Here is a 144,179-nt window from a genome sequence, read left to right on the forward strand (position 1 = left end):
CAAATATCAGAAAACATATCTGGTATGATTAAACCCATGAGCACGTGGAGTGTATCTCAATTGCCAATAACCTAATATAACGTTAATGTGTAACGAGTAGAGAGCAAAAAAATCGATGTGAAACGTGTTTTGTGTGTGTGTGTGTGTATATACACAGCCATGTTGTCAGTAATGCTTTTAACCGTGTGTACTCAGAGCTGTGTCACGCGCTAAGCTTATTCAACGCACACATTGGTTCGCGCGGGGGTCTGGCCAGAACGCGAAACGCTAGTGGCTGATGACGGGGTGGTGTTGCCCGTGAGTGGGCGGGGTCTGGCATGAGTGGGCGGAGACTTTAGATACTGACAGCGTCCAGCGCAGCCACACATACATACACATTTACAGTGAATAAGACACGGTTCGTCTCCGCTATAGAAAGGTAAGCGATGAATTTTAGTTCGCACTCCTACATTTTTTTTTTTAGAAACGAGCGTTCACACAAGTTTGATCTGTGAGTGTGCACTGAGGGGTAAACGGGTGTAGGTTGCCCCAAAGAAGAACTTGTGAGTAAATAAGACCAGTGGGCGAGAGAGGGGTGAGAGGTGTGGCTTCTGTTCTAGAATCCTAGAGAGTAAAGAAAACTTAAGTGTTGCAGCAGCAGAATCAAATTTTGTATAGCAATAATACACAGCTTAATTTACGCTGTAAATATGATTTGTCTGACCACCTAAAATGGACTCCACGTGGTAGCATCTAAATTAAATGGTCTTATTCAGTTAAACCTTGGAATTGACTGATAGCTCCTACAAAACCCCCTTTTAATGGTCAGATCTGGTCAAAAGAAATGGCCCGTTAAACTGCCTGTTATCACGGTGTAGAAATGAAAAATAACAACCTAATGCCGAAAAATAAGCAGAACACCATCGTAACTAGATAGGTAGGCCTATTACATGTAATGCGAACGTGATGATTCCATTTTTTTTTTAAAAACGTTCGCAATCTTAACGGGAGAGATGTAATATTTCATATGGATGTAATGTATATTTTGTCAGATTATGTGAGTATTTTTATGGTAAAATATGACTAAAAATATGTTTTAAAATGTATAAAATTCGTTCCAGCTTCCTGTATGAAAAACACCACATATGTTTTTACATTTTACAATGACAAAGATATCTCTAACAGCTCAAATATGTTGGAACTGTAAAATATGCAATCACCAAAATACCATTCTGTAATACTTCATCATTGTTATGCTTATTATTAGGCCTATTATTATTATCATTGTTGTTGTTGGTGTTGTTGTTAGAGGCCAAGCACCGATGGTGCGTAGGTACCTATTGTATCCATTAGTGTTCTTCTTCTTCCGCTCTTTGAAGTCTATGGGCAGCCCATAGAACCCCCACCGTATGGTAAAAAGTTGTGAAATTTGGCACACAGATAGATGGCAGACAGCATTAAACATAAAGCACCCTTTGCACCCTATAACATCATAAAGACATTTATGTCATTTTGAATGTTCAGAAAAACCTACTTTTTCAAACACGTTCTAGATGGTTAATCCAATGTTCACCAAAATTGGCTTAGATCTTCAGACCACGGCGACAAAAATTATGGAAATCAAGTTGATTCGTCAAGCCATTCTTGAATAACTCACTAGACAAAACGGAGAGCACGCCAAAATAAATGTTTGGCTATATTTTTGTTGTCAAACAATACCTGTTTTAGATGGTGGCAATTTTGAATTTTGTCGTAAAATACTATATTTTACAAAGGCATTGGCTTATCGTTATGATACTCGGTAAGTGTCATCGCCACCATGCCCTGATGGTACTCAAAAAAGTTTCAGGGATGTGCCATCTTGTGGTCAAGTATTATAATGAAATGTCCAAAGATGCTAATAGCTATTGATAAATTGTGCCTATTGTAATGAAACTGGTCATAATAGATTACTTGGGTCATGCTGAGAACATAGATACCAATTTTGCCATAGTCTGCCGAACTTCCTGTCCGACATTTTTATTTTCTTTAAAAACCTACTATTTTCATGAAAATTTTATCAGATCATCCTCACACCTTGGTGACGGAACACGGAATTCAAGTCAATTCATCAAACCATTCTCGTTTAACGTGAGAAATTCTACAAACACACCAATATGGGCGTGAGGCTATATCTCCGCTATGCTTTAGCGTATCTGACCAAACTTGATGTGTGTTATGACTATCATGACCTAAGTGTACTTGTACAATTTTGGCACAGTGCCAACTAGGGGTCACAAAGTTTTTATTATTTATTTATTTATTGCAGAATAAATAAATAGAATTTGGTGTTAGTGCCACCTATTAGTCAAAAGTAATAATCAATTATGTCGCATAAATGTAACAAAAGATTCAGTAGTTGTATCTGTACTGTATGATGACATGTTTTACATGCTTTCTTTTCTTCAAGGCTAAACTGGATATAAAGAGATGGTTCACCCAAAAATGAAAAAAATACTTTCTTTCTTCTGTGGATCATAAAATAGACAGCCTGTTTTTTCGGTGAACTATGAACACTTAAACAGCTCTGATAATGTGACTATTCACATCAGCTAAAATGTTACTTCAACAATTTAAACCTGGATAACAAATGTTATCGGTGAGATTAAATGGGTTAAAAACACGAGGTTTTGTAGTGACTTTTGTAGTAATACCACAAAGTCCTGTTCTAGGTTCTATTTCATTCTCAGGAGGTTCCTCCACTGACGGGCTAAGACTAAAGACACGGTTCAGTTTGAGGATGAAGCTTTTAAGGGTGGGGCTATTGGAAGAGGAGGACTTGTTTGCTGTGTATTGGAGAAAGTCAGCTGAGAGATAGATACATTGTGGATGCGTGCATTGGGATAATAGAGATCCAGAAGCAGGGGCAGTTATGGAAAAGCAGTCTTGTAATACTACGTGTGCATTTAGCTCTCTGTGACCGGGCTGACGCAGGGCTTTACACACGCCAGACACCGGTGAGTTCTGGTTCATAAATGCTTTTAAACGGGTCCACAATGATTTAAACCCCTGTTTAAAGAGCATGACAAAGTTAAAAAGCTTTGAGTGGTGATTTATTCACTGTTGAAGGAGTGTCGAAGGGGGGTTGTGTGTGTAGATCAGAGTGGGGAAGGTTTGTGTTAAAGTTTTTTGCTCATTATTAGGCTAATCCATTAATACAGGAGGGAAATGCAATGTAGAAACATTATGTTCTGAGTTCTTTCCATCCTCATGTACAGTCACATCATGTATTTATCTTGGCTAGGACTCTCCTGTAAAAGAGACTAATCTCATCGAGGTGCTCTCCTGGTTAAATAAAGGCTAAATAAAAAATCAAATAAAACTTTCTGACAACCTTGATGAGGCAATTTGTTCACTAAGATTGAGCTGCTTCATTAAATGTAAAACAAAAATACCTCTAAAATATATTTTTTCAGTGAATGTTTTAAATTTTGATCATTGCTATCACACATACCTGCTTGCTGTAGTTAATTGTCATACTGCAGTTTCTTGTAAGTCCTTATGGTAAGATATTGAACATATAAATAACAGATGTGTTCTTATAATCAGCTAATTATTGATATAATATATACTGTATCATTTTCTGTGTTTTGGTTAATGCAATGTGATGTGATGGTTGTCTAGATCAATGCCTTTAACTGGACTGTTTTTGCTTTTGGGATGGGTTTACATCAGTCCTAGTAACAATTATGAAATTGTACATGCTTAAAATAATTATTACACATTAAAAGGATAGTTCACCAATTCTGTCACCAGTTACTCATGCTCATTCATCTTTGAAACACAAATGAAGATATTTTGAATGAAACCTGATAGATGTCTCTGAGTCTCTCCCTGTTTAGGCTGTAATTTACATATAAACATTGATCAACGCACATACATTGAGCACATTAAAGGGATAGTTCACCCAAAAATTAAAATTAGCCCATGATTTACTCAATTTCAAGACATTTTAGGTATATAAGACATTCTTCTTTCAGACGAATACAATCGGAGTTATATTAAAAAAATGTCCTGGCTAGGATATGCACCTATGAATGACTTGAGGATGAGTATATCATGGGCCAATTTTCATTTTTGGGTGAACTATCCCTTTAAATATGGTAAATTCAAACCTAAATTCAACCTTGAAATTCGAAAAAAATCCTAATTTGCTCATTTGAGCTTCTTATTTCTTTATTGTATTTGATGTGCTCTAGCCTATGTGTTGATCAATGTTATATGAGACTAAATTAAAACTGTAATTAATCATAAGTGATCGTGTCTCTTTCAAAGTTGATTAAATTTATAGACAGTGGTGTTGTAACGTTTAGGTACTCAGATGAAGACGAAGGTCCAGTAGATGTAATCCAAAAGGGGATTTATTCCAAAACAAGATAAATTGCCTACATGCAAAACAGTATAAGGCACAAATAGGTGCACTAACTACAAACAATAACCGACCTTGGACACAGACATAAGAGTAACTTAAATACACAGAGGAATAAAGAGGACAACAGCTGAAGAAGATGAGTGGAGTCTTTGCTGATATCCATTTCACAATTAATCTTTTGATCAGTTCGGTTCCTTTGAATTTGTCTAACTTGTCCGCGTAGAGGTGTGAATTATTCGCAAATAACAAATCTAAATCTTGAGAAGCACAAGCAGACAGAGCAATGCATAAACTCTCCTCTGGTAATGTAATCTGAATTGAAGACGCTATTCAAGTACATTTTAATCTGTGTTTATCAAAGTAAAAACGTTTTAGGGTGAAGTAAACATTTCAAAATTGTGTACGTGTGAAATGATTGTTTGATAAGCGATAATTCATGATAAATTATGTGCAATAAAATAATCTGACTGAACTCTCCCGCCAGTGGTTGTGATGAACAAGAACATTCGTAGACGGTCGTTTTTTTTACAAGACCAAACGTGTTGTCTGAATAAATTCATTAATCTTACTGCAGTTTTTTTTTTTTTTATCTCTAGATAGTTTGCTTTATTTTGTTGTATTGTGGTTCACCCTGTATTTTTAGTAGGACCCTCTCATTTAAATAGTTCAGTTCTTGAGTTAAAGGGGCATTTTGCAACTCTAGCCATTTCTTTGCTGATTTTCACTTTTGTTGTCGCATATTGTCTCAACGAGCTTCCCCTACAGCTATGGGGCGAATATTTCACAACACCATCGTAAAAAAACTCACTTGCGGCACCCTCCTCCCCCTTTCTACCGCTGCTCATGTGCATTTGTTATTATCGGAGCCGGCCAACTTTATCATGTGGATGTATGTCTAACGAGGTGGGTAATACATCATACACAGTATCATATGGCATGTGTGTTAATGTCGAATTGCCGTAAAGCAGTTTGTGTTTCTCGCTCGTTCTCGTTTCTCGCAAGACTTCCTATTTCCAACTTACCGGGATGTTAGTCCCCATGTTGCAGGGTTGGTTTTCCGCCTAGGAACGCTGGGGGGAGCGGGGAAAGTCACCATTCTCACCAGAACAGGTTATTTAACCATTCAAATGATTTCTAAACGGTTTTATTAAGTTGAAATAGTTGCCAAGTTCCCCTTTAAAGGGACAGTTCATCCAAAAAATCTGTTTGTTACTAGGGTGTGACGATAGACGATATCATCGTCCATCGTGATGGCTGACAGACATCACGATGTTAAGCCAGCATCGCGATACCACCCCCCCCCCATGTTTCCATGCTTACGCGTCATGCTTGGCACGTGATTCACCACAGCCAAAATAGCGGTGTATGAATGATGTAACGTTAGCGCTTTTATTTCTAAATAGGCCTATTAACAAACCTGGTTACCATGTCATCGACTATCTTCTATTCCGATTCTCAAATACTTGCAAGTGAGTTTGTTTTTAGACAGGTCAGCTGCTGCAGCGTGCCGAAATCAAAATTGCTGATGAGATGTAGAGGAAATTATCTCCGCATTGTGCCTACGCCCCTTAGCTTTTCTAAATCCACTGTAACGCCCGTTTCACACATACTCCGTTTGCAGTGCGTATGCGGTGCGTATTATGTTACGTACCCATGTTAACAGGTTAGAGCTTTCACACTGCACGCGGGTGCGGTCCGGCGATCCGTGTGATATGTGTAAAACGGGCGTAAAACACGGCTTTGTGGGGCTTATTGCTAAAGTGAAAAATTAGAATGTTTGCCCCGCCCCTCCTCCCGATATCATCGTCCATCGCAATGTTTCACTGTACACATCGTCTGATGCTAAATTGGTAGACATCGCACAACCCTATTTGTTACTTACCCTCATGTTGTTCCCAATTCTTTAATGGAAAATTAAAGTATATATTTGGAAAATATTTCTGATGGATATTTTTTTGTCAATACAATGAAAGTCAATGGGCTTCAGTGTTGTTTTGGACCCCGTTCGCTTTCATTGTATGGAAATAATGTTTTTTCCTCCCAAAAGTATCTTCTTTAGTGTTCTGCAGAAAAAGAAATTCATACAGGTTTAGAACAACATGAGGGTTAGTAAATAATGAGAGAATTATTTGTGTGTGTGTGTGTGTATTTGGACGATCCCTTTAATAACTCTTATACATACCATAGCACTGAATCTTGGTTAGGTAGCCATCGTTACAATCACCTGTGCCATTATTTTGTACAATTTACCTGTAGATGTTTAAAGATGAACACAAGTCTTGGGTTTGTAACGTCATTATGGTGAGTAAATGATGTCAGAATTTTAATTTACTATATGGGTGAACTAACAAAATACACTATTACAAACACTGTAGAGTACACCCTGCAGGCCATCCCAAATATGTGATAATAGAAAATATTCCATTATAGCTGCTTTGGCATCTTGTTTTCACGATTTAGGTCTACATATGAAAGCCAGTAAGTGCCAGAATGGTCAAATAGTATTTGAACGTGAGTTCTGACTTTCTGACTTCCCTATAATGCCACATTCAAGTTTTGCAAGAAAAAGCTTGCTGCTATGATTGGGAAACAGCTTTGCATATTAAAATACACGTGGAAGTGTTCTGAAAATTTCCGGTGTTGAATAATGGCAACCGGTGAAATTCAGCCATACATGTTTGAGCCAGAGTCTGAACCCGAATTAGAAGAGGTAACTTGCGCCTTAAATACCAGTTTGTGACAGCGTTGTAGCCTAATTAATAATCTTTATTTATATTTATTCCTTATGTATTTGTGAGGTAGCTATTACATTATTAGCGTTTAACCGAAGACGTTACAAAAAGGTGTTTATCTCGTTATATAGTTAAAGCATTTGCCAACTTTAAAACATTTAAATGTGTATTACATATGCTTTATAAGTCTCGGTTGTGGAAAACAAAGTTTAAGTAGCTTACTTGTAAATGACCACAGTTATAGTTGATAAAGGATAATTTACGGTGTTTACTGTAAATTAATTATGAATAAAATACCATAATTTGTCGCTCTCATCGATTACCGTTTGCATTAAAAATTGAAAAACATACCTTTGTCAATTACGCTGTCATGTTTTAAATAAAATGAAAAAGATTATCTAAAGAGCTTGCCAATAATACTCTGTAGGTGCATCTTTGTTCCTATCTAAAACTTTAAAAATAAAGTTCTTCCATGCTTTCCTAAAGTTATGATCACGAGCAAGGCAATGCAAAGACTCTTTTTCCACAATTTGGCACTGCACAATCTCTTGTTTTGTTGCTTGAGTAATCCTGTGATTGCATCACTCTCGTATTTACTCACCTCCTACTACATGCGCATATCGTTGGGCTGAGCTAATGAGGTAATGATGTAGAAGTAGGCATTGATTTTCTTCTGCAGTGGCGATCTTTCGTTGCACTATGACATCATACTGAGACAAAATATGAAACAACCCGTTTTGGCAGCTTGTTTTCAATAAAAGCAGTTTTTGGACTTACGGGAAAGTTTTGAATTCTGAAACTTACGGGATGTTTTTTATTTATAGTGCAATGAACTCTTATATGCCAAAAGATCAAGGAAAATTACATTTCTCAATCCATAACCCCTTTTACAAATTCCAACATATGGACAAAAAGGTCTTGACTTTACTCCAACCACAAGATACTTGCTGCAGAGAGAATTGATCATGAACCTCATGGCCGCCACTTTCAATGGCCGGCCGACTTCATGGACGCATTCCATTCTATCTTGCGTCATTTTGCTATCATTCATAGTTTCCTATACAGTGTTAATACCCCCGGACAGAAGCGAGGCCGTGACACTATAGACCCAAGCCTTGACACATCAGTTCAGCCAGTTCAGCCCTGCTGTTCATTCATTCAACTATTATGTACATTGAGTTAGTGACTGATAAGGGATGATTATGGGTGCTGTGGTCAGAGCGATCTGTCCTTGTGCTTAATGATACCACTTTTCACTGGATCAGGCTGTCCGGTGCATAATGAATTAAAGTTTTATGCAACTCATCATTGGTGTGCTTACGCATTTCTTCCTGGCTTGTGTTGCATTTTTTTTTCTTACTTCAGTACTGGATGAACTGTTTCTTGCATGTCCTGAAAGTTTAAGAGGGATTGCATTTTTCCAACCCTACTCAAATGTTTTTGTTCTTAACTGAAATGTTCCTATCTTTAGTGTCAACATTTAATCATCATACAGTTGTCATGGTGAGTTTGACCCATAATTAGTATTGCTCTGATTATTATTCTGCTGCATGGAGCTTCACATGTTGTGCTGGAATTACTGTAATTACAAGATAGCAACTCAGCGATTCTACTTGTTGGAAATGTCCTTGGATTTGTTACTGTGGCAACAATCATAACAGCCAAACGGATCTATGTGTCACTTGGTTGTTAATGACAACAAATTATTTAACCACTATGTTAATTCACTTCTATATGTGTGCACAAATTGTTTAAGAACAAAGCAAGCACACAATTATCATTAACTATAATCAAATGACGAATCAAACAAAAGGAGCCAACTGTGGATGACATTGCCCTTTTGCTTCTGTTTACATCACGTTACGACACTGTCAAGGAGAAATAGACTAGCTTTCCAAATCGTAATTATGAATCCATTGAAGACCTGAATGGTTCTTTGTCGGAAACCCAAAGTAATTTAGATGATGTGAACACTCAGTTAATGTCTACAGTAGTTAAAATTTATCATGAAAAACACTCCACGCAAAACTGCTTACCCAATACTGTTAGTATTTATGTAATTAAAATGGATGTGAAGTTTTATTTTTTAGATATTTATTCTTTGCATCTTTTGTATTTTAGAGACTTGTTAGCTCGTCAACAAAAACTGTAACATTTCGATTCAACCCACATTTATTTTTATAGCGCTTTTCCCAATACATATCATTTCAAAGTAGCTTTACAGAAAATGCATGCGTCTACGTTACAATGTAGAGTAATCTTTTATCAGAGGTGACTGTGTCCAAGTAATGCATTTCATACAAATCATGCAATTAGCTAACATCCATGTATTCATTTTAGGCACAAACATAGAGCTCATTAAAATAATTATTACAAGTTATGAACATAATGATTACAATAGACTATATAGATAATGTAGCATTGGTGCATGTTGATTAAGACTTTGCGTCATCTGAAGTCCTTGCAGGGCTTGGAGTCATCTCTTCACAGGCGTTGGGTTATTTTAAGTTAAGAGACTGGATCTAAACTGGAGCTGACATAATCTCTAGTTACCTCGGGATGGGCATCCCGAGATAAAACAGTAATAATTAGTGTAGCTGCTGTTCATAACATTTCAAGCAAAGATAATCATGTGTATTTGATCTAATATAACTAGAGTACAAGGTTATGTATTATGTTGATGCTTGACTAAAGAGATGTGTCTTTACTAGTCTAGTTTTAAACTGGGATAGTGTCTCTGAGCCCCAAACATCGAAGGCTATTCCAGAGTTTAGTAGCCAAATGTGAAAACGCTCTCTCTCCTTTAGTGGACTTAAATATCCTAGGTACTAGCAAAAGTCCAGAGTCTTATGACCTTAAAGAGCTCCATGGACGGTAGGGCGATAGCAAATCGGTTAAATACTTATAGGTCAGTAGCAATACTTTGTAATCGATAAGGAACTTAATAGGTAACCAGTTCAGAGATTATAAAATTGGTGTCATGATCAAATTTTCTTGAGCTGGTAAGAACTCTAGCAGCTGCATTTTGGACTAACTGTAGGATGCAGGACAACCACCTAGTAGTGCATTACAGTAATCCAGTCTAAAGGTCAATGTAGCAATTCTTAAGATTCTGGGAAGAAGGAGGCGGGAACTGGAGAACATTTAACATTTTGATAATAAAATAAACAAATACAAAGACAAAAAGTATAAGCCAAGGACGACTGCTGGCTACACAAAACAGAAACAAAACACAACATAAAATCAGGCCTGTTCCTCCCTCGATCTTCAGTGTCGTCGCTCCTCCTTTTATGCTTCCGCTCCTCCGTGAGAGATGCGAGACCGGTGTGTCTCACAGGTGACGTTCGTTATCAGTCATGCCACCGGCCTCGCGCCGTTCTCTTACGTCCCTTGCCACATACCCCCATCGCCCATCGACGGATTCTGCCCGCCATGCTCGATGGGCAATCTCCTTTGTTCATGCATACAGTCATGAATGCATGAACAAACTTTTCTGCATCAGAAACAGAGAGACCTAGAATGTTCCGTAGCTTAGCGATATTTCTGAGGTGGAAGAAGGCTGGTTTTGTTACGCAATATGATTTTCGATAGAAAAGTTGCTATCAAATATAACACCCAGGTCTTTAACTGTAGAGGATGAAATAACAGTACACCTTCTAATTGCTAAATGTATTCCAAGAGATACTGTGTAAAGGTTTTTGGTCCAATAAGTAATTCCTCAGTCTTATCTGAATACCCTAAATACCCTCTCAAAACAAAAAATCCTTTTATGCAGTACTGCATTTTACTGCACATGACGCGCTTTTCCTCCTTTAACTCGATGTGAAACATGGTTTGGACGTGTTTCATTGCCGAAATTAAAGAACGAACAAACTTAGCCCACCCATACAGCAAACATGTGCACAACTATAAGAGCTTCTGTCCCATTCTTCATTCAGATTGCATAAGAGCCTGTTCCTCGTTGTCCATTGAATCTCTCATCCAATTAGTGATTGTCCATGTTTCCAAAAGCTTTTTCTCCCTGGTTGCCCATTCAGCCATCTGATGACATGACGCTTTCTTATAGCATCCTCTGCGCAGTCACTCCAAAATAATGGAGTTGCCCATTAATAAAGAAATCAGGATGAGCAACTGAGGTGTGACCGTTGTGCTGTCGACCAGTGCCTCATTTAGAAGATTCACATGAAAATCATGGGCATACTGAATTACTTACCATCTTCGTAACATTTTATTATTCAGCACTGGTTCTTGCTAATCTTTTGCTAATGTTATTGCTTGTCAAGATTTATGAATAGAGTAAATTAACACATTCCCTAGATTCATTCCCAAGGAGTTGCAGGAACTTCCATTGCTATGAAGGTAACTCCACTCCCACTTGACCTTTATCAGGTAACTAAACCCTGGGTCAAAGATTATTGACCCCTGCAACTTGGCTTGTGTTAATTGTATAAAAAGGATACAATATTGTTTTTTTTTTACAATGAAAAGAATGTCCCTTACTATCTTGTCCTCTCAAAGGCTATATTAGCAAAGCAGCAGAATATGGTTGTCACATTCATTGTAAATGTGGTTGTCAATCCCAAACACTGATTGGCAGAGTAAAATGAAGCATGACATCACTACTCTGTTGCAATATCAAAGCATGTTTGTTTTAAGAGATAAAGTTGGCAAACAGCCCAATTTTTGTTCTCTTAGTATTCTGTCTTTAATAACCTGCATGTATGTACAAGCATCATGACACAGAGCTCATTCTTGTGTAATAAAACACTTTGATTGGGACTGAGTAGTGATCTGATATCTAGGGCTGTCAAAAAAGTTATTTTAGAAAGTTTCAGCATCTCCTTCAAGGGACATAGTGGTGTTTGGGTGAGTACATCTGCGGTCTTAAATAATGTCTTCTATATGTGTCTTTAAAAAAAAAGAATGGTTCCGCCATGTCATAGAATCATAGATATGGAATGTGTGAAAGACAGTTACTAGATCAGAGCAATAAAGCAACTGTCCCCGATTTGGAATCAAAAGTTAATAACTTTTAATAAAAGTTAAAGAAAAGGAAATAAGGACTCACTACAATCAAATGTAATCCTGATGGAACAGGGCAGCTCTCCACAATTCCCTAATTTTCACACCAGATAATATATGAGTCATGCCAGTGTCTAGTATCCCTAATCCACATTCACATATTAGTTTAGTATATAACTTAGGCTTTAGTGTTAGTGATCAGTACTGCTCCTGGACATCCACATTTTTAGGTAGAGTTCCAGCTATGTACAAACTCTTGAGCGAGCTGGTCAAGAGGTGTCACAGTGCGCATATATATGAACTTAATCTTTGCTGGTGATTGTATTTTAAGTAAGTAGTCAGTTTGTGAGATTTAGCACATGTATTATTCTTGAAAATGTCACTTTTTACATTTTATTTAATTGTATATTTTGAATTAATATACATCTATAATATCAGTTTATTTTTTTTGTTAGTTTTAATTGTTTATACATATTTTTTATTCAGTTAACATCACATTGCTATCTGCTAATGAAGATTCTAGTTTATATATTTATTTATATTATTTTATTTCAAACTAACATTTATTTATTTCAAAAATCTGTAACTAGTTACTACCGTAACTATCTGAAGACAAACTGTTTTCTTTGGCCAGGCGATCTTGTGGAACAATGTTTTTTTCTACAGTAAGAATCTTCTTTACATCTTGCATCTTTTCCTCGATCTTTATGGGTTTTCCCTGATGCAAGGAATCATCCCTAAAACAGCAGGCTACACTGTGGGGAAGTTTGATGTGCTGAGTTAGGTTCGGCTAGGTTAAACCAAGCACTTATTAGAAGTTTTCATCTTCATGTATAAGAAAGATTTATGGAATGTGTGTGTCATTCTTGATTGATGCTCCTATTTCTCCTGTAATGGAGAACTGTAAGCCCTATTGAACTTCTAGATGCCTCTTTGTGGCCTTTCTTTCAATGACTAGGCTATTCTTTCTTGGACACACAGCTTTGGACTATGGCCAGTTCTAGATAGATTCAGAGTCATTGCACATTAGTCACAATGAACTTTACTTGCTTTGTATATAATTTTACTGGTTTTGCTGAAGGGTATTGTTTTATGACTGCTTGAAAAATGTTACTGGGTCTTGTTGGTTGACATGTGGACTACTTAAGGCATTCTTACAGTCGAGAACAGACTGTTCTTTTGAGTTCAAGTCCAGGCTGATACCTGCATGGGTTGAGTCCATGACAATATAGACCAACGCTACTTTTGCGTCATCGAAGGGTAACGCCCCTTTTTGGGGGAAAACAAACGGATTCCTCTGAGAACAGAACTCGCTCTAGATCTGCAAAGTTTCTTGATAGCAAAAATGGCACAAACATACACATTCTCTTTGCCGGTCGAAAAAGAAGCTACTGGATACGGGGTTACAGAGGTGTCCCTTTGAAATGGTCGAAAACTGGATTAATGACCCCACGCAGTGGCCAAATATGGACTATTCAGACATCTACCACTATCTCGTGGAACCACCAAGTAGCCTATTGTTGTGTCATTACACACTCACAGTATGACAAACTAGACGATGAGGCCATGTCACTTGGATCATATTTAACTTGATTTAAACTATTGACATAGTTCACGTGACTACGTGATTAGCTCTCACTAGGCACGCTACCTTGGCTGTTTTACTGTTGAAATAGTGGCAAGCTAGGGCTAAAGGGACTTGGCTGTTTTCTGCTTGTGTCTAGAAAGTGCTAGGACTTTGAAAGTTGTAAAAAGGTTTACTATGTACGGCAAAATATATAGCGTTGTTCTATATCCTAACAAATTATATCTCTATTCTGCGTTCACTTTCATTCTGCGTTTTGAATTGCCCGAGAAAGTTTTATTCGGTCATAAAATTTCGACGAAAAATTTCCCCCGAGAATCTTTGGAGGATGAAATAAAGAGCTGGGAGGAAATATATAGCCTATATAGCCAACACAAAAGTTATGCAAGTAGCAGCTAAACGCAAAAACTATTATAGCCTAATCTTTCCTGGCATCTCATCTTTTCCAATCACTTTAGGTTTGGTTAACATCTTTAATATATCATTTCACAAGCTATCTTGAACGAACAGAGGCATGGTCTGAGATAATAGAGTATTTACCGTTGTTGAATTCTCGGAAGATGAAGAAAATATCCGTCAGATAAAAAAAAAGTAATTTCTTCACCAAAATACAAACCGACACAATGGAACATCCCTCATGGCCTCATCGTCTAGTTTGTCATACTGTGAGTGTGTTGATGACAAAAAAATAAGCTACTTGGTGATTCCACGAGATAGTGATAGATGTATGAATAGTCCGGCAAAGAGTATGTTTGTGCCATTGTTGCTATCAAGAAACTTTGCAGATCTAGAGCGAGCGAGCTCTGTTCTCAGAGGAATCCGTTTGTTTTCCCCCAAAAAGGGGCGTTACCCTTCGATGACGCAAAAGTAGCATTGGTCTACGAAAATATGCCATTGGTCTCAGGCTCAAGACTGAATATGTTTTTGGACTCCAACTACAACACTGGTTTTAGGTGTCTTAAAGGGTAAAGACTTATATGTGGTCATACATTTTTTATTTATAATTTATAAAATGTATTTATTTTACATTATGTAATCATACGGCACTTTTTAGTTAATGTGTTTCAAATATGCTTTAATAAGTCTAATACATCACAATCATACTGTACATCATATAACATATTTCAAGTCCAAGGTTCACACGCATTATAAGGGTCCTAAATGAACACCTGATAAGCACCAAATGTAAAGGTAAGAACAAATTGGCTTTGACAAGTAAATAAAATGAATTACTGGTCAGTTGGGTAACTGATAACTGATCAAAATAATATATGGTTTAAATCAGATTTGTAAGATTGATTGACTGACCCTCCCTGATGTAATCAAGCTTCAATTCCATGTTGCGGAATATTCCATGCATTAAAGCCAGAATGAAAAAAACAAATAAATACAAGCACTGCTTTTTTTTTTTTTTTTTTTGACAGGCAAAGCTCTCTTTCGTATAGGAACTTTGACAATGCATCATGGCATTGACGCTATGGGAAAGTTTCAACTTGACCCGTTGTCTGAAGTACGTGTATACACATGCCAATTCAACTGGCTGAGCATATGGCGTTATGACGTGGCACAATGTGCTAAGTAAGCACCCTCAAACACAAGCAAGAGCCCCCTTAGTCACCCTCATATTGGCGAAAAAGATTTGGCAAACACTCCAGTGCATATTTGTGTTTGCGCTCTGTAGAACGTCAAATGTAGCCTGTCTATTTACTGTTACGGGACGTTGTAGAGGAATCATGAGGAAGACGACGAGGAACAGGAATTTATTTAAAGAAAACTCAGGAGTAACTATACACGTCATACATCAAACGAGAATGGACAAGGAATAGGGAGAAACAGAGGGCTTAAATAACACAGGGAGGCAAAGGAACATAATTGGGGCACAGGTGACACAGATGAAGATGATTAACTTAACACAGGTGAATTGACTGAGGGATGATGAGGAGCGGGAAAACTGAACAGGACTAAACCAAAATACATGACCAAGGGGGGAAACACAGTCACACTATTACATTTACAACGTGTTTTTGAAGCAGTGAGCAATGTAGCCAATCACAGACATAGTTGTTGATCTCTTGAACGCAATAGCCAATCAGTGGTGTTTAAGTTTAAGTCAGAATCCACTCACCGCTCAAAATGCAAGAGTTTTTATTCAGTGTTAAGTTATGCAGGCTCACAAAACCTCTCATTAACAAACAAAATGTAGACACGATGTAAGTAAGAGATTTATTGTGAATTGTTGGCAGCTTCTTTGATTACAGTATAATGGAACTTTGTGAGATTGCGATGAACTGACAAAGTGACAGCGTTTGAGTGAAGGGAACGGTCTTAGCTTGCTTTTAAGGTTACAGCCTATATAATAAATATATTTATTACAAACGACTACTGTCGCTTTAAGGCCGGCACGCGACGCTTCTGATATATACACAAATATAACACACACACAAGATTTTCTTTCAATTGATAAAATGCACTGTAACGCGATATTTCTTCAAAAGCAGATTGTGGAGACATTCTAATCGTCCACGATCAAAAATCGTGATATCGCACACCCTTATTATATATATATATATATATATATATATATATATATATATATATATATATATATATATATAATCACTGAGGGTGCTCTAGTAAAGTGCAGATCTATGCTAAGTAACAGCTCTACCATAGCAGTGTACAGTGAGACATTTATGATTATTTACAAGCAGTGTTTGAAATTAACTTTTTCACCCACCAACCAATTTGGCTACTATATTTTGAAGTTACCGGCCATTCAGAAATTCTACTAGCCAAAAAAGATAAAGAAATTAACCAGATTAACTAACTAATATATATATTTATATGCAGTGTTTGAAATTAACTTTTTCACCCACCATCCAATTTGGCTACTATATATATATATATATATATATATATATATATATATATATATATATATATATATATAGTAGCCAAATTGGTTGGTGGGTGAAAAAGTTAATTTCAAACATGTGATTGTAAATAATCATAAATGTCTCACTGTACACTGCTATGGTAGATCTGCACTTTACTAGAGCACCCTCAGTGATTTCAGAAGCACCCTCAGTGATTTGTTTCTGGATCCGGGCCTGCTGTGTGCGCAAACACAGCATTCCAGGGGGTGGTTCGATCTGAGGACTGTGATCTCTTCCTGGGAGAGACCTGAAGAAGACCTGACTCCTTTGGAACTCCTTAGGAGTTAATGACCTACCTAATAGCCTGCACCATAGAGTCATGACAGAACTTGGTATTTCTGTCATGACAACTCTAGGTAAGATTAGCGTGGCAATAGAGATTGGCATGGTAATGGATATGGCAATGTTAATGTTTTTGGTTCTGGCGAAATAGATCCGTTACACTGCTACAGCTGCAGAGCAAATACCGAAACTTGCTACTGTTAATATATTCACAGACATTGCTCTGAGAATGTAAGACATCATGGTTGCCAACTCTCACGCATCTGGCGTGACACTCACGCATTCAGCCTCAATCTCACGGTCTCACGCTCAACAATGAAATCTCACGCTAAATTAGACATTCTTCTGTGCTGTATTTTTTTTTCACTCATGTGCACTAATTTCCGAATTACTATAAGCAAGTTCAGGCTCTTAACTACTGTTTGGACCACTGCATTTTCTCATGCAGAGAAAAATCGCAGACAAAGAGGACACTGACACCGACAGACTAGACAGAGAAGGTTACTTTTGATATTGAACAAATTCTCAGCTGTCAGATTCTGTCAATATTTCCAACGTTTGGCGCTTTTAAATGTGACAGATCGCTGTAGCGCGTCAGTTCAAACGGCACGTGATACAGTAGCCTAGAACCCCCCCCCCCCCCCTTTAAAAAAATATGCAGCTGCACATGTAACGTACATGAAATAACCCTCAAAACAAAGCAGGAGACATGAGAAAATTGCAGAGTAGCGTAGCTTTTACCAGCCGCTCTAGATTTGGAGAATGGACTACTGCAAAACTTCTTTTAGCGTTAGGTAAGTGCATATTACCAACATACTATAATCTGAATTTAATTAATACATTGTTCGACTGGACCTAACTTATATATTTATATATATATATATATATATATATATATATATATATATATATAATATATATATATATAATATATATATATATGTATGTATATATGTGTGTGTGTGTGTGTGTGTGTGTGTGTGTGTGTGTGTGTGTGTGTGTGTGTGTGTGTGTGTGTGTGTGTGTGTTTGGACACATGATATCCAGAAGCAGGTTAAATCAAGTTACCCTTCCCACTTCTGCCAGATTCCTTATCCCGTGGGAATTGGCCATTATTATTACAGACGTCCTGTGGTAAAATTGTATTACTCCATCTACCCTTGTAAAACTAATCCTGTCCGAACAGGGCTTAAGTGGTGTACCTGGCCTACCATGCCGAATGGCTGAGCTCTACAAATGCACAATATGTGTTATATCTTGCAAGCTGATAGAGATAAGAAACCCAGCAACCACCTGAGCAAGTATCATAATTTAATTATTTGATGTGTCATTGACATAATCCTTATACTCTTTTGATAAGTGAAGAAGCTGTTACAAACAATAAAGACTGACACTGCGTGCATCTGAAAACACATTAGCATAGCTAATGATAACACTGCCCTTGAAATAAATAAACGCGTCATTAGAGTTTTGCTGCTAAACATGTTAACCACGTTTAAAGCGCACATACTTATTTCACTTTAACCTTTTCTCAAATCTGTAGCTTAGACAGTGTATCCTCAGTGTATAGCAATTACAAATAATAGACCGCAGTTTATATGCTCAATCTCTACTAGACTGTTAAACATAACACTTGATTAAACTGTTATGATTGCTCATTAAATAAGCAAACCACGCAATGTGCACAGAAATATAGAATAAAAGAGTGTTCACTTATCTTAGATGTTTGTTTCAGATCCTTTCTGCAGACTGCTACAACAAAAACTGTCAGAATTTGAAAGTTGCATCAGCAAACCAATCAGCTGCGCTATGTAGGTAACAAGATGTGATGGCTACCAAATGAGTTAAGGACCTATCAGCTTGCGCCATCTAGAGTCTCATGCCAGAACTTGGTATTAATATTAGGAAATATTATTGGAATTTTAATTAACTTTTTTGTCTATTTTAATATATTAAAATGTATTTTATGTATAAAATATAATTTATTCCGGTGATGGAAAGGCTGAATTTTCAGCAGCCAATTACAGTTTTCAGTGTCACTTAATCTTTCAGTAAATAATTCCAAAAATGCTATTTGGTGCTCAGATGTTTCATATTATTATCACAGTTAAAAATGGTTGTGCTACTTAATATTTCCGTGGACACAAGATATGGCATCTTGCACCCGGCACAAATGACTTTGTACACTGACGCATGTATCATTCCTATTTTGCACCCGCGCAAAGCGGACTTTTCCCTCCACAGACACACATCGGTTAACTAAGAAATACACTTGCGCTCCCCGGGGCGGTTCAGCGCAAAGAGGAGGCGTGTTCCGGCGCAAACTTTCCCTCATGCTATTTTGCTGTTCTATAAAACAATTGCGCCACTGACCAGAAAAAACCTAGTCTAAAGTCAATGGCGGGTTGCGCGTACATTCAGATGCTATCTTAAGCGCGCATGCTTGGCCATAATACAGAGTGTGAACATAATACAGAGTGTGAACATACACTGTAGATGATTCTCTCATCTACACAGATGCATTTAACTTTTTTGCAAATGATACATTATTATTAGGAAAAATATTAAAACACGAGGGAAATCATTGTTGTGTCCATGACGATGGGGAAAATAGGCATAAAGCTTACACATTTACCCAAATTATTATATGCATGTTTAACCGATGCTAATTTGGGTGGGTTTGTCCCAACCCCAATGTCACTTCTCTTTCTTTTACGGCCCTGGCGAGAACATCGATCTCCTCGAAAGAGAACCGATTCTGAAGCGCGCCTGGTAAGTGCGCCGTTATAATAGTATTGCGCCATGGAACAAGCGGACCTCGTTCATCATGCTCTTAAAGGGAACGTGATATAAAGCTCTTGTTGGTTTGTTTCCCGTTACGCCCAAACCACACCTATGAATAATGAAGCTACTTCAGACCAACCCCTTTTAGATTTGCGCCGGGCGCAAGAGGCATTTATCCCGCCGGGAAAATAGCAACAGCGCCGGGATCCGCCCACAAAGTTACTTGCGCTTTGCGACTTGCGTTTCAGATCGTTAAAATAGGGCCCTATAGCTCCTTTCACACAGAGATCTGGAAAATACACGGATTATGTGTCCCGGGATTTTTCCTGGGATTGTTTGATTTTGGTTCATTCACACTGCCAGTGATTTTCTGGAATCTGTGAGTGCGTTCACACACATCCATACTCCCCAGTATCGCCACCTGGTTTGCAGAGTGGCTCGTTCCCCATATGCTGTAGCATAGGTAGCAGAAAGGCCCATGCGATGGCACGTGCAGCATCACTACGACACACAGCATTGGTCCTGGCTTTTTTTTCACACAGGGCGCGTTCCGGGACTAATCCCGGGAATGTTACTAGGTCCCCATCCCGGCATCAATGCTGGAACGTGTTTGCGTTCACACAGAAGGCACTCTAGCAATTTTACGGCAATTTCCCAGGATCAACGCGCTGTGTGAAAGGGGCTAATGCTACATTTAGCAGCTTTTGACTAGCTGATGGAGGCAGGCTCATGTCATATATATGATGGTGTGAGTGACAAAATTACACAGTGCAGTTGGAAATATTTATGGCTGGTGATTTTCTAATTTATCCACGGTTTTTAGACATGTAGGATAGGCCCGGCTTCACAGGTAGGACTTAGACTAAGCTAGGATTAGGCCTTAGTTTAATTAGAACATTTAAGTAGCTTTCATAAATGTGCCTTAGAAAAAAAACATTACTGGTCTGTATCTTGAGACAAAACAAGGGCACTGACATAGGCTATTTTAAGATATGTCAGTGCAAGTTGCTTTCAGTTAAAACAGCTTGAACGTGTATTTTAGTCTAGGACTAGGCTTAAAGGTGGATTTATACTTCTGCGTCGGACCTACAGCGGAGCCTCTACGCTATAGACTACGCGTTGGTTTTCATTTATACTTCTGCGTCGTTGTCCGCGTTGATGCGCAATTACACATGCAGAGTGAGCATGTGCAACGCGAGGGAGGGGTTCGAGCAGACCAATCACAGCGCTTGCGTCCGCGTAGAATTGACGTGTTGTTACATTTTTGGAGAGGTGCACGTCAGGGTACGCCGAAGGGAATGCGCGCTACACACAGCCTACGACGTAGCTACGGCGTGAGTTCGACGCAGAAGTATAAATTGGGCTTATGCCTTGTCTCTGAAACCGGAACCTACTGAAATCCTTCTCAGCTTCTGTTTAGTTCTTTGATTTCAATTAAACATTTTAATTCTTGTCCAATCAGAAGTTAAAGGTTCAAAACCCTGAGATTAGTGTTGGTAAGGGTTCCGTTGCTCCTGACCCCTGCTCATTTAATCTGCAATGGGAGGAGTCAGAGAGGAAGGGGTGTGGGGAACAGCTTATAAATATTCATGACTTGCTGCATTTGGAAGGCCCCTTTCCTTGTGGACACACAGCTGGACAGAGCAGCTTACATTCCAGCGTCCCTCCCAACCAAGCATTCTCTCTCTTTCTCATCCTTGCTATCTCTCTCTCACTTTTTATTGCTGACCTATTTTCAGCTTGTCTCTCTCATCTCTGCACTTTGCCCTACAAATCAATGAATACTATTTTGCGGCTCTCCACCCAGTACCTTATGTGGAAAGAATGTGCTCCCAGCATTCCTGAGGAGATGGTGCATTTTGGCTAATGGTCTCCAGAGTATTCCTAGGATGTTGCATGGGAATGTAGGAACTGGGCCAGAACTGAGATTCTTTCTCAATGATGTTTATATATTTAAAATGATAACAGCATTTAGAGTTGATCAAGTTTTCAATTTACATGTCTACAATCATAGTTAAAAAAAGGGAAATTATTTTCGTTACAATCAAAAACTGTACTGTACCACCAGTAACCAGCATTTTTATGTATTTATTTATTAATAAAAATTTGAATATTATAATAAGGTTGATCTTACATTACCGTTCAAAAGTTTGGGGTCAGAACGATTTTTTTATGTTTTTGAAAGAAGTCTCTAATGCTCTTATACTTTTTAACAGAACTGTATGTCCATCTACTGTATGTCTACTGTATCTGTTTTTGCGAAATAAGTAAATTTATGATTGTCTGTAGGTTTGGGATCATTTTTAGATTGAACAGCTAAGAAAAAAACACACTATGTTTGGTAACTTCAGTGAGTTGCATGTGTACCCCATGGCTAGCTGTTTTTATACTGGATGGACTATAAATATCCCAAATATTTTCATGAGTGTCCTATTTAGAAAGAAGGAGATTTTATTTTTCAAGGAATTTATGAGGGGTGCAAAAGCACTAAATACGTTTGAAAGTCAACATACTGTGTACGGTGTATCCCAATAGAAGTGGTTATTGCAGTGAGCCTAATTTCCACCTTTCTCTTTATCAGTATTCCCTATGATGGTTATGTATTCCATGCAATTTGGCCTAATTTCTGAAATTTGTGAAAAGGTTCACTTTACACAGGTCATCTCATGTTAAGTGGCTATGTGTATTTAAAAACTGCCTTTGTGGCATTCATGTGCCACATTCCTTTTCACTGTGTGTTTTCTCCCTAGTGCGATGAATCTCTGTGCATATTTTAGGGAATAGTTGTGATGTTTCGCAAATTAAAGGATTTAGTGTTCTGTTTCTGCTCCTCCATGTCGTGGATGAATACAAGCGATGAAATGTATTTTATAGTGTGAGAACTGAGTATTACTGTGAGACATACTGTGAATGTGCAGATGTGTTCGGGAAGAGTTGAGTTGAGCCTCAGCCAGGATCTCTCACTCTCTCTGTAGATTTAGATTGCGTAATATGGCACATCGCCTCCCTCCCTCCCCTCCTTCCTGCTGACAGCCTTGCATTACACAGTGGTTTTATGGACTCTGACAACCACACAAAGAAGTAAAAACTTTTTCTGTAGCTGAAGATAGCCCTTGTGGAACTGTGGTCCCAATCTGAAGGTGTACTTACTAGTGTAGATGATATTTCTGCCATGATATTTCACCAAATAATATAGATATCAGTCATGAATGCAGATTTAACTGTCTGCCATTTCATTTCTTAAAGCCAATGGTTATACATGAACATTTCTCAGATGAAGTATTACAGAAATACTTGATTTTAAATCTTTGTATAAAATAAGACAGAATAAAATGCAAAACATGTCCACAACTAGTTTAAAATAGTTTTCTTGAAGTTTGACGGACAAATAGATAGATAGATAGATAGATAGATAGATAGATAGATAGATAGATAGATAGATAGATAGAAGATAGATGGATTTCAAGGCTTAATGTCCCATTGTAATTGCATGAAGAAGAGTGACAAGTGTTTGTGTTCCTTGGAAGAATTAAAAGTCATAGAGGTTTGGAACAATATGAGGGTGAGTAAAGGCTGTCAAACTATTATTTTGGTAAAGAAGAGATCTTTTCAGAGAACTTTTTCATTAAGGATTTACTTTAAATAGCTGGTGGCTAGTGGAGATCCCAAAGTCTTGGCCTTTGCCTTTGCTTCAGGGCTAATCACTGCTAGACATTAAAGCTCTCCTTTTACTGTGTAAGCACACATGGACTTCTTACCACAATACTTAACCAACCTATCATGCCGTCATAGCTCACAGTACAATTCAGCTTTTGTGCTAGGACAATCTGTAGAACAAACAAACATGCCACACACAGAGTGCCGTAGGGGTCAAGGCAGGTTTTATATCCCTCTTTACATTCTTTACTGACTCTATTTCTTCCACGCTCTATAATGCCTACAATCATAGATAATAGGATGAATAGCAGAAGCAGTGCAGTTTCCAACTGAAATGAACACTAGTGGCAGTAAAACATCAGCAACTAACAAAATATTTGCTGCATTTAACTGTTATTCGTGTAATGTGTAGCAAATTAGCCCTAAAGAAATATTAATAATCAATCATAACTTGTTATAATTGATTATGAATATTTGGATCAGTTAATAGAATTAACATCATGTTGTAAAATTACTGTACAGAACTATTCAGAGCCTGTAGCCAAAAATCTGCATGATTAGCGACTCCAGTATATGAGCTTGAGACACGGACAACTTTACGTGTGACATGAACAAGACTTAGTAACTAGACTAAACACTTAAACTACTCTAACATACACACACATACATACATACAGTTTACGAAGGGAAAGAGAGCTGAAGCAGAATACAGGAAAGCAAGAAGTTATAGCATTGTTTGAAATTCAGCAGATCAACAGCCTTGAGCAAACCATCAGTTTAGTTCTAACTAAACTTCTTTAAAAGGGGCAAGGATACTTAATGTATCAAATAATGAGACTAAGTGTGATACTTGCATGTCTTGGCCATTTGAATTAAACTGTCCTGATGCAATTTGTTGAGGCTGCATTTTATCTTTGCTGACGTGGTCTTGATGAGAGAGAACCAGTGGGAGTCAGAGGATCTTTGGTGAATGGAAAGACAAGGCTGCAGCCTGGCACAAGCTTGGGGGTCCTTAGAAAACTTCTAGTTCAGCATCATATTCACATCAGGATTTCAGAAAGAAACTAAGAGACGTTATCCTGTGATCAGTGATTTTTAAAGCTTGAAGATGTCATACCCTCTGGAGGTGCGTGAGCCAATAAGAAGTTGTTTCCTTTGGAGGGAATTTCTTTACATCTCTTTGTTCAAACAGGACTTTGGACATGTAATTTGATTGGGTGTTTAACGAAAGAATCTTCATGATTCTTATAATACTAATGCGTCACAAAGTTAGCTAAATTCAGTGTTAACTCATATAGTCAGCCTAACGGTGCACAGCTTATTAAGCAATCGTTATTTATTTATTTAACATGTATACGTGTGCATTAATAGTACAATTTCAGCAACGAGAACTATGTTGAGACAAATGAAGATAAAGATGTGTTCTGGCAACTGGCGTGTTTATTGAACCAATCAGATAAGAGTAAATCGAGAGTCAGCGAGAAGCTCATTTAATTGCCTACATGAAGAAGGTGGACCCGCCCTCCTCTTTGCGGTTGCAAAACTCAATGAGAGAGAATCGTGCCGAAACTGTAAGCGCAGCTAAAATAAAGTTCCCGAAATAACCCGGTTTGTACAGTTGCGTAACTGTGCAAATCGGGTTATTTCAGGGAAATTTTTTGCCACATGTACACAACAAGTCATTTAGACATTTGCAACAGTTTTTTTTTTACACAAAGGTTGATTTTACGCGATCAATCTGTTTTGCAGTTCCTGACTCTGTTTTTTCGGTTGCAAATTGCTGTTAACAGGCTTGCAGTGCTTTTGGCCGTATTTGTGCGATACAAAACGTGCCAAAAGTGTAAGCGTGGAAAAATGTCAGAATAATACAGATCCTATTTATTTTGCGTTAGCATGAAGCTGCGGTTTCAAAATACATGCATTACACTTACCAATAACAGTAAAATGCTGCAAATATTTTTTTCTTACACTTTACAAATCTTCGCTTGCACATGTAAATTTCATTTACGCTTGCAATCTTATGTACACTTTCACAAATCTTACCCTGTACATGCAATTCTTTTTGTCATCATATTACCCTCATAGATAAGCCTTTATCAAGGTACCTTGACAATGTGTGCAGTTGTTTACCTTTTTCGTAAAGTTTTCTTCCCTAACTTGCGCCTGCAAAAGGTGTGCGTTTACTTTAATACATTGTTAAAAAAATACAAAAGATAACTTTGTGTCTTAATTTTTTCCCACCCTTCATAAATGAGTTCCCTTTCGAGAGGTCTCTCGTATTACCTAAGTAGCTTACGCTATGGGAAAAACTCCTCTTTTTGAGAATATTGAAGCCAAATTTTTAAAACGCACAGCAGACACTAAGCTGAGCGTCTAGAGCGGTCATTGGCTGTGCTGCGGCAACTGCATGAACCTATGGCGAGGCGGCTCATGCGCGTGATCCAATCAGGCCGCTTTGCGCCCTGGCGTGTCATAGCCTCTCAGAATGGGCGTGGCTTATAGCTATATAAGGCCCCATTCTCGCCATAAAACCAGATTTAATCTCCTTCAGCAAGTCTCCACTTCGCTGACCTCCAGATTAGAAGCCTTCTTCGCCGCCGTCGAAAAGCCTTTGAGCGGAACAAGCACCTGCAAAGCAGTCTGCGGCTCCTGTTTCAACTCGACACTGCCTTCAGCCCGCTATTCTGCTGTGCCATCCGGCGCTATATCCTTTTACAAGCAACAAGAGTGTTCGCCGCTGCATCTCTCTTTTCTAAAAGAGCAGATTGCAGGCGTTGTTCTAAATGGCTCGGGTCAACTGGGCCTCGTGCAGAGGCCCGCTCTTCACCGGAGATCGCCACATCCTCTGTGCTTCCTGCCTAGGCCGGTGTGCCCGCCCACCGTCACAGGATAGAAAGCTAAAGCGACTCACCCGTCCAAGCCTTGCTGCGTCACTTCAGCTCTCGCCGGCCGTGCTACCAAGGCAATCGCCCATGCGATTGGCAGGAGCATGACGAACTTGACAGTGCTTGAACGTCATCTCTGGTTAAATTTAAAGGAGATGAAGGATGCGGATAGGGCAGCTTCTCTCGACTCCCCTATTTCCACTATCGGTCTGTTCGGGCCTGCAGTCAAGGGTTTCGCGGAACGTTACACCGAGGCTCAGAAAGCATCACAGGCTATGCGTCAGTTCCTCCCTAAACGCTCCAGCTCTGCTACGGGCTGCCACAAAATGGTGCTGCCCCGTCAGCCTTTAAAGACAACGCTGCCGGTCTCCCAGCCTCGCCCAGCGACTGAAGTACATCAACGCTCTCGTTCAGGGAAACGTCAGCAGTTCCCGGAGCGACGAGGACCCCAACCCAGGATTGTGTTGAACCCAGAGCCTCAAAAACCTTCCTAACTACAACGGCAGGGAGGAAAAGAGAGTGTTTAAGTCCCGCTGCGGCCGAGACCAACCTCCAAGATAGCTCTTACACATCTCCCAGTCCCCTCTTTTCAGGTGGTTGGAAATATATTTACTTCAGTAAACGAGTCTGTTATAAAACATGCACATCTGCAAACAAACACAAATAAAGGACAAAAATAGCACTTGTCTGTCTGTTCTCCCTCCGGCTCATGCTGGAGGTGTAATAAATGTAGGTCATGGGCCCACTATAAAGTACGCACCCCTGCATATAAGCACTGTTCCCAAAGTTTCACAAGCACAAAGCAGATGGGCTACCAGGTCCCTATCACAAAGCGGCCCGTCCCCAGACATCATTCAACCCCTAGCTACTCTATCAAAATGGGTTTTGAATATAATAAAACGAGGCTACCCGCTACAGTTTGCTCACAGACCCCCGCCCTTTCGAGCTGTGGTCGAGACAACAGTGAGAAGCGATGTGGCTCACATCCTTCGCACCGAAGTGTCGAAACTGTTAGCAAAAGGGGCCGTAGAGTCAGTCCCGTCGCAACAGAGCGAGTCAGGCTTTTACAGCCGCTACTTTCTCGTTCCAAAAAAGGATGGCGGCCTCAGGCCCATCCAAGATCTCAGACACCTGAACAAAGCGCTGATGATGCGCCCGTTCAGGATGCTGACGACCAAACAAATCCTCACGCAAATTCGCCCGGGGGATTGGTTTTTCTCAGTAGATCTGAAAGATGCTTATTTTCACATTTCACCATCACTGGCCATTCTTCAGATTCGCGTTCAAGGGGCAGACTTATCAGTACATCTTTAGCACCCTGTACATTTACCCAGTGCATGGATACAGCTCTCACCCCCCTAAGACAACGGGGGATGCGAGTGTTGAACTACCTCGATGATTGGCTGGTTATAGCACAATCGCGAACGCAGTTAATAACTCACAGATCCTGGCTCCTCAGCCATCTAAAATGCCTAGGGCTCAGGATCAATACTTCCAAAAGCGCACTGTCTCCCAGCAAGAGCATTTCCTTCCTGGGAACAGTCATAAACTCTATACAAATGAGAGCGCGACTCTCAGCAGATTGCACACTCACCATTCAGCGCCTAGCGGCATCATTCAGTGCGGGTGCGTGTGCACCACTGTAGGAGTATGGGAGTGATTTCAAAAGGGAAAAGTTATCTCAACAGATGCCTCCAACCTAGGTTGGAGGGGGCCCTTTACGAGGGCAGGCCCATCTCTGGCCTATGGTCAAGCTCAGAGAGGAGCCTACATATAAATTGTCTGGAGATGAGAGAGGTCGCTCTGTCGCTGCAGGCTATTCTCTCATATCTAAAGGGACACCACGTCTTGGTCCGGACGGACAACATGTCGATGGACTCCTATATAAATCGCCAGGGTGGACTCGGGTCCAAAAACCTGCACACCACGGCTAAAAGCCTTTTAATATGGGCTCAGCACAACCTGCGCTATCCAGAGACAGAATTCCCCCAGGGGAATGGCCGCTTCACCCGAGAACGGTTCAGCTGATATGGAGCATCTTCGGCGAGGCAGAGGTCTACATATTCGCCTCAGAAGACAACGCTCATTGCCAAACATTTTTCTCCAAGGACAGGGATGCGCTTGCCCACGATTGGCCGAGCTGCCCGCTGTATTTATTCCCTCCGATCTCGATGCTTCCTCAGGTCAAAGAACGGATCAGGGAGAGCAAGTGTACAGTGCTCTTGATAGCCCCTCTTTGAAAGAACCAGCTATGGTTCCCTGAGTTGACTCAGCTGCTAGAAACAGCCCCATGGCCGATTCCACTGACGAGAGACCTCCTCATTTCGCCGTCCACATTTATGCGATATTATAACCTGGAAGTTCCCGCTTTGCAAGCAAAGGTTCTTTCAATGTAATACGTGTTAAGCACATAACTATAACGCCAATGCATATATCTGTTCCTAGTTAATAAAAAGAAGGACTGGCCCTCCCTAGCAATATTATGGACTGCAGCTACAGTCCCCAACACAGAGTCCCGCATTCTCAGACCCCTCGTTTTTCGATACAGCACCTCCTGCTGTTCAGAAGATCGTATAACACCCGCACACAGAGTCCCGTGTTCTCAGAACCGTCGTTTTTCGAGACAGCGCCTCCTGCTGTTCGGAAGATCGTATAACACCCTTATCCAAATGCCATTAAAAACAACAGGATGCAATATTACGGTCTCATTTCATTTAAAGTTATCCAAATAAATATGTGCGTTCCCTGCTTAATGCATGTGCCAAAAAACTCATTGTGTTCTCTGACTAACAAATTACCCAGTAGTTATTTTTTCTGAGCGTGGGTGTAATTGAAAGAAAATTACTGATGGAAGGGATACAATTACAGATTGAACTATCTTCTGAAAAAAATATTATGTGATATTATATTGCTACAATGTTTTTTTTTATTCAAATTCCAATTTTTCTTTCAGTTCAACCTATAATGGTCTAATTAACATTATACCATGCTAACATTACAGAACCTGTTTTTTTGATATTTTGAATGCGAAGCAAAACTCAAATAATAATAGACAAAACACCAATAATAAACAATTTTGTACTATTTTAACAATCACCTAAACATCATCTTGCTGTAAACAGGACAAAGCAAACAAAAAAGGAAGAAATAATTGTGTTAGTGACTTTACTTTTCGTCTGCAATTGCATTAAAAAAAAAATCCAGATTTTATAAGTCGCTTTGGATAAAAGCTAGCCTGGCAAGCCAGACCTATCAAGATGTCAGGTCTGGGAACTCACAATTGGCATACCTCAATCCGAGGGGCGGGATAAACAGTTGTCTTTCAAATTCCCTCTGCACGCAATAGGACAGCGCTACAACCAACCAGAGCAACGAACGGCTGTGGCTGAGTGAGTCCCATGCGTTTTTCCACCAGAGGAGCTAGTTGATAGGCGGCCTATATTAAACTTTTCCCGTATCCGGTCGTCAAAACTCCGAACACATATTCCTTTTTTTAAGAATGACTTAACTCGTTTCTGGTAGGCGAATGTTCCTTCTTTTTCATTCTTTTTGCAATCTCGCTGTCAAATTCCTCGAATTCCTCGACACATTCTTGCTCACATGTTAATACCATAGACTGGTTAATACATAGTGAATGCATAGTAAATTTGATTATTAGGCAATTGTATGAGTTGTAAATGGCTGGCAACAACTTCATATCACATATTAAATTAATATTGATTCCTTTTAATTCTTATGTTTTATAAGAACTAATTTAAGTAGTCTACATAAATTATATAAAGTAAAATAATTACTCCGGCATTAATTAATTCAATTTATAGTTTTAGGAGAAAAGGTCCGGTAATTAAAAAAAGATCAAACGGTAAATCTGATTAAATAATTAATGATGACATTCTTTGATATTAACACACTTAAAGGTGGGGTAGGTAATTTTTTTCTAAAACACTTTTTGCCAAATGTGTTTAAACTGTCTTTATATACCAATACATATCTAAAATGTAAGTACTCTGAAAAGGAGTTTATAAAAATAGAGTGTCTGTAGTCCTCTCAGGGCTGCAATAAACACAGCTCATTATTCCATTCGGACCGAGTGATCTGATTGACTGGGCAACTGTCACTCTCCCTCGTTGCTATTACTACCAGCACTGCTGCAACAGGAGCTGCCCACATGCGCGCAATCGGTTGACTCGCTCATTGCGGAAGAGGAGAGGAGCGTACCGACCGCAAGCCACGAAGTATCACAATTATGGCAGAGAAAGAGCAGTCAAAAAGATATTTTATTACCTGTGATTCTGACATGATGTCACTCAATCGCACTGCGCTCCTCTTCGCTCGGCGCTGGTAAACTTCCAGCTGAGCGGTTGGCTTTGCGCGTTCAAGTGTTTTGGGGGCGTGGCCTTGGAATGAGCTTAGAAGGAAGGGGGCCAGCAGTTTCTGCTAGTTTCTCAGACTTACCTACCCCGCCTTTAATGTATTAAATTGGTCTACTTTAATGTCAACTAATTTTAATAAAATTTTTACAATTGCTTGTCTACAAAAAGTCCAAGGTTAAAGGCTAACGTTAGCTATCAAAATATTTTCGGGGAAAAAAGGCAAAAAAACATACATTAACGGCTCAAATTTTGTTACAAACTATCTTTACAAATATTAAATGGACTATTCATATGTTGGTGTATCGATGAGCTATAAAGTAGTTTGATTAAAATAGAAATCGAATGAGTATGATTCGCTAAATAAAATTGACGATACTCACGTTTTGGCTTAAGTTCTTCACATGTTTATCCGATCCAATTTGATAGGAGGCGCTGTCTCGAAAAACGAGGGGTCTGAGAATGCGGGACTCTGGGTGGGGGACTGTAGCTGCAGGCTCCGAGTCTGCGTTCGGCGTTTTGAAAGGGGTTCCCATAGTGTAAGCTACTTAAGCAATACGAGAGACCTCTTGAAAGGGAACGTCTCGGTTACTAACGTGAACTCTGTTCCCTGAGAGAAGGTAACGAGTATTGCGTAACCCTGCTGTGCTACTGTGCTTAGATCGGGGGATCAGTTCAGTCGATTTAACCTTGTTTTATGGCGAGAATGGGGGCTTATATAGCTATAAGCCACGCCATTCTGGTGGGCTATGACGTCCCAGGGTGCGAAGCGGCCTGATTGGTTTGCACACATGAGCCGCTTCGCCATAGGTTTGTGCAGTTGCCGCAGCACAGCCAGTGACCGCTCTAGATGCTCAGCTTAGTGTCTGCTATGCAGCTGCACTGCGTTTTAAAAATTTGGCATTAATATTCTCGAGAAAAGGTAGTTTTTCCCATAGCGTAAGCTACTTACGCAATACTCGTTCCCTTCACTCAGGGAACTGAGGTTACGTTAGTAACCGAGGCATTTTGAGGTTTCTGGCACACCTGAATTTGTGACCATGTGATTTTCAGCTTCTCTTTCAGTGCCACCTTTACAATTTTGAGTTCCTTTTTCAATTATGAGAATATTGTTCTCATACAATGTGCTGTATGATTGATTGTTGGTTTGTTGATTGAACTGAGATGGGAAAGAGCACTTTGTTCTTTTTCTTATGGAGGTACAATGAATGAAACAAAAATAAAATAAAGGGTTGGTTCACCATTCATTAATTATAATTATTTACTCACACTCATGTTGTTCCAAAACGTCTATTCATTGTTGGAACACAAATGAAGATATTCTTAATATTCTCCACCACATTTTGGTCCATCCATTGAAAGTCCATGCAACCAAAATGTACATGCTTCAAAAAGTTCATAAAGACATCGCAAAAATAAAACCATTTGAATCAAGAAGTTTAACCCAAGTCTTCTGAAGAGACGTGATCAGTTTATATGATAAACTGATTTCATGAACAACACACCAAGCAAACACATTTGACCATCCATTTACCATATTTCATGTGCTCTATGTGTATTAAATGTGTGTTGATGTTTTTATGTGAATAGAAGCCTAAATTTAAATCAGTTCATCATATTTAAAGTTACCATGTCTCTTTAGAAGACTTAGATTAAACCGCTTGTTTCACATAGATTACTTTTAAAATGTCTTTATGGACATTTTGAAGCATTCAAGTTTTTCCTGAGTTGAGTTTCAATTAAAAAAAGTATATAAGAATAGCTTAATTGTGTGTCAAAGATTAATAAAACAGTCTAATGGGTTTGGAATGACATGGGGTGAGGGTGAGTAATTGATGGGTGAACTATCCCTTTAAGGTGTCTAAATGACTTTTGGTGAGCGGTGACAGCACCAATATACTTAATTTTATATGACAATTCAGTGTCAGGTTCAATATTCCCTCATTCATAATTTCAGAATTTTTTATTTGTAGTTTCTACCTTATATTAAAAAAGTCTTTTCTCCCTTTCTTGGAAATCAAAAGTCTGTTGCAGACAGACCTGTGTTCCTTAACGTTGTCTCTCTTTCGCATAAAAATAACTAAAACTAAAGGGGCCCTCACTATTCTCTCAGAGACAGATCCCTGCTGAGGTGTTGCTGGCTCCCCACTTCTCCTTTTTAGCTCCATGGCTGACTGAACCAGAGGCATTGAGAGATTGAGGAGTGCAATGCAGTGCTCAGCAAGCTTCTGAATACTGATTCTGAGCCAGACACATTGAATGAATTTAGAGACCAAAAGAGTAGCTGCCGGACCCGCGTTGCCCAGAGGTCAATCACACGATTGATGACATCATCCCCTGGGGCTGCCCACTCTTTTGTTGCAGGACTGGACACCGTGAAACGTGCATACCTGACTCCATTATGTAACCCCAGGGGCTGAGAGTTGGGCCTCTAAAATTAGCCTAAACTGATGGGAAACTTAAAGCTCCCCTTTTAATGCTTTTTTCTTTTTTATATTAACAAACTTTAAATATTCGGCAAGTACATCATAAATCCATCTTCTAAACCTTGTTTTTGCCTTTCCCTGAATCACTATGGTAAGTCTATTATAATGATTTATATTTATATCTTAAGAAGTTGGAATTCATCCAGCATTTCCCATCCTCAAGGCTATAGAGCAGAGAATTTTCAGATGCATTACTTCTGCTTTAAATAGAAAACACAACTGCATATCATTTGCATAACAGGGATATGAAATGCCAGTTTTAATATATACAAAGCAAAACAGCAACATGTAAAGGGAGAAAAGTGGCCCTAGAATAGAGCTCTGAGTTACCCCATAAGTTATATGAGCAGAAGAAGAATTATGATTCCCAATCTTTACTGTGAATGTTCTGCCCTTCAGGTAAGAGCAGAACCAACATATGGCCACTTCATTTAGTTCGACATGCCACTCAAGGCGCTCTAGCAGAATGACATGATCCAGCGTGTCAAAAGCTGCACTTAAGTCTGACAAGACAAGGCCGACACAGTTCCCATGGGCAGCTTTTAATAAAATGTCATATACAGTAGCATCCTGATGAGGGCAGTGCTATGGCCAATTCTGAAACATTATTAAAACTTATCCAGGATATTTATTCTCATAGAATTAGAACAATTATTTAAACTTTATATTTAGTAGTAATAGTTATCGTCCTTGGGGTGAACAGTCCTTGAAAGTGTAAAGTGATTTGCAAACTCCTGACTTTTAAAATTTCAAAATGGTGAAACAGCTAAATAAATACATGCATTTAAGCTTGCCAGACTACATAATCTTACCTTCTGAAAATAAGGTACAATTATATGAGTGAAAATATATAATTTTGGTCTTAGTGGAAATGTTCACTATTTGGAGCTCTGTATGATCTGTTTGTTTAACATGTTCATTCTCTCCTCACAATGCAAGCCAAGTTGCTTTCCCAGTGCCTTGGATTTAAAGAGGACAATCTAGAAATTGTTTTTACATACTGTAACTGCATGTCTGTTGGTCAGCTCGGATTCTGAATTTCCCTACTCTTATTCTTCTGTTGTTTACTGACCCCGTGGAACTATTTTGGTTAAGAAGTGCTCTGTGCTATATTGGTAGTTGCCACTTAGACTAAACAGAGAAAGAGAAAGCTTTTTTACCTTGAAGAAACATTTGATGTAACATTTTTGTTTTGGTTTGATTTCAGACTTTTTTCTCATCTATCTGAGGTGGATGTAATATCCAAGAGAGACATTACAGAACTGTATCATGGCTGTGGCCGGATGTCCGGATTATTTTCTACACCATCCAAATTACCAGGTAAATGATTGTTTGTGATTTTCTAATTACATTATTTACCCAGCCTCTACATTATTCTTGTTATTTTAACATGTTCTTTTTTTTTTTTCAAACACACTAGATAATCTGCCCTAGCCTTTAAACATAAACTGGAAAATGCAGCCAGATTACAGCTATACTAAAATGTTCATGCAGTATCAGGCAATTTTCCTTTAGTACCCGCTTTGGTATTTACTTATTTAAAGTAATACGTGAATACACTAAAACTACTAGTCAAACTTATATGCTAACACTGGCCAAATATCCTTGATGTAATGTTGTAAGTAGTATTATTTACTAAAGAAGAATAAATTATTTAATTCTAGTGTCAGTCGACTGTTTGGGGCATTTTGTTCAAAGCTGCCCTTTCCTGACTTGGGATATATCCAAGCATGAATTTAAATACATGCATAACCTACACGTCAAGACAGAATGTACTATATTGTGAATATATTCATAGCATTTTATAAAAAAAATATTTATTTATTAATTTCCATCCTTCTTCTATAAGCTATAGTCCCTTATCATATGTGTGCTGCACAGTGATATACACATTAATTTGATGAACAGGTGTTTCACAACACAGCTGTTGATATATCATTTAATGTATCATGCCTTGAATACTGTATTGGTCAGCAGAAAACCAAAAATAATCTGTAAAAACCAATAGTTGACTTGCTCAAGGAAGTTTTGTATAGTTTCTGAGAGCATGTGAGAGGAGGATAAAGTGGAGGGGTTCTGTGTATTTTGAATGTACCTGTCATGAGCAGTAGATTCAGAGTCTGAGCATGAATAAAAATGGGGTTGCCGTGAATGGCCATTGCATCAGTATGCATTCCTTTAGGCTGAGCGCATTTGATTCACATGGTGTAACCCGATGTAAAAGCTAGTGGTCGACCGATATGGGTTTTTTGATGGGCGATGTCGATATCTTAGAGAGCAGGGTGGCCGATGGCCGATATTTATGTGTATATATATATATATATATATATATATATATATATATACACACACACACACAAATACATATTATATATATATATATATATATATATACATATATATACATACACTCACACACACTTTATATTTATATAAATCAATATTTAATAAATTTGATAAATTTAATACATATTTCAAAATCTTTAAAATAAACATGCTTAGGCCCTATACTAGATGGCAACTTCTTGAATCTGCAATCCTATTACAGAATTTTTCACAAATAAAGTAATTGTTTAAAAATATATGAATATGTGAATAAAAAAGAAATAAACACTGTAAAAGGGCACTCGTTAATCTGGTAATTAATCAGTAATCACTGATAATCATATTTTTTCAAATAAAGACTTTTTTTTACTTTGACTTTTGACAAGGTAACGCTAATTTTACATACAGCACACAGTGAAAACGACATGAATATGACACAGTGGACCACTGGATATAGCACAGCATATTTTAAAAAGAAGGATTTAAAGTGTTTCGATCGCGTCTCCTGTAAAGCTGATCTTCTGTTCGCATTCACTCACTGCGCACGGACCGTCACTCGCAGGAACACGTTTATGCAGGCTACAAACGCACACTTCACAAGATATCACAGCTGGATTCGATTAAATCTGCAAGGTTTGTGAAATTAAATGTTTATTAACTTTAGATATTCAGAGATTTGTTTAAATTATGTAGATGCGCATTTGCTGAATGTTGACGGAAGATGAGAAAGTATTTTAGGCTGATTGTTTGCCTTTTCGGTCACAAATAATATAAAAGCAAACGTATTACTTTTTCGCATACCATTTACTTTCTTTGACCAGTTCTGTAGCCACCGGTTCTGTCTAACAAAATATTAGATCTGACTGACAGAGATCGTAAACTAATGAAGACGGAGAATGTGAGTGAGCGCTGTGTTCTCTTCTCAGGTGCTGGTGTTCTCAGCGGCGCCCGTCAAAATAAAAGTCCGTAGCGCAGTTAAAATAAAAGTCCCGCTTCCAAAACATCGGCCAATCAGAAAAACTTATCGGCCTTGGCGATATATCGGTCGACCACTAGTAAAAGCATCTAAATTCTAGCTTCAATCAGTGAAGTAGCTGGTCAGTTTTGAAGGGCTTTCATCAGTGAAAGTCACTGTTTATCAGTTCATCAGTTAGCATTGTTTAAATGGCATCCACATGCAGCAGTTCAAAACCAACTGGGAAATATTAATCAGGCAAATCACCCCGTGGAGATCTGGCATTAGTGCAGCTTGATTATGAGATATTCTGGGGGACACCCACTGTCTTGCAAAATACCCAGACGCTCTGATATGAAATTAGCTTGTCCTTTTAATTAAGTCAAAGAATGTATATTTCCCTCAGTCACATTCGACGGCCTAGGTGGCTAGCTGGCTCATTCGGACTATCAGGCTCGGCTTTGCAATTCAGTTTTACAGCCCTTACTTCATTGGACCTAAGAAAGGCGGTGGGTTACAACCAATCTTGGACCTGCGTGTCCAGAAGCAGACCCTTCACAAGCTCCCATTCAAGATGTTAATGCAGAGACTCATTTTTGTATGCATTTGACCCCAAGATTGGTTTGCGGCGATCGACCTTAAGGAGGAGTACTTTCATGTCTTGATTATCCCTCTACACAGACTGTTTCTACGTTTTGCGTTCAAGGGGTGAGCATGTCAGTACAAGGTCCTCCCCTTCGAGCTGTCCCTGTTGCCTCACGTCTTCACGAAAGTTGCGGAGGCGACCCTTGTCTTTCTGAGGGAGCACAGCGTTCGCATCCTCAACTACCTCGGCGACTGGCTCATCCTGGCCTACTCGCGAGAGCAGTTGTGCGAACACAGGGACTTGGTGCTCAGGCACCTCAGCCATCCGGGGCTTCGGGTCAACTGGGAAAAGAGCAAACTCTCCCCCGTGCAGAGAATCTCTTTCCTCAGTATGGAGTTGGACTCAGTCAACATTACCGCACGTCTCCTGATCGAATGTGCTCATTCGGTGCTGAACTACCTGAATTCATTCAGAGGCTCCTGGGGCATATAGCAGCCGCAGCTGCAGCTCCTGGACAGGACCTCGACTGCAGTGGCACATCAATTGCCTTGAGTTTCTAGCAGTATGTGTTGCTCTGTGCCTTTTTTTTAGATCGCATACAGGCCAAGCATGTGCTGGTCCAGACAGACAACACTGTGACCTTTGTGCACATCAACCATCAGGGTTGTCTACGCTCCTGTCGCATGTAGCAACTCGCCTAGGAGTCAGGAGTCAGGAGTCAGAAGCATCGGAGGTTGCTTTTCGCCATTCACATTCCAAACATGCTTTGGGACCGAACAGGTTGACCTGTTTCCCTCTCCGGACACGTCCCACTGCCTATTGTTTTACTACCTTACTGAGGGGACCCTCAGTACAGATGTGCTGGCATACAGCTGGCCTTTTTGGCCTACACAAGTATGCCTTTTCCCCAGTGAGCCTACTCGCACAGACACTGGGCAAGGTCAGGGAGGACGAGGAGCAGGTTTTGTTAGCTCCGCCATACTGGCCTAACCGGACTTGGTTCCCAGAACTGATGCTCCTTTGCGACAGCCCCTCCCTGGCAGATTTCTCTGAGGAAGGACCAGCTTTCTCAGTGACGGTGCACCCTGTGGCACCTGTGTCCAAACCTATGGAATCTCCATGTATGGACTTGAGGACTTGAGTTATCTACCCCCAGCGGTGGTAGACACTATCACTTCAGGGAGAGCAGCCTCTATAAGGCACACTTATGCTCTAAAGTGGAACCTGTTCGTTGAGTGGTGTTCTTCTCTCTCAGTGCTCTCCTTCCTGCAAGAAGGGTTGGAGCAAAGGCTGTCTCCCTCCAATTCTGTGGGAAAGACCCGACCTGATCACCAGGTTCTTGCCTGCGGCCACCATTCAACCCGAAAAAAGTCATATATACTTTAAGCCATACCCAATAGTGAAAAGAAAATAGGAGATAAACATTTGATGAAGCGACCATGCCATTTTGGCTTGCTTCTACTTTGAGCTCTTTTATCTTTCACGCTGGGGTTTAATAAAGACGGAAAAGTGCTGGATCAATTTGCAAGCTGTGCGTTTTTAATTAAAATAAATTCAGCAACACACTTAAGCTAAACAGGAAACCGAACAACCACAATAGAGACAAGATCTGACAAAGAACAAGATCTGACAAAGAACAACTGAATGAACGCTATTGAGAAAAACACTAGGGACTAAACAAGATAATTAACCCTTTCACACGTAAGTTTAAAATATTCTAACTGACCCCCCAGCGTGAGTTTTTCAAGGCGACCGTTATTTAGAACTTTTCACTTTAATGTTTCCATGGTGGCGCGTCATTGCTTGTCACGTGACACAGCGCAACCACAACACAGCGCTGAATGAATGATGATCTGCTTTTATGTAATTTTCCCTTTTTTATTAAAAATATTCACAAATGTATTAGCTATAGCATGAAACACTGATATTCCGATTGTCAAATATGTGCAAGTGGATGTGTTTTGATGTTTAAACACCTTTATAACGATCGCGTTAGTTGAGCTGTATTGCGCGATGGGCGGCGCCATGTTAGTTTGTTTCACAGTTCAGAGAATCGGATCTGTTGGATTTACATGTCAATTCCTCCACTTCTCACGAAATGCATGAAAGTAAGTGGCTTGTGAACTGGGAGAAGAATAGACTTACACAATCTGTATCTGACATGAATAAAACGTGTCGTCTTATTATAATGTAAAGGATTATTATTGCCGCTTCCATAGACATCAGTGTGTATTTTACAAACTCAAATCATTGTTTTGCTAGTACTTGTGTGTATTTAAATGTCTGAAACCTAAAATAAACATTATGTGGTTGAAAACACTCAATAGTTGTGATATATGACAGCACTGAGTGGGTCCTTCTCTGGCTCAGCGCCAGCAAACGCGCAAAAGCACGTTTGAATTTAGCAGTTGATCACGTGATGCACTGACCGTTCTAATCACACCGGTGTGATCATACGGTCCAGGGACCAGCCAAGACTGATCACACCGGTGTGATCGTACGTGTGAAAGGGTTAACAAGACACAGGTGTAACATGAAGGCAAATCAAATATTATGGCAACAGAGGAACAAATACATGAAGCTGATCAGAACACAGTGCAAAACCAACTCAAAGTCCAACTAAAACCTGCAAAACATGACATTACGTCTTGCCTTAAACATCAACAAAAGTCCAACAGAGGGTGAGTGGGGGCTTAGGAAGAGGACATATAGCTGGAGACGGGTCAACCCAGGACAAGGGAGGAACAGGGAGGAGCCAGGGAAGAGACAACAGCAGGAGGAGCCAGGGAGTGACCCCAAACAGAGCTAGCAGGCTGAAGGCCCATGGGAGAAGCCTTGATGTAGAGGCCAGGTGAAACCAGGGGGACAAATGACAGAGGTAGAGCTGGAGACCCAGGTGGAGCCGAGGAGACAGGGCAACACTGGAGGTCCTGGAGACCAAGATGGAGCCACGGGGACGAGCGGCTGCCAGGGTGCCGGAGGACTAAGGCGCAGCTTGTGCGACTGGGGTGGAGGCCCAAGGCACAGGCGAAGGGCTGGAAATATGTGGCAAAGGCAGAGCGACGATTGACCAAGGTGAAGCTGGACGGTTGAGGAAGCCTGGAGGAGCCGGAAGGACAATGGTCCCAGGTGGAGCCGAGGAAGCGAGGATCCAAGGTGGAGCCAACTGGTTGATGGGCCAGAGTGGAGTGATAGGCTTGGAGGTTCGAAGTGGAGCCAGAGGGTCAACACACCAGGGCGGCGCCAAAGGCAGACCAGATCTGCAGAGAGGAGTCAGCAAAAGAGTCGAAGGGTTTCCTGCTGGTGAAGGTCTTTAGTAATTTAAAGAAAGATATTTTCGTCAACACTTGACCCATTAATACTAACACTTTTCATCTCTATTCAATCTATGTTATATAGATGTATATATTTTAATCAATAATCTGCACCTGTAATCAAAATTTGTGTGAAAAATAATAAAAGTTGTTTGTGTTTTACTGTCACTAGTGTTCATTTCAGCTGGAAGCTGCATTGAATTGTATGTACTTGTACGTTTTTGGAGTTTTGCAAAAATGTGGGTACACATTTTGGAAACACAAACTACAACCGCCCCAGTTGTAAAGTAATTGCACCAAAACTAACAATTTTGCTCCTAAAAAGTGTAATTGTTTAACTACAATCAGTGTCAGTAAAGATCATGCTTGTGATAAAATATGAGAAGTTATGTGTGAAGAAAACAAAGGAAAATGTATGTGAATATCACTTCTGATTTGAATGGCGTAAAAAAGTTGAAATTTGGTCAAATTATTTTATTTTATTTTTCATTTATAATTTATTGTAATATAAATTATATTTAAAAACAAATGTAGAATACATAAAGATGTAATTCCCACCACCATTATTTCCATCACAAATTAATTATGATTTGAGAAGTATGTTCATGGTGGTTCAGGGAGAAAAAATAAAAACAAAAATGAGAGAATTCATGTGCCCACTCTTAGACATGTCCTCACTCTCTAGAGAATTACTATTCCAGCCAGGGATGGGGAGAGGGGGAGTACTCTGGGTTCATGTCAAATTCAGAGCTTGGAGCCCTCTCCTTGGACAGCACACCAAATGTGCACATTTTGTACTATATCTGATTGTATGTAAGTGTGAACCCGTGAAAGAGAGGTCTTGCAAACTAAACCACTAAGAATTTTTGTATGTATTTGGGAGGTGGAGGAATGGTAGATGCTTATAGATACTGGTAAATAAAATGCCCTCAGCATCTGTCGGTGCCTGTGTAAGTCTGATAAATCTGGGCCGGGTTCCAGGCTTGGCTAATACAGGGGAACTGGAGACCTGCCACAGCACTTCGAGGAAAGCTCCCTAACTACTGTTTTAAAGGAACTGCTGAACTGGCTTTTATTGAGCTGTGCCTTTCGCCTTTGTGCTCTCAATTAAGGTGATGAGCTAATGTTTGAATTGCTCTGAAAGTGTAAAGCCTTGTTTATACTCGACGCGTCCGCACGAGCGCGAGTCTCCGCTGACTGCGCGCGCACCTCTCCAAACGGACGAGGCGTTTATACTTGATGGGCTTACTTCTGCTATTGTAGGCTTATTTTGTAAATGTAAGCAGTTACTTTAGACAAGTGCAAACTGGGTGCTTAATGCAAATGTGTTCCTATTCACAAAATGAGAGGCTTTTATGGTCACCCATCAATGCAAATGTCTCTGTGTATAGAAGGATCAGAAACATGCTTGTACAGACGTACCAGTTCGGCCAGATTCGACTGGAAGTCGTTCATCTTCGGATGCGGCGCCGCGAGTGATGTTACAAAAAGTGCCGTGCACACCGCCAGGCGAAATGGGGTCTTGCGCACCCAACGCGCACAACACCCCACACCGCAATGACGTAATTTTTTGCCGCGCGCACCTTCGCGCTCTTGCGGACGCGTCGAGTATAAACAAGTCTTAAGCCCCTACTTTCAGGATCTTCATTAAGCCTGTGTGGGCGTGAATTGAATAAAAATGTACAGCTAAAGGGAGCGTTATGCTAGTGTACTCAGTTTTTCTGAGCCTCCATAATTAAAGAGGTCTTGATATAATAACCTAATAAATCAAATATGGCTTGTAAATTAAATTGAAATGCAGAATATCAAGCAAAATGTGGTGGCAGCTTTTGAATGTCATTTGCGATCATTTTCATTTTCTGTGAAAGTTAGAAGTATGCAAGTTTTGTGTGAGTTTTGTAACTGTGTTTTCTTAGCTTAGTGTAAGACGATGTTATTGGTCAGAGCAACTTGACTTTTGCCAATTGAAGATGAACTAATCCAGAAATGTGGGTTTGTCATTAGCCTGCATTTTTTCAAAACTCAGGGTGAAAAAATGCACAGCTCTGGAAATACTAATACGCTCCAACAACAGGAGCGTATTAGTATATCAAGAGGTGTGCATTTTTTCACCCTGAGTTTTATAGCTGTTTTTAGAGTGAATTAAGAAAACATATGGTTCCTTGTTCCTTGAAGTCAACATTCCTCTTCTTGGTATTTCTAAGAGCTTGAGGATTCAGTATCAAGGTCTTTTATGTTGTTGTCTTCCAGACACTTTCTGGCAGGTGTCGGGGTGATGAAAGTAGCAAGGACTCAGGTGCTGTTGGTTGAGACTCAGTTGATTGGCTTTTATTTAATAATAAAAATAAAACAAAATACAAACAAAAACTACAAAAACTGAGGGGGGGGAAACAAGACTGACTCGACTCGACTCGACTCGACTCGACTCGACTCGACTCAACTCAACCACACAGCAGGGAATCACACAGTGTACATACTATGACAAACCAGCACAGGACTGTGAACACAGGGAGATCAAACAAAGCAGTTAAGAAGGAGGACAGGGGGGGGAAAATTAATCAATAATCAGGTAACAAGATGGGAGGGGCTAGACAATCGATAGGAGAGCACATGGCACAAGGAAACATAGGCTACATGACAACCCATGTGCTCACACTAAACATGACAAAAAACACAAGCACATAGCCAGTAAAACAAATCACCAGCCATGTGCTCACACAAAAGGAGACATGAACATGCAGCTAATGAAAACACTCATAAGCCACGTGTTTACACAAAACATGACAACATGTAAGCACACAGCTAGTGGAGAACACAAGCTGTGTGTTACACATCACAAGACAAAACATGACATGAAAGTGGACAGAAGAGCGTATGGCCCGAGCGAACTTGAAACCACATGCTCACACGACAAGACAGAATGCACGAGAACGAGCGAGAGCTCATCCTGTGCGCTCACAACAGAGGACAAAACCACGGAGCATGAATGTCCGAATCCCGACACAGAACCGAAACCAAACTAGACAGATGTGCCGGGATCCAAATACCACGCCCGGCACATGTAACAAGACATACAGACAAGAGAGCGCACGGCTCGAGAACGCTCGAAGCCGCGCGCACACACAAAAACATGACAAAACAGGAGTGTCAGAGCTCTGTCACAAAACCAAGAAATAAACTAGACAGAAGTGACAGAACCCTGACACTTCCAGATGTTTTCTCTGAATTGAAGTAAAGTATTTGAGAACCTGGTGGGCCTGGTATATGAAAAGACATTATTGTAATATTGCTTTGATTCTCAAGAAGAACTCTTTATTTCTCAAATTTTCTCTATTTTTTTCTTATGCCTTAATGCTGATATAAATATTAAACATTAGATGTACTGTATGTTACCATTGAAAAAAAGAAAAGGAAAAAAAAAGATTTTTTTAAAAGAAATTAATATATTTATTAAGCAATTGGTTGCGTTGAATTAATCAACTATTAATTAGTGACAGTAAAGATCTTTACATTGTTACAAAAAACTTTTGAACTTTCTTATAAACTTCCTAATGATCAAAGAATAAAAAAAAAACATTCCAGAAAAATAATAAGCATATTAGAACAATTTCTGAGACGTAAGACTTAAGTAATAGCTGCTGAAAAGTTAGCTTTGCCATCATAAGAATAAATTACCAATTAAAATCTATATAAAATGGAAAACAAGTATTTTAAAATGTAGTAAGATTTCACAATATTACCGTTTTTAATGTGTTTTTAACCAAAGAAATGCAGCCTTGGTGAGCATTCAAATATTAAGACATTTTAATGACCTTAGACTCTTGAACAGTAGTGTACATCTGTATGACTGACTCTAATGTGCCTGTTCTTCTTGTATTTAGTAAAGTACATTATGAATGTGGGTCTGTTTTCACAGTGAAATCCATCCTGCCAGAGGAATTCACAGTATAGCTTGACCGTCTTAGGCTAAGCAGGGCTATGCATTATGCATTATGCATTATACCGTATGCATTATATTAATACCAGAGGGTTAAAGGATTACATTAAATGCTGCTTGACAGCCCTATTTATCGACTATGTTATGAACCTTATGCGTTAGATTATACAGCAGATAAAACCAAGTCAGGTCACATTGTAGGAGATCTATGAACCTTAATAAACACCTCATGGATATATAGCATCCACGTGTTAGCAGAAACTTGATCTATTTACACCAGCACATGGAGGGTTCTTATGTTATGTCACGTGTGTTTGGGGATAAATGAACCATAGCATCCTTGAATAGTTCCCTTGAAAGGTGCTGGCCTATGTTTTTTTTTCTTTACACATCACATTTCGCTTGATATAAAGAATGCTCTTCACTGAAACCGAACTCATCTTGATAATTAAGTACACAAACTTCAGAAAGAAAAAATAACGCCTCAACTGTTACAGTCATAATTTGAGTAAAACAATTAACATTTTCTTTAAATATCCAAATTATTTATATATCATACTACATTGCAATACTAATAATTAACGTTTATTATAGATGTTCTTATTTAAAATAAAATAAAATGTAACAGTCGAAAAAAAAGCATGGTATTTGGTATTCGAATTAATTTAATTTACTATTGAAACGGTATCTGAAAAGTAGCAGAGCCAAATTTTGAATGGTAAATGGTAAAGTTTTATTTCACCTCATATATTTTATAAAATTGTGGAAAAGTTTCTATGACATCTAACATTATGTCATAGCTTTTCATTTCTTATTTGAACTGATCAACTTTTTCAAGATGTCTGAGAAAGTTCTGTAAAGTCACCAGAGGCAATGGAGACCTATAGATTATGGACCCAGACAAACTTGAAGTGTGATATTAGAGGTCTTATCTCTGTCTGGGCCTTATGCTGAGTCTGACAGAACCACAGCGGCTTCCCTCAATATGGGTGGAGCATAGAACGGATCGGTCTCACTCGACTAGCTAGAACCCACACTCATGCTCACTAAACAAAAATACAGTCTTTTTGCCCTTAAGAACATTTCCGTCTTTTAATGCTTATGTCCAGGTGCATTGCTTTAGGATTAACCGTCAGACTGCAGGAGACCGAAGAAGAGACTAGAATTCCTTGTATGTTCAAAGACTCATAAGAAACATCTTGAAAATTCTCACAGAACACAAGATGGATTGCTCACTCCAAGCTGATCTGATGCATCAGTGCGGAAATAAAAAATAAACCGTTTTATACACATTATATCAAAACATTAGGAATTGAAAAGTGTATAAATACTTTTGGAGAATAAATCTGAATAACAAATATTTTAGACAGCTGTGATGTGTATGAGCGAATATTCAGAAATTAATGAAAATGGTGATTGTTCTCGAATCTTTTGGATTCCATGTTAAACCAGTAATGTGAATGTTGGTGCTGGTAATGTATTCTTCAGATAGGATTTCCATGATTAGTGATAAAATAAAGGAATCGGTTCACTCATTCAGTAAGCATTAGCTAAAGGTATTTGACGTTGTTTTATAATGCTCAAGTACAATGCCTATTATCACTGTAAAACTCCTTTGAACCAATCTATATTGTTAAAAAGCGCTATATAAATAAAGGTGACTTTTTTATTGTATATATTGTTTTCAACAACATTTGTTGAAAGACCACCATCAGCATTCAAAATTCCTAATGATATGACAGTATTTAGGATAAACTAGTATGATATCCAGATTCAGTATATGTCGCTTGGCTGCAGTACACATGAAGTGGCCAATCGCACAAGATGTGTTCTGGGATTATACAGTAATTAGTGGTGGATGGCAAGTATCAACATTTTTCACATAAACTTCAGCGCATAACTCATCCCGCACTGTGCTATGGACATAAATGATACCTCAAATCGTTTGGTCATTTGAGGAGAGATATGATGTTACTGTAATCAAATGATTTTCATGGAGAAGAATGGGAGAAAAAATCCCATAGACTTTTTAAAAAATTATTATTATTATTTTGTCATGAAAACTGCTCACAATAAATTATATTTAGATGTTCATCAGCATCAAGATTTTGATCAAATGTATATGAAAAAAAATGTCAACAACAGTTCCGTTTGCATTCAACAAAGTGATGATGTGTGCGGCATCCATTAACACATAAACACATAAGAAAACAAAACAATCTTGCTCTGGTTCTGGAACATTGTACACAGCATTCAGAAGCCATAAAACTACTGACGCTCTACAGCCACATCACAGCCAGATTCTGGGTGTTGTGGTCTCGCTGAGAACCATCTCTAAATACGAGAGTGCCACAGGACATTCTGTTCCCAGCTCGTGCTGTGAAATCTCCAATCAGCGCTGAAAGAGATATCCCACAATCCTTGATCCTACTGCGCTCAGACCGAGCTTTTTGTTTTTGTACGCCATCCAAGAGTTCAAAGTGTTCCCCTCTGGTGAGACAGCAGAGAGGCTCTGTTATGGAAAGGAATGAGTTTTTGAATCCACTGCCACCTGTAGTTTACACACGAAGAGCGTGGCTCCCAGCTGCCAGTTGCTTTAGATCTTGTTCCGTGAATACAATGGCACAGTTTCAGCTGATCACATGACAGGGCCGCGTCTGAACGATGCTGTTTTTCTCATAGCCTGTAAACATGCTTGTGACCCTCCCCAATTACAGCAGGGGGGCATCTGAGGACAAGGGGAGGGCCTCCTCTCGTCTCTTTCATCACATATTGGGCAATTGCATCATGGACTTTCCCTTTGCTGAAAGAATACTGTATTTAATCAGTATTTTTTGTCTTGTTTTCTAGTAGTCTTATTTAAAATTGTGTTAGATAATATTTTTTTAAAACATAAACCTAAAAAAAGCATTATGCTAAACATTGATATTTAGCATATTGATTATGATATTTTACTGGAAGAAAAGGACCAAAATACTGATTAACAAAAAGTATTTCACTACAATGAGATTCTTAGACAACTTTCTGGAGGGATTGAGTTTTCTCCAGGAATGTTCTGTCAAATTTACAAAACTAAACTGATATATTCCTTTATGGACAATAAAAAAATAGTTCCAAAGTGTGTGCATTTGTGTGTCTGTATGTGCGGGAGTGGTTTGATGTCAAAAAAATGCTTTTAGTATGACCACTTTATTGGCTTCTGTCTCTGCAGGATAATGTAGAACGAGCTGCCAAACACAGACAGGCAGATCTGATTGGACCAAGTTTTCAGCAGTCAACCAATCAGAATTCACCCAGCCATCAAGGTCAGTAAATTAACAATTTGCATGTGCAAATTGTGGTTATGGTGTTTTTTTTCTTCTTTGTTCTTTATATCCAAAACAGAAGTAAAGAGTTTTTAATAGATTTGCGGAATTGCTCATGGTTTAATAACAAGTTTGTATGTGTGTGCATACTTGATTATGGGCGGGGGCCGTCTGTCTCACACACTCGGACTTGAGTTGGGGCTGTCTGTTGTAGATGCCTTTTATGGTTGGAGACTTGCTCATTAAGTTCAAACTGGGATCTATATTCAGGCCTCTTCCGCTGTAAACACTCCTGCAGTTCAAAGGCTTGATTTGTAAAGACACAGGGTGCCACTCATTATGCCGCCAACCTAATTGTGCCATACAAAAATACAGAGGCATGATATTTGGAGCATGAGATTTAAGCACAATATCGCCTCAGCATGGGAGGTAGAGCCTAAAGGTTTTTTTTCCTGAAAGTCTGATTCTGTCATTGAAGTAATTGAAGCAGAAATTCACATTTAGCACTTCTCAGAGTACGCCGTGAATCATCGAAGCCGTGACTACAATAAACTCTTGGTTGTAATAATTTAATACCCCTTAAGATTTAATTTGTCCAGTGATCTTTGTCGAACATAGTTTATGTATTTTCTGTTGGTTTATGGATTTTTTAAACATGGCTCTGTAAACATTTATTCAGACTATTAACTGACCACCTTTATCACGTCTAAATGGATGAATAAATGAAAAAACTGGAAGAAAATAGCGAAGCATGTTCCCATGCCTGTTCTTTGACCCTGCCATTTTCATACTCCATTGAAAACAACAAACTGTGACAACAAAGGTCTTATTTTGGGATGCTGGAATGCAGCTAAGAATAGATGAGAAGCATTTGTTTGTCAAATCTCAGATTGAGACCAGAAATTGGTGTTGCTGGATTGAAATCCTGCATGACGTTTACAGATAACTCTCACATACTTATAGTCTTTTAATAGAGTTAAATACCACACTCTATTATTTGTTAGTTAACTGGCTTATGAAACTTATTGAAACTGAGGCAGTTGGTAGAATTTGACATTGTAGGTTTTCAGCACAAATGGTTTACATTTGATGAGTCTACGTAAATGTATTGCTTTCTGGAATCGTGTGGAGTCTGCCTTTGTTCCTCTCTCAGGAAAGGAGCATTCAAGACTGAATTGTGCTGAAGTTACATTATAAATGAAATACATCATCATATTTTGTAGAACTGAAAGATTTATACAACTTGCATTTTTAGTAAGAATGCATGATTTGTATGTATGGATTTTATTGTAATGTTTTTTTTTTTTTGGGTGGGGGGGGGGGGTTGTGGAATATTTTGATTATGGTAATAATTTTCAGGTCGGTATAATCTCTTGTCGGATTATGTTTATCAGTAATAATTCACTGGGGCAAAGATGTATTTCACTGCAAAAAGGAGTTAGCATTGCCTTGTGTCCTACCATTTGAATATTTATATGTACTTTCTTATTTATATGTATGAATAAGTGAATGAATGGGTGAATGTGAGGCAATATGTACAGCGCTTTGGTGGCCATGGGTCTGTTAAAGCGCTATATAAATGCAGTCCATTTACCATTTACCATTTACTTTCTGCTGTCATATGGAATGAAATAATATATCCATATGAATATGATTGGTACTTACCTTTAGTCAGACAGAAATTCTGACCATAGAGATTACTGTGATTGATCATTATATATATTGAACAGACAACCCTATCATGGCATGGGCAGCTCTTGCCCAAATAAGCTGCGATATACAGAAGAGTTCATGCTTCATGCCAGTGATCAAAAATCTGACTAATTGTGACTACACCAGAAGTGACTGTCCTGTCTTGCTTTAAAAGCTAAATGAAATATTTGTAAAAACCACTAAACAATATTGACTTAAATCTATATTAATATAGGTTTTATATATAAAATCTACTTTAATTATATAAAACCTGCTTAAACCTTAAACCCAATATTGATAAAACGCCACATTGACTTTCAAATCAACTTTGCTTCAAGTTGTTTATATATAATTAGATACAAGACCAATATCTATGTGTGTATATTTGTATATTTATCAGGTTTTCTGGAAGAAAAGACTCAAAAGCAGATAGATACTAAACTTAGATTTTATAAGAACTTCCAACAAAAGACTGGGGCAGGCCACCTGACTCTGAGCCAACTTAAAGAGGGGCAAATTAGAGAAGGTCAGACTGACATGGATCAGGCCAGAGAAACAGTCCTTACAGCGATCAGATCCATACAGGAGATGAGAGAAGAGTCAGACAGGCAAGAAGGGCATTACTAGGTGGACAACAGCATAGACTGGGTACTAAGGTTAGTGGCGAGCAAAAAGTCCAACAATGTAATCAGCATCAAGGGATAATCCACGGACCACAACCAATGATGAGTACAAGAGTCTGCACCAGGATGGGCAGTCTGTTGTGTTCTGGCGGGACTGAGAACCAAAGCACTTACTGGGCAGAGGACAGAGATGTAAGCAAAACAAAAACTAAACCACCAGACAAGACCAATAAACTTGACAAGACTAAGAGAGATGCATGTGTCAACGTGAAAGGCACAAAACACACTGACAAAAATCAAGTAGAGAGTAGAAAAAGCTGAGACAATAAAAAAGGGGCATCGGGAGAACGTAAGACATGTTTGACATGGGAGACATGAAAGACAGGGTGGACACAACAGAGGGAGTGGAATATACGAAAGCTGCACTACTGCCGGACTGATGACTTTAGCATTGGTGTATATGGCCACAGATGTACCTCGGAGCCACCCACCGAGGGTAGTCGGCATTTCTTTCAGTGCATCCCCTGGACTGAACCAGCACTTCCATGACTTGAGAGTTCATTGTTTTTACTGCATGGGCTATGGCTTGTCATGTGGTTCTGGTGTTCAAGGAACGGAGCAGGTGCAGAGGGTTCGGCCCACAACCTGCTGGAGAAACCTTGGACTCTGCTCTTAGCTCCATGAATGAATGAATGGATGGATGGATGAATGAGGCATTTATATAGCACTTTACTATGTACTACTGCACACCCAGTGTACATTATAGTCATATCAGGGGTCTCTCCTCAACCACCAACGGTGTGCAGCATCCACCTGGATGATGTGACGACAGCCATAGTACAATGGGGCCAGTGCACTTATTACACACCAGCTATAGGTGGAGAGGAGAGAGTGTGATAAAGCCAAATCAAAGGATGGGGATTATTAGGAGACCAATATTGATAACATCCAATGGAGAGAATGTGGCCAGTACACCATTATACACCCCTACTCTTAACAAGAAGTGTCAAGGGATTTTTAATGACCACAGAGAGTCAGGACCTTGGTTTAACATCTCATCCGAATACTTTTGTTGCATATACAGCCACGTCCGTAACAAAATATGAAAGGTTTTTAAATGTTAAGTTTTTTTCCTGTGCTATCTATGCATGATTATATGGTTATTTGCATTTTATTATTTGTTTAAAATTAAAATTCTCTCAACATTTACTCCCTTTCATGTAATTCTAAAACTGTATGATTTTATTTCTTCTGCAGAAAATAAAATAATATATTTTGATAAATGTCTCCACCAGAAATCTTTGGTTACCAGTATTCTTCAATGTATCTTCTTTTGCCTTCTGCAGAAGAAAGAAAGTCATACAGTTTTGAGTAAGTGATGATATAATTTTGATGAACTATCATGTTAATTAATTGCTAGTTGAGATATTTACTAGTTCTGCGTTCGAAAATGGAAGGCTGGATCGGACCACTGCAGAGTTATTCAAGGTTTCCCTTTGTTGAGGTCAGTTCCTCTCCTACACTGCATAGTTCTGATGGACCCTTAAGCAGCAATATCCAGTGCATTGCATTCTTTAGAAGAAAGAATGGTTTTAGTGTGGTGGGCGGATGGGGCTTATAAGATTATGGAATGTGAAGTATATGAAACTCACTGATTAGATTGATGTTTCCCAAGAACAGGCCTTGATCTCCATTATTGTTTTTTCCAGATTTTCCCTCTCTTGTTATACTCTACTGCTTGACTGCCAGGGGCATTTTTAGCTATCATAATCTCTCTGACTACTTTTTCATGCACACAAAAAAACTCCTTATTGCAAGAAAGCCGTTTAAGGTGTCGTCTCAAACCTGTATAACTTTCTTCTGTGGAATGAAATATAAGATATTTTGAAGAATGTTGGTAACCTAACAGTTTTGGTTACAATTATATATCTTATCTAATATTATATAATCATATATCACATTTCCATTTATATGGTGAAATTCCGCAGGTGAAATGCAGTCATCTCAATAGGAATCCACTTGATTGAGAATTTTGTGTGAGGGACAAAAAAATATCTGTGTGGATTTTACATTAGCTTCAAGTTTATTGAACTGTTAACTCTTGGATTTGATGTGTTTACCAATATAAAGCTGCTGGATTTGGAAGTGACCTCTGAGTAAGCAGTGCTTCATGCCTCGCTACACTATTGACAATCAACACTCCTTGCCTACACAATTTTGTGCCTTGCCTACATAATGTGACCACTTTTATCCCATGACCTCATGTCATCACAGGGCAGAGAATAATATATTGTGTGAAAATGAACTTCAATTCCACCATTATCCTCATACAAGCTAATGTAAAACTATAGCAACTATAAACTACCTTTTGTTTTGGTGTGTTTTTGTAATCTTTGAATCTTGACAGACCCATCACCATTCACTGTTTTGTATATTATATTGAAGAGTCAGGATCAACTCTGCATCTAGCCTACATTAACTAACTTGTATCGCTAACTAAAATAAAACTCAGGGTCCTATTTTCTATTCTTCTCCCACTCCTTCTCTATATGAATCCCCCATCCTTTATATCTCCTTCCTTCCCTTCTTTCCACCCCTCCTGTGTGGTGCTTATATGAAGGCACTGTATTGTTTAGAAAACTTGGGAAAGCTTTATTAGAGTGCTGTCTATATCTGTGAAAAGACTTGCTCCACTGCCTCCTTTCACATGTATACATCTGTGTGTGTGTTTTTGAGGCACATATCTCTCCCACAGGTCTTTTACAGGACGTCCCTGCCAAAGCGACTCCTCCTTTCCCCTTTTAGTACTCCCGTCTCTTTGTTCACTCACAATTTGCATGCTAATTGTCACCAGCTGGATGGCCTAATGAACTCATAAACATAGTGCTATAAAACTTGGTGCTTTTAAAACTTTGTCTTTAACAGTCTTTGGCATAAGTGAAACAATTTAACCACTTGTCTTGGGCAAGGAATCAGCAGCCTCAAATGTGGATTAGCTGAGATGTATTTTGCTACTGTCCCACTAATAGAACCAGACACACAGTGGTAAATTAGCTCATGCACACCACTGCTAAAGTGGACCCATATGAAAATCAGTGCCGTATCAGAGTGTGTTTGGGTATCACGCTTTACTAATCGTTGAAAACTTCCATCTTCCATTTTCCAGTTTCAAACTTGGCTCTAGTTTTTTCATCGGATACCATCCATATTGAAATGAAAGGAAAGGATGCTTAAAATTGGTGTGCAAACGGTAGCTCAGGTAGGTCAAAAACACAAAGAAAAGCATTATAATAATACAATATCAGCAATCACAGACATTCACATACAGACGTTAGCATTACCTGAGGTAATTTTTCCAGACCTTTTTACAGAAGATAAAAGTCACCGTAACCATCACTGACAACGTCCTTAAAGGAGAACTCCGGGCAATTTTTAAGTTAATCTTGATCGTTATACCTTTGTGAGTAATGTCTATAGCAAAAAAAATGAACCGGATTGGTCCTTGCAACACAGAGCTGTTCCCCCAAATGCCCATAGCTCCCACTCAGCTAAAACGGCAGTTATGGGGGCATATACATAAAGAGTGTCTTTGTGCCTCTTAACAGACACAAAATGCAATTAAAATGTCTGTCCAACATAAACAGGGCCCTTACATGTGTACAAGATGCGTTTAGCAACTTAGCCATTGTTTAAATTCACCTAAATGGTGTTTTAGACGGCTAGCTGCAGTCTCGCGCTGATGTCCCGTGGGAACTCATTTGTAGCCGGAAAATGGCAAATAGCAGTGTGCAAGGTAAAAAGCAGTGTGCAGGTGGGAGTATATTATATCTACAAATATAATTGAAGACATAGAAGCTAGTGAAATAATTAAAGTTTTGCAAATAAGACTACAAAAACATATTACTGCACATCTCTCCTCAAGTCGTGTGTGACCAAATGGAAGGATAATTTTTTCTTCAACCGGCCCCGCTGTGTTGTGTCTGTGCAGTCATCCTTGTCAAAGTGTTCGCTGCACATGTGGTAATCTTTAGCGCGTACTTGTATGGGAGTTTGCACATCAAGTTGAAGTACAACTAGCCGTTCTGTAGAATCTCGAGGTCATGGAAAGGAAGACAATGAAAATTTTAAGTTCTTGTATTTTCGCACTCTGTTGCCACAATTCGGAACGGCACAAACACGAACCATTTCTATTTCCCTTGTGAGCAACTCCGATCATCACTCTTCAGACATTACGCTCCTCCCACGTGCACACTGTTCACTTTTTTCCGTCTACACCGAGTTCCCACGGGACTTCACCGTGAGACTACAGCTAGCCGTCTAAAACACCATTTAGGTGAATTTAAACAATGGCTAAGTTGCTAAACGCATCTTGTTCACATGTAAGGACCCTGTTCATGCTGGACAGACATTTTAATTGCATTTTGTGTCTGTTATGAGGCACAAAGACACTCTTTATGTATATGCCCCCATAACTGCCGTTTTAGCTGAGTGGGAGCTATGGGCATTTGCGGGAACAGCTCCGTGTTGCAAGGACCAATCCGGTTTGTTTTTTGTTTTTTTCTATAGACATTACTCACAAAGGTATAATGATCAAGATTAACTTACAAATTTCCCGGAGTTCTCCTTTAATGATCACTGAGATGGCACATTTGGACGAGACAAAAATCAATGAGAAGCTCTGGTAATAATTACTTTACCCTACCTCTCCATGTAAAACTAATCCCGTACGAATAGGGCTTAAGACAGTGGTTCTCAACTGGTTTTGCCATAGGACCATTTTCTCATAGTTATTAAGCTGCAACCCAATTTTTTTAGGAATCTGACCTTATTCCTATATATACTGTATATGAACTGAACTGTAAATTAAGCATAACGCAACTGCTCCTGATGAATAGAATGAACATTATACCTGCCTGTAAATCCTTCCCAGCCAACACACAACTTAGCTGTTACGTAGTTTATTGGTACTTTTTCGTAATTTCATGACTTACTAATTGACAATGTAACTACGACTTTGCATGCTCGTAACTTCGTTTGCTCTTTATATATTGTGAAGTTATATATAGCGCACGCCTTCGCATATGTGCATGTAATTGAAGATTGTGTGCTACAAACACGGTATAACGTTTTTCTGAGGTGAGAGTTTATTTATCAATGCCTCAGAAAAGGGATCTCACTCAGAACAGCCAAATTCGACACACCTGATCAAATAAAGTAGCACATAAAGATAATACATACCAGAAAAATGTCTCAGGTTGCGTATGCAACCAAGTTCCCTGAAAAGGGGAAAGAGACGCTGTGTCTTTAGTTGTTGATGATATGGGAGATGCCATCAGCATGACCAGTGTCTGAGGCAAGAGTCAACAAATGGCAATAATCATTGTCAGACGGCAGTCCATGAGGTCACACATGGAGCGCCCATGAGTATATAAGAGTGCCTGAGTTGCACGTCATTAACTGTTTTGTCTGACGGATCGTACGTCCCTACCATTATTCAGGAAGTGAGGCAAACAAGAGAAAGACATATTGGAGTTTGCCCAAAAACTCTCTTAAACCAGGCTCTATAATCACAAGAAAGCCACTTTTATTATTTTATTCCCTACTTAAAGATCCCAATGTAACTGGGGGAGAGCAGCGCATACCCTGACTTGCCTATAGAAGCACACATTCAAGGGGAGCGTATATCCCCACTTCAAAACTCAACAATAGTTGGGGAGGGTGGCAAAGAAATAGAGGGAAGTTTGCAGACTGCCCACCATACAGTAATTCCGTTTACACTGCAGCAACCCTAAGGATGTAAGGCTTAAGCATGGTCCCTCTAAAGAAGGAAGCAAACATAATCTGTCTCCAATCTACTTTCCAAGCCTTTGAGGTTGGAGAGGGCAATAGAGCTGAATTTTACAACTCCATCCACCCCTTTAACTTCTCTATACGAGAACGCATGCAGGTCTATGTAGGCAGACCCCAACGTCAGCATAAGCTTAGAGTGAGAGAGAAAAATGTTTTCTATCTCTGCTAAATACCACCCCTTCAACCCTCATGGAACCCCCAGAGAGGGATACATCTCATGAAAGCTGCTGACTGAGACCCCAGCTCTGTAAACATCTGTACGAATGCCTCACCGGCTGACTGAAGTAGTCAGAGTGTGAGATCAAAGCATTGAAGAGAAAGATTTTCTCTTTCTCCTTGTCACAGATGTCTCTATTGCAACTATAGAATGGCAGATGCACTCGCTGTGTGCTTTGTGGCACGAATGGCTAGATCTGTGGCTTGTACAACTTTTTTTTGTTTTTTTTGGACAGCTTCAGACCATTCAATAGGTGGGCATGGAGTCCCCACAACACCTGTGTCCCAACACCAACACTCTTCACAGTGAGGGGATACCACCCTATGGCAGCACTGCTGATCGGAGATTGAGCAGATTTCATAGTATGCAAGGCCCCACAGGCCTGCCTCCGCAAATGCCTTGTCATGAGCCACAAGGTGGTAAGCAGAAGAGATAGACTTATTTCATAACATCTGCCTCTACACTGCCCACCTGCGTCCCCATGATCGAAGTTGTCATGCTGAACCAGACTCTAGACTCTCATCACTCCAGAGAGAACCAAGCAATAACAGAGCCTCCTTCTCTGAATACATTGCCATGAGTGCCTCCAACTCCCTCGAGAGCTGAATGCGCTCTGAGCAAACGCTAGATTCTTATCCCTTGGGAGAAAATCAAGCAAGAACAGAGCTTCTTACCACAAATGTAAAGTAATGAGCGCATCCAGCTTCCTTGAGAGTTGAACGCGCTCCAACAGACTCTTGTCTTACACGCACATACAAACAAGCGGCTCCTGAAGACAAAAAAGCTGAGATGTGTAACTCAGACACCTCATATGGCACTCCACACGTGACGTCATTGGCTGTCGTCTGCCAATGATTATTGGCAATTGTTTACAAGTACTTCACCTGTGGGAAGATGAATGTGTATTTAATAGTGGTCCTTTATATAGTAGAAATGTGAAATTATTTTTGAAATTGAAGCATTCTAGACTGAGAAAAGGCAGAAATTGTTTTTTTTACTCATGTGGCTGAAAGACAACAACTCCCAGAATGCACTTGCTTTGCTGCCCTTACGAGGCCAGGCCTCTCCCAAACCACGCCTACCGGTTACAGGCGGCAGTATCCGAAAAATTGCTGCACACATTCTCTCTAGGCTAATACATACTCTAGTAACAGTAAAGATTTATAGAAAGAACCACAACCAATGTGAGTTATAACTTTTAATTAAAAAAATTATTAATATTAACACTTTTACACTCAAAGCTCTTCCAGAGCTTCAGCTGTTTCCTTATATCCACAGTATTGCCTGTCAGCTGGATATCTCCGTCTGATATCCTGGACAACACATGTGGGCAAAACGAGACGATAGCCTTTACAAAGTCTCTCGCCTTGCAGGACCCATTCCATAAAGTGACGGTAGGCTGTTAGGCGATATTGTCTACAAAACAGTAAGAACAACGTTAGCAATGCGAACTATTTGCACATACAGCATGGTAGCATAGATGTAAATATATAACAACAATAGCTGAGCGGACTAACGTTACGCGGGAATAACATTGTGATAATGCCGGGTGTCCAAACTCTGTTCATTACGTCTTAGTAAAAAAAAGAAAAACAAACCAAATACTCACTTTACACTAAGCCCTCCGTTTGTCCCTGCGGGCTTTGGCTGGCGTTTCCAATTTATCTCGTCCAGAAGAAAATGGCATCGCTGAAATTCGCGCCAGCAATAGGACTCTCTATCTGTTTCCATAGCCGCACAGCGAGAGCACTGACACCACCAGTCCGCCCCAGCTCGAGTCTGGGGCTGGGCTCGAGTCAGGTCTTGCTCCCCTGCTGCAGCAGCTGCTTCGGCCGCCTCTTGTTCCTCCATCTCCCGCAACTGTTCATCGCTGTATTGCGGCTTGTACAGGTAGATTCTCGCAACATCAGATTCTCGCAACAGATCTTCAAAATCCCCTTCTGCCATTTCAGCTTCAAAACTACCTTACGCCATCGTGATTAGCCTAACGTTACTATACAAACTTTCTACACAGCTAGAGCCTGTTAGCTTAGCTTCTACGGAAAGATGGCTGACATTATCTTTACATTCTGTGAGTGAGATCAGAGATCACAGTCTTCAGTGTCACCTGATCATTCAGAAATCATTCTAATATATGTTGATTTGGTTCTCAAGAAACATTTCTTAATATTATCAAAGTTGAAAACATTTGTGCTGCTTGGCTTTATTTTGTGTGTGGAAACCATGGTTGTGGAAACCATGATGCCACATACCAGGATTTTATCAGGATTTGAAAGAACAGAATTAGTTTGAAATAGAAATCTTGTATTAGTCTGCATTATGATTGTACTGTCACTGTTCATGAATTTAATGTGTCCTTGCTGAAAAAAAAAACAGTACTAACCATTGACTTGGACTGAAACAAATCCACATTTGACTCTCAATTGTTTGGAATTGATTGGTTCTTGACTCTAATCCCAACCGGCCAAGCACCAGCTCAGGCGCTACCACCATTCTGATGTGAAATGGCAAAAGCTTTGGCAAAACTCAATTCACCTCAGCCTGAAATTTAAACAGCTCCAATGGCTATAATCAGATTCTGGCACTGCAGCCTGTACTTTCACAAATAAGTTTAGCAATAGTTTAATCAGATTTGATTTCCCACACTCTAATGAGACAGTACATTTGATGCAGTGTTCCCATGGCTGCTGAGTCAGTTTGCATTACGTTCTGCACTTGCTGAATGCTGAGTACTGACTGCAGCCGGCGGGGCTGGAGGAGCTGTTCTCCTGAATCATTCATGTATTAGAGACGTCTGAGATGAGTCTCAGGCCCTCCTCACAGGCCTCTACCTGAAACATACCAGATTTAAATTTTAATATTTTCTGTAAAAACAAAAAGCTTTTAGAATTCAGTGCCTCATATCCCGTGGAAAGGTTGAATGATGGGTTCATGTATTTGCTGTCTCCAGGATAAGTCTGCTAGCCTGAACACATCTACATGCCAAAATTTTGTTAGTCATAGCGCCACCAGCTGGCAACAGGAAGTGTGGCAAATACAAATGACTTTGACTTAGTCCTCCTATATATACCTAATTAAATGCATTTTGCCCACCGTGCTCTGTTTTCCTCAAGCCACCGGGTCGTGGTGCGAGGGCCTTTTCATCGCTGCTTGCAGCTTTAATTAATAGTAGAACTTTCTTATGTCTACTTTTGTATCATCCCTAAAAGACCTGAATCTTATACATCTCATTATGGACCAAACAGTTACTTTTCAAAGAATATCCTGCTCATTCTTTTCAATTTAATGAATATGTTGCGACTGTCAGTACTTAAAAGTATCACAAACGTGGTCCATATAACTAATTCTGTAGCCCATTCTTGAGAGTATATGAGAGATGTAGAAATCGCTAATTCATGGACAAATCATTTCTTTGAGCATGTGACTGACCTTCAACATTGAAATGTGGTTGAAATGTCAGTTGTTGTTTCAGCATTGAAACATCTTTCTTCAGAATTCAGCATTTTTGTATAGTTCCCTCTCAGTCACATTCCTCATTGAAAGGCACATTAGGTGAGAGTCTTTATCTCCTCAGGTGTGAAACACACATCATTCGCACCTCCTCGCATATTTCCTTTCTAAGCTAAAAGTGTCTTAAAAAATTTTAATCATATTTTTTTATGTGAATTATGATGATTTTCACAACGTTTTGTAATTACAAATTATTTTGTAAATTACAAAAATTCTATAATATCCAGTACTCAAAAGTATTGTGAACAAAATGTTTAGTATGTGTTTTATTGCCTTATTTCAGTGACTTAAATTGTTAGGTTTTTCAACAATCACACATACATGTTATTTTCTCAAAATTACAAACATGTACATACATGTTGCACACATAGTATTGTAGCAGAGTTTGTGCTGAATACAGTGTAATCTGACTTTATCCATTAATAGGTTTATAAACAACTCAGAAAAAATAAAAATAAAAATAAACAAATGTTAGGGCATGTCAAAACCTCACCATGGCCCCAAAAACCCTAAGACCCCCCAGAGGGTTAAGGTTAAATGTTTGTGAAAACATTAACAAAATACATATAGGGCCAGATTTACTAAACTGTGCAAATTTGCGTGTGAGCGCAATTCCAAAAAAGCGAAAATGGGAGTGGAATGTTCTGCACATGATCTACTGGCAATTCAAAGAACACAGATGCAGCCGGATCATTTCCATATTGACCAACGCAATCTAGCGTCTGGTTTAAGACATGCTTTTTTTGGAGTGGTAAATAATGGCTCAGATACCAGTAAATTGACGAGTGCAAACCTTAGTAGCTAAATCAGCTTGCATGATTCATTTAAATACTCCCCTCCCATAAAAGTTGCGTCTGAAAAGGAAACTCCTACAAATGCATATAAGGTCAGCCACAAAAATAACCCTGTCCACTCCTTTTCAGCGCTAACTTTTTCACTGCGTGTCTTTAGCAAATCCTGACAGTATCGTTTTTTAAAGCCAAAAGGGAGTTTGTGTAGGCGCAAGCTGTTAGTAAATCTCTTTTTAACAAGATCTGTATGAAGATGTTATTAAAATTTATTCTATTTGTAAAATCGAAACAAAATTCAACAGTGATTCAACCTTTATCCAGGACTTTGATTCACCCATTAATTAACGTTGAAATGCCTGCTGGGTTTCAACTAATTGCTTGATCCAGTTCACAAAAGTGGTCTGAATGATTTATTGTTCATCAATTAGACTTACTATGAATTCAAAATTGGCAATTATTTATCATCATCATCATCATTATTATTTTATTGTAATATTGTAGTGTTTTTTTAAATGATTTATCAGTGCACATTATTATTATTCATGTCTGTTTAACCCTATGTTTACTTCTGGAGTGCTTGCATAACCCTATCTCAAACAGTTATTTTCTGAAACGTACACCTACAGTCACATTGGTGCCTAAATTTGTAGCTATGCCTCTGTGAGGCTGGTTGAGAACGGACAGTGTATTTGCAAAGTCCAAAAAAAAATAATTTTTTATTTTGGTCATAAAAGGATGCCAACTACAGATTAGAATTTGTCCAGTGTGTAATTTGTTTAGATTTTTATCCACTTGTTTGTTTTAGCACCCTCTGCTGGATAAAAATATCCTTCTGTTTCCATTACAGAGGGCCAAGTTCATGGATATTGCACTGTACTGTTGAAGAAACAGTTCACACGAAAATTAACATTATTTACATATATTCATGTAATTCCAAATCTGTATGAATTAATTTTTTTCAGTGCAATGCAAAAGGAGAATTTAAAAAAATCCTATTGAAGTTTAAATGTCTTTTATATCAAGTCATTTCAATGTATACAATAGCTTTTTGAGAAACAGACTATTTTAATGATGTCTGATTTGTCAACAAATAAATTGGTGCACTTCACAAAACCTGTTTGAATGAATCAATCACTGGTATAAGTTTTGGGACTCAATAATCTGGTTACAACTCTTAAGCTGTATTATGAATGAATTAATTTCAGACTGTTCATTACTCATAGCTATCGTATGGCTTCAGAAGACTCTGAATATAGCCCACATTTATAACTACTTCCATGATTTTTTTATGATACCTTTATACTGCTTCCATTTTTGAGGCTTTAAACCTTTAGTTACCATTCATTCTAATTTCATGGAAGTGAGTGACAAGAATATACTGGAACTTGTGCTTGATGAATTGCATCATGATTGATGTTTGCCAAATATGTGGTTCAGAGTGCTGTTTTGTCATGCTGATAAGCCATGTTCAATTAAAATATTCACAGCTCTTTCACAGCATAGACCTGTTTGTCTGGTTTCAACACAGTTTGGGTTCAGAGTGAGCACATCCAAAACACTTACCCCTAAAGTAAAAAATAAATAAATAAAAAAATATATACATTGCTTAAATGCCTTTTTGTTTTGTTTTTTGTTATCAGTTAATGTCACCAAGCCCTTCTATTTTATTTTATTATTATTTTTTACACAGGCTTATAAGAACTTTGTCTCTTACCCCATGGCGTGACTTCACTTTGAAACCTCTCCCTGGGCTAAAGCCTCGGTGTGTGAATGTATCTTATAGATATCCAGGATCTCTAAGTAGTGAAGGGGCTTACCTGCATGTCTCTATTAATACATAGGGATCAGCTGATTATCTGATGGGTTTTCAGAAAAAGGTCTTGCAGAGGGCACAGGTAACCCAGCCTTTTGCCAATTGTAATCAATTCCTTCTAGATAAGGTTTTAATATTAAGGTTAATAAGGTTAAATGCATTCCTATAAAAGGAAATTTTGACCAAAACAATTTGTCCACAACATTTGTACCCAGGTCCCCATGGGGAAAAAAAACTTAAAGTACTGCTGAAATAACTACTAAATATTTTTAAAAGTTTGCTGTTGTTCGTCATGCCTCACCTTATAGGTAAAGCATAGAAATATATAAATATATTTTTAAAAAGGTACAGAATGGTCCCTGCATTACTACAAAGATTCAGTTCATTATACATAGATGTTCTATTGTGAACATAATCTAACTTTGTGTTAAGAGATATATTGAACATGTGGCTAGGTGCACACTAAATACAATATATATGTGTTTTTCTTTGTATTTTGTATATCTGTTCCACACTTCAGAACCTTAAACCGTAATGTATTAAAATGGTTCTATAGGCTAATATATATATATATATATATATATATATATATATATATATATATATATATATATATATATGTATGTATAATAAAATTAAAGGGATAGTTCACCCGGAAATGAAAATTCTGTCATCATTTACTAACCCTCAAGTTGTTCCAAACTTGTACGCATTTCTTTCTTCTGTTGAACACAAAAGAAGGTATTTTGAAGAATTTCGGTAGCCAAACAGTTGAGAGTCACCATTGACTTCCATGTTTTTATTTTTCCATACTATGGAAGTCAGTGGGGTCCATCAACTGTTTGGTTATGGACATTCTTCAAAATATCTTCTTTTTTGTTCAGTATCAGAAATCAATTTTTACAGGTTTGAAACAACTTGAGGGTGAGTAAATCAACTATCCCTTTAATGCTTAAGAGCAGGATTGTTACATATAGGTCTGCACATCCCTGAACTACATTGTGAGAGTTTATTAAATTGTAGATCGCCCTCTAGTGGTGTGATTATGAAACACATTTCTGAAAGTTCATAACTTGTGTACTGTATGATAGTTCCAGTCCAAGACGCTTTTTGCTTAATACAATGTTCCAGCCATGATAACAAACCCAATTTAGTGATGGATGTGACTTGAAATACCTGTTCTCCTGCTCAGCAACTCCAGTTGACAGATATATACAGTGCATTAGATCACATATAGGGCTATATCTTCATTTTACTTGATATAACAACCGTTTAATAAACATTTTATACTTGTCTGATAAAAGGTAACTAATTAACTAATAGATGTGTTTTTTTGATGTCTGATTTTCTTCCCCTTTCTCTCCCTACCAGAGGATGACGTGGATCTAGAAGCTCTGATGAATGACATGAACTCTTCCTTTGAGAGTCTGTACACTTCTTGCAGTGTTCAGACTGAATCCATTCCACTGCTGCACAATGGTCAGCCGCAACGACCCGCTGCATATCACACACACGCTCAGTCCACCTCCCCACACCACAGACTGCGGCGGTCCCAGCCTATGCACATCCTCGCTGTCAGGTAAAAACCCTGAAAATATATGAAACACACATACAGTTTCCACAAAATGTATTTAGACTCTGAAGCCACACTTTAAAATGTATGAATGTCATTTTGGGTATTTTTTTTTAAAGAAAGACATTTAGCAAGTTTATAGGTCTGACATTTTTAAACAATCAATATAGAGTTTGAGGGACTGTTTGCACGACACCGATTTCAACTTAAAACGTAAAACCTGTTATTTGTTTTGGCCATTCGTTTACACGACAATGGTGTTTTGGGTGCCTGAAAACTGGAAAGTTTTGAAAACGGGTTTCAAAGTGCAAGTTTTTGAAAACGTGATTCTCTAAAAACGATGACGTTATGCACATGCGTATTACGTGTTCAATCTAAAGTGTTTCATCGCCAATCTAATGGCCTGGCAGCAGAATACAGGGTTTTTAGTTGTTTTCACGGATCTGTGTGAATGGGGATGGTTGTTGCAATGGTGGCGTCTATCAGAAAACTCAAAGGAAAAATGTTTCCGTTTTAAGCATATCATTGTCGTGTAAACGTACCTTAAAATGTACTTGAACCTTTATTATTGTCAAACATTGGGGGAAAATGTTTCTAGTTAATATGATAAAGTGCACCTGTAGTTGAGGGGAAGTTACTTCATACATCCACTAAAAACTACCTTGGGACCAGTTGCACAACTGATCAGAAAAGTAAAGTTATTTAGTGAAGAATTTAGTTTGCAGACAAAACCTGCTTTGATATTGTTATTTAAAACAGCAACATTCAAACATTTCTTAATATAGTCTACAGTAAGTGTACACTTAAGCCACAGAGCACATTTTGCCATAAGAAATATCGAAAAGCAGAGCAAATTACACCAAAACTTCACAGATTTTCCAAAACAATAGGTTAAATGAAGCACACACACTATGACCTTTTTCAGCTTGACTTTCTTTGCCTCCATCAAGAGAGGCACTATTGTCATTCCATTGCTCTGTTATACTGAAACCTCTGAGAATAAATGATTTCCATTTGGTGAGCGTGTTTTTGCCTCTCAGCTGCGGATCAGAGCAGGAAGCTGAGCATAACGAGCTTGTGAACGAGGGTTCACTCAAGCAAAGGTTCACTCAGAGGTTACCTTTCAGGCTTCAGCTCTGAATTCCATATCACACACTCCCTCATGCTCTCAAACCTACGGCACAAATGTGTGTGTGTGTGTGTTACAGCTTTTCTCTGAAGTCCCCACTTCAAAAGGACTCCCTGTCTAATGGCAGCTTAAAAAAATGGCCCAAAATGCTAATGCTGCCCAAAGCCGCCAACAATTTGAGGCTGACAGTAATACTTTTGGCTTAGAGACAAGGTTTCTTGTTGGTAATATAAACCTAAATCTGAGATTTTGCTTTATTCCTCCAGGAGACTTCAGGAAGAGGAGCAACAGTACCGAACGTCCTCTCTACCTGCCATCCCCAATCCCTTTCCTGAGCTCTGCAGCCCTGCGAGTTCCCCTACGCTCAGCTCTGGCTCCTTACCTCAGTGTCAGCCCTCAGGCAAATATGTAAGAGACCCTTTGTTCTCACTGCAAGGACTAGTTTATTCAAAAATAGAATGCCATTATTTACTCATCTCCATGTTGTTCCAAACCTGCAATATTTTCTCTCTTCCATGGAACACAAAAGGAGAAATTCTGAATAATATTTGCACAACACATTTTTATAAAACATCAGGCCATATGTGCTCTAAAAAACAGACACGCGCAAACACACACACACACACACACACACACACACACACACACACACACACACACACACACACACACACACACACACACACACACACACACACACACACACACACACACACACACACACACACACACACATCACACCTGGCGCATATTTGAATCTGATGTGTAATAATGTGCATAAGGTTCTTAAAAAAATGTCTTTCCTTCCGTCTTCCATGAGGTGACGTTGCTACAGTGTAACTACACAAATAAGTACTTAGAAATATTAATTAATTACTTACTTAGGGTTAGGGTTTGGTTTAGGGTCAGTAAATATGCATACTTTACTGTTATTACTATAGAAATTAAGTACATGTAACATGTCATTGGGTCACCTTAAAATAAATTAGCAAAATCAATAGCACACTTTGTTGTATTGACATGAGCAAAAATTAAAGAAATGTATGTTGTTGTTTTTTGTTTTGGTTACACTTTATTTTAAGGTGTCCTTGTTACAGTGTAATTATACATCTAAGTACAGAGTAATATTAAGTAACTACATCTACAGTTTAGGATTAGAGTTTACAGTTTACTTGCAGTGTAGTTACCTAAGAAAGTACTGGGTAATATAAGGTAACTACATGGGTTAGGTTTAGGGATAGGTTCAGGGTTAGTACTTAGTAATAACCCAGTTATTGTAATTGCTATAATAAGTACATATTTTGAAACATGCTGAAATGGAGTTCAGTGTGGTGTATTGCTTTAACATGTGTCCAGACACTGGTTTCCTATGAAACAGGTCACATCCTGTATGGTGTGACTCATATGCTCTTACAGTAAGAGCTCACTTACAGCAGTAATAAAAAGTAATGTCCACACAAATGTCCCCTAAAACGTAATAATATCTTCATCCAAAACAAAATAAAATTATTTTCAGATTTTTTTATGGGCTTTTGCTCGTTAACGGGATAGGACAGATGGGAAGCTATTGAGAAAAGAGAGGAGGTGTGATCGGGAAATGATGGAAGACAGATTTGAACTCAAGTTGCAAATAAGGACCAACGTGCAACGTGTCTAAGATTGTGCCACATGCACTGCATTTTGCCGCATTTAGGATAGTCTTATGTGTGCATGTGTGTCTGTGATGATTTGCAGGCACCTGTATTTATTTGTATACATCGCACATGCATTGTTTGGATCTCTGTGTGTGCATGTGTGATAGCATCTGTTGCGTGCGTGTGTGTGTATATATAGCTATCTCTAGATCTCTGGCTGACATGTGTGATCTGACTGAGGCCCCAATATATTCCTGGAAAGCCCTGTCATTGCTCCAGGCTATCCTCCTCCATATGGGGCCCCGGACTGTTACCGTAACATGGTCCCAATGTTACTTGAAAAATTGCTACAGACATTAATCAATTACCCTAATCCCTCTCTCTTTACTTTTATTGTCCTGTGGATGAAACCCAGTAGGGCTCTAAGTGCTAGAGAAGGCTTTTGGTCTGTACAAAAGAGAAAACAACCCTGGAAGAACGCCTGGAAGTCATTTAAAACAGCTGACAAATCTTCAGTGACTGATGATGTCCATAAATATAATCAAGACATCAAGCACATTGCCTGTTGTTTGAATGTGAAGTGGATGTGAATAGCAGACATTATTTTGGAATATGGGAAATGAGAACATATTTGATGCAGGGCCCTCAAACATGTGATGACACTGTGTTAACAAAGGATGCAAGCGGTGCATCTCAATGTGTCAAAACTAAATCACCACCATTTCAACCGTGCAAAGCCTGATATATTAAATAATTATCAGAAAGATCTATTTTTTTATTGAGTTTATTGAGCCTATTTATTGAAATAAATAAATAATTGTTTGCATATGTATGTGTTTCAGAGTAGAAAATGTTAGGCGGAGCTGGATTGAGGAAGATTGTTGCAGATTTTGAAGACAATTAATGAACTTTGTCTTGCTCTGAGTTAGTAAAGGCAATTCTTACTACATGTGTAGGATTTGGCACAGTTTGTTTCTTTCTCACTAATCACATCTATTTATGACTTTATTATGTCTGTACAGTAGCCCAAGCACATTTGGGCCTTTGAATGTTTATTTTTTCATTCATTCACAATAAATCACCTATTTAAAATACATGTGGACATTCTCCACAACATTTTACAACCTGACAGTGCCAAATATATTTTTTTAAGAATATAAAAGAATCAGCTTTAAAAGAATATACTTAAGTGGAGTGTTTTTAATTGTGTGTTATGTGATACAAAACACCACTAATGTGCATGTTAAATGCAATTAACGAGGTGGGACGGGGTTACGCTTTACAAAATCCGCAGACCCATGGCATTTCTTTGCCATTGCCTCATTTTGTAATATTTGAAGTTGATAGGCTTTCTAAGCGAAACCCCATTCGTCGACACGATGTAACTCGTAGTGACTACGAAAGGGAACCCGAATTCAGCGCATTCATTGCCATCAGTGAACTATGCTGATGTTGAGGGGATGTGCGAACACGGGTATGTGTCGATGCCCCATTTGACATTTTGATGCCCCATTTTGAGTCAAGTCAAGTCAAGTCACCTTCATCTATATGGTGCTTTTAACAATATGGACTGTTTCAAAGCAGCTTTACAGTAATAATAGGAAATTTAAGTAACAGAGATTGTTTTGGCTTTACAGCAGCTCTAGAATAAAGTTATTGTCCAGCTAAAGTTAGTTTTGATTGATACACTTCCGTTGCAAAGATCATTAGTTATTAAGGGGCTGCTTACACGACACCGCTCTAACAGAAAACCCTTAATGCGCTCCGGCCCGCTCATTCCCACAACAACAGTGCCTGGTGGCTTGAGAAATAGATTCCAAGGTGCAAACCTTGAAAAATTATTATTATTTTATTTTTTTTATCTCTGAGCAATCTTTAAAAACGCAAACCTGTGAAAACGCTAATGGATTGCACATGTATATTACATGTTTAGTCTATAGGTATGCGTGTTTGAATATATATGTGCTCAGGCGTGTAGTCTTTCTTTGCAAATTGACCTCAACAAATTACTTGTTTGGCCTTAAAAATGTATATTACAGAATTATTAGCAACTATTTTGTCAACGTTTTATCTGTACAGAGGTAAAGGGAAGGAGAAGGGGGCCTTCACAGGGGAGAAACTAGTTGACACTTCAGAACTCCTAATAGGGAAATAGGGAAAGGATCTACCGCCAGCAGTCAATTTTGATATTCTAGGTATTATCAACTGCCAGGATTTTTGAGATTGCAATAGACGTGAAGGACTGTAATGTGTTAAGAGCTCGCTCAAGTACTTGGTTACTCAAGAACAGGTTGGCTGTATGGAAAATTCTCTAGTGAGGCCACCGTTCATCTGAGCATCTATACACATTTTTGTGTGAGATGGCTTTCTCCCTATCGGAAGTTATTCTACTAAGGCCAATGCTCTGTCAAGCTCCAGATAGAACTGCAAAGTGAAGCATTGGCCCTCTTCGGGCCGCCTTGATAGCCACCTTATACTAGAGCAGATGTTCTCCACTCAACTTTAGGGAGTCGTTAGAGATTATACAGTAGCTCTGAACTTCAGTCATTTAATATTAGTGTGTTGGCCCTCACGGGGCTGCCTCGATATCTGGCTTAGGCTTAGTAAATAGAAAATTGCTGGTGTTTTCTAAGCATTCTCGCCTCAAGCCTCTCAGTATATAATTAAATATAAATAATTAAAGTCAAAAGGTTGAATGTCGTGGGCCACTTACTGACGGCTCCATTCCCTTGGGTTTATTAGAGAATATAGAATCTGTCTTGTAAAAAAAAAAAAAAGACAAGATAATAGGCCTCGACCCTGAAACATTCTTAATGGCCATGCTGATAGTACTCCTATTGCTAGGGTCATTATTTAGAGTACTTTGCTACCCTTAGCTCATATGTTATCGCCCTTCACCACCCAGGCTCAGGTAGAGACAGATTAGTTACTCCCCCAAATTTGGGATGGTTGAGTATGCTCCCTTTGAGTCAAAGCACTGCCCAGGCGGACGCCTGTGACATTCGAAGCTGTAGGCCTACATTAGACCTCCACGATAGTCTGGTAGCGTAAAACCGTACTCCCCTTGCTTTAAAGGGTCGATGGCACTTCTGCTAAGTACACTGCCTGTTGGCAATGTGAACCTTAGAGCTGGAGGCACTCCCCTTATTAGGGTCCCTTCAGAGTGCCCAGCCTCCACAGGGCCTCGGAGCACTGTGTAGATCCAGGATCGAGTAGAGTTACTCCCCTCGTTTGCAAGGGTTAGAAAGCGCTATTCTGAGTTCTACTCTCCAGTTGTTTGATTGTCCGTTCTTGTTGTCATTTAATGGTTTGGTTACCTGCAGTTGTAATCAAAATTATTCAACCCCCATTGCAAATCAGGTTTATTGGCAACTAATGTTTCAAGTGGTTTCCCCAAATTCAACTAAAAATGTAATTTTTAAAGACTCCTGCAGTCTCCAAATTATTCAACCCCTTCTGCAACCAACCCTTGGTGGAATTTGAGTTATGTTTGGGATCATTGTCCTGTTGGAAGGTCCAATGACCCCCAAGCTTCAGCTTGCTCACTGACAGCACAATGTTTTCTCCTCGGATTTCCTGATACTTCAATGAATCCATCTTGCCTTCCACACGCTGCAGGTTTCCAGTGCCAGAGGATGCAAAGCAGCCCCAGAGCATCACCGAGCCACCACATTGTTCTTTTCATCATGATTCATTCTTCTTCCTCCAGCCATACCACTGATCCATATGTTAGGATTCTGCAAGATATAGGACCCAGACGCAAATGAGCAGACAAGCTTTTTACTAACAGGACTGAAGACTTGAGACAGCAGGGAGTGAAGCGTGAATCACAGTAAAAACAGTAGGGCAAGACAGACGACAACGGCAGGGCAGGTGGATGACCACTGAGACCGTCAGTAAGATGGCGATGACATGAGTGCAATAGAGGCAGCTCTGAAGGAAAGACCAGGCAGGAACACAAGGAACATGCAGCTCGATGTAGATCTCAGATGTAGCTCCAGTCTTGCCACCAGGTAGAGGCTAACAGAAACAGAGGCTCGACACAGGGGATAGCTGCACCAGTCAGGCTGCCAGGCAGTTGAGATTCAGTGGCCAGGGAACTCAGGATACATGACAGAAATACACAGAACAATATACAAGACAAGACTCAAGACAAGAAAGACAAGATAAGGCAACAATTAAGATAAGCAAAACTAAACAGATAAGATCAATGACAAGAGAAACAAAAAGTAGAGAAATAAATAAAAAGCAAACTAATAAATTTCTAAAACAAAAGAGAACTCTAACTAGATTATCAAGCACACGTGCTGAAGCTTAAGCAAAACAAGATAGTAAAAATGTAACAAACCAGCGCAAGCACTAGGCAAATTTCAAGATCATAAACCAGAAAACACTTCAATGTGCATACACACAACACACAACGAACCAGCAAAGATATGAGGGAAAGAGGCACAATATGAAGGGACCAGAGCACATGAGGATCAGGTGAACACAATTAATGGAAGAGGACAAGACGTGGACTAAACAAGGGGGCGTGGTAACAGGAAACAAGGAGACGGGACATGAGGAGCACATGGCAAACACAGACCAAGACAGAGCCATGTGCTCAAACACAAGACAAACACAGAAACATGAAACCACAACAAAACAGACAAGGCTGCCAGGGCAGAACCCTGACACCATAGGGCTGAAAAGTTCCAGTTTTGTTTCATTGCTCCATAGAACAGAATCCCAAAACATCTGTGGCTTATTTATAAGATTTCAAGCCATCTTGTGCTTTTGGGTCAGTACTGGTGTACGTCTTGGAGTTTTGGCATGCGTTTAGTACATACCTTACTTTGCAAGCTGAAACCTCAGTGCCTGTTGCCACCACGTCTTGCTGCAGGACTTTTGCAGTCACTCAAGGGTTTTTCTGAACCTGCCTTCTCAGAAATCTGGTTGCAGCTGTTGATAGCTTCCTTTTTCTGCCCCGTCCAGGTAGTGTAACCAATGTAACATGCAAACTATACTTCCAACGGTGTCTCTATGAACATTTAGTGCATTCGCTATCTTTTTGTATCATGTCCCTTGTTTGTGAAGGGCGATGATATCTTCTCTTAACTTTTTGGACCATTCTTTTGCCTTAGCCATATTTCTAACTTGGAGTCAAACTTGACAATCAACAAACCTAGCCAGTTCAGATATTTCATGTGTTCTAGCTCAAGCACACCTGGTCCAGTTAATGAAGGCCAAAACTGGCGTTGTCACAAGCACATCAGGTGTGCTTGTGACAATGCCAGTTTTGCATATTTGTGCTGTTGTGAGGGATTCTATTCAGAGGGGTTGACTAATTTTGAGACTGCGGAAGTCATTAAAAGTTGAATTTTAAGTTTAATTTCGGGAAACCACTTGAAACATTTGTTGTGTTGAGCTATTTCAATTACTTTTGTTTGATTTGTTCATTACAAACAGCTGAAAGTCTGTCAATTTTACCAATAAACCTGATTTGCAATGGAAGTTGAATCATTTTGATTACAACTGTACTCCTGGGTTCGCCGCCGCCGCCGCTCAGCATTCCATATTCACATTGTGAGGAATTGATTATCAGCTGGTTCTGATCAGTGGCCAATCTTTTGGAGTTAGACAAATATAATATATGCTGTTGCATTATCAAAATTCACTGATTTAGCCTCAGACACAGGATATGTTCATTCACTTTTAGGAGCAGATATTGTTTATTACCAAGACAACTATTTGCGTGGTCACATTGAACGTGCTTCTTGTGTGTAAAAAGTACAAGAAAATCTTGATCTTTATGTAACTATGCATTTTCTATTGGTTAAGATATTGATATAGGAACTGTTGTTATGTAAGCTTCATTAATAATGTGTCCTCCGTTTAAACCTGTGCGCTTTCTTAAATGTCCATGTGCTGCACTGCTCTCGCAGTTGTCTGCCACCTTCTTTATTAATTACATGCGGATTTTACTGCCGAATGTACTGACAAGCATTTATGATCTACTTTAATATAATTTCTATTGAAACTTGTGTGCATTTAAAAATATTTGTAACTGTACATTTGTAATGATGTTGCAATTTAATACATTTAAAATAGGCTACATTAAAGTCACCATAAATTCTAAATGAACCATTCTTAACTTTTATGTAATATTGCGGTAATTATTATAAATGGTTTATCCGTGCATTTCATCATTTTTTATTTTAATTCATATTCTCTCACCTCCTCTCTTTTCTCTTCTCTGATGACATACTGAAACGAGGGCGAGACAAACCTGTCATATGAGATCACAGAAATAGCAAACCACAATGATCCAATCAATTCCCGATGGACAAAATCAAGTCCCGCCCTAAAAATTTTTTTTGTTCAAGAAGCCATTTCACTGGATAGACTATCACAACCTCCGTTTAATGCCAATTTTAAATGTAATATCAAACACACTAAATTTAAAACGATAGTCAGGTAATTACATGTGTTTGTCAGCACATCATCACTTCTTTAAAGCACAACAAAAGATTATGAAAACATAAAATTAAAACTTTTCATTTGGCATTATTACAAAGTGTACTTTTTAAGTGTGTACTTAAGTGTGTTAAGAAACATTCATGAAAATTTGCTCTCATTAAGTATGCTTAATTAGCCTATTATTTTTTTTTATAAATGCCATTTGAAACTATTAATTGCTCTTTATGCTGTTAGATTCCTACCATCATACTTAAATTTGGCATGCGTATCCAAATACACCTTTGCACCACGGTATGTGTCTGCAGAGCATTGTTCAGAGACAACATAGAGCATTCTGAAAATCATGTGTGATATGAAGCTGGTTTCTGGACTCTTTTACATGTTACCTTCCCACAGCTGCCTCTGGTTTGCAGCCCCCGGATAGTTTTTCTGAAATGCTTGCTCAAAGAAGTGCAGATGTCTGTCGGCCTTCTTGCCTAGTAAGTAACAAGACGTTTTGTGTTTACAGAATTTTCCGAGCTGCGGGCGCTTTCTGACAGGCCCTCATTGCTCTCCCAGGTCCCACGCGGAAGGCACGCGAACCAGAGCGCTTCTATAAGCCAGCAGGCCATTTGATGGCTCAGCATGGCTCTGCATATTCAGAAATCATATGAATTTCATGTCCTACCTGAGTCAAGTTTAAAGTTTATGTGTAACAGATTTAACAGGGTCCATTCCATTCCACAATATTCCACTCTTATCAGAAACAGCACAGCAAAAGAGAAGGAGAGGGAGAGTGAGAGAGAGAGAGAGAGAGAGAGAGAGAGAGAGAGAGAGAGAGAGAGAGAGAGAGAGAGAGAGAGAGAGAGAGAGAGAGAGTTACCCAAAGGCTTTAATCAATTTAAAGCACTCACTGACATCAGGTTCTGGCACCCACTGAGAAGGCCTGGAACTGAAATAAGGGGATGAGCAATATGCTTAATAGTATCTTACCTCACTTTAATGTGTTGATGCATTTTTACATAGGGTGAGGTAAGCGGCTGGAAATAACCCAGAACTGGGAAGGGCTTGCAGGCTCATCAAGCCCACACGATATGGCACAACGTGAGATAGAATGAGGAGTGCTTATTGTGTTGGGTTTGCTGTAGACGCTGAGGTGTGGTATGGGCAGAGGTTGTCAATTGGTCTTAGGTCATTGTGTCTTTTTTGGTCATACCAGGAGGTGATATTTAAACAAAAACAGACAAGCAAGAGGGTGTTGTTCTAAATATCAGATCAGGTAATCACAGCCGTGCTGATATTCAGACCAACAGCATGATTGGGAGTGTGATATTACATTTATACTAGGAGGATATCAATCCTCTCCTCACCATTTCCTCTTATCTCCGTGTCCTAAATGTTACAAATTTGTAGGTAAGTTGTCTATTTTTGCTCCGCCAATGGGCAAAGTTCCCAACAAAGCAATAGCTTTTGCAGTTGCACATCTGTATAAAAGTGTTTTGTTTCGGAATGAATCAACATTTTTGAATGGATCAGTTCAGTGAATGATTCATTGACTTGTTCCAAACCTATATGACTTTCTTTTTTCTGCGGAGCACAAAAAAAGAGATATTTTGAACGTTGCAAACTGTTTTTGTCTATACACTGAAAGTCAATGGGGTCCAAAACAACATTGGACCCCACTCACTTTCATTGTATGGACAAAAAACACTGAGACAGTTTTCAAAATGAAAAATAAAGCCATAGAGGTTAAGAAGGACATGAGGGTGAGTGAACTATCCCTTTAATAGTGGATGACAAGACCACCATCCATAAAACTCACGTGTTGGCCCAAACTCATGTCAGAAATGCTGCTTTGCTACTTTATGTATTTATATTGAGAAAGTTTAATATTCTTGTTTTGGTGCAGTGATTATCCAGTACATTAGTAGGCAATCATTTGATGCTTTCACGCATCAACATTTACACTACGGATGCAATGCAGCAGTATGCGCCATGACTGAATGTGATTGCAGTGATCTTATCATAATGAATTTATCATAATGAGGGGTTGTGTGTCTTGCTCAAGGACACAATAGTGGTATCTCAAATCTTGCAGGGTTTGAACATTTAAACATTTGCTTCCTCATTAAATTTGTAGTTATACCACCATCATGCATGCCATGTTATTTACCCATACCATTTCACGCTATGATGCTAACACAGCTTGGATCTTGATTACAGGGAATTGCTGTAATCCATTTATTGATCCTCCAGCGTTGTCCACTAAACTCACAACTGGTTCAGCTAAAGATGAAGGAGGGTTCATCTATTGGGTCTTAAAGTGTTAAATAAAACCTCTGGTATTCTGAGGAGCTCCAGGCTTCTGTTTGTTCAGAATAGAGTTGCCTGTGTGTTTAATATTAAACACAGATAAAAGTACTAGTGTAAGAAATATGTACACTGTTTCTGAGACATTTTACCATAGTAGATTTCCAAAAAAAAACATGGTATAACCGATACCACAGTTCTTATATACTGTAAACTGTGGTACATGCTACTAAACACAATATATACCATGGTACATTGTGTTCCAGTGTACTTCAGAAAATACCGTTATACATCTCAAATGGTATTACCATACTTCCATTTCCATAAAACCAACTTAATACTACTCCTTACAAAAAAAAGTATTGTGGCAGTACCATGCTACGATGATGTTATCATATGGTAATACTATTGTACATTGAAACATAATATGGTACTGAAATTTGAGTTGCATGATACTGCATTTATGGTACACCATAGTACTTCTAAGAACACCAAAGCACTACCATGATACATGTCCAAATTACGATGTCCAGAAAAGCAATTCCATGGAAATTTTGTTAATTTGAATAATGTGAATGAATAATGTGGATATACCATGGTACTTTTGGTACCATTGCAGGGTTGTTATGTGGCACGTTACTTAGAAGATCAAGCTAAAAATATAGCTACACGCAGCGATGATGGGCCCAAGCCCCGGTGCTACCGCCACCTCGGTAACTTCAGGTCAACTCTGCACGATGGGCAATATGCATTAAAAGCCAGTAAATGTAAAAAGACATGTCAAAGTCATTTGAATACGCTACATTTCCTGCAGTCTGCTGGTGCTACTATGACCCTGAACCACACAGCCACATCCATGAGATAAGTTAAATTTCAGTTTCAGTTTTATTTGTTATTTTAGGTCATTTTATATACATAATTTTGCATTTGTTTTATTATATATATATATATATATATATATATATATATATATATATATATATATATATATATATATATATATATATATATATATATATATATATATATATATATATATATATATATATATATATCAGTTTACCAGTCAGTAAAGCCAGAAGATACATCTTTAAAAAATATATAAATTGTGACAGAACGTTTGTAAAGTTTGTAATATTTGCATTATTTTATATAAAAATAAATGGTATATAATTCAGAGGAGAATATTGTTTAGTGTCATGAATTAATCTCAAAGTATTTTTTTTAAAAGAAAACAAATATATTGATCTGAGTACATCCATTTTAAATTCACTCAGGTTCAATTACCAAACATACAATCTTAATTTAATTTAAATCAAACAATGATTTTACAAAATATGAGACACTTCCTTTTTTCTTTTTTGTCCTTATTTTAATCCCTCGCCATGGCAAAACTGTTTGAGATATCCAATAGTCATTCGCAATTTAGTATCTTCAATATAGCATCATGTTGAGAAAGTTTGTTGTGAATCGTATGTCGGCCTTTGAAGCAGTAGTTAAAAATTCAGAGCTTGATTCAAATAATCCACATTCAAACAAAAATAGCTGACTTCCTGTTGGTCAGAGCTAATGACTGTAAATTAGAAAGTTGTCCAGCTTGATGAGAACAATATATGTACCGAGTTTGGTGACTGTAGGCAAAACTAACCTCCGACTTTAGTCAAAAGGTGGTGCTATAGAGTCCCTCCTCCACACCCATTTCTATGTCTTTGCCCATATCTTCTGGCTGATAACTATGATGTGTTTATCGAGTTTCATGCAATTTGAAGCATACTAAGAGTCTCAAAAACACCCAAAAAGAATATTAAAGTTTGACGCATTTGCAAATACAACAGTATTCAAGATATCAAGAAACCTTTCACAGGTGTGCATCTGCGGCATCTTGTCATTATTCTGATGAAATTGAAGCAAATCGGGTAAAATGTTTTTGCCCTGGGCAAATCGGGCGATTTTAAAGCATTTTGAAAGTGACACACTTCCTGCTGCCAGTTGGTGGCGCTATAACTTTGACTCACAATAGTCACACCCATGTGATCAGCCTCATACAATGAACACACAGCTGAAGTTTCATCAAAATCAGTCAATGTATGCAGAAGTTATAACACACTTCCTGTTTCCCTTATTTCGCCAAACCATTTGAGAGATAAAAAATTCGCTGTTAAATTAGCATCATCAACGTCTTATCTGCATGCTGACTGAGTTAGTTTGCGATCAGATGAATCCCCTAGGAGGAGTATCAAATTCCAGGGGATGCGTTTTTCAAGCAACCCATAATAGCCAACTTCCTGTTGTGCTGGCGATAACTGTAAGAAGCTCCGTTACTGTAGGTGAATAGGGGGGGCTCAAATACAACCATATAAAAGGGTGTGCCACAGAGGAAAATAATAGGGCCCTTTGCCTCTTGGGGTTTGGGTCCTAATAATTATGAGCTCAGACCTGAGCTGTGTGTAGGATCCAGAAAGGTTATTTTGAGAAATGTGTGTCAGGTTTTCGTGTTATATTCCACGTAGCTAAATTACATAGCAATATAGTATTGTAACACCTTAGTGTATTACAGATAGCTCTTCATCCTCCAGGCACCTGTGTCATGATGCAGTACGTGCCGGTTTAAGCCGCCAAGATGTGACTACGTGTCACATCACACATACAGGTGAGCTCCTGGCATAAAGTCTGCAGAGTGCATTTAGTTCTCTTTGCTGGGCTGATATCAGTCACAACAAAGCTGTTGACAGATGCTGGCTTGGACACTGGCCATGCTGTGGTGTAGTCTAAGGCTTCTCCAGAGTCAAAGAGCCAATTTTATTCTTTAGCCCACTGAGCAAGTTTCAGCCTGCCTGGATTACTGGCTGCTAAGTACAGTCGTGACCGAGAACAATGATTTAAACGGTTCTTTCAGAAGGGACACCAATTAAAACAAGCTGTGGAGGACACACTGCCAAGATACTAATGCTGTCTTTCTGAGGTGCGCTGCCATAAACCCCTGTCCGTAAGGTCTCTGTGCGACCTGATTCCCTAACCCGGAGACCACAGCGCCTGGGGCTTCCAGGGCATGGCCTGTTTTCATGTTATCACCTCTAAATATCATACATAATATGTATATTTTATTAAAATTTAATATATTAAAGTAAATTTAAAACGAGAAATCATGTTTAAGTTGTTACATTCTGATTGATTATGTAGACATTTTTTCTTGAATTGTTCACAATAAGACCAGGAATGTGCATAAAAGTTATAGGGTAGGTCTTTTTTTTTTTTTTTTTACTTTTTGTTATACTGGTTTAAACTCTCTTCACATCTTGATAGCATTCAATAATATAAGTAGCCTAAATATAGATATATTAAAAAAAAATACATATATCTTCTGTGGATGTCTTAGGACCAAACATTTTTCTTGCGTCCTCATGTCTTTTGGAGGAGGCGTGGGTTTCGAGACGCTCTGGAGGAAGGATGGGATCTCTAAGCTAGCTTGCTATTGCTAGCCTCTCTGAAATTGCCTATCCTACCTTTAAGAAGGCAAAATAGGTCCATTTTGATTTCATGTTGACATTAAACATTAAATGTGTGTTTAAAGGATCAAATTTAATAAATCTAGACTGAAAGAGACTGTAGAGATACATAATGTAGTTTTATGAAAAATATTTGCATGTGACTCTTAGGTCCTCGCTATCTTCCTTGGTTAAACCTTCCCTGTTCATCAAGACTGTGCCATGAACTGCTTTGTTAACATTTTGAAGACTTATAGATGAGGGGCTCAGAGTTGTCAGCATAGACCAGCTGCATTCATGTAGGTCATGCATACAGTACGTAGCTGTCAGGCTTTAGGGCACTCATCTGGAGTGCAGGAATTTATGTCTTTCAGAGGAAAAAAACTTGGACAGAGAGAATAAAAAAAGAGTGGGGTGGGGGAGGGGCTGCTCTTTGTACTTCTTTGTCAGGATGCAAACATTTCTAACAAAAACCTTCAACTATCTTTATTTTGTGCAGTAAAAATAGCAAAAGGAAGTGTTTACTGAAGAAAGGTTCTAGATTACATGAAATTTTCAAAACTGTTTTTAAGTTTACTGAAAGTTTTTAGGAAAGATGTCTCATCAAATTAACAATAAGCATGTTATTACACAACATTGATTGCACCGTACTTCTGTACTTTTAGCCTAGTTTACATTCCTGTCAGTGGTGCTATCCTGACTAAGGTCTAATAAGAAGACTCAGCTAGTCAGAGTGGATGGTACTGTACAGACATTCATGCTTTAAATGTAACAAAAAACACAACAACAAAAAATCTTTCACCTTTGGCCTCATTCTACTGCTGGCTCAGTTTGAGAACCTCATTCCAGTTGGCTCCATTCAAACTTCAAGTACTCTTGTTACTGATGGTTTGGAGCTAGACACTTCAAAGAGGTTTAGCTGTATCAAAGGCCAGGGGCTAACTGTTTAACCCTTGGGTGAAATCATACCCACCTTCAGTAAGTGGCTAGCAAATAAGCCAAAAAAATGTGAGAGGCCACAAACATGACGATAAAAAATGATGGATTTAACAGTTTTGTACCTATAGTGTGTGTAGTGCGGTGATATGACCAAGACGGCACACCACAAGCAAACAGATTGCATTCACAAACAACCAGAGTCCCGACTGTGAACACAGGAAATCTCGCAAAATCTCTCGTGGTCAAACGTGACTTTAGAGTAAACAAACATGGCGGACGACGGGCAAGAAGAAATGGCGATAATAGTGCTTTTTAGAGTAAAAAAACAATGCAAGAATAAAGAAAAGAAAAAGGTTTGGATGAAATTGTGTTATGCTACCATCTTTTGTCAGCTCGCTTTCTGATTTGGTTTCGTTTTGTTCCATGTGACAATCTGTCTTTGGGGTTACCCCTACAAATAGGATTTCCGATTTGAGATCGATGCGGCCCCGAAGTTCTTCAGAGCAGATTCAATCCCTCTTACACCTCACACCACAGGAAAATAAGATAAAAAGATAATTTAGATAATCCAGATTTCACCTAGGATTGTCGGAACGGGAGAACTGGACCCAAAATCGGCCAGATTATCTTGTAGTGTGTGCGCCTGCGTTTTACTTATCACTCTGGAGTTTCTGGTAACAATGCTCAGTGCACCTGCATACAGACAGTTAGTCATGAGTACACAGATTATTATTATGTTTGAAGGCTGTCTGAAATGTTCATATAAATATATTTTCTTTCCAACTGTGCATTCTGAATAATACCCACAAACCTGCAGCAGTCTAGTGTTAATTTTATCATTTAACTATGTTTTTCTCTCACTGATCATATTTCATACCTGTTGAGTTATTCCAGTCTTTTAAAATAGTTGAATGAATAAATTACGAGTACGGTACGTGCCTTAAATAAATGTAATGATATTTATATATTTAATTCATATTATTTTGAATATTAATTAAGAATTCTGGCATAAACATGTAAATTACATACAGTGAAATGATTGACAATTGAAATGACACAGAATTGTAATCATTCCACTGGATGCGAGCTTGACGAACCCAAGTGCAGTTTATTCAACATAAACGAAAACCAAACAATGGCATGGCATGGCGTGGCATGGAACTAACCCGACAGTGGTTACACAAACAATACTTGACAAGGAACTAGGCAAACATGATGGCTTAAATACACAAGGCTAAATGACAAGACACAACTGTGCACAATGAAACAATGAACTAATGACAACATGACAGAACAGTAGTGGTGGGCAGATCGTGGCATCATGGAACACTGAAACAGTTCAAGCAAATGTGCCGAATTGTTTTGAGGCTTCGAAACAAATTCGACACTCGTCTCCACGGTGACCCATAGTGGTCAGAACAGTGTAAATGCAACAAAAACCTAGGCCAAACATGCATAAAAACACGTTTACCATCTATTGCAAATTTTATTTTTTGAAAGTAAAGTCTTTAATATGCAATTATCTAATTATCTAATAAGATTATCAGTGTCTATGCTATATGTTCTTTTATCAATTGTCAGGGTTTGTTTAGTTTGTTCTATGAATGGCTCAGGTTACAGGCCAGAAAGAGACTATTAACTACCAATATTCATTTGAATTATACTTATGTCTAATTAAAACGTTTACAGATGTATTAAACTGATCAGAGATCAGGTATAACACAGAGACACTTGTTCAGTTTTTCTTAGTGACTCCTCATAATTCATTGGTTGACAGAGATCATTGCCCCCAGCGGTGAAGTGTTTCGAAACATTTTGAAACAGTTATGACATAATGAAGCCTCATTTACTGAAATCACGTGACTCTGACAGTTTGATACACGTTCAGAACAAAAGATTCGTAAAGATTTCGAAGCTTCATGAAGCAGTGTTTGAAATTGCCATCACTACAGCACAGAACATGGCAGGATCACATGAGGGCTAGGGAATCACACGACAAGACATGAAACATGACTGACATGAAACGTGAATCAAAAACCAAAACAACCTGTGACAAGAATAGTGATTAAAAGGTTCGTGCTCATCTTATTCATCAGGTCTAACACATTTCAGCATCGTGGTCATTAGTTTAGATGAGCACAGACACCCTGTGGTGAAATAATCACTTTCTCAGATCGGCTTGGGTTTATTTAAAACTTCATGTTCCATTGAGTTTGGAAAATTCATTACACCGTAATCATCAGAATATCTCTTCTCCCTTTCTGAAAATGTCCAGATTTTTATGTTTTGTCAACTAGGTGCCTAGAGTACATTGAAAATATACATAACTGGAAATAAATGACTTGTGCAATTTCAAAATGGAAGTGCGTCACTAAGCTTAGTGCAAGTAGTCCTCTGCTTTTCCATTATATTTTCTCATCAGCAAACATAATATTTGACAAGTTGGAAAATGAAATGTATGACCCTTTAAAGCGATGTGATTGATGTGGTGACTGAGCAAAACAAGCCAGTTTTCTGAAATGTTTTATAGCTTCACCATCTGTTGATGAAAGAACAAACAAAGAATCCCACCGCCTGTGCTTTTGACCTTTTCTTATTGCTAATTTATAAGATTTGTGTAAGTAGTTTCTTCAAAATTCTAATGTCGTGTCAAACTCATCATAGCTTTCTTTCATCGGTGGAATACAATATATATATTTATATATTATAAAAAAAAATCAGTTCAGTTTTGGTCATTACTATGAAAGTCAATGATCTCTTTCTCTAACAGATTGATATTTAAATATCCACAAATTGAAAGTTATTAGATGGGAGAAAAAATTATATTTAAGGAGCCCCATGGCGGTGTTGAGGGAGGGAGGAAAAAAAATTATGAGCTCAGATCTGAGCTGTGTGTAGGATCCTGAAAGGTTATTTTGTGTAATGTGTCAGGTGTTCCTATTATATTCCAGCTAAATGACTTAGCAAGAATGTACTTTGAGTGTAAAGATAGCTTGCACATGTATCATGATGCAGTACATGCTTATGAAAGATCATGATGATGGAAAAAAATATGAGATGGGAGGAAAAATTTAATTTAAATGGTTTATACAAAAAATAAAACATGAAATACATAGATGGTATTTAAATGCTCTTGCTTTGGCTTGAAAACTTTTGCATTCCCCTGAGAAACTTTGCGTTCTTTTGAGTGGATGTAAAACTATTGATGGAAATAATATTATGTTTGAGTAAAAACTTTATTCCAGTGTTTTGTGAGTGAATGCACAATACTTTTGTGCGAGAATACAAAAGTTTTGTGAGCACACACAACATTCCTTGAGGGAAAAAAAACTTTCATCTTGCATTTTTTTTCTATAAAAATTGAAATAATTAAAAATAACAAAAATTGCGACACAAACCATTCAAGTGGAACTGGTTCTCCCACATCACGTTCTGCTGAAGAATGAAACCTATATGAATTCCCTTTCGAGGGAACTTGCGCAATGTCGATGCACCCACGCGTAGCGGCACCTGGCCCCTGAAGAAGGCTGGTTGTGCCGCTACGCGTGGGTTGTATTTTCCCCCACATGTTTTAATAATTTTTTCAATCATGATAGAGCCAGTTTAATAAAGGCTTTTTAATTTTCTAAAGAAGAGTGCCTTGGATTACCTTTTCTACAAGCTGTTTGTCTGCTTTGGATCACCTAAGAAAGGTCTTCCAGCCTCTAGCAGACAATCAGCAAGTGGATAGTTGAGCCTATTTCTCTTGCTTATGAGTCCTCTGGCCAACTGTCACCCCTGGTGGTCAGGGCTCATTCTACTAGGAGTATGGTGGCCTCCAAAGCCTTACTCTCAGGGGTTTCCCTACAGGAGGTGTGTGATGCGGCGGGATGGTCTTCCCTGCTCACATTTGTGAGGTTTTTTAGCCTGGACCTGGATGCTGCCCCAGGGTCTCAGGTGCTTATGACTTAGTGCCACAGTTTCCCATACAGGCATTTGTAAGTCTGGCGTTTGGGTATTGTCGTTCCAAAAGCGTCGTCAACGCAGCGCGAGTTCCCTCAAAAAGGGAACGTCTCAGGTTACGACTGTAACCCTAGTTTCCTGAGAAGGGAACGAGACGCTGCGCCGCCCTGCCATACTTCCTGCATTCCTGTGATCGACTTGCTTTGGCTATATCAAAGCTAACGCCGGTCAGACCGGATGTGCTTTTATCCTTTCCTGGTTGTGACGTCATCCGCTCATGACATTCACTCTCGCTATTGGACTAGTTGACATACGTGCTTCAGACGCAATCATGCAGGGGCATTCCAAAACCGCCGTCAACACAGCGTCTTGTTCCCTTCTCAGGGAACTAGGGTAACAGTCATAACCTGAGACGTTTTTGGTTAACTATTGCTTTAAATAAATACATAAAGCAGCAATGAAACTGTAGTTTTAGAATTCAGGAAGTGTTGAATTGACCCTTTGCTAAGCCACGCCCAAAAACTGCCACTGGCCAATCGTGTCTTAGCAACCGTAACTAGGTGCGGGAGGTCTGGCAAGCTTTCGAGCAAGGGAAACATGGCGAAGCATTGTGCGTATGGATTGAGCAAATCCTATACCCGGTATCCTAAAAGTGTGGAAGGGGGGGTGGAATTTTTTTCCTTCCCGAAAATCTAAAAGCCAAGGGGAGAAATGATGGACGTGGATCAAGCAGTGTGGGAGACCCCATTCACTACTAAATGTCGACAGGATTAACAAAAACACCTATTGCTTGGAAATAATGACGGTTCTTTGTCCATAATGCATATATTTTAACGTAAAATAAGACGATTAAAGACAAGAAGGCGGCTCAATGACATACTTTAAAATATATGTCAGCATTTTGTAAATCGACGGCCTACTACCCCTTACTGAGTAACTTTAACCCAATCCGATGGCGGCTCTCCCGGTGTTAGTGTTATTCCACAAGATTTATGAATAAGCTGTTTGATTTATAATTATTAGATTATTTACACATTTCACTTACCCTGCTGTGCATGAACATAGCTGTTCCTCAATTTGTGTGTTTCCCATTTGAATTGTCAGCTTGTCAGGCGTAGCAACAGTAACTAGGGAGGGCGGGGCTTAGCAAAGGGTCAATTCAGAAAACCTGTTTGAAAAAAAATTGCAATTCCATTTTATGTTAATACTGGCACAGAAATGTCACACTTAAAGTCATAAATGATGAATGAAGTTTGAAAGGCTTAAAGGGATTGTTCACCCAAAAATGAAAACTTAATTACCTTCATGTTGTTCCAAAGTTTCTTTCTTCTGTTGAACACAAAAGAACATATTTTAAAGAATGTTGTTAACCAGACAGTTGGTGGCACCCATTGACTTCCATTGTATTTTTTTTTCCTACCATAGACGTCAATGGGTGCCTTCAACTGTCTGGTTACCAACATCCTTTAAAATATCTTTTGTATTCAACAGAAGAAAGAAACTCATACAGTTTCGCAAAAACATGAGGGTAAGTAAGTATCTTTTACAGAAAAGTTTATTCAAGTATTCTATTAGTATACTTCTTTTAAACTAAAAATAAGAAAGTTTACTTCAGTCTACATTTTATATACTTCTCAAAAATGTACTTTATGTACTTCTCAGAAATATACTTAAAATTACACTTAAGTGTACTTGACGTATTGTAATGATGGTGGTTGAAGCAAGGAAGCAGAAGGATCAACTTGCAGCACACACTTTATTAAACAAACTCTCAACTTGACGAGGACTCAGACAGGGAACAGGACTCAGGAACAGATCAACCAACATCAATGCTACAACATTACACATTCACGTACATTCAACAACTCACAAAGACTGGACTGAAACACAGGGCTTAAATACAAGGGCAAACGAGCTGAACAAGATAATAAGGGGCCGTGGTTAATCGGGGACACCCGGGAAGATTAATAGTGATTATGAGGAAATACTAAACAAGAAACGAGGAGCGGGAAACAGAAAACAGGACTAAACCAAAAACACAAAGAACGGAGAAACACGGACAGAATTCATAACAGGCTCTGTGCTGGACGGGATCAGCGGCGAAGGCTCTGTGCTGGACGGGATCATCGGTGGAAGCTCTGGGTCGGATGAGACCAGCGGTGAGGGCTCTAGGCTGGACGGGACCAGCGGTGAAGGCTCTGTGCTGGACGGGACCAGTGGCGAAGGAGGCTCTGGGCCGGATAGGACCAGCAGTGGAAGCTCTGGGTCGGACGAGACCAGCGGTGAGGGCTCTGGGGGTACTGTGGGCATGTGGGGTGTCTCTGCAGCCAAGCTCACAGTAAATGATGAACCGCTCCAGAAGAGGGCCAGGTTGACATACCTCTCTAGGGTCCAGCCGGTACAGTCATCCGGCATCAACTGGGCAACGTCCTCGTCCAACCCGCTCCAAAACAAGTCCATGAGCTCGAGGTCGTCTAAAGCCCCCAGTCGACAGCACGACATAAAGTCCCTCACGTACCTCTCAATGGATTGGCCAACCTGGAATATTGAGGCAAGGAAACTTCTGAGGGCCTGGTTGCTGACAACTGCTGGATCCATTTTTGGTGAGTTCTTGTGTAACGATGGTGGTTGAAGCAAGGAAGAAGCAGGATCCACTTGCAGCACACACTTTATTAAACAAACTCTAAACTTGATGAGGACTCGACAAGGAACAGGACTCGGGAACAGATCAACCAACATCAATGCTACAACATCACACATTCACGTACATTCAAGAACTCACAAAGACTGGACTGACACACAGGGCTTAAATACAAGGGCAAACGAACTGAACAAGATAACAAGGGGCCGTGGTTAATCGGGGACACCCGGGAAGATTAATAGAGATAATGGGGAACTACTAAACAAGAAACGAGGAGCGGGAAACAGAAAACAGGACTAAACCATGTAAATGTAAATGTAAACCAAAAACACAAAGAACGGGGAAACACGGACAGAATTCATAACACTTATACTGAGAGAAAAGTCCAAGTATATTTGGCCTGTACTTGTAGTCAATCTTTTGATCGAGATATACTTAAAAGTATAAATAAGTATTCAAAGTATACTTGGCTTGTAGTTGTGTTAACTCTTTTGATCGAGTAGCCTATTAAATATACTTTTTTTACAACGTTTTTCATACAGTCTTACGAAACTTACATTGTTTGAAAATATTGATTAGAATATTGATATAAAACAGATATATTTCTAATTCTGTGTATCTGAATTTTTGTGTTGGCTAGTCCACTGAAAGTGTACATAGGAATTTACTTTAATTCTACTTTACTCTTTCCTCACCATTGACTGAATTTTCCAGCTATTCATGTTTTCACTGTTATACTGTAGGGGGCGCTATGACATTTCTTCTAGTACAGAATCTCTGGATCAAAACACAGGAGAAGAAATAGCTGAAACAAGTGATAGACGATTGCTCACTCAAATGTAAAATAACGTGATCATCAAACATTAAACAGCGTGCGAATCAAAACTGCTTAATGTTGCCAAATTCAATTAAATGAAGCGTAAACCATGAAGAGAAAATGACTGTGAAGCTTTGAGGGTGTTGGACTCGATCTACTCCATCTGTGTTTTGATCATCGTTCTGAATCTGATCATCTAGACGTAGGCCCTATCTTGCACCCGGCGCAAATGACTTTGTACACTGACGCATGTATCATTCCTATTTTGCACCCGCACAAAGCAGACTTTTCCCTCCACAGACACACATCGGTTAACTAAGAAATACACTTGCGCTCCCCGGGGCGGTTCAGCGCAAAGAGGAGGCGTGTTCCGGCGCAAACTTTCCCTCATGCTATTTTGCTGTTCTATAAAACAATTGCACCACTGACCAGAAAAAAACTAGTCTAAAGTCAATGGCGCGTTGCGCGTACATTCAGATGCTATTTTAAGCGTGCATGCTTGGCCATAATACAGAGTGTGAACAACGCGCATACACTGTAGATGATTCTCTCATCTACACAGATGCATTTAACTTTTTGCAAATGATACATTATTATAAGGAAAAATATTAAAACAGGAGGGAAATCATTGTTGTGTCCATGACGATGGGGAAAATAGGCATAAAGCTTACACATTTACCCAAAATTATTATATGCATGTTTAACCGAAGCTAATTTGGGTGGGTTTGTCCCAACCCCAATGTCACTTCTCTTTCTTTTACGGCCCTGGCGAGAACATCGATCTCCTCGGCTGAGAACCGATTCTGAAGTGTGCCTGGTAAGTGCGCCGTTATAATAGTATTGCGCCATGGAACAAGCGCACCTCGTTCATCATGCTCTTAAAGGGAATGTGATATAAAGCTCTAATTGGTTTGTTTCCCGTTACACCCAAACCACACCTATGAATAATGAAGCTACTTCAGACCAACCCCTTTTAGATTTGCGCCAAGCGCAAGAGGCATTTATCCCGCCGGGAAAATAGCAACAGCGCCGGGATCCGCCCACAAAGTTACTTGCGCTTTGCGCTTTGAGACTTGCGTTTCAGATCGTTAAAATAGGGCCCGTAGTCTTTGACAAAAATGTGATTTTCTCAACGTTTTTGTTTGAAATTTAGCCTTTCTTTATTAAACTCACTGACATTCAAGTGTTGATAAAAAAGGATGCATTAGTTAAAGTACAGTTAAAGGTATTTTGAACATAGTAGTATACTGCAAGTGCAAAAAATTATATATAAATAGTAAACTATAAGTATAATATTATGTTCACTTAAAGAAAACTTTTAGTAGTATAAACTAATAAACTAGTAGTTTACTGAGAGTACACCTCAGTGTGTACTTTCATAAACTAAAAAATTTACTACTTGTATTAAAATAGTAAACTACTAGTATACTTATAAGTTATGTACTTAAAGTTTACTACTGTTACACTTATACTGTAGTATACTTAAAACTATACTTTTATATACTAAAAGCATGAAATATTTTAATGGAAAATGTTTGAGACTCTCTTTTTCAAGGCCCAGAAATAATGTACAATGGGGTTAAAGCCAAAAGTCTGACCATGTTCAAGTTCAAATTTAAGAATGACTCTGGAGCTCTTGTATAAGACTTTGTCAAGTGATTTTTGTATGCAGGAGACTCTAGGACTATAGAGTATTTTCAACTATAAATATCCCTTTTAAGCTCCCACATGTAACAATCCATGTGACATATAAAGTTTAAGCTAGTGGAAATCGACCCAGCTCGCATCAAACATATCTAGATTTCATTACACATCAATCAAAGTTTCTTTGGGGGAATCATTTAACTATGAAATGGATCTCTGCCATGTGAGAGAATGGCCTTTGGTTCTTCTGGTTATGGAGAGGAGGAGTTAGTGTCTGGGTGGCATAAATGAGAATAATTTGTACAGTGCTGCTTGCCCTGAAATGACTGCTAAACCAAAAGTAATGATGTCATTCTTATTGTGTGCTGGGTTTTCGTCCCCAAAAAGACAATGATCTGCTGTTGGGATGAATGAGCGGCCCAAGGACACAATTAAACTCCCTGCTCCTATTGGGGAAATATTTGGCTCTTCTTTGGTTTGATCTCAGTTGGATGCCACAGGCTAAAGAGGCTGCCCATTCAGGACTGGATTGTTAGTGCCGACGTGTGTGGCTTAGAGTGAGATGAGGGGCCAAAGGATCGGACAGCAGGTATTCATCCACACTGATATGTCCGTGTGATCTATTTTTTCCCCTCTGTTCCTCCACTTGCTGGCCTAAATGAAAAAGAGAGTGTTTTGTCACAGAAAAACACAGTTTAACTCTTACCCCGCCATTGACAGACTTTTCCGTCATTTTTGGGACACCGCTTCCCCGCCAATGACAGAATTTTCAGCCCTTTTTGTGTTTTCACAGTTATTATGCATCTGCTGAAAGAGGACAGCATCTCTGGATCAGAACAGGCAAAAAAGCAGAAGAAACAAGCGAAAAAAGCATTCCTTAAGCACGTTGTAGTTTTTAGGGGAAAAAAATCGATTTTCTCAGCTTTTTTTTAATTTTTTTTTACATTTTTTATGTAACCCACATTCAAGTGTTGATAAAAAGATTGTAGAAAGATGGTCACAGTCAGTGTCATAACTCTGCTTATTTTGGAATAGTGACCTAGAAATAGTGCAAAAGAATAATGCAAATAAAAATGTTCATAAGCCACATAAGATGTTCATAGGCAATATATATATACACACAATATTGCCAAATGCTTTGGGACATCTGCCTTTACATACACATGAACTGATATCTCATTCTTAATCCATAGGGTTAATATGGAGTTGGCCCACCCTTTGCAGCTATAACAGCTTCAACTCTTTTGGAAGGCTTTCCACAAGGTTTAAAAGTGTGTTTATGGGAATTTTTTACCATCCTTCTAGAAGCGCATTTGTGAGGTCAGGCACTGATGTTGGATGAGAAGACTAAAAATCAACCATTCAAATCAATTCTAAATTTGGTCAGTCCAATCGAGCCACATTATCATCCATCTACTCTAATGTCGCTCCTTTTCTTTTTTTTTACACAAAAGGAGTATTAATGAATATATATATATATATATATATATTAAGACAGGATTTGTTGAATCTAATTTGACACAATAATTAGACAACAAGGCACATTTGATGCTTGACCCATGAATCAGCGGTTACCCAGGCAGGCAGCCAGGAATAATAAAGGGACTAGCTCCAGTCCCATGGTCGCCTGGCTGTGTTGTGTAGAAAAAGAAAGTTCTCTGATTGTTTCTGCCCTGGTTTTGTCTTACTGTCTCATTAGAGGTGAAGTCAGGCCTCAGCCCTCAACACACAACAACTCAGAGGAGTCTGGTCAGTAAAAAGGCACTTGTAAACCTAAGGGGAGGGGGAACCTGTCATGCTCATCAATGAATGACTTACAGTCAATAATTTTCCAGGCAAGAAGAGGATTATAAGGTCGCAGGACCAGTGATGACAATGGCATTTTCCTAAGCATTTTGAGGTCATCCTGTTTGACTAGATTTTTTTTCTCATGCGTCATTTGCACACATTCTTCAAAGGATAATTTACAACAAGAGTCTCTAAATTACATGGTAAATAATAGAGTACAACTTGGCTAAAGGCACACCTTAGGAACACACTACTCAGAATAAGCAACACATTTTGTGAGCAAAGAAATTATAAAAGCAGTTGAAAAAAATCATAATGAACATTTTGTTTAATACAATCAAAACAAGCACTTCTGTACCAGAAAAGTCTGTACCATATTCTGTTTATTTTGCTATAAAATGTACTTTTATTTAATTAATACATATTAAATATAAAATTCTGAAAGCATCATAAACTGCAAATACCATACTTTTAAATATTTTTACAGTAATTGAAAAACTGTTGATTTAATTACTTTTAACAAAACTGAAAATAATTTACGAGATCTTTGTCTAAAAAAAATCTTGGTAACTTTAACATTACTCATTTGCAGAAAAAAATATTTAAGATTTTAAAAAACGTTAAATAGTAGATAGTAGATCAACTTAGACCAGAAGGATCAGCCAAATTTCCTGGTGCATAGTGAACCGCTGATGTTTAGAAAAGTGTTAAGCTAGTGATTAGATGTGTTTAGAAAACCCACGCTGAGACAGGAAGAATCTCATTTCCGCTTTTTTCGAATTCCTGTTTGTCCAATCTTCACCAAAATATGCACATATCAAAGCATTACAAAGTTATATGTTAATTAAAATTACCCACAAAAGGTTGCGCTATGCTGCAACCGTGTGTGACAGAATCAAAATACTTATTTATTCTAAATTCTTGCTGTAAGCCCAAACTTTGAACTCCTCTTAGGCCTTAAGTAAGACCTTCACCAAACTATGCACACATCAGCTCTAGACCATACTGGCTAAAAGTTAACAAAATAATTTTGATCTATTAAACAGTTCAGTAGATACATTTGTTTATATCTGTCTGGTATGACCCATTATGACTATAATGTCTATATCTTGTGTGCACAAAATTCAAACATCTCAAAATGTTGTACATACATCGAGAACAAGTCATTCTAAGAAAACATGCATATTTTCATGAATTTATGATGCTCGGGAGGCTAACAGCCAATTTATTGATGTTAATTTCCAGCTTTCCGTGTTTTCACTGTTATACCGTAGGTTGTGCTATTACGCATTTTCTGAAAGACTATTGAATCTACTGATCAAAACAAAGGCGAAAAAAAAGCAGAAACAATCGAAACCATATGTAATCATATGCATATGTAAAAAAATGTGATCATCAACATTAAACAACATTTAGGTCAAAACTGCCTAACATTACTGAATGAAATCTCGACCCTGGACAAGCTATAGGGCTAAAAAGCTTTGGGGGAAAAATTTGGAGTTGATGGACTCGATCACTTTATCTTTGTTTTAATAATCATTCTGAATCCGATCTAGACATAGTCTTTGACAAAAACCAGATTTTCTCAGCTTTTTGCTCTCAATGTTGCTTTTCTATGAAACTTACCCACATTCAAGTGTTGATTAAAAAAAAGCCTCCCACCTTATATTAAGTGGCTTGAAGTATTATGTACTTACATTGAAAAATATGTACAATGTACTTACTGTGTTCATGTTGTATTGTAAAACACTTTTGCTGCGATTGAGGTGTGATACGGGTAAGGTTAGGGACAGGTGTGGTGGTATTGGTTGGTTTAAGGTTAGGTTAAGATGTAAGGGAAGGGTCAACAGTGTAACTACAAATGTAATTACATACATTAACTACAGCTGTAATTACATGCAGGTATTTTTAAAATATAAGAACAATGTAAAAACATGTATGTACACAATAAGTCCATTGTATCAAATTATTAGTTTTAATGTAAGTACATATAGTTCTTAAAGCCACTTAGTTAGGGATAGTTCACCCAAAAATGAAAATTCTGTCTGTAATTACTCACCCTCATGTTGTTCCAACCCCGTAAGACCTTCGTTCATCTTCGGAACACAAATTAAGATATTTTTGATGAAATCTGACAGGCTGGATCACTCCTCCATATAGGCTTCTTAAGGGATTGACACTTGTTCCCTGAAAAGTTATTAAAGACATCGTTAAAATAGTCCAAGTGACTACAGTGGCTCAATCCTAAGTTTATCAAACGACGAGAATACTTTTTGTGCACAAAAAACCCCAAAAATAATTACTTTATTTCAACTATTCATTTCCTTCTCTGTGGGCTATACGTCACACCCATCACACTCATGACCAGCGTCGGCCAATAGTGAGCCTACGTGTGACGTAGCTCTACGCAATCACACTACGTTAACTGACTAGAGGCCCACAGAGAAGGAAATGAATAGTTGAAATAAAGTCGTTATTTTTGTTTGTTTTTGCACAAAAAAAGTATTCTCGTCACTTGATAAACTTAAGATTGAGCCACTGTAGTCACTTGGAATATTTTAAGGATGTCTTTAATAACTTTTCGGGGCTGGAAAGTGTCAATCTCTTAGAAGCCTATGGAGGAGTGATCCAGCTCTCAGATTTCATCAAAAATATCTTAATTTGTGTTCCGAAGATGAACGAAGGTCTTACGGGGTTGGAACAACATGAGGGTGAGTAAATACTGACAGAATTTTCATTTTTGGGTGAACTATCCCTTTAATATAAAGTGGGACCAAAAAAAGAATGCATGAAGCTAGAATAAAAGTCTTGTTTTATTTTTTTTGAAAGCAGAAAGTCTGTTCTTTCTTTTGATATATTGCATGTTCAGATATTTATACAACAAAATATTCTGGGGGCCATGACATTTTTGTGAAAATTATCAAAAACGCTGGAGGTGGCTGGCAAAAAAAAAAAAAAAAAAAAAAAAAAACGCTGGCAAGGAAAGGGTTAAAAGGCATCTTAAATAATAAACTAAGTGCAATGTAGTGTTGTCAAAAATATAGATTTTTCGTTACATATTACATATCGAAATTATTCCAAAACTAATTTTCCACAGAGTAGACACATGACACCAGCTGCGCTTTCTTACTCTCTCATCTTTCCGACAGCGAGTTGACACACAAACCCGCCTCCCTCACTCACTCGTTTCATTTGCTCCAGATTAATATGGTTGGTGTTACATGGTTGGGATTTCGTCCTGGGATTGTGCGTAATGCGCATCATTTTACTAATTCCCCTCAGATTTTGTGCTCACACCCAAAGTGCATGCAAATAAATCCACCTCTCAGAACTAAATTTAGTTCTTTTGTGCTACTTATTGCGCTTGAAAAGTCAAATACACACAAAATAATGTCAAAATGCCAGTCTTGGCGAGTATTCACGTAAACATAGGGGGCCTCACTCAGCTCCCTAGTTCAGTAGTCAGGGCACATCAGGGAGTCGGCCATTTAAAGTGCTGTCTCAATCGCAGAATCCTTCCAGGGCACTGAAACGTTCGCTCCCTATAAAGAAGTTCTGAAGTGCGAAACTTAAATCACTTTAAAAAAAGTAAAACTTAAATCACTTAAATCAAAGTCACTACACATAACAACATATGATAGATGTTTTTAAAAATACAAACCATTATTTTTTTTTATATTTCAGCATAAACATGCATCGCTAGACAGATAATGAACATAATCTAGCTAACATTTATAATTTATTTACGGCTGAAATGTTGCATGTTTATGTAACAAGCAAAGTATTTATCATAATGTACTTTAAATAACATTACATCATATATTGTGTCAGAAAGATATCAGCTCTGCTGTTTTTCTGGAAAAGAAAAAATACAAATCTGGTCTCAGATCTGGATACATTCGACCAAGTCAAAAACTGTTGTCTATTTAGCCTGTGTAAATTAGAAACAGGAGCATACTGGAAAACAGGAAAGGGGAAAGACGGGAAGTGTGGCTCTTAGCTTGGAACTAAAAGTTAACACCATTCCTTTCCTGTAATCAGTGACTGGAAAACTAGGTGTGGTAATATTTGTTGATTTATGTTATATCAATTCTGTTGCAATCAGGTATCATCACTTACTTGATTTACTGATGAAATAACAACTGGAAGACATTAATTCTCACATTTTTTTTTCATGACACTGTCGGGAAAAAGCCTCCGAAACAATATAATTATATTATGTAACTTAATATGTCTACTTTGCGAGGGACTGGAAACATTTCAAGACTGATGCATTAATTTGCTTATAGCAATCTGATTGCTAACAAATCTTTGTTTTTCTTAGTAAACAAGAGATTTAGGAATGCTTTGGAGGCTCTTCGGGGCTCTGAAAGATACCAATGACTTCCAGATTTGCAATGGAAAATGTTCCTGTGTTGTTTTAGACCATTTTGGAAACAAACACTTGTCAGATCTGTAGTTACAGTAGGATGTATGCTCACACACAAAAATAGTTTACTGGGGAAAAAAAGAATTAGGTCATCATTAACTCGCCTTCCTGTCATTCCAATCCCCTTTGACATTTTTTTCTTTCTCTTTCTTTTCTTATGCTTAAGTTATTCTTTTCCCAAAAAACAAAAGTGTATCCATATGTCTTTTCTATATGCCAACTGTTCTAAACCCATGCAATGACTTTAGAACACTGTTGTTTAAGGGACAGTTGCTGGATATTTACAGAAAATCTTGTCCTTGCCCAGGACGGAGGTGGCCAACTAAAAAAAATGTTATCCCAGGCCCCATCATTTTTAGTGATGGCCCTGATCAGGAGTGTGGAAAAAAGTATTAAAATGATCAGTTTGACCTTTGCACGAAGGTTTCTACTTGGGCCCAAAGTGTTGTATGATGTAATGATTATGTCTCACAATCTGGGGAGATGAATGCAGATAGTTGTAAAAGTCATGGGCATTTATGAAGTTGAGGTCTTAAAGGGATAGTTCACCCCAAAATGACTATTCTTTCATGAATTACTCATCCTCATGTCGTGCCTTGGAACACAAATGAAGATTTAGTCCAAGTTTTTTGAAGAGACTCGATCACTTTATATGATGAACAGCTTTTGTTCACATTTAAACATTGATCAGCGGACATAAACAGAAGCTCAAACAAACCGTCTTGATGTTTGAGAACAAATCTCATTGGTTCTTGCGAAAGTTCAAACGTGTTGTGTAAGAGACAAGAATGAACCTCATTGGTTGTTGCAAAAGCGAACATGCTTAAGCCTTCATTTACTGATGTGTCAGCTGATGAATGTTTATATGTGAATAAAAGCATAAATTCAAACTGTTTATTGTATGAAACAAAAGTGTCTCTTCAGAAAATTTGGACAAAACTGCTCAATTCATATGGATTAGTTTTACAATCTCTTTATGAACTTTTTGAAGCATCAAAGTGGTAGTGGGGTAGCTGTCTGTGGAGGCAAAGAAAGCTCTCAGATTGCAATTAAAAGATCTTCATTTGTGTTCCAAAGATAAATGAAAGTCTTACGGGTTTGGAACGACATGAGGGTGAGTAATTAATAAAATAATTTTCAGTTTTGGATGAACTGTCCCTTTAATGGCATGCCCCTAACAAAAAAATATACACTTCTAGAAAAAAAATGGAAAAATCTGTTGACAAACTATTATATCAAGTCCAACAGTCACCACGTGGCAATATGGGTCAGTAGGGTAATGATGGACACGCTGTACATTGAATTCCATGGCTGTAGCTTATGACGCTATAAGATGGTGTGTGGACATATGTGACCCAGTCTTTTCCTCGCTGACTGTCTAAATGGTAGAGTGATGAGTGAAAGAGAGGAGAAGGAGGAGGAGAAGAGGAGGAGCAGCCAAGGCAGCTGGAGCACTGGAGAGTTTGCATACCTTTTATGTTACCACCCCTACTGACTCTTTCTTCTGGACTGCTTCCAGGACTCTCTCCAGCCCTCTATCCCCGACTTCCTCTTGCTCTCTCCCTTCCTCCCCACCCCCATAACTGAAATAGTCTCCTAAAGGATTGAAAAGGATTGAGTCATCCTTTCTGTCCGGTTTCCTGTGGTCACAAAAAGTTAATTTTAGCAAAGGCAGCCAAGCAGATATGCATGCATGTGTCATAACCGAGAGAGATGAAGACTTGAGATTAAACTCTGGATTCATTAAAGAGAAAAACTCAGTTCATTTCCACAGAAATGGGTGGGGTGTAGTCTCTTTGTATCAGTCTTCTGTTGAATTAGCTGTCTGAAAGTTTGCGTCTGACTTCTTTCCTTGTTTGCGTGTTTGTTTAGGTTTGTGTGTGTGTGTGTGTGTCTGTGTGTGTGTGTGTGTGTGTGTGGATTCAGGGGTCACCAGTGAAACCACTGGGGTTCACTTTTCTTTCTTTTTTCTTTTTTTTTTCCGTGGCTTTAGTGGAGGAATGTTGGCATAAAGTTTGACTGGGGGGAAGGCAGTGAGTGGCGTCTCAAGTGCTGGCATTTGTTTCATTTCAGCTGTAATGAGTCTTGCCCTGTCATGAGAGACATTTCTGGCTTCAAACTACTAACTTCAAAGTTAGGCTTTTGAAAGTAAAGAAAACTTTCAACAAGTCCTCACATGAAACTCGTTCAAGACTCTAAAAAGTTAAGGTTTAGACAACCGAGAAGCTTTGCTCTGTCCGGTCATATCGCCATCTCCACTACATAGGAAACAAACGAGCTGCTAAAAACGAGCCGCTCTCCTTTCAGGAGCAAAAAGAAACTGAAGCTATGCAGAAGGGGGGGGGGAGAAAAGTTAAGGCTGTGCGTGCGTATGACTGCGCGTCTGTGTATGTGTGCCTGTTGGTGTGTGTACGTGTGTAAGGGGTGTGTGAGTGTGTGTGTGTGTCTGTGTCTGTGTGGGAATGATTACATCAGCTTCAGCTAGCTCTATGATTGGTTAGGGAAGTGTGGTTTGATTCACTACCTAAAAGCCTGTGGCTGTAACCCTTTGTGAGGGGAACAGAGGCAAGTTGTCTGCCAAGCTGGAAACAGTGCCATCTGCATGCTCTGTCCTGCGCCAAAGCTAGACAGAGAGAGAAAGAAAAGGAGGGAGATTGTGACAGGTAGGATAAGCTGAGCCACTGACAGGAAGAAGCATCTGCGAAGCATCGGAACTGCTTTTCTTCCTTTTTTGGGGGTCTTTTTTCTCTCTTGTGGAGTTGTGGAGACATTCGGGGAGCGGGTTTGTCTCTCAGTGTGTGGAGGAGGACAGAGGCTATTGGGGAAAATGCCATCGTGTTCTCCTGACTGTTGCCTGCTCAGGCCCGGGGAGGTAAGATTTCTCCTCAGCCCCAAACGCACAGCTCCTCTTGAGTACTTTAGAGTCCCTCTCCTCCTAGGCGACTGAAAGAGTCCGGAGAGTTGGTGTCCATCAGTAGTGGGGTGAAAAATAGAACCTGTAGAAGGAAACGTAAAGTCTAAAATAGAGTGTGACTGCGACGGTTACATTAACAGTTTAAGTGAATTCTGGAATTTGGAGTAAATGTGGTGGAAAAGCCGTAAAGGTTGGCGTAACGGATTTATAAACATGTTCTGGGTGAGAGGATGTATGAACGATCTCAAAATGGGTGAGTGATGATGCTAATAGGAACAGAGAATTTTCGAGAAAAGCTAGTATGTGAGTGAAAAGGGGGAAACAATGACATGGGACCCATTCAGTTGTCGAGCACCAAACTATTTTAAATTAAAAAAATTTCTTCAGCTTTTCCTACTCGTATTAGCAAGGATGTAGTCTAGTCATGGAATTTGTATGTGAAAAGACCTAGATTTGAGTGTGGATGGCTTAACACTCTGGGTCAAAGCCTTAGAAGAGTTTCAGATGTTCCCTTTTTTGTAAAAAGATACAGTATGTCACCTAAATGTTGTTGTGTAGCACTATTTAATGTTTGTTTTATTTCCTTTGGGACCCTGAAAATAAAATTGTCCTGTGACGCAGTAAAATTTACCAATGTGTAGATGTGTTTTTCCAAACTAGAAATTTGTTTTCTTCTTCCTCCACATCATATCTAAGTAACATTACTTTTTTTTTCATACATTTCAGATCATAAAAATCTTCAGCGAGGACGGGATGGGAAAGGTGGTGGAGATCCCAGCCGACATGACTGCACGAGACCTGTGCCAGTTTCTCGTCTATAAAAACCATTGTGTGGACGATAACAGTTGGGCGCTTGTGGAGCATCATCCATCCCTGGGACTCGGTAACTAGCTTTCTAGTTTTTTAGGCTAGAGGGGAGCGAGTGAATTTATAGAGCCGTTTTAATGTGTCTGTGTGAGCGTCAACCACTTTAGATGCAGTAATTACAGGGTCTTTTGTGCTGGAGTTGAAATCAATGATGACCATGCAAGAGAAGAAGACAGACTTCCTTGATTCATCCTTTTATGTCCTCGGGCTGAGAGTAATTGATTAACGGTCGCCGGGGGAAATCCCGTTTCACTCAGAAACATAACAGGAAGTTAGGTTCCCCAAGAGTAGAACTGGTATTGGTTCTGGTACTTTAGTCAAGCACGGCATTGTCATGTGTAGTTTTGTCTTGTGTTTTATGCTTCAGGACACCATTTTAAATTCTATTCAAGACAGAACTAATGCTGTTTATCATACAAGATTGAATTTCTATGGTTTCAGTCTCACCAGATAAAAAAAGAATGCATCATGGTCAGCACAAACCATGTTTATTTGGATTTTAAACCATATGGAAAGTAGTTTGAATATGGAAAGCACGACCGTCTCATAACAGACCTGCGACCCAACAGTTGAAAACTACTGCTTTTGCTCTTAGCTCTATAAACTCAAACATGCTCGGTGGGTTTTTTGACATTGACGGTTGCTGTCAGAGTGCACGTTGAGGGCAAATCTCTTGGCTAATGCATGCTGTGTGTTAATTGGTTACCTCGAATAACCTGTGGCGAGAATGTACGGGCTTGCTAGTAGACTTAAAGTCAGCCCAGGGCAACGAGTCGTACAGGAAGTTCAGCCACCCGAGGTCGGGACAGGATTTTGTTTTCCATCCAACTATTTGTTTTGTTTGGCAAACAAATGGTTTTCTTTTTTACTTTCAACCTTTTATTTACATCCTGCTCCCCTTCTCTCTATCATCATTCTTTCATCGTTCTTTCAACGTTCTATTTTACTTTCAGTTTCCCAATGAGTGTAGGGATATGACAGATCATTAGGGAATTGGGGGATATGTTGGGGAATTTTGAAACTGTAGCTTGCAAAAAAATATAGCCTTCTCATAATTTCAAGTGGTTAAACTAAAGTCAGTTAATAGTAGGTTGATACATTACAATCTGTTCATAAAAAGTAGCTAACAACATTTCAGCTAATACAGCGGGTAATAAATATTTGTTGTTTTAAATATATAACTATCAGATATGTTTTGTAATCATAGCACTGGTTATCTGACACAAATTCAATGGAAATCTCAATGACAGCATTCAGTTGTTAAAGGGATAGTTCACCCAAAAATGATTTCATAATTTACTCACTCTCAAATTGTTCCAAATCTCTTTGAGCTTCTTAAGATACTAATAATAATCTCAATAATAATTAATAGAATAAGAAAATAACATAAATTTTTATGTCTAAAAGACATAATACCACACAGAGATGTCTTTGCCGAGAAATCATTCTGGTTAGTCTGTGAATTGTTTTTTGAACTGATATGTCTGAATGAACTGATTCACAAAATGAATCAGTTCTACACATTTCAATCCTAGACGTAAGAAAGAAGAGTCTTGGAATACGTGTTTAGTAACCTTAGCTCACTTGGTTGCAAAGTTTGTGCAATACAATATTTTAAATAACAATGTAATTTTGTCATACTACATCACTACATACATTTTGTTGGCAAAATAGCTTACTTTACTGTAAAAGCTAAATCTTTTGTAAAGCAGATACGATTTTTTTCACGCTACTGAAAAATGAAGTTGAGTTAGTATTATTAAACTTGTTTAAGGTAAACCCAAACTCTGAAAGAAGGCCTTGTGTTGGTATATTAGACATTTTGCTAGTTGTTCATTAATTCTAGATCAGTCATTTGTCCGGGGAAAAAAGATTCTTGTGTATTTTGCAGCAGGCTCAATATTTGGTATCCCAGAGACATTTATATTAATAATAATTTAAAAAAATTTGAATTAATATCTGATTCCCATTTTCTACTTTGTTCAACAGTATCGATCCATAAACATGCTCATTTGAATGCTTGGACAAACTCTTCATTTTATATGCGAAACACAGGCTGCATTTAAAACGCCAGAGCAGGTCCGTTCCTCATTTGTTATGGATCCACTCTGCTAGACTAGTGTGAAATGTGGTTGAGCGAAAGCATGACATCATCTCTCTGCAATGCCAGACTCTCTCCTTACTAAGCCAAATATTGAACTGCGGAATGATGGAAAAGCTTGTCACTCCTGAGTACTTCTGTATCTCAAACCTTCATTTCAAGATGGATGTGTTGTGGGGAAAAGTCATAAACCAGATTTGTCGTAAAGTGGATTAAAGTGTGTATAAATTGATACACATATACAAAACTGTTGTGAGTGGATGTTATAATTGCTAAATAATTACAATGCTTTCTAGATACAGTTACTGTAGAAAAAAAAATGTTGTGGAAAATGAAGCGTTTCATTTTTTATGCACTGTAACAAGCGACAATGGGTAATTCTTACCATAAAAGAATAGTTCACTCACCCTCATTTTGTTTTAAACCATAAAACACATCCTTTCATGGCACATAAATTAGAGTTTGCAAGCTTCAAACTATATACAAATGCACTAAAAAACAAAAACGTTCACACGACCAGTGCACTATATTCTTGTGAACGTAAATTTGCTGTGTGTGAAGAATAAACCAAATTGAAATAGTTATTTAGCTAATTTAGATATTACCATGAATCACATTTTTTTAGGTTAATTAAAATACAAAAGTAAAAAAAAATCATAGAATTGCTTTAGTTTGTTTAATACAAAGATTTATACAAAGAAGATTGTTTAATATAAATGATTTTCAGCCATAATCAAATCTGCTTTAAAATAAAAATAAAAACTCTGAGGTGTTTGTTTTTCAAATTGAAATTGCACTTTAGAAGCACATCTTCACTGTTTTTACACTGTTCTACAAAACATTATAGTTTCTTCTGCTTTTTACCAAACTTTATTGTGTTATTTTCTCTTGTCCTTCATCTCTTACACTTCTCATGTGTTTCTGCCGATATGTTATTTTTTCTCGTCATTCATCTCTTACACTTCTCATGCTGTTTGTGGGGTGGGTGGAACTGATCCCCCTATAGCTTCCTGTTGCCAAACAAGCTCTCTGACCGTCTCCACAGTTGGATGAAGAACATATGTCCATATAAGGGTTAAGGGTCAGTTTTTGGAGCGGTCGTGGGCAGCATAAGCTCCTTGAGACTAATAGTAGAGAGATTGTGAGAAAGGCAGAGAAACAGATCTAAACAGAGATCAATATATACATTGATCAAATGGAGGTTTTTTTTAGTCAATAAGACTCTGCGCTGGATAAGCTGAAATGGGGGTGGGGAGAGAGAAGGGGGGGTGAGAGGGGGGGGGGGTTTCTCTCCTCCAGACAAACTCTCTTTTCATCTGGCAGGGATCGCCGTCCCAGTTTATTTTTTGTCTGCCTGGATGAATGGTAACAGAATAGTATGTCATTCAAGATGCAAATATTACACCACATTTGAGTCTTTGGTTACAAAGATGCCTTTTTTGTCATATGTTTTTACACACAGACCTTTTTATATGTCTAATACAGATTTGTAAGTGAATGCAGTGTGTTTGTGACCAAATTATGCCCCCTCCATCAATCCACAGAACGATGTTTAGAAGACCATGATCTGGTTGTCCAAGTTCAGACGTCAATGACCAGTGAAAGTAAATTTCTCTTCAGGAAGAACTATGCCAAATATGAATTCTTTAAAAATCCTTTGGTAAGTTAATCCAAGACCTCACATGAACTATTTTATAATTAGGTTAAGATGATTGTAGATTATTTTTATTTCGCCCTCTTAGAGCAGGTGTCAGCAGGTACATAAGTAACATGACACGGATTATCGCTGAAGGAAAGTTCCTGACATTAATGGACTGTTTTCAGTCTTACTTGTTAGATGCAGATATCAAGTGACATGCTTCCAGTTCAGTGAGCTGCTCTCACACTCTCTCACACACAACCCAAAAGAAACCCATGCCTCTTACTATTTGGGCTGGAAATCACACACTTTCACGAACATTCCGTCCTCTTGTAAATTTAGCTGCAGACAGAGAGGAGGGAAATCTGTGCTTTAAATTTACTATTTTTTTCCATCCTTGACACTTTTACATTGCCATAACTCAAGTAAGCTCTAAAACTATATAATCTTTGGTAGCATTTTCTTTGGGGGTATTTACACATAATCTGTGTTTGTGCGTTGACCCATTGAACTGTATTCCATTTATACCTCGAAAAATAAATATAAATCAAATGATATCAGATAAACTATCGGATATAGTGTTGACTTCCGTTAAGATTCTCATGCTAGGCTGCAATATGTTTAAATGCCCCAAACTTTCTGTCATGTGGTAGTTAGTTTCACGGTTTCTCCATCCATTTGTCTCATCCATGATTGTTTACTCATTTGTGGATAGTGGGACTATGCCTAGCATCTGTGTGCTGACACATTTCCATTTGAGAAGAATTTAAGTATGTGGCCTGAAAAGATGAATGTTGCTCTGTAGAATACTGGATTCTGATTGGTCAGTGGCTGCATTTTCGGGGCTAAAATATTCAGTTAAACGTATAATACCAATTTTAGTACACACCTCTGCTAGTTTTACATTATATATCTCGCCACAGACTCTTTCTAAAAAATAATTTCAAATCAAAAATTCAATTAAAAAAAATCAATTAAAATAAATTTTTCTTGTCCATTTATTTGTTTGAAAAGTAACAATGTAAAATCAGACAGACAATGTAAAATCAGCTAAATATTACTTTTAAAAACAACAACAAAACCCTTCAGGGTGATGACACAACACCCTGTTGGCAATTATTTTGGAATAATAACAGACTCTATATTATCCCTTACATATGAACAATGACACTTTTCTTTTTAGAGCTGCTTTACAGCCGAAATTAACTCTGTTTGCATCATTAAATCATTGTCCTATTTTTACTGTAAAGCTGCTTTGAAACAATCTGTATTGTATAAAGCGCTTATAATATAATACTATATAATAATAATAATAATATAAATAAATAAAGATGACTTGACGACATATAATACATAAAATATTGTTGTTGTAGGCTAATCAGATGCTTAGAAATGCCATGAAAACTGTTGAGCATTATATAATCTTTCCAGTAACTTGAGTAGCTTAACGTATGTTAGCTAATCATTTAATATGGCTCTACAGTCACTAATGTTAGTAAAAAAAAATTATAATTCGAAGCTACGCAAAGCTTTGGCCTGAATTTCCTGAAATTCCCTGGTTTAAAATCATTAGAAGAAAGTCAATAGGTGGCAGGCTTATGTTTTTAAAAGATTATATAATACTCTATTGTTTTGTGGGTTTTTGGAATGAGGAGCTTTTAGAATAATTTTGAATAATTGCTCTTTTCTTTCATCCACCTTAACCGCAAAAGACAGGCTTTTCCGGCAGTCATTGCAAAACCTTTCCATTTGTTTTCTATGTGTAGAAGTACAATTTTACTCAAGCAGATGAATGTCTTTAATCATGGAGATTTTCTTATTGTTATATTGCATTATTATAAGGCTTTTTTGGGTATTATTATTAAATATGCAGTCATGGTTTCAGAGCTATACAGGGATTACTTTGCATGATATTAATATTAATCTTATTTATAGAAATTATCCTTAGAAATTATAAAGATTTAATTTGGAATGACTGTTCTGAAAATGTGCGAAAATAAGGCATATTAAAACCAATATACTATCTTGATATGCATTCAGTGAGCTAAAACATGTTTTTTCGACAGAACTTCTTCCCAGAGCAAATGGTTGCCTGGTGTCAGGAGGCCAATGGGACCATTCCCCCTGCTCAGCTCCTGCAGGTACAACATGGGCATGTGTTCTCTTTCCCATCACCCCCTGATCTAACATCAGCCCATACTTTTTTGGGAAACACTTTATTTTGATGGTCCACTTTAGACATTCTTCTAACTATAAGTAACTTTGCAACTGCATGTCAACTAACTCTCATTAAACTATTAGTAGACTGTCTGCTTAATATCTGCTCACACTTTATGCTAATGTTCCCCCCAACAGACATTGTACTGACTATAAGTAACTTTGCAACTACGTCAGCTTATTCTACTAACCCAAAACACCTAACCCTGACCTAACAGTCTACTAAAAATCTTCTACAGTCTACTAATACTCTAATGAGAGTTAGTAGACATGTAGTGGCAAAGTTACTTATAGTTAGTAGAGTCTCTAAAGTGGACCATTGAAATAAAGTGTAGACCCTCTCTTATAAACTAGCTTATTTAGCTGATGTAAGATATGCCAAACACTTTTATATGCACTTTGGACTATTTACATCATTCTATTTACAGTACGAATTTTACAAAAAGAGTATGTCACCAAATATACATGCATTTAGTCAGATTTTATTGTTTTTCTGGGGATGAATTTGTCCTGAAAGTGTGCCTAAATGATTACCCAGAACCTTCCTAGGTCTCCAATTTTGAAAATATTACTTTTGATCAGTGATTTATTGACACATTCAGATATTTTTTTAAACCTAGTGGTGAGTAGTTTACACTGAAAGGAAACCATTCTCTACCAAAATTCTTAGCTGACTGACTGCTTCATAGAATTTTCAAGTATTCTCTTCTTTTATCTCCAGAACTTCTTAAACTCCAGCAGTTGTCCTGAGATCCAGGGATATTTGTATGTGAAAGAAATGGGCAGGAAATCATGGAAGAAACTGTATGTGTTTTTAAGACGGTCAGGATTGTACTTCTCAACAAAAGGAACATCAAAGGTGAAAAATGCAAAACTTTGCTTAGTTTCTCTCTCTCTCTCTCAAAAAAAAAAAAACTACTCATGACCACCTATTTTGTATAAAAATGGTCTGTTTTACTAGTCTACATCATGTGCAAGTCTCTGTTAATGTCATCAGGTGTTGGCTAGATCCGACCCCTCCCCGAGTACTCTTTTGGTACCCTTTCCCTCCTTATCCATTAAATGACATGAGCTGTTGGCTGATCTTTCACAGGAGCCCAGGCATTTACAGCTAATAGCAGACCTGGATGACAGCAATGTCTTTACAGTAATAACAGGGAGAAAGCTGCACAATGCACCGACTGACTTTGAATTCTGCATAAAAGTAAGTTTATGTGGTTTGTTATGAGAACTCTTAAAGTAGATAAGCATTTCAAAGTAAAATATTAAATATTCATCACAAATTCAGTGTAAAAAAAAAGCTTTGGTCATTTGATTCTGTCTAAGGCAGAAAAGCACAATTTAATATCTCACAAAGTTATTTATTTATTTATTTATTTATTTATTTATTTATTTTTAGCAGAGGGGCTAATGTTGTGCATTATGATTATTTTCAGCCTAACAAAGTACGGAATGAAGTGAAAGAACTGAGGATGTTGTGTGCAGAGGATGAGCAGAGCAGAACATGCTGGATGACGGCCTTCAGACTCTTTAAGGTTAGTAGAGGAACCCCTTTTCACTGGCTGATCTAGAACCTGCAACCTCTCGTGGCGGATCTAGAACTCACGCCCATTCCTTGACTGATCTAGATCCTGCACAATTTCTCTGACTGGTCTGGAAAATATCTAACCTCCCTGCACCCTTTCCATTGTTCTTTTGTGACTGAGCTAGAACCTACACTTTTCCTCGACTGATCTAGAACCTTGACAATTTTCCTTGAATGGTCGAGAACCGGCAATCTAGGACCCTCACTCTTTTCCAGGCTAATCTAGAACCCACTGCCATTCCTTGCCTGATCTAGAATCGGTTATTTCCCTGATGTAGAAACTACTCAGTTTCCCTCACTAATCTAGAACCCCTACCTTTCTCTGGCTATTCTAAAATCTATACCCTTTCATTGGCTTGTCTAGAACCTGCACACTTTCCATTGTTGGTCTCATACCAGAGGCTTTTCCCTTATCTAGAACCCATATCCTTTTTTAGGCTGACCTTAACCCACATCCTTTCCCTGACTGATCTACAACCTGCAATCTTTCCTTAAAGCCTGTTCACACCAACAACGATAGTTATAAAGATAACTAAAACGATAACTTAGCATCCACACCAGCGGACGATATCATTCTGATTGGTTGTCATTGTTTTTATCGTACATCAGCTGGAGAAAAATCCTTCTGAAAGTGATTCCAACTATATCGTTTCTCTGTGCCATTATCATTATAGTTGTAGTGTGGACTCTGCTATTCTTTAATATTGAGAATAATTTTTTTAAACTATATCTTTATCATTATGTTTATAGTAATCGTCCTTGGTGTGAACAGGGCTTTTGATATTCTAAAACCTGCATTCTTTCCCTGGCTGATCTAGGACCCTCACCCTTTCCAGGCTGATCTAGAATCTGCATAGTTTCTATGACTAATCTAGAACCTTTCTTTGACTGATCTAGAGCATGGATAACTTAGATGTTCTGTGCATAATACATATATGTTGTATGTTTTTACGTTGTGTGCTGAAAGGAAAAATAGAGATTGATTTGACATACAGTCATGAAAATGTGTACCATATACTTATACTAATCCTGCTCTCATGAGAGTATATTTGAAGAAAAAATCTTTGAATGATAATTTTTGAATTCATACAGCATCATTACACAGTGTGTAATGATTAATTTTAAATGCAATGAACGTTTCTCTGCATTAGCATTGTGTTTTATTTTGGTGTTTTGTTAAAGAGTATCATTATTTTATCAACTTTTTAACACTTTGCTTCCTTTTTTTCTTCCTTATAGTATGGCATTTTACTCTATCAAAATTACAAGATCCCCCAGCAGCGAAAAACGTTGCTTTCACACTTCTCAGCGCCTGTGGTAAGACTCCTGTTCCCTTTAAACGATTCCTGCATTCCCTCTCTCTTCCTCTCACAGATGGAGCATTAATCACACATGTGTCAGTATGTGGGCCATGATGTCACATTATGGAATGATTGTTCAAGTGTTGGCAGTGAAGTTATTTTTTACAGCCTGTCCTATGGATATTATGCAATTCTGACAATTTTAGAACAAATGAACACAAAGATGCAAAACGATTCTGATTTAAAAACTTTTCTGTTAGCAAACAAATCAACAATCCACCCATGTTTATGTTATGCTTAAATATTTTGACTATTACATTAATTACTGGTTTAGGACATGAAGACTAGGTCATGAACAAAGTATTTATCAAAAGGTAACACATCTGTTATATGGCAAACAAAGTTATTGTTTCTTCTGATCTTTTTTTTTTTTTTTTTTTTTCAGAGGAGTGTCTCAGAGAACTCTCTGGTTGCCATGGATTTCTCAGGGAGGATAGGCAGAGTGATTGACAATCCCGTGGAGGCTCAGAGTGCTGCCATGGAAGAGGGACATGCCTGGAGAGTTAGTTCAAATAATCATTTTTGTTTTGATTATTTAGTTATTTACATTGTACACCTTGCTAGTACCCCATTTTGCCTTCAGAACTGCCTTAACTCTTTTTGGCATAGATTCAACAAGGTACTGGAAACATTACCCCAGAGATTTTGGTCCATATTGACATGAAAGCAGCACGCAGTTGCTGAAGATTTGTCGGATGCACATCCATGATGCAAATCTCTCATTCCACCACATCCCAAAGGTGCTCTATCAGAATGAGATATGGTGACTGTGGAGGCCATTTGAGTAGTGAACTCATTATAATGTTCAAGAAACCAGTTTGAGATGTTTTGAGCTTTGCGTTATCCTGCTGGAAGTATCCATCAGAAGATGGGTACGCTGTGGTGTTTAAACGATGCTCAGTTGGTACTAAGGGGCCCAAAGTGTGCCAAGAAACTATTCCCCACACAATTACACCACCACCTGCAGCCTGAACCCGGTGATACAAGGCAGGATGGATCTATGCTTTTATGCTGTTTACCCCAAATTCTGACCCTACCATCTCCAAGACTCAATGGTTTTCCAATCTTCTATTGTCCTATTTTTGTGAGCCCGTGTGAATTGAATCCTCAGTTTCCTATTTTTAGCTGACAGGAGTGGCACTCAGTGTGGTCGTCAGCTGCTGTAGCCCATCTACTTCAAGATTCGACGTGTTGTGCATTCAGAGACGCTCTTCTGCAGACCTCGGTTGTAATGAGGGGTTATTTGAGTTACTGTTGTCTTTCTATCAGCTTAAATTAGTCTGGACATTCTCCTCTGACCTCTAGCATCAACAAGGCATTTTCACCCACAGAACTTCCGCAAACTGGATATTTTCTCTTTTTCGGAAAATCCCAGTAGATCAGCAGTTTCTGAAATACTCAATACACAAACATGCCATGTTCAAAGTCACTTAAATCACCTTTCTTCCCCATTCCAATGCTCAGTTTGATCTTCATCAGATCATCGTGACCATGTCTACATGCCTAAATGCATTGAGTTGCTGCCATGTGACTGGCTGAGTACATATTTGCATTAACGAGCAGTTGAACAAGTGTACCTAATAAAGTGGTCTGCTAATATCAGCAAAAAAACTGTGTGGCGGGAGCCGCATGCAAGCATCATATCACCAAGTACAATGCCAAGCATCAGATGGATTGGTGTAAAGCACGCTGCCACTGGACTCTAGAACTGTGGAAACGTGTTCTGTGGAGTGACGAATCACGCTTCTTTGTTTAGCAGTCTAATGGATGAGTCTGGGTTTCACGGATGCCAGAAGCACGTTACCTGCCTGACTGCTTTGTGCCAACTGGAAAATTGTGTGGAGAAGGGATAAAGGTATGGGGCTGTTTTTCAGGGGTTGTGAAGGGAAGGGAAATATTAATGCTTCTCCATACCAAGACATTTTGAACAATTCTATGCTCTTAACTTTGTGGGAACAGTTTGGGGAAGGTCCTTTTCTATTTCATCATGACAGTGTCCCAGTGCACAAAGCAAGGTCCACAAAAACATGGTTGGATGAGTTTGGTGTGGACGAACCTGACTGGCTTGCACAGAGTCCTGATTTCAACCTCATCAAACACTTTTGGGATGAATAGGAATGGAGATTGCAAGCAAGTTCTTCCTGTCCAACATCAGTGCCTGACCTCACAAATGCTCAACTGGATAAATCGTCAGAAATTGCTACAGAAAGACTCCAAAATCTGGTTGAAAGTCTTCCTAGAATGGTGGAAGCTGTTAAAGCTGCAAAGGGGGGACCCAATCCATGTTAGTGCCCAGTCACTGTTGGTGTAATGGTCAGGTGTCTCTATGCTTTTGTCAATATAGTGTGGCAGGATGTAGTAAGTTTATTGATTGTGTGTTTTTTGTGTTTTTTTTTTCAGAAGAGAAGTCAGCGTATGAAAAGCCTAGGAATCCCCAGCCCGCTACACCCCTCATCATTAAGTGGAGGTGCTTTCTAGAGCATTTTGACATCATTGCTGAATAAAATAATTAATTTCTTAATTAATTTTTAATAATTAAAAACTTTTGATTGTAAATTAAAGGAAAATTGAAAAACGAAATCTAAAACAAAAAGTTTAATTCATTTCTATCATACATCGTCTTAATAAGAAAAGTTAATTAATGGTTATGTAGATTAAATCCTTGCAATATAAAGATGTGTAATACAGTACATGCTTTTAGAGATAGATAGCATCAAATGTGCTCAGCATTCTACTGAGAATTGCTCACCATCATTCTTGTCTTAAAGGCATTTTGTATCCTCTCTGATCCAGTTATCCACAGAACTCAGCTGTGGTTTCATGGTCGTATTTCACGAGAGGAGTCCCACAAGATGATCCATCAGCAGGGCAGAGTGGATGGGTACATATCATAACTCATTAATTATTCTCAAAAACATGCTGGATGTTTCTCTGTTCTAACTATGCCACAGATACTTACACTTAATTGTTGTTGTTTTTTTCAGAATGTTTCTCTTGAGGGACAGCCAGAGCAATCCCAAGGCGTTTGTACTTACACTGTGTCACCACCAGAAAATGAAACATTTCCAGATTTTACCGGTGAGAGTTTTCTGCGCTCAGAACATGTAGCATATTAACTTTCTGTGTTGATGCACATATGACACTTCTATATATATTGTCTAGTGTGATGAGGTTCAAGGGTTTGGAAGGAAGAGGACAAGGCTCGGTGTGACTGGGACTCGTACTTTATTAAAAATGAAACCAAACAAACAAAAGGCGCGCACAAAGCGTATTCACTGTGGCACACAATACAGCACAAAACAGTCCAAATAATGAGAGCTCAGCTTTCTCCCAGCTTTCTCTCCAGTCCCTCATACGAGTCCTCAGTCCATCTCTCTCTCGTTCTCTCTCGTTCCAGCGTGGCTTATAAACGGTCACTCCACGCCAATTACTGCAATAGGACACAGGTGTTCGTCATTTGCCCTTGACCTACTTGCATACCGCTTGGCTCCTTTCTCTCTCTCTCTCCCATTACAGACCATGCTGAACCACACCCCCCTCCCCACATACCCCCACCGCCTGACTCAGGCCTAAAGGTACCAACTGTTAGGTACAAACCTTCTGTAATATCGCCCCAGGAACTGTCTAACCTCCTTTTTGGTCTTGGGTCTCGGACAGGTTGCAACCGCTGCCGTCTTGTCAATTTGGGGACGCACCTGTCCGTGACTCAAGTGGAAGCCCAGATACCTGACTTCCACACGCCCAACCACACACTTTTTCAGGGTTGGCTATTAATCTGGCCCCCCTCAGCGTTGAAGGGTGAAACCAGATTGGCCCCCGGGGTGGCGCTCTGGGCTCAGCGATTGGCTCTGCCGTGAACCCCCCTCGGGACCTGAGGAGTGAAACAGGTTTAGAGGGAGAAGAAGTGGGGAAAAACACAGGGGATGAGGGAGAGAGGGAGAGAGAGAGAGAGAGAGAGAGAGAGAGAGAGAGAGAGAGAGAGAGAGAGAGAGAGAGAGAGGTACACAACCCCTGGGCACGCCACCATCAGGTCCTCGGCCAGTTGGATGGCCTGGTTCAGCGACGTCAGGCGGTGGCACAGGAACCATTGCATGGTCTTCTTTTGGGAGCCGCACCACGAACTGCTCCAGCACCACTTTATCGATGATTCCCTCAAAGTCGCTTCCCTCTGCCATCAGCCATTGGCGGCAGGAGTCCCGGAGCTGTTGCGCCATGACGAAGGGTCGGCCGGATTCCCCGAGGTCCAGCGATCTGAACCTCCGATGTTTTTCTGGGCTCCGGCCGACTCGTTGCAAGATGGCGCGCTTCTGGTCTTCATAGACCAGGAGGTTCTGAACTGGCAGTTGTTGTGCAGACACCTGTGCCTCTCCAGAGAGCAGAGGTATAAGCCGCATTGACCAGTTAAAGGGCGGGCCGCGCCAGGCCTCAGCAGATCTCCAGGGGACCAGGGTCATCGTGAGGACCCATCTTGTTGAGAGGTTCTGGCGGGGACGGGGCTATGGCTGGAGTTGGTGGGATTTGGGCGGCCCAAACCACCTGGTCTAACCAGCCTCTGAACAGCTTGCGGTCTTCCTACTGGGCTCGGAGGAGCGCCTCGTACCGACGCTCCTGTTCCTCATTTATGCCCAGCAGGGCTTAATGCTGCTCCTGGGGAAGACCCGTGAGCGATTGAATGATGTCTGCAAACGGCGTTCCTGACGGGGACTGCATGACGGAGGCGGCGTTCTTCTTCCTTACCGGGTTTTGGCACTAGTGAGATGAGCTTCAAGGGTTTGGAAGGAAGAAGACAAGGGTCGGCGTGACTGGGACTCACCGCGGCACACGCTACGGCACAAAACTGTGTAAATAATGAGAGCTCAGCTTTCTCTCCAGTCTCTCAGTCGAGTCCTCAGTCCATCTCTCTCTCGTTCTCTCTCGTTCCAGCACAGCTTATAAACGGTCTCTCCATACCAATTACTGCAATAAGACACAGGTGTTTGTCATTTGCACTTGACCTACTTACGTACCGCTCTGCTCCTTTCTCTCTCCCCTGTTATAGACCACGCTGAACCACGCCCCCTCGCCACATCTAGTATTCCCTGAAACAAAATTAAAATGCATTAGATTTACTGAAAAGCCTTTTTATCTCTCTGAGAATTAATGTGACAGGCAAAAAAACACTCTTCTCAAGTATTGCATTGAAAGCGCACAGCCCGCTGCTCATAAAGTCCATTTTTGCTTTGCTGTGCCTGTTACAATCCTCAATACTCTAGGAGGGCAATATAGTTAAACTTCAAAAGGTGGTGCCTTTTAAACTGTGTTATTAATCAGGTATCTGGCTGTAAACATGTCAGCATGACTTCAATTAACATGCTCAGCCAGAATCTTTGCAAATGTAGCACCGGCAGTTGAGAAAACTGTTTGCAGGATCCAACGGTTTTGAATATTTCACGTATTTGAATTGCATTAATTGAAATTGCAACCTGACACATTTCAGAGTGCATGAAACAGCATCTGCAAATATAAAATGTTTTTATAAATTACTGACTAATCGTCCCTTTTCCAGTGTGAAGAAGACGGTCAAATGTTTTTGAGCCTTGACGATGGCGCCACCAAATTCACGGACCTGATCCAGTTGGTGGAGTTCTACACGCTGAACAGAGGAGTTCTGCCTTGCAAACTTAAACACCCTTGCACCACTGTGGCCTTATGACCTCCATCTGCCTGATTCCGCCTAAAACTAAGACACTAAAACACGAAGACGGCGTGTGCTTTGGTGTAATGCTGTGCTGCTGGGCTGGAGAAAAGCACACTGCGAGAGCCCCTCTCCATCAAGAAGAGAGAAAATCAAAACAACAAACAGGACCACCAAGAAATATAGGAAATAAAGCTTGTGTGTTAGCGCTGATGAACCTCTCAGCCACCTGCACACTTGACCGTGGCCAGAGCAGGTTCTCAGGACAATCAACAATCATCCAGAGGGAGTTTTCAGGATCCGCGGTCTGAATTGTGCAGATGCGATAGTGGTTTGGGAAGACCAGCAGAACACTCTTAGAACACATATTTGATTTGATTTTGCACTCATGAACCAGGAACAACCAAGCTATAGCAATTGTTGCTTTCATAAATTAAGCAGGTTTGATTCTACAATGTCCTGTGAGATGTAGACAGCCGATTGGTGGTTTCAGTACTGTGAAAAGACTTTTCCGTAAAAATTGCGCTTTTTATCTTTTTCATTTGTAATTATTAGACTATTTAGATATACTGTGTTGTTGTTGTTTTTTTGATGTGCTCATTGTCTTGAGCACAGAACTCTCATGCATAAATGCATTTGGCCTTTTTTTTCATGTTATAGTTCTTCCCCATCACAAAACATAACCTGCAGCACTCTCTACTGGCCAAACCAAGTAGTAAAGTGTCACTCCTTCAAGGAATAGTTAACCTCAGAAAGTTAAATTGGGTTATTTACTCACCCTACTGTTTTACCAAAACCATATGACTTTTGACTTTTTTCACAAGACATATGATGTCTTTTTCCGTAAAATGGAGAAATTTGTATTTGCCATATTAACTGTACCACGGCTGTCAATTTACAAAAAGGACAAAAAACATCATGAAGGTATTAAATACGACTCATCTACTATATATCAAGTCTTTTGAAGCCATGCGACAATGTCTTATTCAAGACCAGCTCATTTAAGTTCAGGCCAAGACTTATATGAGCATATTGAGTCTGAGTTAAGACCAAGACCTGAAGAGGGTCAAGACTGAGTCTAGACAGAGACCAGAAAAGTTAAGTCTGAGTCAAGACCAAGAGTCCAAATGCTCCTAAGACCAAGACCATGAAATATTAATCTGTTTATGATTTTGACATTCTTCAACTCTGGCCAAACTTGTGTCTAGCCTACGTTCGCTTCCTGAGTAAAAAAATGGTGATAATGATTCTTCTTCAAAACAAACAAACAAACTAAATCAAAAGAAATTGAAAGACAACTATTCCTTCAAACATGAGTAAACATGGCCTGACATCACCACCTTTAGGAACGGTGCCTTGATTTTAAAAAGGAGTCTGTTGAGTCCAGTGAAAAATAACCACTAAACCCTCAGCTGGGAACTTCGCTGTGGGTCGCAGTCTATCAGGAGCTAGATCAACAAACTGGAATCTTTATAACTGCTGTCATCATCGGTCCCACCTCCAGTCCGGTTTGTTGTTATTTTTCTCTCCATGTTTCGAAAGATTGTTTCGAGGACAGCACACTGTGAAGCCCGGGCTAAGAACACCCATAGAACGGCGGGGTTCAAATTTCTAATCTGCCTTTTCCATGGTACAACGGATGTGTAAAGATTTTTTTTTTGTACTTGTGACGCAATGTAAAGAAAGAGCCTTGAATTTAGTATGTACCTATATTGTATTAAACTAGATTGAGAGGGTATAGCCACCATATCTCCAAGTTCACCCAGAAACCAGTATAGATAAATGCAAACGACGCAATTATTTTTAAGTATTGCTTCAACAAATGTATTTATTCATCTGGATTTGATTACTTGAAATTGTGTTTCTTAGTTTTATTTTTCTCAGCGCTGTTTAATACTATTCTTCCACGTTTTTGTGAATTTTTCAGACCTCAGTTAACAGGACCCCCTTTCTTGAACCTTTTAACACTAATTCTTCATCAGTATCCCAATCTAGAACACCATCTTCATGGATCTTATGGTAGACATACAGTACAGTCTGTTCAGTGGGTTGTACTGTTGTGTATCTTGCTACGGCATTATCTTGAAAACACATCTTTCTGGAAAAAAGTTTCCATTGAACAAAAATGCTAAAAAAACATTATATAGGACATTAAGACAGTGCAACCCATTAAACAGAATATTGTACATATATACCTGACAGCTTTATTTCCATTCACGTTAATTGAACTATGGCGTCTACATGATTAAGGTCTATTCCTAGCAAATTTCCACATTGTCTTGAGTGGTTTTAATTGTCACAAAGTAACATTAAGCTGTTTGTGTTTTTAAATCCAGTTCATGTATGTATTCTAGGAAACATATATGTTTGTGTCGATTCAGTTAAATAAGGGATAATGTACAATCAGCTGGCTTTTATCACAAAAAAATTGTGCAAAAGGCGATCTTGAAACAAAGGGGTTTATTTGCGAAAGTAACCGGCTGACTGTACATTATGACTCTTATTACACGGCTAAAAAGTAAATAAAATAAATGGATATGAAATATTGATTTATCAAAACTATTTGACAAGGAAGAGATTGGCCAATCAGTATTTTAGAGAACCGTGTAATAAGGTAGTCTTAGACCTCATTGGATGATTTAACCACAGAAATAGTCTGCAGGGCTTAAGTCAGCGCTATTATTATTCACTTGAATTTCTTTCTCAGTGTCAGTTAAGTTAGTTCAAGCCTTGTTTGAGGTCGAGTATGTCAGTGTTGATTTAGCTGCAGTTTGGGTGGGTCTTACGTTCACCAAAAGAAGCAAGCATAAATGCATACTCACACAAGCTTTGACATTATTGTCTTTATTTTTCAGGGTTGAATAAGTGAAGCTATACAATCAGTCAGCCAAGGACTAAACTAACTTTCAGTTACATGCTATTGATTAGCATATTCTGTGTCGGCTCAGATCCGGCCCACATCTGGTACGCATGGATTCCACATGGCCCAGATGTGGGCCGGATCTGGGCCGACTCTATGTTGCTGTCTGGGCTATTTCTAGTGTAAAAGTATGACAGGAATTTTTCCGGCTGGTTCAGACAGATGGATGTATTGAGTTGGGAGGGTATATGTTTTTGTTCTGAAATCATTTAACAAGTGAAAACATGATTTTTGGATTTTGCCAGAGAGGAAGTTTGCTATATGTCACTGGTGAATCACTTGTGTGAGTAAAATTGATCTGTAGGCAGTCTGAGTAGCATTAGCGTTTAGCCTACCTGTCTATTAATTGGCTGTTGTCTAAAGTGAGTGTAAGCAGAATGTCTGTTTACAATCCAAATACTCGGGGTGTCATTTCTGTGTTAACACAGTAATACACTTCAATCACGTTGTCCGTACAAATAGCATTGTTTAATTTTTTAAATGTATCATGTAATTTAACAGGACACACTCCATTCATGTTGTTCAAGTTTGTAGATACCACACTGAATTTTTGGATGCAGAATTTTTTGTTCTTCCAAAATGGCATATACAATGAAGAAACTTGACTTATTTTAGTACATTTTTTATTAGTTGGTTAAGTGTGTAAATATTGAATCTATTATATTTTATGTTGCTTTGTCAAGCGTATTGACTTCAAAAAATATGTTATGTTTGCATCGAGCTGATGGAAAACTGGACTTTGTCATTTAAGGTCATTATTAAGCTAAATTGCTGTTTTAAAAAACTCACTTATTCTCACAAATACTCTTATTATGAAAACGCTAACAAATGTATGCCTTGTAGATATTATAGAAATGTTTCTTTAATATGAATCAAAGACAGAATTTCTTTGCATTTTCCCCAGTGTTGTTGAAAGGAGCTGGTAGTAGCATTTGCGAAGTGTGTGATCTGTTGAGAGTTTATCAGTGAAAGAAATAAATGTCATTTTTATATGTAAAAGAAATGAATGTAACTGGGTTGCTCAGGGTTGAAGTGGAAGCTGTTTAAAAATGGTCCCGTGGACCAGCAAGACTTCTCTGTATTTTTATTTTTATTAAACTAACGGTGTACTTCTTTTTATTGAGTCTTTGACCACACCAGACCTCTGTTGTTGCCCATACCCCCCCCCCCCCCCCCCCCCCACACACACACACCCCATGTTCTCTCTTGAAAAAACTGTAGCCTTCAAGATATTCTAGTTTTGTCTGGATTGACTCTCTTGTATCATATAGCTTTCACAGTTTAATTTTTGGGTGAACTAAAGGAATCATTTACTCACTCTCAAATCATTCAAGCTGTTTTCCATCATACAGTGAATGGTATGGAACAGAGAAGCTTGGACATTCTGCTAGATGACTCCTTTTGTGTTCCATGCAAGAATTTGGAATGACACAAAGGTGAATACATAATGACATACTTTTAATATTTGAGCAAAGTATTGTTTTAAAGCATATGCATATCAGGTGCCTCAAAACCCACGCCCCATCCTCTCTCTCTTCACTAATGTCGACCTGAGAGGGTGTTCTTACTCAGGTTATAGGATTTGTGTCACGAGTATTAGTTCTGATGAATGAGGAGGTCCTGCTTTTTATTGCAGCGTTCATGTTATTGCATTATACACAAGTAGTAATTTCTAATGAACAACATGTAGGCTACTTAATGTGTAATTTTGTGGATCTGATTTGAATTATTCCTCTTGTCAAGAATCATAGCAACATATAACATATGTAATGTGTGCACTGTAATGCAGAGCAGAACTTCTGTGACTTTTTCCACTGCATATTTTTTCAGAATGTTTCCCAACAATCAGTAATATTTCCTGAGCTATGCATGTCTTCTCAATGCAATATATATATATATATATATATATATATATATATATATATATATATATATATATATATATATATATATATAAAATACCATGACCGTAAATGTAAGTAAAATGTAAATAAGTAGATATATATATGTATTTCAGGGAATGAAACAAACAAACAAAAAATTGGGTTGTAAACAAGGTTTATTATTTTCAGATTCTGTACTGAAAATGTGTTCTGTCTGGTTCTGTAAATAGCTGAATGGCTTACACATTCTAACTGTAACCTTTTCAGGTATTTTTGTACAATTAAGGGACTGATATATTCTGTTTAGAATAAAACATTAATTCATTGCTATATCTCAAGGTGTTTTGATATTATATTAGCATGCAAACATCACACACATTCATATGATTAAGTCATTAGCACTGCCTGGTAACGACATGATTAGCATATCCGTGTGTAACGTGTTGTAGGAGTTTGTAAGATGCTTACTGTTTAGGGAAGATGCATGTGAACAAGTGGTAGAGCAGCTTTTCTGTGCACAGCTTTAATATCTTCTTTTTTTCCTGCTTAAATAAGCATACAACATACAGTATATTGCTTTAGGGAGTTTATAGCACATTTCATGCATAGTATTTCTTAGTGTTTACACAGGCATGATGGATAGGTGGATGGATGAAAGTTTATTCTAAAAAATATGAAAAAATACTTGTTAGCAGTATAAATACGTTTTAAAAAATGCGTTTTACATCGACACTATTAACTTGAATAATTTCTAAATGTAAAATGTACTTTCTGTTAAAAAAAAAGACCTTAATCAGTTCTGCTGCATCTTAAAAATAAACTGTTCAATACATATGCGATTCTCAGTTGTGATTACACTACATAATGTAAAAAAAAGACTATTTGCTGTATTATTTTGAATAATCACCTGTTTCTGTGTGATGCAAGCCATGTTCATACCCACTAGGGGGCAGACAATCTCATTAACAGTAACTCATTTCAATCATCCTCACCTGGGTCCGTTCCTCGTACGTGGATTACTCTATTTTATTTGGATTTCACTGTTGACGATCTGACATGATACATGATTGTTAGGTTCTTCGAAGATCATCCCGGAGCTGCTGTCATAGCAACAAGTCCGTAAGATCAAACCTGCTTTGGAGCAGGCTTATTTCATGTAAACAGGATTAGATTGCATTTTATTGAGTCTTTGACCACACCAGACCTCTGTTGTTGCCACCCTTTCTTAAAGGGATAGTTCACACAAAAATTAGCAACAAGTCCGAATCTTAAACCTGTTCGGGAGGCAGGTTTTATTTAATGTAAACAGGAAAATCTGCATTTTTTTTAAGCGGAGGCGATACTTAAAGTCCGTCCAGCCACTGCTACTACTACTACTACAATAATTTAAAATAGCTAATAATAATTAAAAATATATATATTTGAAAATACCATTATGAGAATAGATTATGTTGTTTATCATAATAAACACGACAGTTCTCACTGAGAGATTTAATCGTGAGGGAATAATCACATGATCATTTTATTGGAGTCTTTCCTCCTGTCCAGAGCCATAAGCCGTGCATTAATTTGAACAGCTCTTATGGGAGTGGCTTATGCAGCGCAGGAGATAACTTAGTAAAAAATGCTGTCTGCTGAAATATGTTTATGATAAGAAACTTTAATTAATGCCGCCTCATAACAAATCTGATTCACAGATAAAATTAAATGAATGGCTAATTACAACATTTAAATAAACATGTAAAGACTGTACAAATAGTAGAAATCGTGAAATAATGGAAATAATTGGGAATCATGTAGCAAACAGTACACATTTTATTTATCTATCCTCCTGAGAACCAGAACATATCCCATGTCATTATATTGTGCTTTATCAAATAGGGAGAAATTAATTTAAAAAAAAGTACAAAAAATGTATATATATAATTTATGTAGGCCTATTTATTTTTTTGTTATGCTATGTGCTCTGTAGTGTACACCAGGATCAAGTTGTTTAAAAAAATTAAATAACATGGAATTACATGTAGGTAAAAACAATGGGATTTTTTTTCTTCATTCACCAATATATATATATTTTTTTTAACCAAACCTTGTGTAAAGATGATTCTCAACTATGTTATGAACGATATAATGAAATTAATTGATATTGGGAAGAGGTATAAGATATAAGATGAACCAGTTCGTAAGGTTGACCCACCCACTTTATCTTGGCAACCGTACACTTTTATTGCATGCACCCATATATTTTGGAACCACCCATCATTTCCACCAGACTGTGAAAGTGAGAAACACATGGGAGGGGTATAAGACACCAATTTGCTTTAAAAAACGTTTTTTGGCTTGTCAAAGTAAAAATTTGCACAACAGATGTTATGGCTGTTACCTCAAAGCAAATTTGTCCAGGTCTAAAAATATTTATGATCCATATTGGTGATACCCCAGCATAAGGCACTGTATTTAAGTTAAATCTCTTAAGTATAAACTGGTACAATTTCAATGTAATATTACACAACCGGTTAAGTTCATCATTGTTTGTTTGTTTTTTTAGATTTTTTTTAGTTTATTTGATAGGAAGTGGAACAACAAGTACACCAAATCATTCTGTTAACAACCAGAAGATGCTCAATTTATGTATATTTCCACCTGTAGTCCCTAATGGCCTAACATGTTCAACATTGCCAAGAACCTTTTGACTAAAATGGTAGTCCCTAATGGACTAACATGTTCAACATTGCCAAGAACCTTTTGACTAAATTGCTTATTAGTTTCAGTGACATTTATTCATTCTAATGCTAATTTAATTTTTATTTAATTTTACACAGCAAACTCTCTGTTTAGTTTGTTTTTGGGATGGTTAGCCTACAACTTTGGTGTTCAACATATTATTTCATAAATGCAATCAATCAATTAAAGATATTGCAATTTCATTTGGTTGGTTTTATGTTAAGTTGAGACCCCTGAGATGGGCTACTCAGGGATGGTTGTCACTTCTCAGGAGATGGTATGAAGGCAAGGCAAGGCAAGGCAAGGCAAGTTTATTTATATAGCACATTTCATACACAATGGTAATTCAAAGTGCTTTACATAGAAGAAATTAAAATAATCAAAAGAAATCAGAATAATTAAAACAGTTTAGAATAAAAGATAAAATACAGAAATAATCAAATGAAATCAGAATAATTAAAACATAAAATAGAATACAGTGCAAACAGTCGGACGAACAGTGGCACAGTGCTCATTCAGTAAATGCACAGCCAAACAGATGTGTTTTGAGTCTGGATTTGAATGTGACTACTGTAGGAGCACATCTGATCTCTTCTGGAAGCTGGTTCCAGCTGCGGCTGGCATAGTAGCTAAAAGCGGACTCGCCATGCTTAGAGTGAACCCTTGGTATTTCTAGCTGATGTGATCCTAATGATCTGAGTGATCTGTTGGGTTTATATTCAGTGAGGATATAACTGCAATGTATTGAGGTCCTAGGCCATTGAATGATTTATATACCAGTAATAATACTTTAAAATCAATCCTAAATGTAACTGGCAGCCAGTGTAAAGACCTGAGGATTGGTGTGATGTGTGACACACCCAGATTTCTGACTTGATTTTTAGTTGTTTGACCCCTAGACTGAAGGTATGCATTCACCTTGAGAACTTCATCTTTGTTTCCAAACGCAATGACTTCAGTTTTGTCTTTGTTTAACTGAAGAAAGTTTTGACACATCCAATTGTTTACTTCATCAATGCATTGGCAAAGGGAGTCAATGGGGCTGTAATCGTTAGGCGATAGGGCTAAGTAGAGCTGTGTATCGTCTGCATAGCTGTGGTAAGCGATTTGGTTCTTTCTCATTATTTGGCTCATTGGGAGCATGTACAGGTTGAATAGGAGTGGCGCAAGAATTGAGCCTTGAGGGACTCCGCATGTCATGGGTGTCCACTCAGACTTATGGTCTCCAATACTCACATAATAACTTCTGCCTCCTAAGTATGACCTGAACCATTTTAGGACTATCCCAGAAAGCCCGACCCAGTTCCCCTTCAGGGACTACCGCTGCGTGAAATCGCAGTGGGAACGCCCTCAGCGTGACGCGTCTGAAGCATGAATGAAATCAGTCAATGGAGAGAATGAGCGTACGGCGAGTGACGTCATCGACCAGGAAGCTATAAATATCCCCTGAGTACACAATATGCCAGCTTTTAGTTACTTCAGCAGCTCTGTGTGTGTCTGAATCTGTCGATTGTGTTTGTCTGTTTTGTCAGGAGTTTTCACTATATATATTTTATATAAAAAAAAAACCAATATGAGCGAGCAGTATAAGAAGTGTGTTCCCCCCTGTACTCGGTACATCACGGGTGGGGATTCACACGAGCTAAGTGTGGCTTGTTTGGGAGTGCAGCAATGCCCAGTCGGCTCTCGAGGGAGTCGATTGTCAGCATTGCGAGCGTTTTCCCTTGAGAACTCTGCGCTCGCGGCGATCGCTCTTCGAGGAGAGTGATTTGCTGCGAGCTCCCCGAGGCTCGGGTCCCGCTTCTGTTGATGCAGAGCGGCGGCGCTTGTCTTGGGGCTCGCAGATGGATCTCGCTGGCGAAGTTGAGACGGGCTCCGCCCTATCTCAGCTATCTCCGACGAGATCTAGTGCCTCTCACCCGGCTCTGGAAGCACGCGCTGCGGCGGTTACTTCTGCCCGGGTGGAGGCACATGATGATGTTGAATTGAGATTTTCCAGTTCTGAGGAGCTGGATGTCGAAAGTTTATTATCAGAGAAAACTAGTTTATCACATTATACTGCAAATGAAGAAGGTTTGATGGATGTATTATCTCGGGCTGTTGAAAAGCTAAAAAAAAAAAAAAAAAATAACAGTATCGAGTGGGCAGCTGATAGACAGGTTTCTAGAATTAAAAGCAATCTAGATGATAGATTTCTGTCTGCACGACCTCAACCTTCTAGCCGGTGCTTACCGTTCTTCCCAGATCTTCATGCTGAGGTTTCAAAGACCTGGGTTAGACCGGTTTCAAGCAGAATTTACACAAATCAGTCCAATGCTTATGGTAACATTGTTGGTGCTAAATCTGCTGGTTATGTGACGATACTGTAGGCGGAGGAGACGCTTGCGAGCTATCTCTCTCCTGCTTCATCGTCTTCACTTAAAGCACCGGCTCTTCCACCAAAAAATAAATAAATAAATAAATATATATACCTCTGTGCTGGTGGGGAAGGCTTACTCGGTGGCTCGGCAGGCGGCTGCATGTTTGCATACGATGACTTTTATGCAGGCTTTTCAGGCCGACCTGCTCAAAGGAAATCTGAGGGGGGTCCCCGCCGAGAGAGACTTGCGTTCACCTCCCTTAAGGGTGCCCTGTCTCTCCCGGCGCCCTCAGGGGCCCCGTCCTACTAACCCTGCCGAAACAGGGCGTAGAAGGGTCTGGCGAGTGCTTTCCCGAGGGACGCTCGCCGCCTCTAAGGAGGGTTCTAGTGTGTTCAGACCAGTCGTTCCCTGCCGGTGCGCCGTTACAGGGCACTGTGTCTGTCACGCAGAATGTTCAACCAGAGCAAAGTCTTTCGTCGAGTTCGTCTTCAAAAAGAGCACAGCAGAAGCGGAGTGTCACGTCTCGTGCCCCCCTGCAGAGAAACTGGAGGGATGAGGCGGGGTGCTCTCCGGCGCGGCCTTCTCGGGGCAGGACTGATCTGAGGACAGTCATTGTCGCCAGAAAGGCCGCGTCGAAAAAGTCCTGACGGGCTGAACGTCAGGACTCTGAGGGTGGTCCCCATCGGGAAAAACTTGAGTTCACCGCACAAAAACACGGTGCCCTGTCTTTCTCGATGCCCTCAGGGGTCTGTTCTACTAACCCTGCCTATACAGGGCGTAGAGAGACTCGGCGAGCGATTTCCCGAGGGACGCTCGCCCCCTCCAAGGAGGGTTGTGGAGTGCTCAGACCAGCTGTTTCCTGCCAGTATGTTACAGGGCGCTGTGTCTGTCACTCGGGATGTTCATCCGGATGCCAGCCTCGAGAGGCTGGTTCCCTTAGTAGAGTTCCTGGCGGAATGGGTCCCCCACCCAGCAGGGAGTTAGGATACTACTTCATCGAAAAAAAAAAATCCTGACGTGCTGAACGTCAGGGTTCTGAGGGTGGTCCCTATCGTGAAAGACCTGAGTTCACTGCACAAGAACACGGTGCCCTGTCTTTTCCGATGCCCTCAGTGGTCTGCTCTACTAACCTTGCCTTCACAGGGCGTAGAGAGACTCGGCGAGCGATTTCCCGAGGGACGCTCGCCCCCTCCGAGGAGGGTTGTGGAGTGCCCAGACCAGCTGTTCCCTGCCAGTACGTTACAGGGCGCTGTGTCTGTCACTGGGGATGTTCAAATCAGATCCGAGGACTGGTTTGTCATGATAGATCTAAAGGACGTTTACTTCCATGTATCTATCCCTCCTCAACACAGGAAGTTCCTGAGGTTTGCTTTCGGGGGCGAAGCGTACCAATATCGGGTTCTTCCGTTCGGCCTAGCACTGTCACCCCGAACATTCACGAAGTGTACGGATGCTGCTATAGCCCCGCTGAGGTTACAGGGCATCCGCTTTCTGTACTACATAGACGATTGCTTGATTCTAGCTCAATCGGAACAACAGGCGGTTCGGCACCGAGATGTCGTTCTTGCTCATATCAAGTGACTGGGGCTGAGGCTCAACGCCAAAAAGAGTGTTTTTTCTCCATTACAGAGAACCACTTTTCTAGGTGTAGTGTGGGATTCAACGACGATGCAGGCACGATTGTCACCTGCTCGTATTGCTTTGATTCTCGCTGCAGTAGATCAGGTCAAGCTAGGCCAGTCATCCACTGTAAAACAGTTCCAGAGACTGCTAGGTCTCATGGCAGCTGCGTCCAACGTGATACCTCTTGGCCTCTAGCACATGAGACTGTTACAGTGGTGGCTCAGGACCAAGGGATTCTCCCCGAGGGGAAATCCGCTTCGCATGATCGTGAGTTTGCGACGGTGTCATCACGCCCTGATCATGTGGAAAGATCCTTGGTTTCTGTCCCAAGGCCCTGTGTTAGGAGCTCCTTGTCGTCGCGTTATGCTAATGACAGATGCCTCTCTCACGGGTGGGCTCAGGGTCTGTGGGAGGACCATCATCGTCTGTGGCACTTAAACTGCCTAGAGATGTTGGCGGTGTTTCAGGCTCTGAAACACTTCCTCCCAGACCTAAGGGGCCACCATGTTCTTGTCCAGACAGACAACACATCGGTGGTTTCTTATATCAACCATCAGGGGGGTTTGCGTTCTCGCCCGCTTTACAAACTGGCACGTCAGATCCTTCTATGGTCCCAGGGGAAAATTCTTTCTCTGAGAGCTTTTATCTCCCGGGGTATTTAAATCAGGGGGCAGACATGCTGTTAAGACAGGGGCCGAGGCCCGGGGAATGGAGTCTTCAGCCCGAGGTGGTGGAACTCCTATGGAAACATTTCGGTCTTGCCGAGATAGACCTATTTGCTTCTCGAGAAACATCACACTGCCCGCTGTGGTTCTCTCTCAGCCATCCAGCCCCGCTGGGGTTGGATGCGATGGTACATCCGTGGCCGAGGTCACGCTTGTACGCTTTTCCCCCGATCGCTCTGCTCCCAGGAGTTCTGGAGAGGGTTCGCCGGGACGGGCTCAGTCTCCTGCTAATAGCCCCGTTCTGGTCGGCCCGGGTATGGTTTGCGGACCTAGTGTCTCTCCTCAACGGCTCTCCCCTAGAGATACCGATCAGGAGAGATCTGCTCTCTCAGGCGAGTGGGTCGATCCTTCACCCCCGTCTAGAGCTATGGAGGCTGTGGGCTTGGCCTCTGAGGGGGCCCAGCTCATAGATTCTGGTCTCTCGGCTGAGGTCGTTGAGACCATCCTCCGATCCAGAGCTCCCTCCACGAGGAAGTTATATGCCGCGTGGTGGAAACTTTTCACCTCTTGGTGTGGAGAGCGCCAGCAGGACCCAGTTAACTGCCCGGTTGGTACAGTCCTGGATTTCCTGCAGGACCGTCTCTCCACAGGGTTATCCCACTCCACACTGAAGGTGTATGTGGCGGCCTTAGCTGCTTACCACACCCCTTCAAGTGGAGGTTCCCTCGGGAAACACCCGCTTATGTCTCGCTTCCTTCGTGTCACCTTGAGGCTGAGGCCTGCAGTTCGCACAAGGGTACCAGCTTGGGATCTGGCCGTCATCTTAGAAGGTCTCTCCCTTGCTCCTTTCGAGCCCATCGAGGAAGTTTCGGAAAAGTTTCTTACTCTAAAGACTATCCTTCTTCTCGCTATCTCATCTCTAAAAAGAATTGGAGATATTCAAGCACTTTCGGTGGCTCCCTCGTGCCTGGAATTTGCTCCTGGTTGGTTAAGGCCTTTCTCTTTCCGAGACCAGGTTATGTTCATAAGGTTCCAACTGTTTCAGTTAGACCTATAGTTCTGCAGGTTTTCTGTCCTCCGCCTTTTCTGACGTCAGACCAGGAGAAAATTAATTTGCTGTGCCCAGTTTGGGTTTTGATGCTTACGTCCACAGAGCTGCCCTGTGGAGGAGATCGGAACAACTGTTCGTCTGTTTGGGTCACCTAAGAAAGGGTGTCCTGCATCTAGAAAAAGGATGAGCAAGTGGGTGGTCGAGGCCATCCCACTTGCTTATGGTTCGGCCCATCAGCCTTCACCTTTGGCTGTAAGGGCTCATTCCACCCGGAGTATGGCTGCTTCTACAGCTCTTCTTTCAGGAGCTTCTCTTCAGGACGTTTGTGATGCGGCAGGCTGGTCCTCACCGCACACTTTCGTTAGATTTTATTCCCTCGATCTTAGCTCCACTCCCGGGGCTCAGGTTCTCTCGTCGGTTTGTCAAGTCAAGTCAAATATATTTATATAGCGCTTTTCACAATACAGATTGTATCAAAGCTGCTTCACAGTATCAATCAAAACAACTTAATGTTTGTTTATTACTGGAAAAAAAAACATACAAGTTTGGTAGAGCTGATCAATGGTATGATTGGTTAATTAATTTGAATATCCCCAACTGAGCAAGCCAAAGGCAACAGTGGCAAGGAACCGAAAAACTCCATCCAGTGACCTAATGGTGTCCTAACACCCCATCAGGTGACCCAATGGAGAAAAAAAACCTTGGGAGAACCCAGGCTCAGTCGGGGGCCAGTTCTCCTCTGGCGTTTATGAACTAGAGGCCGAATTTACAGTAACTGTAAGATAAAAAATTTATATGAATGCCTGGCTAAATAGATGCGTCTTCAGTCTAGTTTTAAACTGGGAGAGCGAGTCTGAGCAACGAACAATATCAGGAAGGCTATTCCAGAGCTTCGGAGCTAAATGTGAAAATGCTCTGCCTCCTTTGGTGGATCTGGATATCCTAGGAATGACCAGAAACCTCGAATCTAGTGATCTTAAAGAGCGCGATGGATTGTAAGGCGATAGAAGATCCGTTAAATAGACTGGAGCTAAACCATTTAGAGCTTTATAAGTCAAAAGCAATACCTTGTAATTAATACGGAACTTTATAGGTAACCAATGAAGTGATGATAAAATCGGTGTTATATGATCATATTTTCTTAATCTAGTAAGAACTCTAGCGGCTGCATTTTGGACTAACTGTAGCTTGTTTATTGAAGATGCAGGACAACCAGCTAATAAAGCATTACAGTAATCTAGTCTCGAGGTCATGAATGCATGAACTAACTTTTCTGCATCAGAGACTGATAGCATATTACGTAGCTTAGCAATGTTTCTAAGGTGGAAAAAGGCTGTTTTTGTAACATATGAAATATGCTTTTCAAAAGACAGGTTGCAGTCTAATGTAACGCCCAGGTCTTTTACTGTAGCGGATAGAGTAACAGGGCATCCTACTATGTTAAAGTCGTGCTGTGAAAGGTTTTGTGGACGGTTTTTAGAACCGATAAGTATTACCTCTGTCTTGTCTGGATTTAATAAAAGAAAATTATGCGTCATCCAATCTTTTATATCTTTAACACAGTCTGTCAATTTGGATAATTTAGCGTATTCATCTGGCCGTGAGGAAATATATATTTGAGTGTCATCAGCATAACAATGGAAACTAATTCCATGTTTCCTTAGAATATTACCAAGTGGCAGCATATATATTGAGAATAATAAAGGGCCTAACACAGATCCCTGCGGCACTCCATAGTTTGCCGAAGTTATAATCGATTTTTCTCCATTTAAGTAGACGAAATGGTAGCGGTCAGATAAGTATGACCTGAACCAGCTTAATGCTTGTCCTTGAACACCAGTGTAATTTTGTAGTCGATCTAAGAGTATTGTGTGATCTATAGTATCGAACGCAGCACTAAGATCAAGTAAAACTAGTACTGAGATACAGCCTTGGTCCGAAGCTAAAAGTAAATCATTTGTGATTCTAACAAGCGCAGTTTCAGTGCTATGATGTGGCCTGAATCCAGACTGAAACTTTTCATAGATGTCGTTTTCTTGCAAGAAAGAGCCGAGTTGAGCGGACACAACTTTTTCTAATATTTTTGACATAAATGGAAGATTCGAAATGGGTCTGTAATTTGCTAGGTTATTTGGATCTAATTGTGGTTTCTTAATAAGAGGTTTTATAACTGCCAGCTTGAACGTTCTTGGAACATGACCTAAAGATAAAGATGAGTTAATAATATTGAGAAGAGGCTCTTCCACTACAGGTAACACCTCTTTCAGTAGTTCAGTTGGTATAGGATCTAATAAACATGTTGTTGTTTTAGATGAAGTGATAAGTTTATTTAACTCTTTTTGTTCTATGGTTGTAAAGCATTGTAATTGTTCTTGCGGGGTGATAATTGCGGCCGAATTATAAGGCGCGAGCAAAGATTGAACGTTTACGATTTTGATTCTGATGCTTTCAATTTTCTCGGTGAAGAAGTTCATGAAATCATTACTACTAAACTGTAACGAGGTATTTTGTTCAGACGACGTCTGTTTATTTGTTAGTCTAGCCACGGTATTAAATAAAAACCTTGGATTATTTCGGTTGTTTTCTATTAATTTGCTGAGGTGCTCAGCCCTGGCCGTTTTAAGTGCCTTTTTATAAAGTGACATACTGTCTTTCCACGCGATTCTAAAGACCTCTAAATTAGTTTTTTTCCATTTACGCTCTAAATTACGGGTTTCTCTCTTTAAAACATACGTAGTATTATTGTACCATGGTGCTATACTTTTTTCTCTGACCTTTTTTAATCTAATGGGTGCAACAATATCCAATGTTCTAGAGAGAATGTTGCTCATAGTGCTAGTTAGTTCGTCTAATTCATCTGTTTGTTTGGGTTCAGGCAGCAGCTGAGACAGATCAGATAAGCTATTTGAAAAATGATCTATGGTGGATGGACGAATTGTTCTACCTGGTCGATAACGTGGCGCAGCATGACATATTACAGCAGTGCGTAATATGCAAGTTACCAAGTAGTGGTCAGTGACATCATCACTTTGTGGAATGATATCTATATCGGTTGGATCGGTTCCATATGATATAATTAAATCGAGTGTATGATTAAGACGATGAGTTGGTCCGGTGACGTTTTGCTTGACCCCGAAGGAGTTTAATAAATCTGTAAACGCAGCCCCTAACGCATCATTTAAATTATCTACGTGTATGTTAAAATCTCCAACAATTAATGCTTTATCGACGTTGACCAAAAGATCTGATAGAAAGTCAGCAAACTCTTTTAGGAAATTGGCGTAAGGCCCTGGAGGTCTATATACGGTAGCCAATGCTAGAGATAATAGGGATTTTTTTCTTACATCTAAGAGCGTAACATTTAGCACAAGCACTTCAAACGAATTAAACCTATGACGAGTTTTCTGAGTAACATTAAGGATATCTCTGTAGATTGTTGCAACACCGCCGCCACGACCGATCAGACGGGGCTCATGCTTATAACAGTATCCTGGCGGAGTAGACTCATTTAGACCGAAATAATCATTTGGTTTAAGCCAGGTTTCAGTAAGGCACAGAACATCGAAATTATTATCTGTGACCATTTCATTTACAATAACCGCCTTAGGTGTGAGCGATCTAATGTTTAGAAGACCTAGCTTTAGAAATTGTTTTTGTTCACTAATAGCGAGATTTTTTGTTTTAATAACAATTAGATTTTTTCTAGATCCTGCAGTAGATTTATTATTTGATCTTAGTAAACGAGGAATAGACACAGTTTCTATGCAATGTTCTACACTAGTATTAATATCAATTAAATTGGTGCAGTAGAGACTATGATTTGGATTTTTGGTTACTAGTCAAATGGTATTTAACATCTTGGAGATGTTATCCGACAGAAGATCTGCCCCGATTCTACTTGGGTGTAAGCCATCAGCGCGGAAGAGCCTTGGTCGCTCCCAAAACAGATTCCAATTATTTACAAAAATCAATTTCTGCTCATTGCACCATGACAATAACCATTCATTTAGCGCGAATAATCTACTGAACTTTTCATGCCCTCGTCGGTACGTAGGAAGCGGTCCAGACACAATAATCGATGTTTCAGGCGATGTGCTGTGTACCGTATCGATAAGGCTCCTGAAGTCTTTCTTCAGAACCTCCGTCTGTCGCAGCCTAGTGTCGTTAGCTCCCGCATGCAGCACAACAGCTCCGACGCGCTCGTCACCGTTCAAGATCTCAGTTACCCGCGCAGTGATATCGAGAACACGAGCACCAGGAAAGCAGTGACTGTGCACCTTACTTTTACCTAACGTAGCGTGGACGTGTCGGACGGTGGAATCGCCGATGATCACAGCATCGCGTTCCGTTTCGCGAAGAGGGGAGAAGCGGTTCTGAGTGGAGATCTCGAAAACCGGGAGGGGCGAAAAGATTCTTGTCCTGGCTCGCGGCTTCCGCGGAACCACCCAGGCTTCGTGGTGGTGTGTTGGAGCCGGAGTGAATGAAATCATGGCTGATCGTGACCTGGACGCTCGGGACCAATGCTGAGAAACGCACGGAGTAGACGAGGTCAGCGTCAGCGGGTTACTAACGTTAATCACTGATCCGTGTGCATCAGCGCGTGATGTTTCAAGAGCTAAACGCCGGTCTCTCAGCTCAGCTTGTCTCTCTAGAAGGTCAAGGATCTGCTTTTCTACAGCTTCTAATTCAGACTGCACCGCAAGCAATTCAGATTTGTTCTCATCTGCACCAAGAGGTAGATAACATACACCTGATATATTCGCCATTTTAACAGATGGACAGTAAGTTAGCAATGATGCAACCAGTGATGCTATTAATATTTATACTAATTTATGACTCAAGTCTTGGGTATAACCGTCTTTTTAGTGGTATGGGTGTAATATAGACGCAGGATAGACGGGAAAACAAACAAACTCACAGCAGGCAACGAGGCTGACAAAAGCAGTCGATCGCAGGGCGAGCAGCAGTGAAGCGGTGTCTCGCTCTACGACCAACAATCAATGTTCAAACCGTATTTGCGCAAACAAACAAACGCAAACAAACAGACTCACAGCGGGTAACGAGGCTGACAAAAGCAGTCGATCGCAGGGCGAGCAGCAGTGAAGCGGTGTCTCGCTCTACGACCAACAACCAACGTTCAAACCGTATTTGCGCAAACAAACAAACGCAAACAAACAAACTCACAGCGGGTAACGAGGCTGACAAAAACAGTCGATCGCAGGGCGAGCAGCAGTGAAGCGGTGTCTCGCTCTACGACCAACAACCAATGCTCAAACCGTATCCGCGCAAACAAACAAACTCACAGCGGGCAACGAGGCCGACAAAAGCAGTCGATCGCAGGGCAACAGTCAAAGCGAGGTTTGTGTCTCCTAATGACACACGACGGGGATTTGGTCGTATGGGGATGTGGGTATTGCGTTCCCACTGCGATTTCACGCAGCGATAGTCCCTGAAGGGGAACGTCCCGGGTTACGTATGTAACCCTAGTTCCCCGAAGGGACGGACGCTGCGTGTCCTGCCATAATCTCGGCATCTCCTTGGGTCGCTGCTTCAGTAACTTTTAAGCTGGCGTATTGTGTACTCAGGGGATATTTATAGCTTCCTGGTCGATAACATCACTCGCCGTACGCTCATTCTCTCCATTGACTGATTTCATTCATGCTTCAGACGCGTCACGCTGAGGGCGTTCCCACTGCGATTTCACGCAGCGTCCGTCCCTTCGGGAACTAGGGTTACATACGTAACCCGGGACGTTTTCCAGCCTGTCAAGAAGTATGTCGTGATCGACAGTGTCAAATGCAGCACTGAGGTCGAGTAGTACTAGCAATGATAATTTGTACCTCAAAATCAAGAGGTAGCTGTCAGTTCACCAACAACTCTCAATGAGTCAAATTTGCAAACTCCATTATTATAGAGCAGGATTGCCCAATCTTGCTCCTGCCGATCGACTGTCCTGCACAGTTCATCTCCAACCCTAATCAAACACACCTGAAGCAACCAATTAAGGTCCTAAGGATCACTTGAAATCATAGGCAGGTGTGTTTGATTAGGGTTGGAGATGAACTGTGCAGGACAGTCGATCGGCAGGAGCAGGATTGGGCACTCCGGTGTGCTATACATTATTATTATATTTAAATTCATTTTTGAAGTGTCATTATAATAATTGTCCATCTCCAACCAAAATCTAGAGTATGTCCACGATTATGTGTGGGTCCATGTACATGCTGAGTCAGATCAAAAGTTTTTAAAACAGTTTTGATTTCTTTTGCCATATTGGTTTCTGCATTATCTACGTGAATGTTAAAATCTCCAGCAATGGAAAAGCAGTCAAACTCTGAGGAAATTGTTGATAACAGTTCTGTAATATTCTCAGCAAAAGTTGGAGAGTATTTTGGAGGCCTGTAAACAATGATAAGTAAAATGAGTATAGCACCTTTTAACACAATACCCAGATATTCGAAAGACGGGTAATTCCCAAATAATATTTGCTAACATTGATAGACATCTTTATAAAGAGCAGCTAAACCTCCGCCTCTTCTGACAGCTCTGCAGACACTCATAAAAGTAAAGTTAGGAGGGGCTGTTTCATTTGGGACTGTTGCACTGCAGCTGTCTTCTAGCCAAGTTTCATTTAGCAACATAAAATCCAGGTTGTATGTGGTTATTAAGTCGTTGACTAGAAGTGATTTATTTTTAAGTGAGCGGATGTTTAAAAGTGCTAACTTACAGTTACTTGCAACTAACAGTCTTACTTTTTGTCCCCACAGCAATCTTAGTTTGCCGTGTAATAGGTACCAGATTAAATGGGTTTGCTGTATGGCTTTTGAAGGCCTTAGACTTTCTATCATGTAATCGAACAGCAATAGAGAAAGATACAGGCACACTGGGTTCCCGCTTGTTCTGTAAACATTTGAGAAAGTTATTGTTATCATAGCGGGGTTCCGACACATATCACTGAGAGCTGGTATCAGTTGTTTTTGGTTCACCTCGAGCCGCTGTAGGAGGGTGTGGGCCCTGGCGCTGTGGCAGAGGCCGAAGAGCTCTCACGGGAGGAGAGGGAGGGCGAGCTGGGCCTGCAGGCTTTGGCGGTTGCGGGGCCTGCTGTTTTTTGGTTGGTATCTGGGGGCTTGCAGCAAAAGAGTGGGATAGTCTAGTTCAAGCAAACACCAGTTGTTCTATTTTCTCTGAGAAGCACAGAAGTGGAGATGCTGAAGAGATGGAGAACGTGTCCGGTGAGGGGGGCTGTTGCTCTGGTGTTATTGAAGGCTGTAATATGCTGTCCTGGTTTCCCTGGCTGTTGGAGCAGTGCTAGTATGTCACAGTCTGTCTGTGGTGAGCTCTGTGGGCAGGGCTCAGCTGAGATTGTGTCTGTGAGGTTGTTGTGGCTGTGTGGTGTTATCATTGTCCTTGTGTGATGAGTCAACCGTATGTCCATTCAGGTGCTGAAGTGAAATCCTGTGGTCATTCATACTGTATCCAGGTGTGTGTGTGCCATTCAGGTTGAGTAATCATTAATGTTTCTGATTATGGAGTCGCCCACTATCAGAGTCCTGTGCCCGGCTGCGCTCTGAGCTGAGTGCCGCTGTCTGCTCGACCTTGTGCCCCAGTTAGCATCAGTGTTAGCTACTGGCTGATTCAGTCTGTGTTCAATCACATTCATCAAATTTGGGGATTCCTCATTCATTAATACTTCAAATCTGTTCTCAAGATGTATAGGCGGTGGTAGGAGACCAGTGTTTGCAATCCTTGTCAGAGCAGAATGTGGGGTAGAGGATGCTACTGCAGCAATATGTGATGTTCTTGTTTCTCTACACTCAGTATAGCCTGTCGAGGAGCACTAGATTCATGGGACTCACCGGCTGTATGCTGAGGGCGTCCATGACGAAGCTCTGTTGTGTGTTTCGTCTGGTTTGGTGGTCCCGCAATTAACTTTGTTTCAAGAACTGCAATCCTTTGTAAAAGTCTGTGGCAGTTAGAGCAGCAAGTAGATTCCAGAGGAAGCATTTTCTTATCCTTTTGAATGTAGGCAGTTGTGTTTTCTCTTCCCCGGAATGTAAGCTTTCAGTGGGAGGCTGGTCGAATAAAAGAATTCTGCTTTTTTTTGTAGTAATACAAGTGTTTGAGCACTGTGCTGATTTGCTGAAGTTAAAATTAGGTGATAAAAGGAGATAAAATATACAAATATAAAAGCGATAGAGCAAAGCGCGGAGCAGTAAGCGAGAGCGTCCAAACAGTAGCTGAGCAGGAAGTCAGATCAGGACCACTCCTTCCCCCGGTGGAGGGCTGAGGGAGAATCTTTTGTTCTCCACCCCCCACTGCTCACCCTGGGGTGGGCAGCACCCTAAAGTGGTTAAAGAAAGAAGTGACAACCCCATCCCTGAGCAAACAGTGTTCTCGGACAACAGTGCGCACCACCCCCGAGCCGTGCCAGCCTCGTCCTCCTCTGTCTCAGAGTCGGATGACAGTGTGTGCCGTCCCCGGACCGCCCTACTCTCACCCCACTCTGTCGCCAGACCCCTGGAAGAGCAGGCCCCCGCGGAATGCTCGTCCTTCCCTGGCCTCCTCTGTCAGGTGTTAATGGGCTAGTTGCATAACAACGGAAATTGAATTTCCGGGTTGTCTGCGGTGAGCTGGACCACTTCCGGTCACTGCTTCCGTCAATGGCACTCGCTTACTTAACCTACCGTTCAGCGTAGTGTAAAAAAAAAGTGTTTTTTTGGTATTAAAACAGGTGTTGTAGGCCTACCGAATTCCGACTCCCGGACAAATCGTACTCTCCCTTCGCGTGCACGCGCCTCCCACATAAATACGCGCTGAAGCGAGTTTAAATGCACTTCCTTTGCCATATGCGTTTATCGATTGATTTTTCACACAGCAAGCACCCAGATCCTGCATGAAAGCTTTGTCTACACAAAGCTTTCAAAGCTTTCAATTGTGTTCAAAGAATGTTTTAAGGATGTTTTCTCATTTCAAATAATGTTCCTATTGTCATGACTCAACGGATCACAGGAAGCAATAGCAGGTAAATAACTGTTTATTAAATGATAAGAAAGTCCAAACAGAAAGACACGGGCGTGGAAATGGTGACACATGGACGTCGATGGTCAGCGTGGTGAATCCCAATTGGTGCGGTGAAGACAGACGAAGAACAATCCACAAGCGGTGATAATCCACAACCGACGATAATCCACAATCAAGACGAACTTCACAGGAACACACGACGAGAGACTCAGGAACACAAGACTGGAACACCGAACATCCAACAATGATCTGACAATGGAGATGAGAAAACTGTGAGCATATATAGTGAAATGAGATCGGCTGCAGCTGGTGATGATATGATGATCAGCTGGAGCGAATCAAGGAATGACACTCAATCACGCCCACAACACACGTGCTTTCATGCAACAAAAACAACAACACGAGACGAGAAGGAAGCAATGAATTAGTATACCGTGACAGTACCCCTTCTCCTAAGAACGCCTCCTGGCGTTCTCAGACTCCCTTACCTGTCGATTGTAATCATCGATCAGAGGGTGATCCAGAATGTCTCTAGCAGGTACCCAACTTCTCTCCTCCGGACCGTAACCTTCCCAGTCCACCAAGTACTGAAATCCACGTCCCCTCCGCCTCGAATCCAGAATACGATTAACCGAATAGGTGGTGTCCCCATTTACGAGACGTGGCGGGGAGGGGACCGGGACTGGCGGATTAATGTGAGCATGAAACACAGGTTTAATTTTGGAAACGTGAAAAACGGGGTGTACTCTCCTGTATGCTGGAGGTAAACTAAGGCGGACTGCCACCTGACTAATGATCTTGGTGACAGAGAACTGGCCAATAAATTTGCGAGCAAGCTTATTAAAGACGGAACGGAGAGGAATGTTCTTAGTAGAAAGCCAACACTTTTTGACCGACGACGTATATGGGAGGCTTTGACCGGTGGCGATCGGCCTTAGCCTTGGTGCGCGCCCCCACTTGGAGTAAAGTCTCGCGGGCTCTAGTCCAAGTGCGGTGACACCTCTGGATTAAGGCGTGGGCGGAGGGAACCGCGACCTCGGATTCCAGACTGGGAAAAATAGGTAGCTGGTAACCTAAACTACATTCAAACGGAGATAGGCCCGTAGCCGACACTGGTAACGTGTTGTGGGCGTACTCCACCATGGAAAGTTGTTGGCTCCATGAGGAAGGATTCTTGGAAACTAAACATCGCAACACCCTTTCCAGATCTTGGTTGGCTCTCTCGGTTTGTCCATTGCTCTGGGGATGAAACCCTGAGGATAAACTAACCGTCGAATTTGGACAAAATTTGGACACAAACTGGGGTCCTCTGTCAGAGACCACGTCCATCGGGAGGCCATGTAAACGAAAGACCTGGTCAATGACTGTCAACGCTGTCTCCTTAGCTGAGGGTAATTTGGGTAAGGGAATAAAATGAGCTGCCTTCGAGAACCGGTCCACCACGGTCAAAACGACTGTGTTACCCTGGGAGGGTGGGAGGGCGGTAATGAAATCGAGAGCGATATGGGACCAGGGTCTCGAAGGGACTGCCAGCGGTTGAAGGAGACCATCTGGGGGTCGATTGGAAGTTTTACCAGTGGCACAAACCGAGCAAGCCAAAACAAAACTGTGAATGTCACGAGCCATAAGTGGCCACCAGAATCATTGCTTGACTAGAAATTTAGTACGATAAACTCCTGGATGACAAGCCACGTTGGAGCAATGACCCCACTGAATGACGTCAGACCTTAATCCCTCCGGCACGAATAAGCGATTCGGTGGGCAACCGGGCGGAGGCTTTACCCCTTCTAAGGCCGTCTTGACATTCTATTCGACCTCCCATACGAGTGTGGAGACAAATAGACTCTCCGGTAAAATGCACTCGGGAGTAGACGGGCCTTCAGAAGGATCAAAAATGCGAGATAAAGAGTCGGGTTTGATGTTTTTGGACCCCGGGCGGTACGAGAGAGAAAAATCAAAACGACCGAAAAAAGTGCCCACCGAGCCTGCCTGGAGTTCAATCTTTTGGCAGTTCTGATGCACTCTAAATTCTTATGATCAGTCCAGACTATAAAGGGTACCCCCGAGTCCTCTAACCAATGATGCCATTCCTCCAAGGCTAACTTGACTGCCAACAACTCCCTGTTACCAATGTCGTAATTGCGTTCGTCTGAGGACAAGCGATGAGAAAAAAACGCGCAAGGATGCATCCTGTCGTCTGTGGGAGAACGCTGGGACAGGACTGCACCTACCCCCACCTCTGACGCATCGAGCTCCACCACGAACTGTCGTGAATAATCAGGGGCAACGAAGATGGGAGCTGAAACAAAGCGGCTCCTGAGTTTAGCAAATACAGCCTCGGCATTATCTGACCACCTGAACGGAGTACTGGGGGAGGTCAAGGCAGTCAGAGGTGCGTCTAGTTGGCTGAAATTACAAATAAAACATCGATAGAAACAGGCGAAGCCCAGAAACCCAACTTAATTTGGAGTCTGGTGGTATACCGTGGGGCAGGTATATAGGGCCTTACGGGAATCTGGACTTGGCCATTCTACCACAGCCTTAACCTTCTCAGGGTCCACACGCATTCCCTCAGACGAGATGATGTATCCTAGGAAAGGAACAGACTGTGCATGAAAATCGCATTTCTCCGCCTTGACAAAAAGCCCATTCTCTAACAACCTCTGAAGCACTCGTCGGACGTGTTGCACATGTTCCTGGAGAGACGAGGAAAATATCAATATGTCATCCAGGTAAACATATATGAACTGGTCTATCATGTCTCGCAACACGCCATTGACCAGTGCCTGGAAGACTGCTGGGGAGTTGGACAGCACGAAAGGCATGACCAAATATTCAAAGTGCTCCCTGGGCGTGTTAAAAGCAGTCTTCCACTCATCCCCCTTCCTGATGCGAACCACTGATAAGCGTTACGCAAGTCCATTTCGTGAAGATGGACGCTCCCTGCAACCTCTCGAAAGCTGGAGACATCAACGGCAAAGGATAAGTATTCTTTACCGTAATGTTATTCAACCCCCGGTAATCAATACAAGGTCGCAGAGACCCGTCCTTCTTCCCCACGAAAAAGAACCCCGCCCCCGCTGGAGAAGAGGAAGGGCGGATGAGCTTGGTTGCCAGAGAATCAGAAATATATTTCTCCATAGCCTCCCTTTCAGGAACAGAAAGTGAGTATAACTTGCCTTTAGGCGGAGACTCACCTGGCATTAAATCTATGGCACAGTCATAGGGACGATGAGGAGGAAGAGAAGCAGCACGAGACTTACTGAACACTTCCTTCAGATCATGGTACTCCTCGGGCACGTTAGACCAATCCCCTACTTCCTCCTGAAACACACAAACAGGCACAGACGGACAAGCAGACACGAGACAAGACTTATGACATTCCTTGCTCCACTCCAGTATAGCTTTATGTTGCCAGTCCACTCGGGGGTTGTGACGGGTGAGCCAGGGATGTCCAAGAACAATGGGTGCCAGGGGTGAATCCAGAATGTAAAAACAAATTGTCTCGGAGTGATTGCCTGAAGTGATGAGGGTGATGTCTTCAGTGGTAAATGAAATGGTGGGGAGTTCTTGACCGTTAAGTGCATGTACTGCAATCCTTTGTGTGAGTGGTCTGAGGGGAATCTGAAATCTGTGTCCGAAAGTGCTGTCCATAAAGTTACCTTCAGCCCCGGAATCCAAAAGTGCTCGACCGTCGTGCTGGTGAGCTGACCATCTCAGTCTCACCGGAAGGAGAGTAGATGTGGATGAGGTCTTCTGGGCGGAGATCCCACCCGATAGTAGCCTCATGCTTACTATCGGGCTTTGCCTTTTACCGGGCAGTTGTAAGCGTAGTGTCCCGAGCCTCCACAGTATAGGCAAAGGCCCTGGGATTTCCGCCTCTCCTTCTCCTCCCGGGAAAGCCGAGCTCGACCCACCTGCATGGGTTCGTGATCGAAGACTGCGCTGACCGCGTCCCTGCCGCTGGACCGTTGTTCCTCGACTCCTCCTGTAGAACGGGTGGACAAAGCTCTACTCCCGATCCTAGCCAGCCGCGCGTCCACCCGTAGAGCCAGGTCGATGAGGCCATTGAGAGTCGTTGGGAGGTCCAGGGCGTAGATCTCCCTCTGAACGCGGTCAGCCAACCCATGCAGGAACATGTCCCACTGTGCCTCCTCGTTCCACTGACATTCGGCCGCTAGGGTTCGGAACTCGATCGAAAAATCCGAGACCGACCTCTCACCTTGACGGAGGTCGGCCAGCACCCTAGCGGCCTCTCTCCCCAAGACGGCACGATCAAACACCCGTCTCATCTCCGCGGAGAGTGTCGGGAACGAGGCACAGCAGGCATCTTTATTCTCCCACACTGCCGTCCCCCATAGCGCTGCTTTACCGGTTAGTAAAGTTAACACAAACGCCACCTTAGTCTGCTAATTTTGAAATGTTCTGGGCTGTAGAGCAAAATGCATGGCACATCTGGTCAGGAATGCTCTACAGTATGCAGACTCACCCGCGTAGCTCTCTGGAACAGGTAGACGTGGTTCGGCGTGAGTAGGATTCTCCGGTGGAATGAGGGGAACGGCTGGTGTGGGTGGCGCAGCGGGAACTCGAAGAAGTAGAATCTGCTGGGTCAGCTCGGACACCTGCGTTACCAAAGCTTGTACCGCACGGCCCGTGGAAATGGTGACACAGGGACGTCGATGGTCAGCATGGTGAATACCAAGTGGTGCGGTGAAGACAGACGAAGAACAATCCACAAGCGTTGATAATCCACAACCGACGATAATCCACAATCAAGACGAACTTCACAGGAACACACGACGAGAGACACAAGACTGGAACACCGAACATCCAACAACGATCTGACAATGGAGATGAGAAAACAGTGAGCATATATAGTGAAATGAGATCGGCTGCAGCTGGTGATGATAGGATGATCAGCTGGAGCGAATCAAGGAATGACACTCAATCACGCCCACAACACACGTGCTTTCATGCAACAACAACAACACGAGACGAGAAGGCAATGAATTAGTATACCGTGACACCTATAAGGTGTAAACTAAGATATAACATTTTAACTGTAACATTTTAAGGATGTTTTAGGAATGTTGTTGAGATAACAGATTATACAGCGTTCTCAATAAAACATTGGCACAATGTTCCATAATAACAGAGGAGGAACATTATCAAATCAATGCAGTGTTGTGCCTGAACGCGTTCATTGAACGATAGTTCATGAACTCGTTCATATTTTGGGCGAACGTGAACTGAAGGTAGCCTACTGTATTACTGCCTGATGAACGTTATTGTGAACGTGTTCATTCTGGCGTCTGTGAACGCACACTCTCTCAGTTTAACTTCGTTCAATAGGGTGCCAGATTTCTATAGAGTCTTCCAGGCGAAAACCCGGATAAAACACACGTAAACAGGCCTTAATATGTAGCGAAAAAAAACACCCAATCTGGCAACACAAACCGCCAGTGTCGCACCGTGGCCGCCGCATGCGTCATCAAAACAAAAAGCAGCATATAGTCGACAAAGCATCGAGGAGGCGTCGTATCATATGATCAGTTTTAAGACAAGGTCGGTGAGTATGGGAAAAATTCATAGAGTTCTGTGCAAACTTTGCCCGCCGATAAAATAACCGCTGTCTGTGGTTGTATATGGGTTGTGGCAATAATAAAATAAAATAAATAGCTCGCATTATAATTTGTTTATGAACTAAAGCCTATCTTCATGAAAAAATAATAAATATTATTATTTTTAATGACATTCATGTGCAATGGGGAGAGTAATACAATATTTTCCTTTGAACCACATTGTGTTTAACACAAAAGTTAAGTTCAGTTAAATTAAGTGAAATGAACAGTTCTTGCCCGTCGAAGTTTATAGTTCGATCGATCTGCCATGTGTTTTTGTTTTTGTTTGTTCGGATCTTTTATCCACACTAGTTCACTTTCTGATAATTTATTTAAGTGTAGACAAAGCTTTCATGCAGGATCTGGGTGCTTGCTGTGTGAAAAATCAATCGATAAACGCATATGGTAAAGGAAGTGCATTTAAACTCGCTTCAGCGCATATTTATGTGGGAGGCGCGTGCACGCGAAGGGGAGTACAACTTGTCCGGGAGTCGGAATTCGGTAGGCCTACAACACCTGTTTTAATACCAACAAAAACTCATGTTTTTTTTTTTTTTACAATACGCTGAACGGTCGCACAAACTATCAGGCTTGGCTACGCGATTCAGTTCGCGAGCTCTCCTCCCCGCTTCAGGGGAGTCTGCTCCACTATGGTCGGTGGCAATGCCCCTATCATGAGAGCGGAGGTTGTAACCCTACTGGCGAAGGGTGAGATCGAGACTGTCCCACCAGCCGAAATGAGGTCCGGCTTCTACAGCCCCTGCTTCATTGTCCGAAAGACAATGGCTGCCGTTCAGGATGCTCACGGCCAAACGCATCTTCGAGTGTGTGCGGCCGCAGGATTGGTTTGCAGCGATCGACCTGAAGGACGCCTACTTCCATGTCTCCATTCTCCCTCGACACATACCGTTCCTACGGTTTGCTTTCTAGAGTCAGGCATACCAGTACGGGGTTCTCCCATTCGGGTTAGCCCTGTCTCCTCGCATCTTCACGAAGGTCGTCGAGGCAGCCCTTGTTCCTCTACGGGAACACGGGGTTCGCATCCTGAACAATCTAGACGACTGGCTGATACAAGCTCACTCTTGAGACCAGGTTTGCGAACACAGTGCTCCGGCACCTAGCTCGTCTAGGCCTTCGGGTCAACTGGGAGAAGAGCAAACTTTGCCCAGTGCAGAGGATCTCTTTTCTCGGTATGGAAATCGACTCGGTCGCCATGTCCACGCAGCTCACGAGCGCGCGCGCAGTCACTGCTGACTTGCCGGAGACAATTCGAGGGCAAGAGTGCGGTTCCACTGAAACTATTTCAGAGGCTCCTGGGGCATATGGCATCTGCAGCCGTGGCAACGCCACTTGGGTTGCTTCATATGAGACCGCTTCAGCTCTGGCTTCGCGACCGAGTCCCGAGAAGGGGAATGCAACACCGAACCTTCCGAGTACCAGTTACTCTGACCTGCAATCAGACCTTCACCCCGTAGTTGAATCTCAGTTTTCTACGGGCCGGAGTGCCCCTGGAACGAGTTTCCAGGCATGTTGTTGTCTCAGCAGATGCCTCCACCACGGGCTGGGGCGCCATGTGCATGCTGCCGCAGACTCCTGGACAGGACCCCAGCGCCTATGGCATGTCAATTGCCTCAAGTTGCTGGCAGTACGCCTTGCTCTGCACCGCTTCCGGGCGTTGCTCAAGGGTCAACACGTACTAGTCCGCTCAGACAATAGTGCCACTATAGCGTACATCAACCATCAAGGTGGTCTACGCTCCCGCCGTATGTCGCAACTCAATCGCCACCTACTCCTATGGAGTCAGAAGCATCTGAGGTTGCTTCGAGCCATTTATATCCCTGGAGCCCTGAACTGTGCAGCCGATGAGCTCTCACGGTTTCAGCCCCTCCATGGAGAATGGCGACTCCATCCCCAGTCGGTTCAGCTGATCTGGGACCAGTTCGGGGATGCACAGATAGATCTATTTGCCACTCATGACTCGACCCATTGCGTATTATGACACCCTGTATTACTCCCTGACCGAGGGCACGCTTGGCACGGACGCACTGGCGCACAGCTGGCCACGGGGCCTCCGCAAATATGCGTTTCCCCCAGTGAGCCTTCTTGCACAGACTCTGTGGAAGATCAGGGAGGACGAGGAGCAGGTCATTCTGGTCGTGCCGCACTGGCCCACCCGGACCTGGTTCTCCGAACTTGTACTCCTTGCGACAGCACCTCCCAGGCCAATTCCTCTGAGGAAGGACCTCCTTTCTCAGGGACGGGGCACCCTATGGCAACCTGGTCCCGATCTTTGGAACCTCCACGTGTGGCTCCTGGACGAGACGAGGCAGGTTTGAGTACCCTACCACCAGCGGTGGTGGTTACCATCGCTTCCGCTAGAGCATCGTCCACGAGACATGCCTACGCGTTGAAATGGAACCTCTTTGTCAACTGGTGCTCTTCTCACCGAGAAGACCCCCGGAGATGTTCGATCAGTGTCATGCTTTCCTTCCTTCAAGATGTGTTGTAGCGAAGGCTGTCTCCCTCCACCCTGGAAGTATATGTTGCCGCTATTGCCGCACAATATGACGCAGTTGAAGGTAAGTCCTTGGGAAAGCACGACCTGATCATCAGGTTCCCTCCTCTTGTTCCCTCTTGGGACCTCTCAGTGGTTCTAACTGCCCTGCAGAGTGCTCCCTTTTAGCCTTTGCAATCAGTGGAGCTTAAGTTCCTGTCAATGAAGACAGCGCTCCTGGTTGCATTGGCCTCCATCAAGAGGGTAGTGGACCTGCACGCATTCTCCGTTGATGAAGCGTGCCTGGAATTCGGGCCAGTTTACTCTCACGTGATCCTGAGACCCCGGCCTGGATATGTGCCCAAGGTTCCTACCACTCCCTTCTGGGACGAGGCGGTGAACCTGCAAGCGCTGCCCCTGGAGGAGGCAGACCCAGCCTTGGCACTGCTCTGTCCAGTACGCGCTCTCCGCGCCTATGTAGACAGGACGCAGTGTTTCAGGACCTCAGAACAGCTCTGTGTCTGTTATGGTGGGAAGCTGAAGGGAACGGCTCTCTCCAAGCAAAGGCTGTCTCACTGGATAGTGGACGCCATTGCTTTGCCATACCAGCAGCAAGGTCGACCGTGCCCCCTTGGTGTGA

At 40.1% G+C, this 144,179-nt stretch overlaps 1 protein-coding gene across 3 annotated transcripts; it reads left to right on the forward strand.

Annotated features, from left to right (window-relative positions):
- Nucleotides 1–274: 274 nt before the first annotated feature.
- On the forward strand, nt 275–117,210 carry grb10b (growth factor receptor-bound protein 10b). Of its 3 annotated transcripts, none has more exons than XM_077207999.1 (17): nt 275–418; nt 34,337–34,449; nt 47,458–47,551; nt 63,419–63,626; nt 65,019–65,157; nt 98,460–98,616; nt 102,246–102,361; nt 104,407–104,481; nt 105,279–105,416; nt 105,651–105,761; nt 105,994–106,092; nt 107,382–107,459; nt 107,889–108,005; nt 109,904–109,970; nt 110,297–110,384; nt 110,488–110,581; nt 113,049–117,210. In XM_077207999.1, the coding sequence occupies exons 2-17, from the start codon at nt 34,399–34,401 to the stop codon at nt 113,193–113,195; spliced, it is 1,779 nt and encodes a 592-aa protein (XP_077064114.1). In that variant the 5' UTR covers nt 275–418; nt 34,337–34,398; the 3' UTR covers nt 113,196–117,210. The 3 variants fall into 3 exon arrangements, with proteins under 3 accessions (XP_077064114.1, XP_077064096.1, XP_077064105.1); XM_077207981.1 differs by having other exon boundaries at nt 276–418; nt 65,016–65,157; XM_077207990.1 differs by lacking the exon at nt 275–418 and adding an exon at nt 2,748–2,975 and having other exon boundaries at nt 65,016–65,157.
- Nucleotides 117,211–144,179: the final 26,969 nt, after the last annotated feature.

This window comes from Siphateles boraxobius, unplaced genomic scaffold, assembly GCF_051911475.1.
Source record: "Siphateles boraxobius isolate OS27281-9 unplaced genomic scaffold, OSU_SipBor_1 12, whole genome shotgun sequence".
Lineage (NCBI taxonomy): Eukaryota > Metazoa > Chordata > Actinopteri > Cypriniformes > Leuciscidae > Siphateles > Siphateles boraxobius.

Bases quoted from the DNA above. Each gene is read 5' to 3' on its own strand.
- grb10b (XM_077207981.1), top strand. From the start codon at position 34,399: ATGGCTGTGGCCGGATGTCCGGATTATTTTCTACACCATCCAAATTAC. The intron at 47,552-63,418 runs GTCAGTAAATTA...TCTCCCTACCAG, and splicing joins GAATTCACCCAGCCATCAAG to AGGATGACGTGGATCTAGAA. The intron at 105,417-105,650 runs GTGAAAAATGCA...GATCTTTCACAG, and splicing joins CAACAAAAGGAACATCAAAG to GAGCCCAGGCATTTACAGCT.